Source organism: Hyposmocoma kahamanoa, unplaced genomic scaffold, assembly GCF_003589595.1.
Source record: "Hyposmocoma kahamanoa isolate Upper Pololo Valley unplaced genomic scaffold, ASM358959v1 92, whole genome shotgun sequence".
NCBI classification, from domain to species: domain Eukaryota; kingdom Metazoa; phylum Arthropoda; class Insecta; order Lepidoptera; family Cosmopterigidae; genus Hyposmocoma; species Hyposmocoma kahamanoa.
Genome location: NW_020654748.1, coordinates 20,998,503 through 21,142,681, shown reverse-complemented (window position 1 = coordinate 21,142,681; position 144,179 = coordinate 20,998,503). Strand labels below are relative to the sequence as shown.

The window sequence follows — 144,179 nt, the reverse complement described above, 5'->3', positions numbered from 1 at the left end:
AAAACTTTACATAATCAACGATAAGGTGCATTCGATGCCCAACGGCATACCATGAAAGTAATAATCATAAGAAAATTACAATGTCTTTGAAGCTTAATATTCTTATTAAATCCAATTCTATCACCGATATTAACACCCCATAACAACACATAAAATTATTACGCAACTAATCAGCATTTAACTACGGGAAGAAAGTTTTCAAGATATCCAAGATATCATTAATGCAAATACCTACTGCAATCTGTTACAACCTGTATAACCACTTTTATTGCCACTATGGCATTTCAAAATGTAAAAAATTGCTTTTGTAAACTATTAGAATCGTACAATGGATCAATGATATTATTTTTTCCATTCACCAAGGAGTTCTCGAAGTAACCTTCACGTGGCTTGGAAACGATAAACTTTAGTGTTATAAACAGAGCTGCACGGTCACGTCATCCTAAATCATAAACCTGCTAGTACAAAATGCAATAAGTTGTGTATGGTCAGTTTTCAATGCATTGTGCACTTATCTTGAACCTGTTTTCAGCTATAATTGCCGCAATAAAATTTGCACTCCAATTAAAAATACTGTTAAACCCATAATCAGGATCTCTTTAGAAAAACCTACCTAAAGCATTTTCGGAGATGACAAGGACAATGATGACAAACGACGGATTTTCACCTTCATTGTTCACAAAAAACTTTGAAAACAAACAACTGCAAGGTTGGTCTCATTAACATTAATGATATTGATGCTAATTTCGTTGTCCATTATTTTAGAACAGAAAACCTGTGAACGAAACAGATCTACTATACTTTCCTACTATTTACTCTACTAAAAGCTGAAAATAAACGTCAGCAATTTAGAAACAAGCATTTATCCCAAAAATTCTTAAAGCTACATAGAATATAATAAGTAAGTTTAAGTCAGCCATGATTGTTTGAGTTTGAGATATCGATGCCGGTACTGTAGGTATACAAGCTAGGTGTATACATCCATAAAAGGCACACATTGTACGCCTACAGCAAACCTCGCTACGCAACAACACAAATAGCCGGCTTGTATCATACAGCGAGTTGCTAAGAGGCTTAATTTCATAATAAAGTATTTACAGACTCAAAAAACCATGGCTCAGCTGCAAAGTTGACAATAATAACACTCACCGCTATCTACACTCTCTTCGGAGATCTTCTTCACCATTCTGATGATTGCTTGATGCGTTGATACTGAGATGTTCCGAGTAGATGCTCTACTCTTGAAAAGCCGCTTTCAAACTTGTGCGGCTGCCTTCTCGACGTGAAATCGGAACGGCGTTTAAAGACAAGATAGAAATTAAAACGCCTAAACATAAAAAAAATTAAAAGCACCACAGTCGAGAAGGATTTAGGAAAGTGTGCGGAAGGTAATAAACAAACACTGCTAGAAGGCGGAATGAAAAAAACTGCTTGGTGTCGTTAGCGATCCATCCTACACACGCCCGCCCGTTCGATGTTCTAAAATCCAACTGACGAGTTCGTGAGGCCGCGGAGCCGGCTCAACCGGCACACCCCGCGTCCCGTCCGCACCCCGCCGGCCCTCCTTTGCGCTGTTGTGGCCTCTCGTCCGCATCACGCATGCGCTCTCGCTCGCACCGTTGACGTGTTTATATTTTTTGTCGTTATTTTTTTCTCGTCGCTATGCCATTAGTGTATGTGGTGTATCTTCCCATTCAAGTAGGAATTTTAAGACCAGATGTTTACTAAAACACAAGACACTCTACCGGTAATCTTTTTTATCATGATATTCATCTTCAAGATATAAAGAACCAATACGTCTATTGTTTTTAGTCACTATTTCATCATTTACTTTTCCTAATTAGACACACTTTATTTTCATATTTCAGTCAATAGCCAATGCCAAAAACAAAAGGCACCTAGAACTCTAACATGCAACTATGTAATATTAGAACGATAAGCCATAAACATCCGCTTCGTATTACTGTGATAATACATACATATATTATCAATCACTAATACAAAGATCAAAATTATTGAGAATCGTATTCTTCTATTCGCGGAAATTCCGTAAGAACCGAAGTTGAAAATTCAAACAAAGAAAAAACCACAACCAATTACGTAACTTCCAAATTGTTACATCAACCCTCCTTATTCTGAGTCCGTCCTAAAATACTGGTCCAGACCAGTCGTTCTTAGGCATTCTTTGTTGCTGTGGGCTATTATGTAATAAGAACTTCTTTGTCTTCCAAACCCTTCAATGGGTGACCTTCACAGGGCGTTTGTTGACAAACAAGACGGGAGCGATCGCACGACGCACGCCGCACGTGGTACGGGCCAACCGGCCCCACCGGCAACCGGCTCCGCCGCCATGTTTGTTGTCACGCCACCTCCCCGTCTCTTTCTAACCTCAACGTAATACTCTTCTAACCTCGCACTTCTCGCTCTAACATCACCTCTCTCACTCGTGGGCCTACGTGACTAACAACAACAATAACATAACCCTCACGAAACAGAATTGTAAATTCACACATGACAACCAACTGTATCGTGGTGATAATTCAAATTGGCGTTATAATAATTAAGTTGTACTAAATTGATGCATCTTAATTTCGTCAATTATCTTTGTTATCACACCGTACTAGTTTGTGTAATTATGTAATATGTACATACTATTACACCCATTTAGGTTCTTAAACTATATTTTAGCCTCCTTCTTTAATTCGTACAATACATGAAACAAAATCTTATCTCCGGAAAAATAGTTGTCAGGTGTCTGTTACCATGTTATTCAATGAAAAATATTGACAGAGTGTTTATATGAATCATCAGTTCTTAACAATGGAATTTTGGTTATAGGTACCCTTCTAGTGTCTCATTATCCCTTATTTTAAAACAAAGTTCAATATTGACAAACTTGTCTATTGTAAATTTAACGGTAGGCGAGAAGGGGTTTCTTCGTGGATCACTTTCCGTTTTTGAAGAATCACAAACAAAGGGGGATAACGCCTACTGCGGAGTTTTTGGGTCCGGTACTCTAAAACAGTCAACCAGCTGTAAATTTACAACTGAACGAGCTAAGTCGAGGTCAGGTAGCCGTTTAAGATTATATTGGATCCTCCTAATCCTTATTTGTATTTTTTCTTTCCTTTTGTTTTCAAAGACCGCCGTCGAAAAATCCACTATAGCTAAAATTATGTAAACGCTTGAGATGTAACACTTAAGAATTTTGTTTTCTATTGTCTAACGTTTTTAAAACCATTTTAGGGTAAGTGACTACCAGTTATTTGTTGTTGTTGTAAAATTTATTGTCGTGAATTTCATTAGACTGAGAGATTTTGTATGTAAAAGGGTTGTTTTCTGTAGATTTTTACAAATTATTTCCCACGATAGAACGTTGTCAGATAGCGTATGACGATATAATATTTATTTGCAGTTTACGCTCACCTTTGCTCAACACCTTTCTGACGATAGCATTAATGTCTTCCTCGTCATCCATGTCGAAGATGTCCTGGGAACAAAGTAGAACGCTTCATAAAAATCAAGAAGCAATAGACGCTAAAGTATAGTAAAGCTTCATTGTAACGCAAACAATACAATGCTCAATAATACAATACATGCTGCGCAATTGCGTAACCGAATCTCGATTCTCGCCGCTCTTCCCTAGGACCGTTTATAGCTACCCATCTAGCTATAAATGTGTATTCGTTCAAAATTTATTAGATGGCCCCCATTTTTACTGATGCCAGAGGAAAATATACCCAAAATTGTTAAAGGTAAGGCTGTTTTAGATTTAACTGTACTGTTTCTAACGTTATGAAAGGACTGCGCAGTTTTAAAAGGAGCTGTGAATTTTTGTTGTTGTCCTATAGCTCTTGTGTTCTGTGAATGTAGAAATTATAGGAGTACAAAGTGTCAGAGCTCTAATAAGATTAGATGAGCAGTGAAGGGAGACGCAGGATTGCATGGCGGTATTCCCATGGTTCAAGCTTTTTGTAATCCCTTTGTGTCGAAACCATGAACGTACGAGGCCCAAGTCACGTGTGCTCGGGTGCTTCCTTGCAACTGCACCTGACGTTCATACAAAGAACTTTGATGGAATTTTTATACCGATCCGGGTCGATCGGGGATTACATATATTTTTTTCAATTCTTTGAGATCACTCCTTTTTAAGTCAACTTGAAATAGAGGTAGAAAAGTGTACATTCCGAGTCACAGAAATTTCTGGAAGTTTTTTAAAACCTTGTAGCTGGTCGTCATCATTCGCCATTAACATCATACTCTGACATGTAGGTATTCGTGATAAAAACTCATCGACTTCATAATCATGAACAATTATTCTATTACAACCATCGATACCGTCTTTAGAATCGATGATTACAATAACAACAATTACAATAGAACTTTATCATCAGGCGGTCACAACGCTGTTTACGTGATATGTTATTTAGCAAATTACTAGAATAATTTTCTTCGAAAAGACCTCGTACGTAATTCACAATTTGCTCGCAAATCGTTAGCGGGTACTCTAAAAGGAGCATACAAACAGACAACCGAACCACTTTGCTGTTTTCTGTAGGCAACGACTACATTCATACTTCTGAAAACATCTTGTGGATTGTAAACATAGTTACTACATCCGGAAATAACGCACTAAAAGTTATTGAAACGACAGGAGGTCCGTGCTAGAATTAAAACACCTAGTTTTGAGGTTTAAGATTAGGTGTTAGCAATTTATGCAATTTCTCTTTCCACCTTGAACTTCAGCCAGTTATCTTGACGGTTGAGGGGCAGGTTACGGTACGTACCATCAGGCATGTCTGCATTTATCATTAATTACGTCAACAGCTAATTTGGTCATCGATTTTGTGCTCAATAAAAGTAGCAATATCAAGAATTTAGGTACAATACTGAAATGATAATGATTGCATTGATAACAAATAATTCATAACTCAATGAAACAATCTTTGCAGCATAAACTAGATAATCAATTAGTTATCCGATCTGTGCTCTGCAGTCAATGGAATATTTTAAATACAACTACTATTATCAACTATTAGCAACTGCTAATAACATACAATAGAATAGAGAATTTCGAGTTTTATACACGAAAACAAATTGCGGCTTCGTGACAAGCCACATTAAATATAGCTATCGAAGCCGTGTTTAAAATGATGACAACAAAGCGTATAAACTTTAGTGCTGATTTAATAGTAGGTACTTAGACTTGTAAATGACGCGTCATAGATAAGAGTTTGGTATAAATAATACATCCTGAATAAAATGGTAGATTAAAATATTGTTTCTTTGTGACACGTCATTGAATTGTGTCCTTAAAAGAGAACCTATTTTCTGATATTATAATTTTTCAGGAAGTGGTTTGTTTCCGGCCTTAGTGCCGTTTCGAGACTATTTTTCCATCGCAGGATTATATACGGTCACCCGTTCCAAGGTTACGGAAAACATTTGCATCGCTGATATGGGCTTTTTGCGTTGTCTCGGATATGTTTAAAACATTATGTGGGGCTCGGTGCGGTGAAGTGATGTCGACAACCCCGGCGACACAAAAAAAATCTTTCACTCCTACACTCCCGAAGATGACTCGCAAATAGAAACTAATAGACTTGTCGCTCTTCATGCGCCCACAAGAGTTCCTGCTTTAACATTGAAAAGTCCGATAAGTATAAAGAACAAGCACTAAAACTAATGACGTCAAACAGAGACAGCAAACAATGAATATATCCAAACATAGATTTGATTCGTGACAATGAAACCCTTATTTGCTATAGTAAACAAACGTATTCGTTAATCTAAGCGGGCGGCAAGTTACTAACGACGATCAATTTATAATAATTAGGTTGTGAATGTAGCGGTTGGCGGCTGACCGCAGAGACCAAAGATAATACATTGACGAGCTTTTGTTGTGGAAGAAGTCACTGCTATTTTCTTTTATGCAAAATAGACGAATGCTTGACCACAATCTGACCTGAAGTTAAGTGATGAAGTGTTCTGACGATTTTACGCGTTTGTCTGGTAAAGGCCTACTCATTCTAGCCTTGAAATGCTTTTGGGAAACATAGTTGTATTCGATACCATCGCCGTAACGCAACAGGCAAAGTAAAGCAAAGCGCTTTGTACGATTTCATAGTACGTCAATGAAATAAAAAGTAGTGTTTTAAACGTTTTGGAAAGAGAAGTGGTGAGGGTGGGACTAAATTGTAAAGTTCGTGCGCTCACTCTTCGAAATGTATCCGATAGTTACTTTCATATTAATCCGTAGGAGAGAACAATTTATTTTTAATAAACTTAGTAAAAAATTAATCTAGCATTTCTGTTCAAAATGCGTGGCCTCGACGACCTGGGAAATAAATTGAGTCCCTTTGTGGAAGGTACGCCCAACTGGATAATCCAACTCCCTGAGCTTTGCGTAATTCCATATAATTTGACGTTGTTCCAACATCTATATTCATTTACCCGAACCGTCTTGAAATTTAATATATGTATATCAGATAAAATTCAACCTAAACCCAGTCGATAAAGAGCCTTTTCGAGTAATTATCTAATTAAAGAATGCAGTGGAAAAAGGTTCAAATTTTAAATGAGCAGTTAAACAATGAAAATCCATTTTTTGAGATTTACTTTAGTAGTCGTAGAGCTCCTTGAGAAATAATTCGTCCAGGGAAGTACTGCCACCATACATATTTCTGCCGCCAAGCAACAGTGTGACTATTGTTAGGGTTCTTTACCTCTCAGGGTGCATAGCTGGGCCATCTTTGCGATTCAAAGCTTTGAGTGTGGTAAGTGGGGTTCTGCAGAAATGTTGCTTACCACCAGGCGCACAATTTGTTCGTCCAGTCACTTGATATCATAAAAACCTTCTTTCGCGTCTTTTGTTACATCTAATAAAGCCAGATAACTAAAAGAGAGATTCAGTACAGAGTACTAAAAAAACCGACCTCAAAAGTCATTCATCCCCTAGTTCACCACCCTTAGCGGTGGAATATTTCTTCCAAATAATCTTTCCAACAAAAGAAGAATCGGTTCACAAATGCGGAGTTATCGCGTAACATACATTAAAAAAAAGTCGAATTGGGAACCTCCTCCTTTTTTTGAAATCGGTTAAAAATATATTTCAAATTATTCCATAAAGACATCGGTTCCCTATTAGAAAATAGACTTGAGCGAGGGAAGGCAGAATCTCATTGACATAACATGAGCACCACCTGCAGTCTTCTAAACGGCACGAGGCGCTGTCAAGGCCAGGTGCATTTAAATTCAGATGGTCAAAAATTTACATGACTATCTGCGCAAATAAAAACTATCCCGGGTTCGACGTACTACATCACAGGCGATACGACGTCCACGTTTAAAGTCGTCACTTAAAATTTATCAGTATTCAATTCATTCGCGTCGTGTAGTATCAGCGATCCGCAAGCGCTTTGTTTTAAAATGCTCCTTTTCAAACCAAAACCCGCATGGTGTTAATGAATTGATTATGTATATGTTTCTGGATAAGAACGACAGTAGAGATGTGGGTGAAGCTTCGTACATATAACTTTAATATCGAACTTACGCTCGTTTTTGTATATTAGTAGCAACGATGAAAGCAAAATAAAAGATAAAATCTACATATCGAATCTACATGTCCCCAAACTTCATTGGGTCAGAATGGTGGCAAAGATAGAGTGGTCCGTGTCCAGCAATGGGACGTATAATGGGTTGTTGATCATGCTGATGATGTTGCAGATTACAGTAATTATTGATCTTAAGTTAAATAAGGTACATTGCCTTCAACCTGTTGTTAGTCTGCAGGTTGTTGAAAGAAAAAACTACTCCTGAATCTCATGACGACGTATTGAAATTAAAACGATCAAGCGTAGAAAATAACATATTAAATTAGGCACTTGGTCACATTTTTTGTGTTGTTAAATAAATTAACAAGAATAACTACACAAAGATCATTATTTAAATTGCTTCCAGTGTTCCCACTGTCTTAATTTCGAGCTGGCAAACGAGTTTGACCAGACGGTGCTGGCATGATGTCATCGTCAATATACAGATCATGAACGTACTTACATCTCAACTTATGTGTTCACTAGTGTGTAATAAAGCTTTGAGTTCCACACGAATTAATTCTATCACGTCGCCTGGAAAGTTCCATGGCATGTTCATAAAATTTAAATTGATTCTTGCTTTAACAACCCACCGGTTGAATAGTCGACTTCTATTATAAAATGAAATGAGTCGAAAACCAGCTATCGGAGGAAAATACTGTCTGTTTTTTTACTACATAGACCAAGTTTTTGTAACAAGATTGTCAAGACAAAAAATACTACCGATTCCTCGTGATCGTGACCACGATTTAATTTCGGTCAAGGATAAGCAGTGGTCAGAACCTACTTGAAACTACGCGAATCAATTGTTTCACTTTTCGAAACTAGTAAAATTTAAACAATCACTTATTTTCTCCTCTCCAACTTGTGAAAGTTGACAATCAGCATATCTGTCCCTATCTTTGGCGAAGCTAAACAGTTTGGCGGCACTCGCGACTTTTTTCTACTACAGCTTCCCTACCAGCTGCTTTTCGCTGTTTTATAGCTTGCAAAAACTTTCGTTCTTATCCATCTACTCGTAGAACATCCTCATTGAATATGAATATTGGTCACTTTCTGAGTCCAAGAGTCCATTTTGTTTATTTGGGATAACAGCTATAACATTTTTAATCCAAACGTATCTATAACGATTCTTCGTTGTGTCAATTACAGTTAATTATTTATTGACAGTAAACTAAATTAATTATTGACAGTAAACGTATTTATTAAATGAAAAGTACTAGTAATAAAACAAGTTTACATAATCCTGCCTCCATTAAAAGAAATATATAAATGGGGGAAAGAATAAAAAGAAAGAACGTTAAAAAAAAATCATGCGTCTTTCGAATCCCACATTTCAAATGCTACTATATCCTGAGATTTTCTTTGTATAATCTCTAGATCTCACATACTTATTGAAGTATAAGCCAGATGCACAGATAACCCCCTTATAGATGCGCGTGGAAGGCAACTGACGCTCACCACACATCCATGCATTTGATCATATATAAAATTTACCCAGAATTCATCACTTAGTCTTACTTTTAGACTAATTGGACAGACACTGGGAAGGCTTGGCCATCACTAGCTGTAAGCGTAATTTGAGTGCATTTCAAGTTCGACCTTGAACTAGCCAATCTCAATGACTTAGACGCACTCGCCGCAAATTAGGCGAACACGGTTCAGTATAAAATGTTTAACATGCGTCACCTATACGGGGGGTAGATCTATGGCCAGGTGTAACACTGAAGAAGTCGTAAGTGCAGATGGATCTTAAGACTGCGGCAGCATAATATTCATGGTGTTAAAGGTACTCGTGGCAAATTCAATGAAACAAATAACAACACAAAGTGTCTTTTTTCAAATTCTTTAAATTGAATCGTAAACAAAAGAAAATACGATACGTTACGTTAGTAAAAAAAATACTGACGATGTTAAAGCAAAAGTTGATCATGACTCTAATTACATATTGTTAAAGTAATGCGCAATATAAAGACAAATGTAAGAACCATAATCTCGCGTCCGCAAGTAACATGAGATCGATGTCCTGATAATCAGAGCTTACGCACAGATGCTGATTGTACATCCCACATAAACACAGTCGAGAAAACAAGCCATTATACAACACCAATATAGAAATAACTTAGATATGACTTTAAAAAATAAACAATAAAACGTGAAGATAAATTTGCTTGTTTAATTTTCTTGTCACATGTGAGATATACATTTGGACATAAACAATGTATTTTTATATTATTAAAGCTAAGAGTTGCGACTGGTACAAATGTATGACTGTATTAGAATCTACATTTTTTTTATAATACTAAGTAACGGGACGAACAAGTCGTGCGCTGGTAACGTGTCGCTACACGCCTATCCATAACAGAGCGTCAGAGCTTTTGTCACCCTGAGACATAAGTTGACAAATCCCATGTGCCTATAATTTCACCAGCACCCTTTTGGGACCTAAGTCACGGCAGACTGTGTCAGTCGCGTTTTTGTTCCGAAAAAAATATTTCATTACCTATGTATAACAATCGCAAAAACTTAAGAACTCGATAAGATCCGTCAAGTGTAGCTTGACATGCTGCTGTTCGTACTTCATCATAAGCAATTTCCACAGGAAGTTAAAAATAATCTACTGGTTCATATTAAATTACTCTTTTTTTTAATTAGAATCGTCATAAACGTGATATTCCAAGAGAATTCTAACGCAATGGGAAGTAAAGGAAATTACAAATGAAACAGAGAAACTTATACATACATATAATACAAATGATTCAATCTTTCTGCACAATAAATTATTGCTTGAGTTTCACACGCATTACCTTTAGCAAGAATACTTGCTTCTTCATTATACTCGTAGTTAATATCAAACATAAACAAGTGATGTTTTTGCTCTATTGGCAGGATGTTTTTAACGTACATGGGCAGTTAATGTTTATTTATTTTTTATTGTTTTACATGTACAACTGTTGTAAATTGATCTAAAAAATATCACAGTGACAGTAGGTACATGAACACTAGATGAACGATTATAACAAACTAGTGGAGTAATAACAAATAAAAAATAATTGAATATCAATTCAATAAAAATTTAAATACATGAACCTTGTTATATGGCACTAAATTAAATATATGGCATTGTTATATATTATATTTAATTTAGTTCAATTAAGCGAGGTTGCACGGGAATAATTATGAGAATATAACAAGATAAACGGAGAACATTACATTATATATGGTTTAAAAAAAATTGCCAAAAATGTCAATGTCAACTAAATATAGTAAGTAAATATAAAACCTTTATTAGGCATACACAGGCTAGACCGCAAAATAGAAGGTATGTACGAGTATAATTGGTAACGTTAAATTCGAATACTTTCGTAATTAACGTAAGTAAATTATCAAGATATACGTGAGGCGCACTATGAGTTTCCGGAATGAATAAGAATAAAATACTATAAATGGTCAGAAATGAATTTATTGTTTCTCAACATATTCTCCGTTAGCGTTAATGCACTTTTCATACGAATGAACCAATTTTGAAAACATGCCACTCCTCCGTGACAATCTCTGAAACATATTTTTCACACTCTTCGACAGCCTCTTCAGGCGATGAAAATCGTTGACCGCGTGACTGGTTCTTAATTTTTGGAAATAAATAAAAGTCACAGGGCACCTTGTCGGGACTGTACGCGGGATGGCTCATAAGGTCAACGTTGTTCACCTTCAAAAATTCATTTGTCTATCTGGCCGTGTGAGAACTGGTATTATCGTAGTGCAAGATGATACTGTGTTTACGGTTATTTTTACGGAGTTTGTCAATAACTTCCGGCAAGCAAATGGTCGTGTACCAATCACTATCCACGGTACAACGATTCTCCAAAGCAACAGTAGCCACGTGTCCAGTTTTACTAAAAAAAGAAGCAATCATCCGCTTAGATGCCTCTAAGTGCAAAGTGCGCGTGCAAAGTGCCACTTTGCACGCGCGCCACTTTTGTTGGTTTCAGCTCATCTCGAACGACCCATATGCTCGGTTGCTGCTTTGTTTTGGGATCGTAACTATAAATCCATATTTCGTCACCTATTACTATGACCCACACTAAATTTGACGCCCCTTCATTGAATCTGGTAAGCATGGCATTGCACCAAGTGACGCGATCCGTTTTTTGAGCCTCAGTCAAAGTGTGTGGGATCCACCGAAAGCACAGCTTTTTCACACCCAAATGTTTTTGTAGTATTGATCGTATTTGACTCATGCCTATGCCTAAAAATGTCCGAATCTCATTGTTTGCCACATGCCTGTCTGTTTTGACCATACGGCGCACAGCATCGATGTTTTTATTGTTCACAGCAGTGGACGGGCGAACATCACGAAATTCATCACTGCTATAAACAAACCAAACATAAATAATGCAAACCAGCTATAAATATTCGTCTTGCATGGTGCTTCATCGCCAAAAGCAGTTTGAAGCCGAGCGGAGCTCCGCTGAGCTGTTGAGTTACACTTAAAGTCGTAGAAAATCATACTACGAAAATTTTCACGAGTTAAATCCATGGTGATGTAGACAACCAATTTCTAAATGACGCCACAATGTAAAAACAAGTGACAGTCAGATGAAACAAACTGTATTCTACAGCCAAAGAGTCCATTTTCAAATGCTGTAATTACTTTTTAAATATTGTTTACGTAAGTGGCCAGTTCCGTAAACTTATAGTGCACCCAATGTAAGACAAGGGTTGATATACAATTTTTTTAAAGTACTCAAAACTATCATTCTAGATTCGGAAGAATTTGAAATAAAATGAGCGTTTGTATTTCGTATGGGGGTTTATGAGATATCATCGTCGTTTTGCTAATTTTCGAGATATTGGCACCTAAAGTATTTTTTTCTTTTTTACATTACCAAGTGAGGGGACGAACAAATTGTGCGCCTGGTGGTAAGCGTCACGCCTATCCATAAAAGTTGCAATGCCACTCAGAGCTTTTAACCGCAAAGGTCTCAGGGGCACTGCCTCTGCGTCCGTCTCCCTCAGTCATAAGTTAAAGCTCTTAGTGGCACTGCAACTGTAATGGACAGGCGACTTGTTCGTTCCGTCACATCATATCATAAAAAAAATTGTTATTCAGTTATTAACGAACAAAAGGAATCTTTCAGATAGCATAAAAGATCTTCAAGTGCAATGTTTTATCAACTATAATTTTTGTCCTTTTTTTTATAATACGTGTTCACTTCACAGGACACTTGTTCGTCCATGCGCCTAGCGTTAAGCGACACGCATGTCCATAACCATCTGAATGGCACTAGCCCTCCCCCCGTCACCCTGAGACATAAGACGAATACACAACCGCTTCTAATAATCAAAAAACAGTGTCAAGTATGAAGCTTCATTCGTATCATACGTCTTTTCATTTTGTCAAGTATTACTTATTTGACTGTAATTGTTTCGGACGAAAGTCGGACAGAGAACGGGAGAAGACAGACAACCAATCTTCGACATGCATTTTTCTTTATGATTACCTATAGGTAATGCCACTAAACATACCCAAATGTACGCAACTTGGAAATTAAAGCCATAGATAATATGTACGTACATAACGCCACAAGGAACTTGAAATTGAGAAAGGAGAGTTGTCATCGAATGGGCTACCAACGCTCTTTCATCATCACTAAGTGGCAATTCTCTTTTATTAGTGACAATTTGAATATTAGATACCCGATTCTCATGTAGTAGAGATACAAAATTCATGGCAGATCCCGATCGCGAACAGTTTTTGATATTCTTAAGATCTCAGCGCAGACGTGGTTGGAGTAAAAATTCGAGATGCCGCACGCGAAATCGATGAAAACGAGACAGATATGGAAAAGTAATGGTTATTATTATCTTTGGGTGAAGCAAAATGTTAATATAAATTTGACTTTATAGTCCTCACGGGTCTGATTCTCGTACACTGCGACAATTTCTCGGTTCAACAATGTCATATCCTTTAATATCTACAAAAAAATCACCAAAATTTCTACTGTCCAAAAAGTTTTTATACTGACATCATATTTACTTCATTTACCTCAAAAGATTGAGAATCTCCATTAGTATACCTACATCCGGTTTGTATCGATTACATTCAAAACATAAGTGATTAAAAATTATTTACACGTAAATAAATGGTTGTTACAACTTGTCATATGTGTTTTGACTGATAGAATTGAGTGCCAAAATAATGTTTTGCCAAAAATCAAATGTGTGTTAATATTAGGGGTTAAAGTATGAAATTGCCGTTTTATTGCAATAGGTTCTTTGAATTTTCATAGAATCTTCACGGTTTGAGGTTTTCGAATGAAACTTTTTTCAAATGGTTTCTGTGATTTTTTATTTTTTTTTAATTTGAAACATTTGAATATCGACTTTCAATTGTTTTTGTTATTCAATTTAGACAAGAAAGATGGATACTGCGAAAATTCGAGTGATTTTTGAATACGAGTTCCGACGCGGAACTAACGCGGCAGAAACAGCCCGCAATATCAATGCTGCGTTTGGAGAGGGGTCTACTAATGAACGCACCGTGCGATTTTGGTTTAAACGCTTTCGTGATGGAAATTTCGACTTAAAGAACGAGCCACGAGGAAGACCGCCCACACAGGTGAATAACGATGAATTAAGAGAGATAGTGGAAGCCGATCCTAGTCAAACTACCCAGGAATTAGCGGCATGGTTTAACGTTACCTTACCCACAATATTGACTCACTTGCGTCAAATCAATAAAATAAAAAAATACGAAAAATGGGTGCCTCATGATTTGACTGATCTGCAGAAAGAAACGCGTGTTGAAACTTGTGTTGCCTTGTTGAACCAGTACAGAAATGAAGGAATATTGGATCGAATTGTAACATGTGATGAAAAGTGGATTCTTTATGATAACCGGAAAAGAAAAATGCAATGGCTGACCCCAGGTCAAATGCCACAACAGTGTCCTAAAGCAAAACTTACCAATAAAAAGGTAATGGTAACTGTTTGATGGTCTCAGCATGGTGTTATTCACTATAGTTTTCTCCGATCTGGTCAAGCAATAACGGCAGATGTCTATTGTGCCGAACTCCGAACCATGTTGACAAAACTAGCAGTAAAACAGCCCCGACTCATGAATCGATCTTCACCATTATTGCTCCACGACAACGCGAGACCTCACACAGCACGAGAAACCATTTTGACCCTTCAGGAACTGCAGTTAGAAACCATTCGTCATCCTCCGTTTTCACCAGACCTTGCTCCAACGGACTACCATTTTTTTCGTGATTTGGACAATTATCTACGTGACAAGAAGTTTTCTTCCCAGGAGGCAGTACAAAATGCTTTCACACAGTTTGTGCAGTCTAGATCGTCGGAGTTCTATCGCAAAGGCATTAATAACCTTCCCATTAGATGGCAGCAATGTATAGATAATAATGACAACTATTTTGATTAAATAAATTTGTTAAAAATTTAAAAAATAAACAATTTAGATTTTCAGTACAAATCGGCAATTTCATACTTTAACCCCTATTATTTTGCCATCATTTGTCTTGATTTTATCCCGATACCTGCCGTCTCTGATCCGTCGCGACATATCTTTTTTTATGATATCAAGTGACTGGACGAACACGACGCGACACACCCATTATACAGTAAGTAAAGTAAAGCTCGCGTCACTGCTTAGACGCAGAAATAGGTATGGAGATACGAACGTACATTTAACCTTTCACAAGGACCTACTAAACGTTGAGCATCTAATGATCGACTTATGAAAGATTTTGAGAATACCATCTGCGTATTTTATGGTTACGATCAACATTTACTGCGACATTACTTCTTAGCCACGAGAATCGGATCCCAGTGTAGGGATTGGACGACTTAAAATTACTAAGCTAGTGGACTTAATTCAGAATGGTAGCGTAATGAGTGAAAAGTTGCTTGTCAATAGAGACGTCGATGGTTCCAATCCCTGTAGTGGTGTGTACCTATGACTTTAATTTCTAAGTTCCATACGTTTGTAAATTTTTAGTAGGAACAACTTTCGCTAGTGAAAAAGGAAATATAGTGAAAAACCTTCACGAAAAAATGTAAGGCCCCAAACCTTGGGCAAGTGTTTTTTTTACAACATCAAGTGACGGTACGAACAAGTCATGCGCCTGATGGTAAGCTATGCGCCTGTCCGTGACAGTTGCAGTGCCACTCAGGCCTTTAAATAGCAAACATATGAGGGGTACTGCCACAGCGCTTGCACCCTGAGACATAAGCTGACAAGTCCCATGTGCCCGTGATTTCACCAGCACCCGTCATGCTCACGTTACTGCTTGGCTGCAGAAATAGGTGAGGTGACAGTACTTCCCTGGACGAACTCTTTCACAAAGAGCTCTACTGCTTTTAAAGAAAATCCATACCCAGCATTGGGAGCTATAATGAGTTGACGATTACGATGACGGTGTATATTAATATTTTATTTCTCTTACGCCTATTTCGCACCCTATTATACAATAAGGTCACATCTGCAAAATGGCGATTCAGGGGAGATGTTTAAAGATTCTACGAACGAAATTAGTCAAAAACTCTTTTATGCTTAATTAGGAAAATTACACAATTTCACGTAGGTATACATAATTATTATCACATACGTAATTATTATTATTTTAATTATTTTCATGTGACAAAACTACTTTTGACGTATAATCACATGTGGTTTTATCATACCAAAGATACGATGTATTTTCTTAAAATTCGTTAACCTTTACAAGCATTTACATTCAAGTTGCTAGCTCAAGAATTGTTCAGGCTTCACACACAAAGTACACCCACAGATTGTTTTATTAGTTACAGAATGTAAAGACTCCAGCCATTTAGAGGCGGGTTATAATAATTAGCCACACCTACGCGAGAGCCTTATTGGGTTTCGTAATTAGGTTAGTCATTGATTTCGTCGCTTTTGCTATTCTGTGCAAGAACAAGACTCGTTCTGGTGAATATTAAATGCATGCAATCAAATTTGCTTGTTTTAACATTTGATGTTTTTACCCAAAAGCTAAAAACGCAATGTTTCCTATAATAATAAAAGGATACGTATTGAGGAAATGCCGGCCATTGATCGATACATAACCGGTCTGACCTCTCTGCGCTACTTTGGGACCTCTGTGGGTTCTACTTAGATAGATGATGTTGATAGATGTTGGCTAGTTCAGTTAGCTTCAAGGTTTCTTTAGGGAATTGCCGATTTTGGATCATTACGAAACTGTTATGATGAGATGAGATGTGAGTAGTATTGTACTGGTGTTGGGATCAGGGTTTATGTTATAACGGTTGTTGATTGATTTAGGGTTGGGGTAAAGAACAAAAATGACACTTTCAAAAGCATATCCTATATCTTCTTTTCATTCGATTCTTGCTGATAAATTATTCTGTTTGTTTGGTATGTGAAAATATACATAAAAATGTTAAATCTGTCTAAATAATTAGTTGCAAATTGTAGAGTAGGTCAAGATAATAAGTAAATAAATAACGCACACACTCAACATAGCCCCGCACTAGGGAAACCCTGTGTCGCGGGTGCCATGGACACACACATAGACAACCACAAAATTACACCCAAACTCACGAGAGAAATAATTGTAGGCCACACAAATATTTCTCCCGGCCCGGGAATCAAGAAGGTCAAGATAGAGACAGATGCTTAGGTGGTTCGGACCTGAAGAGAGGATGAAGGAAAGAAAATTGACCAAAACAGATTTATCACGCTAGTCTGAGCGGGAGAGTTGGCAAGGGCCTACCAGGGGAACTGACACGACCAAAAGAAAGGCCAGTTCAAGAGTACCCTTAAAGATACTAACAGATCAATCAACTTCATGCAGCCGAGACCTCGACTACATGAAGTTGATAACGACTTCACGCATTAACTGCATGCAGTCAACCTCGACTGCATGAGGTCGATGTCGACTGCAAGTAGTTAATGCGTGAAGTCGTTATCCGAGACCTCGACTGCATGAAGTTTATTACGACTTCACGCATTAACTGCAAACATGCAGCCAATCTGTTAACAGCCTAACCGACGAGCGTGTATGAAAGCATTGATGCTAGTTGATGAGGCGAAAGACGTATGTAAAAAAATTCAAATTTACAATCCAAAATATTCCAGTGAATAGCTAAGTCTGTAAAGCTAAACATACTTGTCTTTGGCGTCATCAAGCTTCCTTATGCAGTTTATAAATTTATATTTACATAGCAATGTAATGGTTCACAAGTATTTATCATCCGGCAACTTTGTCTACTCGTGCGCAATAGCTGTTTACCATCCATGACCTGCTTATCGGTACGTAGTCAGTAGTTATGTAAGGTGATTCTATATTTATGTGTCCAGAAGAATAACATACACTATAACATACATTCTACACCTCCGAGTTCTGCTTATCGAGTCGCCGCTATCATATGTTTATGCTTCCAAGTGTAACGTCACTAAATCTCTAATGTAGGATTTTGCGTTACAAAATTACTGTTCATGTTACAGAACAATAAATACGTCTGACGACGCTGACGCAAGCCAACAGTAGGTCTTGTTAGATCTACTTGAGCTTAGTCGGCCATTTTTGCTTTGTATGCTATGGTTGTGTCAATTCAATTTTCGTGACTAAATCGTAGAAAAATGCTTTATTGTGATGTTTGTTTGTTGAAATTATATTAATAATACAAAATTTGTTTCTTTTTAAAATTAGAATCTATGACCATCATTACCAAGATTTCATAGTGTTTATCAGTGTGAAAGAGTTCGTCCAGGGTGGTACTGCCATCTTACCTATTTCTGCCGCCAAGCAGGAATGTCATTATTAGTGTGTTCCGGTTTTTAAGGGTAGGGGTGCTGGTGAAATTACAGGCACATTGGACTTGTCAACTTATGTTTCAGGGTGACGAGCGCAGTGGCAGTGCTCTGAGTGGCACTGCAACTGTTATGGACAGACGTGTAGCTTACCATCAGGCGCCCGACTTGTTCGTCCCGACATAGTCTACCAAGGCTCTTTAGTTTTATTTTGTACATTATTATTTTTCATTTTTTCTCAAAAAGTTTTTAATGTACGAATTTAGTAACTTTCTTATAGATGCCGATATACGTGATATGTAATTATAGGTAAGAAAGTTTGATAGCGAATGAATTTACTTAAATTAATTTTATGTACGCAGTTAAAGTTACAATCAAAATGTTAAGAAATAAACAACTTCCAATCTTTAAGTTATTTACAGAGACGAAATTGGGGCTAATGTATTTTTAATACAACGTATTACCTTACCATTAGGGCTATAGTTTCATGAAAAAATCATATCACGTAGTCGGTGTTATGCAAGAAAACGTTGGCATTAGAATAATAATAATAATAACACGCCAGACGTCCATACCGATATCTGGTCTCAAACTAGGAAATTTCGTGTACTACGAGCACCAAAGGAAGAAATGAACTCACTTTCAAACCAAATAGAAACTCAGTCAAAAATTGAATTCGAGACATCATCTCATCATCAGCTGCCTCCGTAGCCGAGCGGTTACTATGCTGGTCTGCCACGCAGAGGTCCTGGATTCAATTCCCAAGCCGGGAGAAATATTTGTATAGCCTACATTTATTTCTCTAGTGAGTTTGGGTGTAATTTGTGGTTGTCTATAACATGTGTGTATATGGCACCCGCGTAAAAAAGAACTAGCTATTACAGTGCTAACCGCTATACCTCCCAGTAGGACTAGCACGCCAAGGCGGGACTTAAAGCGCGGGATCTCTATGCGAGAATAACAGTATCTCGCGCTTTATGTCGCTCTCGCGCATGTCGCGCCCTGTTTGTGCTAGCCGTATTGATCGTAATATTTTTAAGTATATTAAAACGCAGGCCACACCGCAAGCGAAGCTAAACTAAGTTAGCTAAGCTCACGTTGCTGTATGCAACGTTCAAGGCAGTAGTTTTATGCATTACACATCGAGTATATAACCAGAAATAGAGACGAAATGTCATTTGATTTGTTTGAAAACTATTCTACCAAATCATTACGGTGACAACTGCGCTCCGATTGGCCAGCCCGAATTCGAAACAATTGATGGGTGTCGTCAATTGTTTCAAATCGACCGGTTTTACTTGAGCTTTGCTATAATCGACGAAAATTGAAAGATTACATATTTAATTACCGATGTAATGTGATTCTGTTTGTTTTGTAATTAGATGTTTTGCTGTTTTTGTTTCCACACCACCGAATGGAGTAGCCCTCCATAGTTAGAGATATTACAATAAATACAGAATATTTTTACAGAATACGAATAGACGTACACATATCAGTTGTTGGCGCTGTACTATTTCGGCTTCTAATATGTGATTTCAGTGCAAACGAGAATTGATATTTAAAAGTGATATAAGGCCTACTTGCCTGATGAGTTGCGTGTTTATTACTGGTTATATACTCGATTGCATTACATTATCTGTTATTGTAATATTGACCACCTCTAATAACAACGCTATGAACATGTGCGGGAATGAAGGGAGGCAGAACGGCGACAGAGTTTACTTAGCACATCGGAATCGTTGGCTAACCACATAGTTCAGTTAGCTCGGTTAGCTTAGTTCACGGTGTGAACAGATGTATGAAAACATGTAGCGGCTTTGTTAGCTAACTTAGCTTGACTTGGCTCGCGGTGTGATCTGCGCTTTAAGACATCGGAACAGGCACAGCATTTGTACTTCAACTTCAGTGTAATACACATAGAGAGCATAAAAGTAGTCCCGCGTCAACGTGAACTTTAATTCGTTTGTGGCAAGAGTGGCCACCGAACATCTGTCGACCTTCATTAAGGATGAGTTTTTGCCGAAGGGTGTCGTATATCGGCGATTCCGCAGCGGGATACCGTACACCAGATTGCGCCACACGTCGCCGACGAGTGCAATGCGCATACATTAGTTATTTAGTTTATTTTGTTATATTATATTTTATGTATGTTAGTCCTTAAGATATGTATATTATATGGGTCATGTGGCCTGAAATAATAACGCAACTCACACACTCAACATAGCCCCGCACTAGGGAAACCCTGTGTCGCGGGTACCATGGACACAAACATAGACAACCATAAATTACACCCAAACTCACGTGAGAAATGAATGTATGCCATACAAATATATCTCCTGGCCCAGGATCCGAATCTGGAACCTCTGCGTGGCAGTCCGGCATGGTAACCGTTCGGCCACCGAGGCACAAATAAATGTGAAAATAAATAGAATAAAATAAATAGAATAAAATAAATAGAATAAAATAAACAGTTATAATTTCAATTGGGAACTTGTGTTTTTTTAAGAAGTGTAAGTTTAGTAGTTTTGGTCTAAAAAAGAAAGCGTCACATAATCAGCAATTTGTCGTATGTACTTTTTTATCATATCAAGTGACGGGACGAACAAGTCGTGCGCCTGGTGGTAAGCGACACGCCTGTCCATAGCAGTTGCAGACTCAGGGCTTTAAATCTGTCTGTAATTTCATCAGCACCCTTAATTACCCTTCAAAACTGGAACGCAGTGGTGGTCACATTACCACATGGCGGCAGAAATAGCTAAGGTGGAGTACTTTCCTGGACGAACTCTTTCGCAAGTAGATCTAGTGCTATTAAAATTAATTGATGTTTATTAATGTTTTATAAACAAATTATATTTAATGATTCTGTAATTTCACGTACTATATTACTTGGTATATGAATTATATTGATGCATACGTTATACATTTTTTACATATGTTTATACTTATAAGTAAGCAGTAATAGGTTTAGGACGTGTTTAATGGTCTCGCGCTTAGTAATGGCAGTTAGCGTCAAGGTAAACTTAGTTGTGTAACGTTTAAGTATAAAGAGGTGCGGAGTGCATAAAGGCTTATATACGAAATACCTTTGTGTAGTCTTAAAACGCTAATATCTGCTTTTAAAAAGAAATGGAACATCATGCATGTCAAGACTGAGGATCAGCGTAAAGGGAGGGCATCGTAGAGGATCCTTTCCACGTCAGTGCACACTGATGGAGAATCCCTTACGATACCGCGACCGACCCCCAGCATACCGTTGAGTCCGTTGGAATGCCGCGGCATCCGCCGAAATGCCACCGCTCAGTCAGATTTGAATCTCTTCTATTAGTAGGCATTAGAAAAGCTTAAGACGGCGCACACCCATGGATACCAGCACATACCGTCGATTCCGGTATCCGCTAACGTGCGTGAAATGTGTTGCGAAGCTCCGAGGTCGGCCTCAGAGCACTCAAATTTAAACCTTATTCCGATTGTTATAGCATAAAATATAAATTTAAAATTTAATGTCCCCTGCCTTCTTGTCCGCCGATTTGCGCTGGCCCTAAGAGAACGGAATAGACAGAGTATATTTACTTACAACTTCAAGAGAGTAATAGACGTAGAGTGGATAATAACTCCCTCTGAAATACCGGAATCAATGATATTGTATTTTGTTCTAAATTTTTAATGCGTAAAGTGTGTCACTTAGGTAGTATGTTTAGAAAGGTGTAACAGTAATTTAAGTATATAAACGTTTCGATTTGGTTTTTTTCCCTTTTATTTTTAATTATTCCAGGATGTCAAAGGGCGGTATTATTTCTTATTCAATTTCATCGAAAACCACGGTAAACAAGCGAAATAGGGGATAACTAAAGAGACGTTAAAGACGTTACAAAGCTACAAAGATAAAAGTGAAGGTGAATGTGAGGTCGTACAAGGACATCGAGCAGAGAGCGTACAACATAGTTAGAGGAAGTTACAGGGATAAAAGTAAAGATTATGAATGGCATAAATATTCCGCTTAGATATAATTTCCATCAACCATTTTTGGGAAAATACTGGTTTCTTTTAAAGAAAATATGGACTCGCCCTTGATCATAATCTGGACACTTAAGTCAAGGTGGGGCAAGCTTACCCAGAAGATGATTCTTGAAAATGTCAGAACTTTCACACGGAAATAAAAATTATCTATTCCCTTTTTTTTATAAGTGCGCATTTGACCTCCATCACACTTGATGTAAGTGATGCTAAAGTCGACGATGGAGCACGCAAGCCTAAGTAATACCTATTCACTCTCGCCTTCAAAAGATCCAAGTTATAGTGTCTAATAAATAAGTCTGCAGGCAAGGAAAAACACTCCATAGCCGTTCCCCATATAAATGTGGAAGCGTAACGCATCGTGCGGATCTTTGTGTGCTTTAAGAAGCAACTGGTCTTTGGGATAGTAATATCGGGCATCAACTCAATAATTTTATATACATATTCTCTTATTGCACGAATCAATATATCATAAATTAACGACAACAATAACCTCAAGTACTTTTTTCATATCGGTAGTGGTATTTTTAATGGTGTACTGAGTAGCCGTATCAAATCAGATCAAACAGACAGGTAGGACAAATATGTATTAGTCAATAACAAGGAAGAGTAACAGTAATAAATTTAATTTTAGATAAGGCGCCGCGCAAATGCGTGTCTTGTGTTGGATATAAGCAACCGGCAGTTTCATATATCATACAAATCGCAGTTACGACAACCGGCGACAGTGGTCGACTGCCGCAATTGGCGACTGCGTCGATTTCATATCAATTGTATGAAAACAGAATATTCGCTTCTAGTTTTTTTATTTTTTTTTTTTTATTTTTTTAGTTTATTCATAACAAAAAGAAAAATATTAACATGTTAGTTGCCGGTTGCTTGTCCAACACACGACCCACGTTTGTGCGGCGTATAAATATACTATTTTTATTTGTTACGTAGATACACATAAAGCGCATAGAGTGGATAATACCTCCTTCTGAAATCCAGGTATGAATAAAAAGAAAAGGTAACAAATCAAAACTAAATAATAATACTTTTACTTAGAATTACAAAACTTTTGCTCTATACTGAACTCAAACTAGGACGAGCCCTGTGACATTTCATTTGATATTTGTCATAGGGATGAGGTAAAGTTGACAGATTGACAGACAACGTATATTTGATTTTTAAAGCCAAGGTTCTTATAGTTTTATGTTTCTGACGTGTTCTGAACGATAATATATATAGACGTGTGAAATATTTTTATTATGTTGAAGGCATAAAAACATACAATTATAATTCAGATGCAATTTTAATTGATATTTTAATAAATTCCTAAAAATATAATTTTAAATAAAATATTTATCATATTTTTTTTGAAATAACAATAATGTGGTTAAGAATTGTCTATGATTAAAATTCACATTTTAAGAATGAATACACGCACTATACACTTTTTCATTACATCAACGAAAACATTTTATCGATGTAGCTCATCTCTAGCAAATGAAGTGTAAGGAAGTAACCTCTGCACGTTGTCGTAAAAAATTAAGGAACTTTGGAAAATTGATTTGGTGTTATTATTCCTTTACTTCAATGTATTTACTTAAACAAAAGCTATTGATTTAAAGGCGAGGCGTATAAAAGTAATTTATGAAATACGTAAAATTGGTGCACGTTCTTACATGGTTATATTTTGTAGATAATAAATAAATAAATAAATATTAGACAACATCATATACTTTGCTCTAATTCCAAAGCAAGTAACTAAAGCACTTGTGTTATGGAAATCAGAAACAACGACCGTACCACAAACACCCAGACACGAGACAATGTAGAAAAGTTAGTTTTCCACATTGACCCGGCCGGGGATCGAACCCGAGACCTCAGAGATGTAGACACTTGCAAGCCACTTGACCACGGAGGCCGTCAATAGATATTTATAAACTGTCACAGGGACAATCCTAGATTATTTTTAGTGTAAATAAACTACCGTAATAAACTGTTAGTTGCACATCAAAAATAAAATATCATAGATATTACCTATGGTATATCAGAGGTATTTATTAGCTATGTGTATCAAATCCTTGAAACTGAAGTAAAAAGGTAACGCATGTTTTGAGCCTGTCAAGTAATACGTATACATACGTATACAAAGCATACTAATCTATGTATCGAATTACATAATGTAACGTGTCACCTTTAGAAGTTTGGTTTTGAATACAATAGCGTCATCATAAAGGTTCAATCATGTAAAATAGCAAACAGCTCTGGTAAATAGGGTGCTATTGGAGTTATATACGAGCTATGGAATTAGTTACATAGGCAACATTTATGCAGCTTCATTTAGAAATGCGTGGGAAATTACGATCACTGTTTGCAATAAACTGGGTCTTTACAGCTATAGATTTTAAGTTAAAACTGGCAAGAAACTTCAAACAAATCTATTCTACATTGGACTACGAGGTACGGGTCTTCTTTAAGGTCAGGATTTTTTGATACCAGTGACGAGACGAACAAGTGGTGCGCCTAATAACTACTTACCTCCTAACCTAAACTCCGTGGCCGAACGGTTACCATGCTGGTCTGCCACGCAGGGGTCCCGGGTTCGATTGGCGGGCCAGGAGAAAATGGCCTATATTTATTTCTCTCGTGCGTTTGAGTGTAATTTGTGGTTATCTCTCTAGTGCGACACGGCCGTCCATAACGAGGACGAGGACGGTTTCAAAAAGGTGGAAAAGAAAAAGAAGTACACCAGCCGTAACTTTAGTGGCACCGCCTCGACTTGCCCTAATCATTTACTGCGTCCAGCGATACCGACACTGTTATACGCGTCACGGCTTCATTACTCCACAAAGTCTGCCGATATTGTGGAGTATATACGGGTGAAAGCCAATGCTGCCCTGAGGGTCGAGCAGTTGGGGTCCCGCCACAATGTAAATTTTAATTAATTTGTGGTGAGAGTACCAACCCAACATCTGTCGACCTTCATGAAGGATGAGTTTTGGCCGAAGGGTGTCATGTCACCAACGTTTCCGAGGCCGGCTATCGGACACCCACGTTGCGTTACACGTCGCAGACAATACGTGTAAATAATAATTAGTCATAAGTGTTTTATTGTATTATTATGCACGTTAGTCTTTAAGGTATGTATTTATGGGTAACCTGTTGTAACCGGTTGTAACCTGAATACAAATAATTAAAAAATAATAATAACAATTGCAGTACCGCCCGGAGCTTAAATCGCAAAGATCTGGGGGGAATTCCACTGCGCCCGTTACCCTGAGATATAAGTTGACAAGACCTGTAATTTCACCAGCAACCCTACCCTTCAATACTGAAACGTAGTAAAACTCACGTTAGTGCTTGGCGGCTGAAATAAGTAACCTTTTTCGGCAGGAGCTTATACTGCTACAAAAATTTAGATCATAATCCGTCACGTTGAAACAATGACACTTCTTCGACGTACAGGCTTCATAACGATGTTTTCCGTCACCGTTATCGTAAGTGAAAGGTATCGCTAAAGATCCACAAAGATACATAAGAGTCGATACCAACTCGGCTCGAATTAAAATTTCTGCCGTACTAATACGGTTCATTTTGCTTGGATCGAACGGGAGCAACACTGGCTTTATTATATCAGAATATATTTTTTTACAAACGAAATTAAAACCATTTGACAAATGTATCGAGGTAAGTTTGTGTTTTTTTTTTCGATCGTGAAAATTTTTAGAAATCTTGTTTTCACACTGTACACTAATCGGCGCATATCCTCAATTTTATACTAAGATATAGTTTTTCCAAAGTTATTGATTCAACTTTTTCACTGTTATGCGGTTGTATAGACCCTTAACTTAAAAATTAAAGGATTCGAACTGTAAACTTCTCAAATGATTAGTAACCGTTCATCCCACTAAGCTACCCCCAGACTATACACACACGTAATCCTTTTATTAGAAATAATCTGTGCAATGTACATGACAGAAAACGATGAAGCACAACACTCAATGCCATCAAGAGTGAATATTAGAATTGAAGTTTATTTGAATTATAAGATAATATTAGTAAAGAATGTTATGTAAAAACCTTTTAATTTGTACTACTTATACAATCGATTACGCTTTACGAAGTAAACAAATCAATTAGTTATTTTTACAGTGTAGAAGGAAACATAACAAAAAATTCGCGTCGCCATTAGTATTGCGATGTGTTACGAATTAAGATAAGACGAACGTATTGTAACGTAACATGCTTAGAAAATTCTTTTGACAAATGCATTGACAAAAAAATCTGTAGTCTTTGCCAGACAAAAAGTTAACTACTCTCAACAAAAAATGAACTTTTTGTTTTAAAATGATATACTGTCTATGGTAACGCGCATTTCAAAAACAAGCGGGAAAGTTTTAAGTTCAATACATGAAAAATTGCCAGAACTGGTGAATAGTAAGCGCCCAGTTACACTAGGAGAAAGGTCTCGAATAAACGCGCCCTAAAGGTACACACATCTTTACAAAGACGTAATAGTATATTGTGTTTTAAGGGCGTAAATAAGAAATTATTAACGAGATTTGTTAGAATTAGAAGCCGAAAGCTGAGGGCTTTAATAATTCAAGGTTTGTAATTTTTGTTTTGTTGAGGAAATAAATACAATGTTTATTGCTTGTATGAATAAATTTGTGTTCACAACACAACAATTATGGATTTTGCGAATGGCGAGTTTTTTGGTTTTTTTTTATCAACAGATGGCGAACTAGTCATTCTTCCATAGATAATACAATTGGAACTAAAATGTTGTAAAAAGCAAAGCCGCATAACCATGATAGATTGTAAAAAAAAAAATCGAAATTTTTGTACAAAAAATAATTAAAATCAATTATAAGAAATTCTTAATAATAAGTATTTAAGTAGTATGTAGAACATTTTAAGCGAATGTTTTAATTTTGAACTTATGTAACCTCCTTGCTTGAACTTGAACCTGACCTATATAAGGAAGTATGTCGTGCTACAAATTAAAAAAACTCCTTGACCTAACGAGAGAGCGACAGGGCTAATCCTGCGACCTAAGAAAGCTGAAACGCTCTTTCAAATACCCGGGAGACATAGGTGCAGAATATTACAGAGAACGGAGACAGTATGCAAATTCCTGCGGAGACGAATGGGAAGCCACTAAAATTGCTGCTGCGATACTGTGAGATTCGGTCATATTTACAATGGCCAAAGATGAACCTTATACACAGATTTTGCAACCGTTCAAGCTTATTTAGCAGCTCTCAGTAAATTTATGTCAAATGTTTTTATAATTTTCGAATATTTGGAGGTTTCAAATCATATAGTTTATGTTTGTAAAATGTAGACGAGACACAAGCCATAATGCGGCATTAAAGTCACAAGTTTCGAGTTTTCGTGGGTTGACACGTTATTGCTTACCAGCATCCAAATGTTTTTCATTTATACTTTGACACCGCACGGACTATTTGGCCAACCCTATATAATATCCTAATTATAATTATATTGCGCAATGTATAAAGTTGCATTTTTTAGAACCACTTCACAATTTTACGATTACAAAATTGTTTGCCGTGTAAATAACAATGCGAACAATAGCAAATGTAAGAATACAAACGCAAATGTATTTAGTAGGTATATTTTTAAAAAATAACGCGCAATAGCCATTGCTGAAGGTATTTTTAGTGACAATGACACTGTTTTCACTGTATAATGAATTTTTCAATGTAGAAGAATTTCTTTCAAAGAAATTGTGATTTTATTTTTTTATTGACGTCGTTGAATTTTGATGACGAACAAAACAAATCGAGCGCCTGGAGTTAAGCGACACGCCTGTCCGTAGTAGTCGCAGTGCCACTTAAATTTTGAAAAACAAAGACCTGAGGGATACTGCCACTGCATCTGTCACCCTGAGGTATAAGTTGGACAAGTCCCATGTGCCTGTAATTTCACCAGCACCCTTCTTACCCTTCAAAGCCGGAACGCAGTAATGCTCACATTACTGCTTGGCGACAGAAATAGGTAAGGTGGCAGTACATATATGGACGAACGCTTATACAAGGACCTCCACTGATAATAAATTATTTAGTAATACTGTTGCTTTTATTGGTGACGAGCATGGACCTGGACATGGACATTGTAAATTGAAATTGAAGAAAATGCATTTTCTTTTTAAGATTTTGTAATAAAGCAGAAAGGGTTGCATATTTAATAATTATAACAGTTTGACATTGATTAAATAAAAGTTTAAGTAATTAGTTAAGTAAAAATGCTTTTCAACTAAAATGGACGAAAAGAAGAACACATAATTAACCTCGCACCACTTAACCACACCTGTATTACAAAGAAATTAAAACAAATGAATGAAAAAAAATTGACAATCGACGAATTTTTTATTTTTCAAAAACAGAATTATCAAAATCGGTTCACAAATGTTATGCCGGAGTTATCGCGTAATGCAAATAATAATTGTAACTTTTTCATTGAAAAAAAAAAACCGACCTCAAGTTAAGCAAACTCCGCTTTTTTCAATTTCCATGGGATCCCCTCATCAGATTCTGACCTCTTGGTGAGAATGAGACTGTTACGGACTCCTTTGTACATTTTGTATTTTCTTTTCTGGTTGTCATGGTGATGGTTATTTGTTGATTACATGTATTGTGTCAAGTGACTTTTATTAAGCTATTTGCAGAAAATAATTAGTATATGTGATAGTCGAAACAAACCCGGAACAGCATCAGGAACCACCACAAGTACACCCTTTCAAACCAAAAAAAAAATTTTCAAAATCGTTGCACAATTGATGGAGAAATTGGTGAATACACGGACATGCCTATAAAATTTGAGGATTTCCTTTGATTTTATGGAATTCCCTCATCAGATTCGGACTTGGCGACCATGGGACCACCAAGAGACTTTTGACCTTTTCTAGTAAAAAAGAATTTTCAAAATCGGTCCACAATTGACAGAAATATCTGAAAACATACATACAGCCGAACGTATAATCTCCTCCTTTTATTAGTCTTTTAAAAAAAGGTTAAAATAACCGGCTACATTTTTAAAAACCACTGCATTATTTTGAGGATTTTATTAGTGTTTCGCTAAATGTGCATGTTATAAATACAATTATACCAGGATTTAAGAAAGCGCTATGTGTATTACTTAAAGGTTTGTTAAATATGTCTATTCTGTAGGGCTAGCACAACATGGCGCGACTTGCCCGAGAGCGACATATATCGCGGGATCTGTATGCGAGAATAGCGCTATATCGCGCTTTATGTCACTCTCGCGCAAGTCTCTCCCTATTGTGCTAGCCCTACTGATATCATCAGGTCATAACTAAGAAGCATTACGGAAGGACGTTACCAATTTGTATAAAGATGCTTAAACTTAGATTTTTTAAAGTATGCCTTTAGAAACGTTAAGGCTCCACAATCAAAATTATCTTTATTTCAATACAAACAGATAATGTAATCCGTTTAAGAAATGCCTAATATAATAAGATTTATACTTCTTCCTGAACCTTAAAAAGTCTGTGGATATTAAAAGCAAGGATGAATTTTCATTACATTTAATAACTAAACACAGGAAAGCTTTTAGTTGACTTTTAACCTTTTGTAATTATACAGGGTGGTACAAAAAAGTCTTATTTAAAGTGTCGTGATATTCAACAACTACGTTTATTTAGCTTCATTTTTTGTTTAAATTACAAAACACAACTTTTTTTACCTAAATTTTAAGTAACTATATATATATAACTATATATATAACTATATACATTTACATAGAGCGCTACTAGACTAGTTGTGCAATTGCTTCTCAACCTAGAGGTCGCCGATTCGAATTCCGAAGGTAGAATGTATCTATGCTTTAATAGTAAGTTATACATCTACGAATGTTTAGTAACATTAACCCTCGTAACTGGTGAAAAAAATGCAAGTCAAGTGTGAAGTCCTCATCCCGTATTGGGCACGAGAGGAGAGGAGAGGATAGGATAGGATCATGGCCTAAACATCTATTTAGAGGAGACCCGTGTCCAGAAGCCGTACGTTAATGAGTTGATAATTAAGTATATACTTTACAACTTATGTCTTAGGATGACGGGCATAGTAGCAGTGCCCCTCAAATCTTTACGATTTAAAGGTAGCACTGCAACTTATGTGGACAGGCGTGTCGCTTACTTAAAAAAAGTGTAAAATAACGGTATTTGTCTTCAAGGAAGAGTTTAAACACATACACACATCAAAAAAAGTTTGCGATCACTTCGAAAAACTGAAATCTTTTTTGTTACTGTAGATTATATTATGATTTTTTCTTCTTTTTAGATTCTTTATTCAAAAATAAATTAGAACATAAAACAATGACCCCGTTCAATTGTTTTTTCATATAAAAAGGCTTTCAGTCCTAGCTTACGCTCATTCAGAAATCTGATTTAGTTAATTATAAGCGATTCAAGATATTTTTCGCGGAAAGTTGTGATTGAAAAAATGCCAAGAGGATTATCAGAGGTTTTACGAGCTAGAATAGTAACTTTGAGGGAAGAAGGATACACCACGAGAGTAATAGCACGCAGACTTGCTATATCCCAATCCTGTGTCGTGGCTACGTTGCAGAGGTATCACGGAATGGGGAATTTAGCTGACCGACCCCGCAGCGGTCGCCCAACTGTTTTGACAGCTGCCCAAAAGCGCTATATTAGATTGCTGGCAGCCCGTGATCCAACAATCAACGCCACTAAAATAAAAGCAGAAGTCAGGGCCGCCTCTGGGCTTGAAGTTAGCACGCACACCGTTCGCAATTGCTTGCACCAGGCTGGATTACGAGCACGGAGGTCTTGGCGAGCTCCGCTCAATTCCCGGCAACGTCAACAACGAAGATTGCAGTGGGCTAGACTTCGGCAAAATGAAGAAGGTGAGGACGAAAACATTTGGCAAAACTGTCTCTTCGTTGACGAATCCCGAATCAGCACTCATCCAGATAACCGACGTGTCCGTGTCTGGAGAATACCAGGCGACCGTGAAAGACAAAGAACTGCCACTGGAACAGTTCAGCAAGGCGGAAAATCGGTGTCCTTTTGGGGTGGCATCATGATTGGAGCTAGAACGCCTTTGATCCCGTATCGGGGCTTCATGGCAGCAGACATGTACAAAGCAGTTGCTATTGATGATATCGTCAGACCATTACGAGTAAACCATGGGCACCAATTTGTACTGGTCGATGATAATGCGCCCGCACATCGAGCTCAACGAGTCAATGCTGCTCTTCAAGAATACGATATCACACGATTAGACTGGCCTGCCGGCTCGCCCGACTTAAACCCAATAGAGCACGCGTGGGATGCTCTTAAACGAGCAGTATGGAACCGTGAGCCACGTCCCCAGACAGTTCCAGAGCTCAGGGAAGCCGCTATTGAAGAATGGGATAGGTTACCCCAGGAAATGCTGGATAACTTGATCCTCAGCATGCCCAGGAGGATCTTCGCATGTATTCGAGCCAGGGGAGGAGTTATTTTATATTGAATTCACACCTTTTAATAATAAATTGTTGTTTAAGTTTAATTAAACAGTCTTTTTCTTTCTATGAAATTTCTATCACTATTACATTATGATTAATGGCTCAATTTTATAAAATAAATAATAAAAAATAGTTTTATATTTTAATTTCAAACAGGGTATTCCTATTTAAAGAAAGCATACAACATAGATTTTTTCTTGATAAAGTTAAATTTAAAGAATTATAGGAGCTTATGCTATTGATCGCAAACTTTTTTTGATGTGTGTAGATTTGATATATTCGCTAAAATTTAAATCCTAACCATATAATACAAGGTTACGGCGCAATATTTTCAACGTAACACAGATTTTAAAGATATAAACGCAAAGTACATAGGGTTGGTAGACAGACGTGATTTACATGATAAAATTCGTTAAGCACCACAATTGAAAACTTTTTAGTCGCACAAAACAAGTGAGACGGCTGATTATGTTGATTAGCGACAAACGTTGGCGGTTTACATTCGACGATAAGATATAACCTACTCCGCAGTTGGCAAAATGTAAACAATAGATAAAGGAGGCGAGGAAACTGCAAACTCCATGTACATAGCAACTGTGGTTAGGAAGCCTGAGGAATTTGCGATGATAGATTGCGTCATTCGGAGAATATACTCAACTATAAAGAATAAGACTTTATATATTCTTTATTGCATCAAATAAAATACAACAGAAATATTAGATTAACAGAAAGTGAGCAAAGGTTTATATATCATGAACAAAGATAAGATGGAAGCTAATAAATACGAAATGAATCAACTATATTTGTTACCAATAAGATTGTAAATAGAAATCCAGAAATCCCACAGAAAGCTATAAAAGACTCGGATAATAAATGCTTAAAGGAATAGAAACATTAACAATAGCGTAGACAGTGAACCGTAAAAAGTGACTGGCAAATAGTATGTTGTTAATGCAAATATGGAAATGATTATTCATAAACCGACCGCAAAGAAATTACCTAACAATGTTACTCTTTAGACTTACATAATGAAACGTTTAGAACTGCGCAGTTTTCTAGCTAAAGTTAATGTTTGTCAGTTTGCTAATCAAATACTCATCGATTATCATTGAAGGCGATAAAATACTATAAATTTAAATATATCCATAAATTCGATTAACAATAGCTATCTGGTTTCATAACTTATGTAAATGTTAGTTACATTATGTTTGTGCCAGATAATAAAATAGAGCAAAATACATTCTATTTTCGTTGATGAAAAATAACGAATGTTTGATGATAAAACATCGTTCTGTTATCGTGAGTGAAGCGTTGGCACTTTTGGTTATTACTTTGCAAATAGTGTCTGAGATATTATTTGTTGTTACATGACCGTGTATTATTTTTTTAGGATATATCGGAACTAATCGCAATTAGAGTCTTTATCAAAAGCTTATACAAACAGTATAATGTGCAGTTCACGACGAACTGAAACAGGGTCCCACAAAAAAAAATGTATTCAATAGAAACTAGAACCGAGCAGCAAGAGTGTCAATGTGTGCAATGTGGGTCAACGCGAGATGGCAACGGCTGTGTGCAACAGCTGACGAGGCCATCGACCGCGGCGCTAGGGGTCGATGCCCCTTCGCATCCCTAACTGGGACATTTAAGGGTAGGTGATATTAGGGGAAGCGTACCCCGATTCGCAAGTACTTTGATCTTCAATAAACAACGCCCGCTCCAAAACCACTTCTGTGTAGGAGGAAATGTAATTGGTTTGGGAGGTAAAAGCAACTCCCATTCATCTACACAGGGGTAGACGAACTCGGTTAATGAAAATTGACAGGTTTCTTAGAAATCTAGTTAACTTTCCATCTATCTTTTACATATACAAGGTTTCAGAACTTTCAGAGAAGGTATCATGAAAAATCGCAATTTTTCGCTTAGTTAATAATTTTATAATTGTGTTAGTTAATAAATGTCAAAATGACGCCTACTAAAGCGTTAACCACTTCCTTATCATCCCAGAAAGGTCAACCAAAATCCATTAGTAGTAAAAAGCATTGGGGACAGTCGTTAAAGGGAAAATGAACTCAGCCAATGATGTATGAATGCAGTGGAAAATTTACAAAGACACCTTAAATAGCAGAAGCGATTAGTTTATACATTAATGTTGTATTTATTATCAGGGAGCCTAAATCGGGCGCTACGCAATTACCGGCGTAAATAGGCCTGAGAACGAAACGTTGTGTCTGGCACGTACGCGGGACCTTGTTTACGCCTGCGCCGAGGCCTCTTAAAAAACCTATTACTAACGAGGAAATATCGGACACAATTATAATCGACTACCTGTAGTAAACATTGTCAACAATGTATCGTTACAGTTGCTCTTATGACACTGATGTTTTCATTTACCATTTATTTCCTGTATGATTTTATTTTGCTGAAAAAGACGTTATTAAAGTACTTTTCCGTACAACAAATTTTGACGTATACCTAAGGTGAATGGAGGTAACTTGCTAAATACTCTCATATGCCAAGTCCTATTGAAATGTATAACGAAATAATGGTTTCAAATTGTTGTTCAAACATATCATTGAACTAAAACATTATCTCATATTTGGGCGTGTCAGAACTTAGGCTTCTAACAAGAGTAAATAATGGGTAGAAAATTGAATAGGGTTTAATTTGTCGGAAGTTAAAAAAGCGTAAGTTACGAGTTCTTCGTGTAAAACTAAAATAATTTAACTAAAGGTAATGATATGCTAAATATGCTTAATAAAGAAGAAACTGTAAAGAACTGTACGTTTCTTCTAGGACCGCTCCATGGGGTGTTGTGCCCAGGAAGTAAAATATTAAATGAAATTAATGCAAATTAATTTGCTTAAAATATGGTGAACAAGAGACGGAACACAGTAGAGAGAAAGAGCTCATATCTTACCACATCTACCATGCAAAATTATACACAATTTTTGCTATTAAAATAATAGCAAAAATTATGAAAGTCAAACAATGAAATATAATAATAGCAGAAGTATTTTATATGTCAATGTTTATTCAAGAAATCGGTCACTGTGTAATAATTTTCAGTCAATCTTTGGCAGACGTAGCTGCCAGTTACTAACTAGCCTTTCGGTTCAACGATTTAGGTAGTCAACACACTTATCGATATGGAATCATATTAAGCCGGTCAGAAAAGCTTTATGTCACTTCACTCTTATTGCACGGACATAAAAACTATCTTTTTTTATCAGGCTGAAATAAAGGTTTTCCACTGGCGAGGCGAGATAAGACGAGGTGAGAAGAGCTCTCTCCTTCCCTTCCTTCAATTCTTCGGTAAAAATGGTCTGAATTGTCGAGGATGGGCGAGGCGAGAATTGAAATATTTGTTGATGTAATATTGAACCGTATTGCTGCCTATATAGAGCATTATACCTACTTTTTACCTGAAATACGATTTCGATATAGATACGATCTCGCGATGGCTGTTAAGATCAATCGCGAGATTGTGGGGTACGTACGTTTTGAGATTAAAAAAAATATGGTTTCATCTGATTCTTCTTCCGTTAACATATTTAATAATAATAATTTACGGGACATGCTACTTCCGCCGCGTATTTATTGCTAGATGAACTGAATAGCACTGAACCTATCACTATTATTGGCAATTTTTAGTGGGAATAAGCAGGTTTCAATTCTCGTCTCGCCTCACCAGTGGAAAAGCACCTTAAGGGTGTCGACTCCCTTAATACACAGGATTATTTGTAAAATACTAACAACCTCCCAGGACTACATTACTAACATCATAAGCAACAATGTTCGTTCCATGATTTCACTTTGGTATAAAACACACTCTGTACGGTGGCATTAACAAGCGTAAGCGCTAGCGTAAATACCAATCCGATGAAAAACGCAGGTGCGCAGGTGGGAATCGTCAGGGAGGACTCTTGTACGTTTGAACTTACTACGTTATTACCAAATACAAATCTAAAAAGTGCCAGATAGTAGAAGAAAAACTGAAAAGTTTATTTTTGGTATTTTACAAATTTTTATTAAGTTTTTATTATGATGTGATATTAATACAAAGATCGAACCCAGAAAAATTTTCTTCGACCTTATGGAATTTTAACCCACGACCATACTGCACCGTAGTATTGCTCCGTAATAGCAATTCTTACGAACTGAGCTACGGGTCAAGTTATCGAGATGTCGAAATTCTCCCACGTGTTTTTGTTCAAGGATTCTTCAAAGTTCGTTTTGTTCAAAGTTCTATGTACTGCATTTTTCGGCATTTGCGCCGCTAGTAAAATCTAGTGAGATATTTTAGAACCTTTTTCAAGTACCATCGGGTCGAAGAAATTTTTCTGGGTTCGATCTTTGTGTTAATAACCATAATAAACACTGAATAAATTCAAGTCAATATTAACAATGAAATAAGCATTGAAGTATAGGTACAGTCTGTGCCAAGAAATACATAAACAGTTTTTTTTTTTGGAGCCGAAGACTGAGCAGAATTGGCAAACTCCGCAAATTTCTCATTTTATGACACTACGAAACGGCCTAATACTAAATAGTGAAGCGTGCATTAGCAACCAATGGTGATAACCAGGTTGTTTTTTTCCAACGGCGACGCGCGGCCTGGTGCTACTTGGGTCAGTCAATATTGAACATATCGGCTGATGGTTGCTATCTAACCTTGGTACTAATTAATGTTTGTTCAGGATTGACGATCGGCATAGTTTTCGTGCTGCTGGTATTTACGATTTTTATTTGTACCAAATATTGACAAACTTGTATCTACATAATTTCAAATTTATATTTATTATCTATCCATAGAGTAGAGTACAATAGTGGGTTCAGAATGTTGTTGGGACTGCCTCGCTTCTGCAGCGCTTCAGGCATGTTCGTGGAGTTCTATAAATCCCAAGTGTACTGAAAATCGCGCGCGCGTGTGTAAAGGTAGACGATTAGCGACTGCATCGCGTTTGCATCGCTACTGCATCGCGTTTGTATTGCTGCTAAAAACCGCAGTGTGTAACTAACTGCACTTAGAGAAATAATACGCAAGAGATCTGCCACCTTGCTGCGTCGCATACGTGACAAAGGGACAATGTCAAGTATCTCGTTCGTATCAAGCATCATTCGCATCATGCGTCTTTTAGTTTAGTCGAGTAACTTATTTGACAGTAAATCGGACACGGATGTCGGACGTATAACGAGAGTACAGGGCCAGATCCAACAGCTTCGGACGGTTGATTTTGGGAGTCCCTGCTTTTGATACGTGGAAATACCGGAACCGAGTTCACATAGGTTCTAGAGGCCCAATTTATAATTTAATTGTAATTTATAATTTAATTTAATACATAATTTATTGTGGTTTGTAATTAGATTTAATAGTAATTTCCGTTGGTTTTGGATTCAATTCAGTTTAATATTATGATAATTTTCATCACTAACATGGGCTATAAGTTTTTTTTTAATTAACATGCATGGACACGGTCTGGTTTTTTTGGGAGCTAAATCGCGCATTTTTGTTTTTTCAACCAAACCAAAGTTTCGGACGATTTACTGGCCCCATGGTCACGACTGACCCTTAATTTTCATTTCCAATGAGAAGCGATCGCGACAATCTAAGAACTCGATATCTATATGTATTATAGAAACTTTTTCATGCCGTTGTACCAAAGTTCATATCAACGCTTATTACCTGCTTCATACGTAATAATTATTAGAGAATATCAGAGCCGAAAACCGTGTTTTATAAAAGTGTCGCGTTCTGTAACAAAGTACATTTGTAGGCGTCATGAGGTGTAATAATTAAATAAAAATCGTAAAATAAACAAGCCGATTATGTAAAAGTAGACTGCAAACAACTTCAATGGCGCCCCAAATAAACTACAATAAAATATATACTTACTTCTAAAAGCAACTAGGGTGCACCTGTAAATACTGTAACCATTTTATAACAAAGCCTTTTAATTGTTTCAATCTGGATCTCAATTCAATATTAATTACATTTTCATTACAACTGAAGGATATTAATTTGAATAATTAACGGAGAGCTAGGAAAGAAGTACATAAAATACGTCTCTGCTTTTAAAGCATAAACAACTAGCAGATGGTGTCTAAATTTAGTCAATACTTTCTCGGATGTTTTGGCAACGGCAGCCGAAAACAACATTCTCAACTGTAATCATTGAAAGTAATGCATTCTATAAACATTTCTTGTTTTTAAAATGCAAACGTAACACGTATTTCATCAAAGTCTGATTATTTTGGTATGAAAATATAAAGACGACTGTTGTAGTCGTGCATTTATACAGTAACCAATAAATTTTTTAAAGTCGATGACGTCATCTTCATGAGTACGCAAACGGTTACTAAAGAGGAATACTTTTCAAAAATCATGAGTGTGTTTTTCAAAACGTGCCTCTTAGTATAAACGTAGGTGTTCTAGGAATCAAATCTGGTTTGCTATTATATACAAGTGCAAGTGGTACGTGTTATACAAGCATTTCCAAGTATCTAAGAAGATATTTTCAGCAATCATTAACTGCCTCCGTCGCCGGACGATCACCATGCCGACTACCACGCAGAGGGCCCGGGTTCGAATCCCGGGCCGGGATAAATATTTGTATGGCCTTCATTTATTTCTCTAGTGAGTTTGGGTGTAATTTGTTGCGTGTGTTCATGGCACCCGCGATACAGGGTTTCCCTAGTGTAGGGCTATCTAGGAGTGTGTGCGTTATTATTATTATTCATCATCAAATCAACATTTTACACGTTCGTAGGCCATAGTCCACCACGCTATCCCAATGCTGTTTGGGGGCTTACGTTTATATTCCCAAGGGTTGTGAATCTTCTACGACGTGCAGGTTTTATTACGATGTTTTCCTTTACGGTTAGCGTAGCAGTACAGCTCCTTGTGAAAGAAATTATCCAGGAAAGTACTGCCACCTTATCCATTTCTGCCGCAAAGCAGTAATGTGAACATTATTCCGTTCCGGTTTGTTAGGGTAAAGGTGCTGGTGGTACAGGCACATGGGACTTGTCAACTTATGTCTCACAGTGCGCTTCTGCGACGTAGTGGATATAGCCTTAAATGAGACTGGCCGGATCATAACTGGTTGCCTTAAGCCGACCCCGGTAACATGGCTGTACGAAATGGCAGGTATATGTCCGCCAGACGTCTGCAGAAATGTAGCGGCATCTTGCGAAAGAGCGAAAATGGTCATCGATTCTCGGCATCCTATGCACGATCACTTCACAGCACAACAGAGACTTACGAGCCGGAAAAGTTTTGTCAAATGTGCCGATCCGCTGAGCATTGAGCCGGCTCAGGTAGGGTGCAAACTTTCGCGCGAAAGAATACCATCTACGTTTGTCCCGCCTTCTGAGAATTTACCTCCTGGACACGAATTGCCATGGCTGATCTGAAAGTCTTTAAATATACGGACTCAGGTTCGTCGGTTTAAGGACAACTTGTTCAGATGGCGATTTTCGGATGATTCCAACCTGGACTGTTGTGCGGCGCTATTCAAACGATGGCCCATCTCATATCGTGCTCTGGGTGACCTAACACCTGCACGCTTGAGGATTTAATGGCGGTTACTAGTGACGCAGTCGGCGTGGATGAGTTCTGGGCCACAATAGTATAGTGTATGCCATCGATACGATAACAAAAAGAAAGGCACAGTGCCAGTGCCAGTTAAAGCCCTGAGTGGCACTGCATCTGTTATGGATAAGCGTGTCGCTTACCACCAGGCGCACGACTTGTTTGTCCCGTCACTTGGTATTATAAAAAAAAGGCGATACACTGCTACCAAACCGTCATCGTTAACCTCTCCGTTGAAAAGCATTCTCCCTCTATGTTAGGACCGCTCTACAATTTACTATGGTCTTATCGGAAACATCATCGTCAGGTTTCAATTTTCCCATTCATACCGTGTTTGTATTGACAGTCACGTAACATTTGTTTTTACGGCCCTTATCGGTGTTTATGGTCCGCTGACGTAAATACATTAGAAATCCGATCGTTCGATCACAGGCCATCTGAAAGGCTGTCTCTTACAATAACATTATATGAATTACAAAAGTCGTTATTGTCTGTGTAACTGTTATATTTGCTTCTTTCAACTTTAGTTCTGTTCAGAATCTAGTTTACAGCTTTCCTGCCGATTTCCTACAATTACACATATTAATTGTAATTCGACGGCAGTCTTCAAGAGCAGCCTAAAAAAACCGAAGTATAACTGGCATTTGTTATAGTATTTTAACTAATGGGAAGCTAACAATAAAATTTACTACATTATGGGTACAGCAGTACAATTGCAGTTAGGTGTGAGTGTCCCATAATGCGGCATCTCATTAATAATACAAAATCTGTTCTAGAATTTAAGTACTAACCTAATTATAAGTTTCATTGTTGCTAACACTTATGGATCCTAGTTATCTGAATAAATGAATTTGAATTTGAATTATATCAAGTCAAAAAATATGTATTTTTATTTGCGTCACTATTTTTGATAATTCTTCGAAGCAGCGAATTATTTTTATCAATTGTATCAGGTTTACTATTTATATTAATGCCAAATCAAAGTTAGTCTCATTTTCTCAATGAAATTAAATGATGACGTTACCTTCTTTTCTTCCCCACGTTTTATGAAATTCTAATTTCAACACCCGGAGCCCTTGAGTCTGCAGATTTTAATGTGTTTGCTTGTGACTTTCAACAGATTAATCTGTTGACACTAGAATGACGCACACACCATCTTTGCACGGGCTGATAAAGGGTCATATCTGTCCGTATTATAATATCACTTTCCTTGCGTAACTAAAATAACTATATAGGCAGTAATTTTCGTAGGTAATAGATATAACCAACACGTTTAATTTGAAAGTAAACCAATTCAACTAATTCGTTTATAAATATCGATATTGGAACTGTAAAGAGATTAAACATTGTAATTTTTAAGTTTTTATTGAATGCCACGTGACGGGACGAACAAGTTGTGCGTTTGATGGTAAGCTACACGCCTGTCCATAACAGTTGCAGTGCCTCTCAGCGCTTCAAATCGCAAAGATCTGAGGGGCACTGCCACTGCGCCCGTCACGCTGAAACATAAGTTGACGCCACCAGCACCCTTACCGTTCAAAAGCGGAACACAGTAATGTTAAAATTACTGCTTGGCGGCAGAAATAGGTAAGGTGGCAGTACTTCCCTAGACGAACTCTTTCACAAGAAGCTCTACTGCTACTAAGAATTCGGAACTACAGATTCATCACGATATTCGAATATTTATGTAAATGTAGTTCACTAGTTTGATATTAATAATCAATACAAAGATCGAACATTAAAAAAAGTCCTTCGATCCCGTTGGATTCGAACTTCTTCCAGAATACAGTGCTAGACGCTATGCCATCTAAGCCAAGAAACGAACCAGCGGACCTTACGAATTTTTCTATGACTTGTTCCACTTTCTAAGAGTACCAAGATCTGATTTTTAATTAAACCTAACACCAAACGTCACATCCAGAAATAAAGTGCTAGAAATTGTATATCTTACAACTGTCTGAGACAGAGTTCTGATTCTGACGTGCTTCTTCTCTGAACAATTATTGCACAATTTATATGAGAGTTGCATGTGAGAAAGTCATTCTTTTAAAGTTACGTTCTTTAGATTAAATGTCGTCAAAAGGAAATAATTCAGGTTGGCTGAGTCATTCGTGTAGTTAAACCAATAGAGAGCAGGTAATATACAAGCTGATGCAATGGTACCATGCAGTTCTATTCATTGCACACCGTTTCGTCAGAAACTGGAAACCATCGAAAAAAAACAACATCACGGAATAGTTAAGTCGTTCAAGCATTAAATTTTTCACAAAATGCATTTCAAATGAAACTATTTTTATTCGGATCTGAATGGCGTATATTTGTTTATTCAAACTAACCAACGTTTTTAACCCTTTGCAGGTCTCTTAGTCACGGATGAGTGTGATGGTATAGTCATTAATCAGATATGTGTACTATTAATGCGATTTAGATTAGAAAAAAAAAATAGTTTCAGTTCCTACATCTTCAGGTGTAACAACCGCGAAAACCTAAGAACTCAAAAAATACATTTATCTTAATTCTTAATTTCTTAATTCTTAATTATTTACATTTACGAATTTCGGTAATCTACAATGGGTGTTCATCAGACCAACCAAAGAACACAACTAACATAACCAGCTACTGTCAAGAGTAATACGTTGTTTGAGATGGTATAGCTATTTATATAGTTGGTAATAGCTCGGAGAGCGCATGTATTTGTGGTGTGTCTCCCCGACTACGGCACACCTGCACACGCGAGGACCTAGGGGCCTATCATAACCTTTCCAAAAACAATCTTATTTCAATGTAAGCTAAAACTAAGCTTATTATAATATTACTCATGTTCGTACCATGACAAACCTGTCAACCAAGTAATGTATTATTGCTAAAGTGATTGAAAGAATGAATGATTTCCCAATATTGTCTATTCCTTACTAAAAATAAGAAAGAAAACGCTATATGAACTATATAATCCCATCTCTTTATTTTTTGATGTTCCGTATCATCCTATCGTAGTATAATGTTTAAGTACTTAGAGTCGTATTCCAGAACTCTACTCAATGCTCAAGTCAGGACTTGAGCAGACTTGAGTATGATTTCAAGCACTGGAAATACGACCCTAATGGCAAGGACTTTGAGTATGATTTTCAGTGCTCACTGCAATACTCAAGTCCTGACTTGAGTATTGAGTATAGTTCTGGAATACGACCATAAGTGTTATTTACATTCAGAGAATCTTAATTGTTAATAATCTCAGTACAGAGTACTAAAAAAACCGACCTCAAAAGTAGGTGGAATTACATATAATTACCAAGTTTTATTAAAATCGGTTACCGGAAAGTGTGCAAACCCGGATTCATCCCCTAATTCGCCACTATACGAGACTTGACACATGAGATAATAAAAATCGGTTCTCACTGCTCAAAGTATATTGAGAGGGAAAAACGCCCTGATTTGGAGAACAGCAAAATCAACCATGAAAATAATTGCTCCTTATAATCAAATTGAGGCGCTATTTATAAAAATAAATCTTCATGCGTGAACAGACCCCATGGGGGTGGATGATTTTCTTCAAAATGAAATGGGACTACTATGGAGGTACCCTCTTTCCAACAAAAAAAGAATCACGAAAATCGGTTCACAAATACCGGAGTTATCGCGCAACATACATCCAAAAAAAAACATACAGTCGAATTGAGAGCCTCCTCCTTTTTGAAAATGAAACTATATTTTTAACCGACTTCATTGAAAAGCAGGGGTTCTCAATTCGACTGTATTTTTTTGTGTGTGTATGTTACGCGATTACGCAGACATTTGTAAATCGGCTTCGAAGACTGGATTTTGTTGGAAAGATCAATAGCGGTCCCATTCAAATTTGAAGAAAATATTCAACCTGTATAAAAAAAGGGTTTCACTCACTTTCCGTTAACCGATTTCAACTTTAACTTTAAACTGGATTCGTAGCTGAATGGTTACCATGCTGGTCTACCACGCAGAGGTCTCGGGTTCAGTTCCCGGGTCGGGAAAAAATTTTTGTATGACCTACATTTATTTATCTCGTAAGTTTGGGTGTAATTTGTGGTTGTGTATGTGAGCTCCGCGATATAAGGTTTCCCTAGTGCAGGGCTATGAATGTGTGCGTTATTATATTATTTTGGATTTTTTTAAATAAACAAGTTACAATTAAATGAATGTTATACTTCCATATTATTAGAACTAGAATAAGCAAAAATTTATTGTATTCGCCGAGACACATGATATGAATGAGCTTAAAAACTACAATGTTATAACATTTTAAACTTAAAACTACAACAAATAGACAAAGAAAAGTAATTTGCATACAAATGCAATTTACTTTTGATAATCTGAAACATCACAATAAACACAATAATAAAAAAAAATGTGTGTCGCGGCGCACGCAAACCGGACTTGCTTAGCGTTTATCTACGGACAGGAAATTCTACCAGTAGCGCTCGCTGGTTTACAGCAAGCCCGATATTAATTTTTTTTTCGTGAAATTACTCCACTAGTTTGTTATTATAACAAAGACCGATACCACAGACGAAGATGTCTCTGATATATGTGACCGAAACACTAAGAAAAATTAATTCGATCCGGCTGGATGCTCTGCCAACTAAGCCACGGAACGAACCAGCGGACCTTACGAATTTTTCTATGTGCTTTTTGCCGTGAGAAATTTACTTCTTCACTCACAGAGGATCTGGCACGGATTGCCTCGGTGTTCTCGAATCCGGCCGGATCGAATGATTTTTTCTTCATATAATAATTATAATTGTTATTTTGAACGTTAAGGGCCCGAAGAGTGACGGATCAACATTCCACAGCACCACCTGATACAACAATCGTATAATGAAGTCAGCTTCAGTAATTTTGTCTTCAACCTATAGTTTTTTTTTTTTTATATATAATAGACACACGCTTGGCCACAATCTCACCTGATGTTAAGCGACGATGTGACCGACGATGGGACGCGTTTGCCTAAAAAATGCCTATTCACTCTAGCCTTGAATAGCCCCAAATTGTACTTTTCGGGAAATACAGATGCCGGTAGAGCATTCCATTCCTTTGCCGTACGCATCAGAAAGGAGGAAGCAAAGCGCTTAGTGCGAATAGGTGGAATATCAACGACATAAGAATGGAGTGCTCCGGACCTTCTAGTCGACCGAAGGAGGAACGGTGAGGGCGGAACCAAATTGAAAAGTTCCTGCGCACACTCCCCGAAATGTATCCGATAGAAATAATCGTACCAATCTGTGTGTTCGTTACTCTATTGTGACTCTAACGAATAAATGTATTTTAACTGGAAAGTTGAATGAAATGCTTCATTTATTTGAGCACGAAAATGTAGCAAATTCTTCAGATTATCTATCAGGCGACGTTTTCAGAAATTGTGCAATATCCCTTTGAATCTCTATTTAAAGAACGCTGCGAAATGTGTCTTGTTTAGTATTTAAAGTCTGATGTTAATTTATATTATCGGCTCTTCAACAAAGACTGTACGATACTTGTCTGACCTATTTGCAGGCACTAATAAATCCTTAGTGGGCTGTGTACGTAGGTTATCGGCGTGACAGGCGAGCTAAGGAGACATTGTTAATTCAAGCGGCTGCGTCAATAGCTGGATCGTAACTAATACGCTGATCACGTCCTTAAGAGTGCACAATGTATACCACCATCGTGTCACCAATTTCTTTAAATCAATTCGAAAAACCATTATTAACGTTCTGTTGCCCAACGTTAAGGTGTTATATTTTGTGACAAAGTGTTAATATTGTCTTCAAAATTAAGTTTGTTGTTGGAATTGGAAATGAAGCCATTATTCGGATCTAAAATCGCGTACATTTCTCGAATTCACATTTTTTCGGATCTAAATGACTCAGTCGTGACCACTGGACCTGTAAACGGTCCGAAACGCTGTTTGTTTAGAAAAAAGAACATGCGCGATTTACATCCGAAAACGAAACTATTTAGTTTCGTTTCCAACGTTTATTATACTAATTTTATTATTTTTTTATTTATTTAATACTATTTTTTCCAATCGAAAAATATGTACGCCTTGTTTTTCATACTAACCTCTACACTTTGGGTTGTTTACAGATCTAAGGTCACGGCTAATTGATGACAGTTGGACCTGTAGAGCCCGAAACGTTTGTTAGTTTGAAAAAACAAAGATACGCGATTTACATTCGAAAAAAATAGTATTTCCTTTCCAACGCTATTATACTATTTGCATTTTGTTTTTTATACATTTAATACTATTTTTTCGAATCTTAAATGGGTTTATTCGTTTTTCACACAAACTTCTATGCGTCGGGTTCTTTACAAGTCACGGCTATAATTGATGACAATAGAAAATGTTAATTTGTTTGAAAAAAAAAAACAAATATACGCCATTTAAGATTCGAAAAAAAATTGTTACCTTTCGAATGTGTACGAATAGCAAAAGCCTCGTTAAGTTTGTTGTGTTAAAGCTTCTTATCCTGACACCCATGTTGAGTGCGCTAGAAGTTTAATTCCCTACGTTTGTATCTTATCTCGGTAGGTTATCCTTATTTAAGTCTAGGTGGTTTGTTTAACTTTCATATCGCTTATGTCAATAGCATTCCTGGGCAAATTAAGTTTTTAATGTTAGTAAAATTATTACAGTATAAGTAGAATCAAATTGGTTCTGGCACGAAAATAACAGAGCAATATTTCGGGTTCTGTGCGATACAATAAAAAGCACGTGGTAACCGACACGTGATAATTCTCAAACTATTAATAGGCGCTCGGAATATTGTCAATAACACGAGATTCTTGATCAACGTGGAATTATCTCAAACCATTTATTGCGCACAATATTTGTGGACTTGCGCAAAATGCTTTAAGAAATCAAAACGTCCCGAGTGTTTCAGTTGTTCCATTTCACAAACTCACGTCAGTGGTTTATATGAGTGAACCCTGATTTACGTAATTGCCCAGGACGTCACTACAGCGGAACAAATGCTTAGTAGGAAGTCATGCCAAATGGTCTCTGAATCCAAACGTTGCCACGTCACATCGCGCCACTGTATTACGTGTAAACAAACCCCTTTATTTAAAATCGCAACGTATTCTCAAGCGTTAAAATAGGAATAATTTGCTATTCTTAGAATGAACGAGCGAATCAAAGAAAGTTTACGCTATAAATCACGTTTCGTTTCGATAATTTGCCAAGCGGTTTTATTTTCAAAAAGGAAATAATCTTAATAAGGGCGAGAAGAAATGCATGGTTATAAAAATAAAACGTCATGACGACAAGAAGTTTCATTAGATAGATTAGGAAAATCAATGACCCGCACGTCAGCTAACTATTACGACAGCGTGATATAGAAGTCATTGAACTCGTAGCTCGTGCAAGGAAGATTAAAGGTACAATTATCAGTGCAATTAATAAATAATTGTATGAGATGTAGAAGAAGACAGATAATAAAAATAGATCACAATGAAGAGATAGGGCTAATAGCAATGTTGCAATATAGTCGTAGATTTTGGCATACCGCCAGCGGCTATAGCCAGGTCATTCTCTTAAGTCTGGAAGCACTGACGTAACATCTATCTAGTGTGAGTGGAAAATGCGTAGCTTATACTGAGAATTATACAAAATCCTACCGATCTAAGATGACCGCCAGTACAAAAATAGCTTTGATTAACTCTTACCAAAATTTCTTGACTCATTGTGCTGAGTAACGCAGCTACACATAAAAAGTTGTGTGTTGCACATGTCTCTTAATTGCGAGAGCAGAATTTGTCATCTGTATTTATAAACATTACCTTAGTAAAAGCTATATGTATTCGATAAAAAGTCAATAAGACTGCAGTTATTTTATCGTCAAGTCATTAACAAAATAATCGACTCAAGTCCACTACGCAGTTACAAATGAAATAATAGGGAAAATAACAGCGTCAACTGAACTCATTAATCTAGAAGTCTGTTTTCCTCCTGATTATTAGAGGTGTGCTTAGAGGTGTACCTACTGTACAGCGTTTACATAGCACATTTATTATTGTCTAGAACTTTAATGAGACGGTGGGTATTAGAAACGCCGATATCGTTTCCAGATCTTGTTTCCTTTCCGCCCACTCCATTTGTTACATTATCTCTGCATCGAACAAGTACATTGTTAAATTTACCACCTCAGAAATTAACTCTAAAACTGGTTTCTCTGATTAATATTCATTGGAATCAGGTGAATTCAATTCCGAACCGATTAGCATAACTCGAAGTATTATACACAACAATAATAACGTGCCTATTGTTTATTTAAATTATAGCTGCATAATTTGGCGGACAAATCTAATGATTTATTGCAGCACTTATGCAAAGTTAATTGTTGCCAATAAAAACAAGTGCAGAGAAGCGACAAGTGCTCTCAAGTCTCAATAATATGTTACGAAAGGTTATGAGAGTTTTAGATGCAAAAAACACTTTGTTGTGTAAATATAAAGTGTATATTTAGACGTCAGTGGTTCGGACATAATATGCTGCGTAATTCGTTATTTTGGTTGAAAACCTGAGACACGAGGCAACATAGATCACAGCACATTTTTCATACCTCATCTTTATTGTCAGTTGGCCAGACTTAATATTTTATTGAAAAATTTTAATGTAATTATTCCAAACGTGTTCGTGAGGGAGCTTCTGACCTTGTACACTGACGTCAATTTGCAGATATGTGTTGCTGTCTAAACTTAAGGAAGGCTATTTAAAGCAGATGCTTGTTTAACGACATGTGGAACAAGTCCACGGAAGAAAAAAAAGCAATGGAAGTAAGGCCTCGACTGCTATCAGAACCGCTGTCGCCAAAACTCAGACAATCATATGTTAAACATTATGAAATCTTGATAACAAATTGGTTGTAGTTTGTAATACAAAACGATGTAATAAATCCTAGACAGTTAATATATATAATTTAAACTTTAGCCAGCTGGCATATCGTTGAACGTTCAATACCTATTATTGCAAGTTACGACGTTTTGATTTTATATTAAAATTTCAATCAATGTGCTACCATCTCGGCAATAGCCGAAAGACTATCAGACGACGAACGATTAACGTTCTCCAAAAAAGTCGACCATATTGCAGTGGTGTAAGGTTTACTTTCGTTTCTTATAACAAAAAATCTATTACGATAAACAGAAATGGAAAATTTATTCAAATTAAATAAAATAATTATATGAAACACCACAACATAATATTACAAATGAGACTTAAATATTTGCACTCCAAAGTAGCAAAATAAGGCATTTTTTCATGATTTTCGACGTTTTACGGGAGATAATTGACACGACGATAATGTACATAGCGAAAATGGCCGACTGAGCTAAGTATGTGGAACTGCGCGTACTGTTGGCACACGTGCCCCGTCCTCTAAGCACTTTTACTGTATTTGTTGTTCTGTGGTTGTAGCGAATCGCAGCAGTCGCTATAATTTTTTTTACATATTCTATAGCAATTTAGTTTTATATTGAAATTCTAAATATAAATGTACTTGTTTTTGGCGTCTTATTATTGTCACTGTTGTTTCTGTTTTGGTTGATAGCTGTGCGTTGTTTTCTAATAAATGTAAGTACATTTTCTTTGATCTTGCTCATTCTTTAACAGCACCCACCCGAACCCAATTAATAGAATCCGCTACAGAAGTTAAGTCAGTTCTTTTTTAGGATTTTAATATACCTAATTGAAACGCTTGCCAGCATTTTGTTTTCACGCTTATCCGTATAACAAGTCCTACCTACAGTTAAAGTATAGGCGATACAGGCATCCCAGTCTATCTATACCCGTAATCATCAACAAAGTCATAAAACTACCACAGCGATGCTTTACGGCATAATAAATGGAATCAGTAAAAGTGATATGTTAACTTTGAAACACGCAAACGTTTTATGATTCACAAATGGAAAAGTAACAGCCGCCGATGTCAGCATTACTGAAAAAACTTGCGTGCAATGCATGAGCACAGGTCTTGAAAGGACGATGAGTCAAATATTACAATATGTGTAATTTAACCGATTAAAGCGAAAATGCTTAATCGAGCGTGGCACTGACGTGGACCTATTTGTTCCACGTTTTTTGTACAGGTATTTTGCGTGGTAACGGTTTTAAACATAGAATGAATTATAATAAACACGTGGATCATTTACATCACGTAGTTAATAAAACTCACTTCAATTATGTTCTTTTGGTTTTTAACAGACTTCAAAAAAAGGAGGAGGTTCTCAATTCGAATTGGTGTTATTTTTGTATGAATGTTACGCAATTAATAAATGAACCTATTTTGACGATTCTATTTTATTAGAAAGAGGATGCATCAGAAATGCTCTCATTTAAATTTGAAGAATATATTCCACGTCTAAGGGTGGCAAACTAGGAGACGAATGACTTTTGAGGTCTGTTTTTTTTACTCTGTACTGAGATTATAAAATTTATGTTTTATTAGTAGGTAATTGACGATGAAATTACTCTCTAATCTATAGGTACTGCTTTGTGCAATTTTTTGACGATCTCTAAGTGCATATCGAGTTCTTAGATTTTCGCGATTGTTACACATAGGAAACGAAACTATTTTTCCGGTTTTAAATCGCGTATATTTGTTTTTTCAAACAATGCTGCGAGGGGCCATTGAAATTTAAAAAATATCCTAATTTCAACAGGGAAGATGGTTTATCCGTACCACCAGTTTGGGATCCAATATTTTCTCTGATGAAAAATTCCAAACAGATATAAGACTGCAGTACTAATTAATATGTTTTAGTTTATTCTAATTTCTATTATAAATAAATTTAATTTAATAAAAATTCATTCAATAAAATAATATACATAACGTAATGTAGCGTAAATCGGAATGTTTCTTTGTGAAACTAAAAATAAGGTATTTAATTAATAACTTTTGTAAGTATAGTGATAAAATAGGGAGGTTTGCATTAATATTAGACATAACTGGTTGATGACTGTACCACCTCAGTCAACCGTGACCATGGGACCTGTAAAGGGCCCGAAACGTTGGTTTGTTTGAAAAACAAACATACGCGCTTTAAACCAGGAAAAATAGTTTCATGACCTCGAAGTAGTTTGCAGACTGGTTTTCATGGTGTCGCCATCTCTCAGGTCCCGGGTTCGATCCCCGGCCGAGTTAATATAGTAACATTTTAATATTGTCTCTGGTCTGGGTGTTCGTGGTACCGTCGTTGTTACCATAACGCACGTGCTTTAGTTACTTACTTTGGGATCAGCGCAACGACAGAAAAGTCGTCGAGTCATCACCATAGGATTCATTCGTCCAGGGAAGTACTGACACCTTACCAATTTCTGCCGCCAAGCAATAATGAGAACTAGAGTAATTTACTGCGTTCCGGTTTTGAAGGGTAAGGGTGCTGGTGAAATTACAGGCACATGGGACTTGTCAACTTATGTCGCAGGATGACGGGCACAGTAACAGTGTCCCTCAGATGTTTGCAATTTAAAGCTCTGGGTGGCACTGCAATTGTTATGGACAAGCGTGTCGCTCAACACCAGGCGCACGACTTGTTCGTCCTGTCACTTGACATTTTTTCGCTAAAAATAAAAAATGTCGATTACATTAGTCATGACAAGGAGGGCAGTACATGAGTGCAGTTTACTTGTTTGTATCAACTAATGGCGTTTCAAGGGTTACATCATATTTTTATTACATACAAAAGGTTTGTATAACAAAACAAGGCGTGGGGCTACGTACAATTTGCTGATAGTAAGGTTAATAAACAGATCGAAAATTCTAGAACAGCCGATTTTCTTAGGTAAAATTTTCGACGATTTTTTTTATTATATACGAATATGTAGATACGGGTCGCGTATTTAACACGACATTCGTGACTCCGCGCATTGTAAATGGATTACTCACAAATCGTATTACCATTGTTGCGTCATGCATTATACAAGCGAAACAGAAAAGGGAAGCACCATTAGGGCATACTAAACTGAATGTCAACAGACATGGCGAACTTTCTACTGTAGCCCGGCAACAGATGCCGTAACATCACTGTTGTTTATATTTTAACACTTTCGTTTGCATTTGTTAAATACAGCTCTAGCGACTATGAAACCGTTATGTTGGTACATACAGCTCATTCAAAAGTTTTGCTTCCGTCTTCGAAATTTGAAAGTGAGACTTATTAAATTTTCTGTTTAAACAGGAAATACCGTTGACAATATCGTCTTTTCTGTCTCTGCTGTAAAACATGGAGAATGAGAATGTTTTATTTTGACTAATCATCGTATATCTATCTGCCATTGGAAATATCATAACTTTTGTGTTTCTGTTTTTTTTTATTCTTTGACTAAATGAGTTCATGATAGAAGACGTCTTCCGCGATGTATCTCTTAGGTAATATATAATTATCTTAAAAGGAGCGACACAATGTAATACGTTGTACCTTTCTTCACTTTTGCCACAAGTAATATTTTTATCATAACTGGATAAGACTTAATATCATCTTGAGCTTTAAAAAGCGAACATTCTAATCATTGTATTTCCACCTTTTTATATATATCGGAATATAACCGTAAGGGAGACATTAAGGTGAACACCGCTATCACTGATTTAGTTAGTAATTAAATAAGAAACGTTCGTGGATTAAAACTTATTCACTCTTCGTTATCAAATTTGTTCAGCCGGGCGGTGAAATAATAACATCTGTTAATTGCAAATTGGTTTATCCACTTTTCACATTAATTAGTCCGACAGTACAAAAGATGGATTTAGTAGCATCTACTGCTAGGTAAAAATTGTCATTTGTGAGCGAATAATAAACTTTGATTACATAAATCGAAAGAGTATGAAAAGTTAACCCCACTAAATCATCGTCAATCATTTAAATACAATTTAGTAGAGCTCCTTGTGAGACTATGGCCTAAACAACTACTTAGAGGAGACCCGTGTCCAGTAGTCGTACGTTAATGAGTTGATGATTAAGTATATACTCGAACGTAGATCTAAAGTCATTTCGTGACTAATAAGGACACCATGTTGATTTCAGAACGTAGTAGAAGTAACGCTTCTTGTGAAACAGTTTATCCTGGGAAGTACTACCACCTTAACTATTTCTGCCGCCAAGCAGTAATGTCCGGTTTTGAAGAGCAAGAGTGCTGGTGATATTATAGGCACATTGGACTTTTCAACTTATGTTTCAGGGTGATGGGCACAGAGGCAGTGCACCTCAGATCTTTGTGATTTAAAGCTTTGAGTGGCACTGCAACTGTTATGGACAGGCGTGTCGTTTACCATCAGGCGCACGACTTGCTCGTCCCATCACTTAGAATCTTAAAAAAAAGATGGATCAGGTTAAAACGGATTTTAATTGTGGCGGAGCAAGTTCACTGGGAGCTGCCGCGCTTACTTGTTCACTTTCCAAGTAAGTCACACGAAAGTCCACGTAGTCAATGCGCACTCGTCTATAAAACAGTGACCATCAACTTCACTCCTTATTTTCAAATGGCAACCCTGTCAAAGACCATCACGTCATGGGACCATGTCAAATGGCTGATAAAACTGAACAGATTAAACACCGTGTCACTTTCTCGGCGACCTCACTTAAATTGAACTGACGTGACATTTGTAAAGAAAGAAACCATGATGGAGACACGTTAATACGAGTCGTAAATAGCTTAGTAAATAGTTTCTCTAATAATCATGAAACAACACGTAAAATAATATTAGCTAAGATTTATCCTTGTCTAACAAATTACGTAAACAATAAGCCGAATTTTGTTACATTACGTTTGAAGTGATAACTGGCTCCAACATAATTATATAAATAAATATGATTCATTACTAGAACGAAATTGACTAGCTACAGCTCAAAATGTAAAGTGTCAAACTGAAAACCAAAACTTGCCTAATGCCTGTTACGACAAAAGTCATGACGGGCGAGATGTGTAGTAGCATAACGTCTAATTAACCGATGAGTAGTCAACAAGATAATGACAAACTATCTGGCAAACTTCCTACGTTTCATATAGTTATTGTCCCAAGTTTAATGCATCGAGTTCGTCAAAGAGAACAGAAATAGGTTTTGAATGAATGCAAACGCTCCTTTGGACACGGAAAGGATTGCAGCCAACAGTCACACATGCGGCGCTGTTCTCTTTACTATGTACATTCATTAATGTCGAAACGAAAAGTGTTTATAATAACCAAATAGTAGTAGACAGTCGTCTTTACAAAGTCAAAAAATCATTTAAGGGGCAAATTCGTAATATGAATCGTAATATGAAAAGTATATTTAATAGGACTGTCAGTCTCGCTCCATTTCCAACAGCCGGGAATCGAGGCGGTCCCAAAATCCCGTGTAAAACGAGACTTTGGAGACTATTGCCAAAGTGGATTTCCATACATTTAGGAAATCAAATTATGAAATTTTAAACAAGTTCTTTATAAGCTCAAATAACGAAATTAAAAGGCGTTTAATAAAGTTTCAGATAAGGAGGACCTGATTTTATTACTATCTACTATACTTAATCTTGCGAAGTTAGGCTCGATTACCAGAGAGAGATCCAAAGTGGTACTAAAATAGTCAATAAAACAACTAAATCCGGAATATGTAACAAAACTGAAGTTAGGTGCGAATACCACAGAGAAATCCAAAGTGGTACGAAGTTTACAACAAGTAAATCGGTAATACGTAATGTTAAGCCCTTAAACGAAATTGGTTGACAAAAACAATCAAGCTGACTGAATCTACCTTAAGACGAAATATCTTGAAAATTGTAAGGCCTCGACTACGCTGATAGTAAGTACGTTATAGAAAAAAATGGACTAATAAAATCCTCAGGCAATTCTTAAAGACGGTCTAGCAATTCTTGATGACTCAGCAATTATTTATCTACATCTGAAGGTGAGGTCTGCTAAATTTCCTCGGTTGAACGTAACCTTTTCAGAATCATATGAGCTAATTTTCGGTATACCTATTTAAATGCCTGTCATTTCATAATACGTCATTATAGTTATAGTGAAAGCCTGTCTTAAAGATCAAAGTGAGCACTCAAAATAATTAATAGTCATCACCAGAAACGCGCGTGAGAACAACCGCTGGAATCGCGCCAGAGGGTTCATTTGCCTGTTTGGCTTGACGCCTTTAATTTACCCGTTTTACGCTTATTACGTACCCACAATTAACACATTGTCTTCTTGCTATTGTTAATAAATAACCTCTTAATTTTGTGACGGTCGATGCAGCCCCTCATTGTTCTACGGTTCCACATTAAACCATTTATCTCTTATACACAGATCGGACATTTAGCGCAACAAAAAAAAGTGAAAAATCAAAATATAACATTTATATTTAAATAAATAATAATAATAATAAAGTAGCAATTAATTTTTATTTTTTAATTAATTTTAATTAAAAAAGCAACAAAACCCGTGCAGACTTCAAAAAAACTCGACACACGAGGATTTCATTAGCGTTCTGATAAATTTGCCGATGCGTGTGTTAACAATTCATAAAAATAATGTAGATATGACTCACAAGTTTAAACAAAGTTTGGGTTATTTTAAAAGAAAGACAATAAAGAAAGAAATATAGGCGTAAACAGCTTATTTAAAATTTCAAACGAAAATTTCAACCTTAATAAAAAAGCGATGATATTCGTAAAGTAACATTTTGGAATGCTGATAAAAACATTAAAAAATATCATCGTCGGCTAAATTTGAAAACCTCGTAACTTCGTTTTAGGACGAAATCCTTTGTTTACTCTTCAAGCTCAATATAGGGCAATTAAAACTTAAATCATTTTTTCTGGACTCTTTTGTAGTTACAAAATAAAAGTATAATCATAGATTGTTATAAATCATTTCTAGTAATTCAGTAATTTGTGTCTACACGAAAGTTGACATTAATGGAAGTGACGACTTTTCGAATTTAGCCGGCGACATTTGGCATCAACCAAATAGCATACGTGCTAAATATGTAAAAATTCTTTTAGATATGAACAAATATATATTACTGTTATATTATTATATATTTTATTGCAATTTTCCAAAAATGTTACTTATCGAATTTGGTCACTTTATTATTGAGGGTCAAATATGTTATAGAAATTGTAGCAGCTAAAATTTGCAATATTTAAAAAGTAACACATAAATCGATATCAACAGCTTATGAACACTTACACGAAACCAGTTACACAAGCAGTGCTACTGAAGGCTCACCAGTGATTTTCATTTATTTTGTTTGAAATACGTAATGGTGGTGCGGCGCAGCTATAGCACCTCGAATAACTTGTTCTAGCCCAACCATTAACATGTAAAGGGATCGCGAGTTACCTAACCACACGCCGATCATGGAACTTAAACTACAACTGCATAGCGTAGTTACAAACAGCATACTAGTCCGAAACAATTACTGTCAAATAAGTAATACTTGAGCAAATTTAAAAACGTATGATGCGAATAAAGCTTCATACTTGACATTGTCTTTTAATTAACGGAGAGTATCACTTCTTTAATAGTAATTGTTTCGGACGCATGTCGGACGGAGAACGAGTAGACCCCCTGGATGCAACATCAGGTCAAGGTAACCATATTATTGCAATGTCATAGGATTTCCCGAGTATTTCAAATCAATCGGACTGAAATCCGTAACCGAGAACAGAACTGATGATCTTTAAAACAGCTAAACAGATTTCATCGTCGACTCATCCGTAGAACAAAGATCTACGTGCAAGACTACTTGTTCTCAGGACCATAGTACATTTCATTCGTTCTTCTTCGCTGTGGATGTCAGGTCGACCGTTGTTCCATTTTATATTTCCGAAACGAAATAAGATATAAATTCTCAAAACACTTTTACATAAGCCTTGGTTTGAATAAAGAAATTGTTCTCTTGACGTACTCCTCCTCTCCTCCATCCTCTTTTCGGTATATAATCACAACGGACTCTGTTCTTCGGATGAGTCGAAACATACCTAAGAATTATCCCGATTAAATTAACTTTCATGTAAAAAAAAATGCTTTGAGATCACTCCACCCGTTTGGTAGCCAAGACGTCCAGGCGGCATCATATCAAGCTACATATTGACGGATCTTGTTCCGTTGCACTTGAAGCGAAGCGAACAATTGAATGTTTTTTTTATATTATGTAGGTAACAAACAAGCGTACGGCTCGCCTGATGGAAAGCAGTCACCGTCGCCTATGAACGCGTGCAACACCAGGTGCCTTACCGAGGCTTTAGGACGCTTTTCAAACTCCTTTCGAAGGACTCCATGCCGTATTCCTGCGGGAAAACTCCGACAGGGAGATCATTCTACAACCTAATTTGTACGTGGAAAGAAGCTCTTCTGAAACCGTACAGTACGAAATAGACTCGGTTCCAGAGCGTGAGGATTGAGTCCCTGACAGTGGCGAGAGACGTGATGATAAAATGTTGCTGTTGACACCATGTCAAACAGTTCTTCAAAACATTGATGTGCTGTTGATTATACATACACACACATACACAGACTAATGCTTCAAACTTAGAACTCCCCTCTCTGCGCTGCGGTTAAAAAGGGACGAGAATATCTTTCAATAACGTCATATTTGTTTAGGTTAAGCATTGAGGGGCACCACTGCCTATGTCAATACTAACGAATATCATAATAATCTTATCAAAGCGATGTGGCTTTTAGGGATTAAAGAGTAGAAGGTTTGACGGACTTGAGAAATTTTGTTCGTAAAAGAAAATTATTTATAGTCGTTTCATAAAGTTGGGTCTATGTTTTCCAAATTTCCCAAGAGATTTAAGCATCATTAAGGTATTACATTATATCCTTCTTTAACCGAGTTAAGATAACTTATGATAAGGTAAGCGTTTTCGTTCTTTGTCTGCGATAAAGACGTTGTTTTTATTATCGCATATTTTATACTTGAAAGTAAAAGTAAGAAACTACGTGCTTTTCCGACAAATTTGTTTCGACAGAGCAGGGACAGTAACAGGTAACTTTTATAGGAGGATAACCCACGCGAATAAGGTAGAATTTACAAAATACCGGTAACAGGGAAAAACAAATTCTATCCCTATTGCATGCATTTTGTGTACAATTTTGTCTACGTTAAAACACGCATAATGATTACTTTTTTTTATCCCTGCTATTTGAGGCTTTAAAGACAAACAGGAATAGTACAAAGTTAAAGAAAATGGATACCTGTATTGAGAACTTTTATCGGTACATCGTAAATTGTACATTTACTAGGATGCAATTGGTATTATTACCCTTTGAATGCGTTAAAGCGTCAATAACTAGTATGTTAAATAACATCCCTGGTTATTTTTGTGTTTTGTTTCACAGACAATTCAGATGAACCATCAGCAATTCACCTTACCCTTCAATACCGGAACGCAGTAATGCTCACATTATTGCTTGGCGGCAGAAATAGATAAGGTGGCTGTACTTCCCTTCTTCTTCAAGTGCCTCTCCATTACCGAAGGTGCCGACCTTCGGTAATGGAGAGGAGGACAGTCAAAGTCAGTTTTCTATATCATTCTCTGTCCAGGACCCCGATTCAGAACTCTTCGATATCTTAACCGAATCATTCGATTGGATATCGTTCTCGAATCGTAGGGCGCTTTCCGAGCTATTCAGAACATTCGAGTTAAAACGTTCGATTCTGATTCGGATATTGTTATCCAACGACGTTTGCGGAGTTGGTCGGCGAATATAGATTATAAGAAAAATTGAATCCTTTTATATACATTTTTAAGACTTTAAAGGCCTTTATAATGCGGGGCTAATGCATTCCTATGAATGCATTAGCCCCGCATTATAAGGAATTAATAAAATTGAACAAAATCCAGATTTTATTTAAAATAATAATAGATTTCGATAACTGTGTTCTGAATAACGTTTGTAGCCTTTGCCGGTCGAGAAGCTGGAGTAATCGTACTGGTGTGCTGTCATTTCGGTTCGGTTTCGAGTACGATAGTTTGAAGTTCGATTCCGTTATTGTGAATAAAAATGAGAAGAAATCGTACAATATCTAATCGAATCGGTCGACAACAGAGTTATAAGGTTTGTAAGGTTCTGAATCGACCTGCAGAGCAAGCCTGAACAGTTGTTCCACAATCTTGATGTCGGTCCACTCCCTGATGTTACGAAGCCATGACATTTTCCTCATTCCAACCTTCCTCTTCCAAGTACTTCTCTGGACGAACTCTTTCACAAGGAGCTGCACTGCTACTAAATCTGTAGTAGTACTACCATTGTAGAGCAACAATCCCGCAGATAGTTTCTAACATGACTTACTGTTTTTGTCAGGTTCTATAGACCAGTTTAGTCCGAGTCTAATCAGATCACGCCCATAATTTGTACCGAACGGGAGCTATAGTCTACAAGCTTTACATTAGCATAGCCAGTCCAACCTTGGGCGGTCCAGGGGCCAGCATTACTTGTTACGCCTTGATTGTAAAAGCCTCATTTTGGAGTTACAGTGTTATTGCGCTAAGGTAGTCATTGTTTAGACGGTAGTGGGTAATATTTTGAGTCCACGCTAGTTTATGAAATTTTTCATTTTGTATATTCTAGAAAAGTGATCAACTATCAACAACAAGAATTATTAACAAACTAATCACCATTATAATTAACATAAAGATGACTGAGTATTGAAATTTTACTCAATAAATTTTAGTAATTAAATTATTTCGAATTTCTATTTCATTAAACCATTATATCATAATAATAACACACACTCTCTTAACATATAGTCCGCACTAGGGAAACCCTGTATTGCGGGTGCCATCGACACACGCATAGACAATCACAAATTACACCCAATATATATTGGGTGTAATTTGTATATATTGGGTGCATATGTATATATTGGGTGCCATAGAAATATTTCTCCCTGCCCGGGAATTAAACATCTGCGTGGCAGCGCTACAAGGTCACGAAGATAGTTCTATTACCTATAAGATAAATGCTTTTTGTTCCACCCCTGCTTTTTCTAAATTTTTTTAGAATACCAAGTGACACGGGACGAACAAGTGGGCCTGGTGGTAAGCGACATACCTGTCCATATCAGTTGCAGTGCCACTCACGAGCTTTAAAACGCAAACATCGGAGGGCACTGCTATTGCGCCCGTCGCACCCTGAGATGAGTTGACAAGTCTAATGTGCCTGTAATTTCACCAGCACCCCTACCCTTCAAAACCGATAAGCAGTAATACTCACATTATTGCTTGGAGGCAGAAATAGCTAAGGTGGACTGCCACTTTCCTGGACGAACTGCTACCGTAATACATATATTTTTACTTGAAATCTGGCGCCTTTAGTTAGTGCATTTGAAATTTAATGTCTCAAGTCTTCTTTTCTTCTAAGGTTTATTGTAACTACCACTGGTTGTCCTTTTTTTTTTTTTATTAGCCTATTATTGTGTCCCACTGCTGGGAAAAAAACAAGTTTAGCGCATTTCTTGACTTTGCCACCGAACAAAAGGGCGAACTGTAGGCGCTTAACCCGTTTCAAAATTTTAGCGAGTAAGATGGCGCTCAGGTGGGCACGGACCTCGACTCAGGATGCTACTGGGCGCTATCGCCAGAAAGGCGTGCTGTGGATGTGGATTTAATGCAATGCCAGGCCCGTCCAAGTCATCCCATCATCTCTTGCTTGGTCCACGCCGTCGCTGGCCGTTCTCGGGCACCCATCATTTGGCTGTGTGAGCCCATACTTGTTGGTGCATGCCACTGACGTGCCCAGCCCACTTCCATTTCAGTTAATAAATAATATTTTTCCGTCAAAATTCTAGCCATGATTTGAAAAAAATATTTTGTTATACTCTTTCATTATTTATGTATTTAAAGTATCACAATGATTACCAAAGATAAATAAATACTCGTGATAATCGATTACTGAGTGTCTGTGGTATGACATTGTTATTACGGAAGACTCAAATGGTTTAATGCCCCGAGCACGTTGGCGTGTACTACTGTGATACAAACGAATAGCTTGGTCATAATGATCCTCCTCCAAAAATAACATTATCAAGGTCTTCGGTTCTTCATTTTTGGAGAAAGCTTGAAGACCACAATTATGAAATTTATACACGTCCTACTACGGAACTCGGGTCTGCCGTTGGTTAACACAACTGGCGGAACCGTGTCCTAAAAGAGTCTTGACGACGTGAAAGAAAATGTAGTGACAAAAATAGAGAAAAATATGCTTAGATGGTCCGGAAATGTAGAGAGGATAAATGACGAAACAGATTCATAAGGCGAAAATATGTCACGACCAAATTGAGGACGTCTTGCAAAGCTCCTAAAGAAAAGCCAGGTCAAGCGTATCCTTAACCGACGAGCGTGAATGAAAGCATTGATGCGTGTTGATGGGACGACATATATACAGGACCGTAGCAAATGGAAAGCTATGGTCTCTGCCTTCCCCTATGGGGAAAGGGCGAAAAGTTATATGTAATTAGAGTAATTACGCAACATTGCAGTTTTACCAAGGCGCTGTGAAATCCATAGATAAATAACATTTCATAAATTATTCACAGAAGATGCTCATTAATTCTATCACAAAGCCTCAAACAAACACCATACACAGCCATAATTTTGTACCCATGTCATGACGGTTTATACTATGGCCGGTTGCTGCGGTTCTGGGCAACAGCTCTAAGCCTCAACCGCACGAGTATAAATCATAAATTAAGGCGGAACAGCCACTGATCTAGACGAAAAAAAATATGTATAAATCAAAAAGAGATCACAATGTATATTTTTATCATAAATTATTACATAAAACGCAAACTAATGTAATTCAATAATTCGCATATGAATCCAAATACCATTATAACTCAAAAATGATGGCGCCAATAAATGTATATTCTCGCTTATAAGTGGATAACCTCAGATCATAAAACACAGGGATAACTAATCATTATGTATTAACAAAAATAATCCCATTAATCGCAAAACTATTCATTAAGTACTTTTTATTTTCAAATCGTGTCTTTTCAATTCCATCGTGTATGAGTTATACAGTATTTGGTTTCATGTCCGAATTAATTAACCAATATTAACAATCAGCGTTAAAAAAATATTCGAGAAAAAACCTATACGAGACAATTTACAGTCAAGGTACACACTTCTGTTCGAATATCGCCTCCAGTACACCACAATCCACCAATGTGTGGCTCAATGTGCTGCCGTCTGTACATAACAAACGTTTTATCAAAATACCTACTTCCGTCATATAATGAGCTGCAGAATACTGATAGCCAAAGAGTTGCATAATAAAATTACCGCGGCTACTACAAAATGACCCCGCGAACCATATGTTCTTTTGTGCTTGCAAAAATAAAAAACCCTATATATAGAGGATAACAAAAGTTGATAAGCCTTTGGATTCATTGCTTTTTCATTTTAACAATTGTTTCGGTAACTATTGTCATTTGTGAGCGAATAATAATAATAAACTTTGATTAGATAAATCGAAAGATAATGAAAGGTTAACCCCACTAAATCATCGTCAATCATTGAAATACAGTTTAGTAGAGCTCCTTGTGAGAGTTCAAACAGGGAAGTACTGCCTTACCAATTTCCGCCGCCAAGCAGTAACGTGAGTGATTACTGCGTTCCGGTTTTGAAGGTTAAGGGTGCGGATGATATTACATGCACATGGGACTTGTCAACTTATGTCTCAGATAGGTATGATAAAAACAAAATACGTCTAGAGGGCTCACAGTGCACCACGCTAGCATAATGCGGTTTGCGTCTTAACAATTTTTTTTATAAATAAATATTACACAACGTGACACATGTCGATCTGATCCCAAAGTAACCAAAGCACTTGTGTTATGAAAATGACGGTACCACAAACACTCAGGGGGTCTACTTTCCTTCACCGTCTGATATCGATCCGAAACAATTACTGTCCAATATGTAAATAATACTCGACCAAATATGTCAAGTATGAAGCTTCATTCGTATTATACGTCTTTAAATTACTTATTTGAGAGTAATTGTTTCGGACGGATAACGAGAGTATAGGGCCCGACGTGATCAATAATAGAAAATTTTGAATCAAACTCCATCATCACCATGATGGCGTGCCAAAATATTCAACCTCCTCAAAGGCTCATGCAAAACCAATAATGTGACATAATGGTGGAATATGGCTGCTTTATAGATAAACATCTGTACCTCCTTACTAACATATTTAAAAATTAATTAGGTACAATTCCAAACCAAAACTATTCGAACCTCAAAAAGGAATGTTTGAGAAATTGACAAAATGGTATTTTTTTAAATAACGTACGTGGCACAAAATTTACATTATACGTCATTTGGCTGATGCTAAATTTGATAAAATTCTATTTGGTATAAAAAAACCGTTATCTTAGTTTTCGGTACAGCATTATTAATTGATATTACGGCATAATTTCTGCACCCGGGATAGAAGCGCAGCGACAGGCAAAAAACTGTCTAAGATCATCTTATGATGGACATATCGCAAGTTAATCACTTGTCGGTTTGTAGTCACAAGCCAAACATTTCCTTTCACCGGCACGTACGATGATATCAATGTAAACAATGTACATGTCGACAGAATTTCATAGGCAATAATTTACGGAAATAAATTTTAATATACAGTGTTTCTTTTCACGGAGAAGCGGATGTACCGCAGTATAACGTTTTGTGAGCTGGCCAAACTTTGAGGGACTTCAGTCACCATTAGCATAAAAAACTTTGACTGTATACGGGAAGATTGCCAAAATAAACCTCAACTGTTTCTTACTACACTCGACCAAAATACATTCACGGACTGTTGATTTTATTTTCGCTCCAGGGCCCCACAAAATGTGGCACTAGAAAAGCCACTTGGCCCCAAAATCTTGCAAAGGAGGTTAACAAGGGTACCACAGAATTCTTCGAACCCCCAATTTCATCGGCCCAAGTGGCTATAATGATAGCCGACCTTTGATAGGAGATAGCACACCAAGAACAAGATAAAACTTATACATTTAGATGCACAAAATCATCCATTTTTTCTGTAAGATTATGATCTCGCAATAATTTCTACGATCGTCAGCAGGTAGAAGTTAGTTTAGTCTATAATATCAAAAACTAACAATATTTGACCCCCGCCATTGCTTGATTCGTAAAACAATTGATGCGTAAAACGGAATATTCATCCTAGAGATTGACACCATAGAATCGATAAATCGAATCGGCTGTTATGTATCACTACGTCAATATGAGTGCATACACCTGTATCTTAGACCATGGAAACTAAAGGACTTGTTATGTTGATATATATGTAAATCAGGCGTTATATGTATATGATGCATTTCGAAGTCGAACACATAAACATGTTTAACTATCACGTGCCGTCTTAAGCCAAAAGAGATAGCATTACATTGTCTGTGTCAAACGCGGGAATCCAAAATACGTAACGTCATCTTAAATGTCAACCGTGTCCATTTCGCAGTACATGAGGTACATGATACCGTTGTCAAAGGGAAGTACATCAAATGTCAAAATAAATGTTTTTCCAAATGTACTATTGAATTATTCGCATGTATTAAAATTAAATTGGACAAAAATATTGACAGTGAGAATAATTAGGTATTAATAAAAATGCGACGCTGCAGCATTAAGGGATGTGACTTTAGAAAAAGTGCAAATCAATCGAATGTTACATTGCACAGGCATGTGTTATTTTTTTGTCTATAAATCACACAATAGCCCAAATATTTCATGTAATTAGACTTATTTAAGTAGTTTATTTATAAATCTTGCCAAATTTTGCTTTTGTTACTTTAGATTGCCTGTTTGTTTGTATATTTTGATGATTCTTGTTAACGATTATTTTGAGACAGTGTTGATCTTGTAAGCATACATATTATCGATGTTCTGTTGTTAAAACAATTCACTACGAAATTTTTATTGTTTTATTATTATTATTTTTATTATGTCAAGTTTTCCTACAAATGAAAAAAAGAAGAAAGAATGATTGGAAATCATGGTACTGCCGAATATAAACTTTGGATCAAAGACCATCTTCATTTGTTCGCTTTATTTTGAAGAGTCAAATTTTAACAGAACTTTGAATGTAACTAAATTACATGACAATGCTATTCCATCATTAGGTTTATTGTTACCAATAAATAAATAAATGTTGAGTGTGTGCGTTAAAAAAAAAGTAAGAGTGCGCATGCAACAAACTGCACAACAATTTGGTGACTATTACTAAATAAGTTACCAGTTAAAATTGCTTGATAAATTGAAAATTGTTTAAGAAAGCCAGTAACGTGAATACTAGAATCCGCAGAAACCTGAATAGACTTGTACTTGACAGTTAGTTAAAAGACGATATGTAAATATGTACTAAAATGTAGGTTAAAGGCGTACCTCTTAAAGTAATCTTTATATTTTATTTAGTAAGTACAATACATACCATGTAATGTTATATACCAGTAAAGTAGGTATAATTAAGTAAGAATGCGCATGTCGCCAACAAACTGCACAGCAGTTTGGTGACTTTTACTAAATAAGTTACCAGTTGTAATCTTGAAAATATTTTTTTTTTTTTAAAGTTTAAGAATGTGTGTTGACATTTATAATAATATACCACTCGAGATTAAAATATTAGACTTGTGTTTGTTTAGTCATACTTTGGTTACAGTAAACTAAATAAACAAAAAAAAAACAGTTTCAACATTCAAGCCAAGCAATGACTTATCGATAGATTATGGTACAACACTAAAGAAATCCGCCATTTGTAACTTTCAAATTTTGGTTATATGCACGTTGATTCTGTAGTTAGGGCAGCTTCTTTCTTTTATTTTTTTTTTCCATCCTCTAAGACTTGTATGCGGGTAGTCTTTAGTTTTGTGCTATTTTTTTGAGTAATTGTTCAAATTTCGTTTCGTTATTTTATGCTTTGTTGTCGCCTTTTTGTTTAGTTGTTGTTGATTTTTTTATGTTGTGTAATTTTTTAGTAACTTAATTACATAACAATTGATTTCTTAAATTAAGAGATTAAAATAAAGATACAAGTCTCTTAATCGATTCACTGTTCGTTACAAAATATCTCGATAGCAAATTTAAATCGATTTTTTTTATTCGATTTTACATCACTATACCTCTAGAAACTTCAAATCTCAAACCTTACCGTACCCATGCTATGTGGAATGAACTATAAGAGGTATTTTTTACAATGCTGTAGAGTATCTAAAGAATATAAACGTTCAATGGCAGTGCGATCACATTTATCTTATGTCTCCAAAGCCTTGGGAACGCATTTGCGGCATTAGTTAATATCGTAATGCGAAATTAGCGATGTTTAAGGAAGTACACTAGTATATAATAAAATAAGGAAGTATTATGATATTGAAAGAAGCAGTAGTAATAGTCGTTCTATTGGGTAGTGGCCCCTCTCATTGTGTACCAATTTGTACGTAATGAAAAAAAAAAACTGACTAATACTAGGGTTTATTTAAAAAGGTACAGAAAGAAGAAAGTATACCTTTAGTACTAAGTAGTGTTTAGTTTATTAATAATAATGTAGTAACAAGTTGTTTCATATTATTAGCAGAGACGGAAATAGACAAGCAGGCTGATTTTAATTCAAATTGGAATCGATCTGATCGGGTAGCCCATCCGAGTCTCGAAATCAGATGGATTCCCGAGCGAGAAGATGAACCTGATTCCTACTATATCTTTCTAATTTGTGAGTTAAATCAACTATAGTTCCGATTTGAAATGTCAAAACTTTCCGATCGGCCAGTTGTGAATCGCAATTGTTCGCCTCGACTCGGAAGAGACACTGTTTCCGGTCGGGAGTGGCAATCAAAATCAAGCTGAAGGTATATTTACCAAAGTATACCTAGAAATACTTGTGGACCACATTTTGCTACTTTAAATACTTATATTTTTCTCCTCCTATACTTTAATCTGTCAATTATAATTTCATATACTATATCACAAAGGTGCTCTTTTTAGTTCTGAACCAGAATTTATTTTCTTTACAGAATTCTATTGTCTATTGTACTCGCTACTGAACACAAAAATTTCTTTATAGTTCTGTACACAGAACTAAGACGCTCAAAAAAAGAACGTCGTATTTTTGCTAATCAAAATATCAAATATGCCGCTACTCAAAGGCTCTACTGCTTCCTTATTGGTTACAATACAAGCGGTACTTGGCCTATCACGAACGCTTATATTGTTTACGCTCTTTGGTTTTTTGTTTTGTAGCATTTGTTTGACTTTCGTTTGTTGTTGTAGATTGTTAACAAAATATATTAAATCTTGGTTGTTCCATTATCTTACTAGTAGGAAAAGTATTGTGTGCAACAATTACATAATCAGGTCTTAAAATCGTAACTATTCACGTAGGACACGAGGCTTTGCCGAGTGGTTCAAGTAGGAGTGCCAAGTGGTAAACTCGGTACTCGAATTCAAGAACCCTCATTATGCAACGATTGCATAAATACTATAACTTTGGCTTCAATATACGTATATTTGAAATTTGTAAGAAAATACAGTCACCTACACTTACTGCCTCCGTGGTCGAACAGTTATTTACCGGACTGCTACGCAGAAGTCACAGGTTCGATTCCAGGCCGGGAGAAATATTTGTACGGCCTACATTTATTTCTCTTGTGAGTTTGGGTGTAATTTGTGGTTATCTATATGTGGGTCCATGGCACTCGCGACACAAGGTTTCCCTATTACCATGCGGTAACCGTTCGGCCACGGAGGCAGTAAAAATTTATGTTGGAGCACGTAATAAATTTAAGACTTCTTTAATGTTATGACTTAGGGTCGTATTCCAGAACTCTACTCAATGCTCAAGTCAGGACTTGAGTATGATTTAAAGCACTAGAAATCATACAGAAGTCTTGCCATTAGGATCGTATTTCCAGTGCTTGAAATGATACTCAAGTCCTGACTTGAGCATTGAGTAGAGTTCTGGAATACGACCCCTAGACTATGTTTTTTTAAAGATATGACTATGATGGCGGCACTTCAAATGGGTACTTGTATTCGCTATTGAGTATTTGACGTTCAGATAACAATGCAAACACTGACAAATATGACCGTCTACATATGGAGCCAAATAAGGAATTAAAATAATGAATACGAATATAGGGTGTTTAACAACCTCTGTGGCCGAACGCTTGCCATGCTGATCTACCACCCGGAGGTCTCGAGTTCGATTCCCGGACAGGAAGAAACATATGTATGATCTACATTTATTTCTCACGTAAGTTTGGGTGTAATTTGTGATTTTCTGTATGTGTGTGCATGGCACCCGCAACACAGGGTTTCCCTACCGCGGGGCTATGAGTATGTGCGAGATACGAGTATTTCAGAGGGAGATCATTCACTATATGTGTACTATTTGAAGTTAACGTAAATACATATAATTTGCTTATTTCGGTCTCTGGTCATTAGCAAACGGTGAAAAACATTAATGATATTATTAGTGTCGGGTGATTTGTCCGAAAAAAATCAAATGGTTGAAAGTTTTTAAGATATTTTTGGGAAAAAAGCAAAAAAATACAGGAGAAAATATTGAAAAAACATTTAGAAAAAAAAATTGTTGGGATATTTTTTCACAATCCAACACTAAGGGCTGCTAACAAATGACTGCATATTTGCAGTGAATGCGTGAAGTCGTAATCAACTTCATGCAGCCGAAACCACGACTGCATGAAGATAACGACTTCACGCATTAACTGCATACGCTCGAAACCGACTTCATGCAGCCGAGGACGATTGCATGCAGTTAATACGTGAAGTCGTAATCAACTTGATGTAGCCGAGCCCACGACTGAATGAAGTTGATAAAGACTTCACGCATTAACTGCAAACACTCAGTTAATCTGTTAGCAGCCTATCCGGTATTGTGATTTTTATAAGTTTTCAATTATATTTTTAAGTATCTACAACGGCGGTAACGCCCTGTAAATTAGTTCACAGGATGTATGTTTAGCATACTTCCCTCCAATGCACTAATTATATTTTTTTTACCTGTGATGAATAAATACATTAATGATATCTGTGCTATAATAGACTATCAAAGTATACTATCAGAAATCACTATTAACACGTAATTGAGAGTAAATTCTGCACCTGATTGGAATTGCTTATTGCAATTATGCAATAAAGCATTTTGGTGTATTTATGGGCGAGCCAGTATTAAGTTTCAGGTCGTGATCGTGGTTACAAGATAAGAATGTACATTGCTATTTGAACAAGGCACTGTGTCGAATTGTTACTTGTTGTTATGCCTTGTTCAAATTCCACAGCTATTTTGAAGGTATGGGTTATTTCGTAGAACAATTTGAAGTTAACATTGAGTTCTTAGGTTTTCGCGATTGCTATTGCTATATATTGGAAATGAATCTATTTTTAAACCGACTTCAAAAAAAACGAGGAGGTTCTCAATTCAACTATGATTTTACCCGACTGCGGTTATGTTTTTCAAGTGTATGTATGTCCATTTCTTTTTCACGCTGTACAGCCCAAACGGCTTGATAGATCTTGACATATGAGGCGTCGTTAGATTCGTCTTTATCTTGATGAATCAGTTTTATTGGATTTCACCCACTTTTCGCAGAGGAACTTTTTCCTATTTAAACTGAAATTTTTCTTGAATTTGTGTAAGGATAACGAGACTATCTAACCTCAATTCGGAGATTTCGCGGTGTATTCCTTGATCATGCACCGGCGAATCGTGGTTGTACATACTGTTTTTGTTTTCGTTATCTTATAACATTATACTGTATCTGTACTAAAATTGAGCATAACACTGTAACTCGTAACTTACAATAAAATGCTTCGTAGTGGGTAGACATAGTTTTATGGATCGATAGAGCTCGAAAGATTATGTAAGATACCGTTAAAAACTCAAAATCGTAAAAAATGGAGTTACAGTGTTATGCTTCTCAGGTACGGATTAATATTACAATTGTCAGTTTTTAATGTTATTTTATTTCAAGTTTCGTTTTATTTTTGATTGTATTCTATTTCATTTCCATTTATTTTATTACATAATATTGAACTGTAAACTAACATAGTACCTAAGGTTTATGTAAAACTAACAAGTGGACCTATGTTGTCTTGAATGAAAAATTATTATTATTAAATCTTTCTCCCGACCGGGCGGGAATCGAAACCGGGACCTGTGCATGGTAGCCCAGCATGGTAGCCGTTCGGCCAAGAAGGCAGTTCGTTTGTTTGAAATACATATATACGCGATTTAAATCTTAGAAAAGTTTCATTTCAAATGTGAACGTTAAAATTCAAGTTAAACTTAACACTTGAATAGAGAATCGATAGTTCTGAATTCTGACAGGTTGTCATTTTTTTTTCATGACAGGTAAAACACTAGTGCGTGACTTTCATCAATTAAATGATAATGATTAATTTAAAAAAACCGTTACGAACAACGTTGAAGGGAAAGCAGACCGACAAAAACACGGGATATTAAGGGATTTATTTATGCGGGCAAAATTGAATGCCCACTAGTGGGTCGCACCTTCCGTTGCGGCCGGAGCACAAAGGGTCAACACACCTGTCCCAACAGGTTCCTCCCACTCCTGAGCTAGGATTAAACTTGCTACGCTCCGTCATAAATGTAATCAATGGAACTAGTTCTGAATTATACGGAGTTTGTGCATAAATACGTAGTTATAAAGTTGATGGATAATATGGAAACTGGCAATCACAATCACATCGTCCTCTCCTGCCTATCTAACGTAACTAACATTAGGTAAACTTTTCTGGCTTAATAGTTTTTTATTCAGCACTTGTTTTATTTTTTATTCTATTATACCTATTTGTATATACAAATAATTATAATTTTTTCATTGAAAAAAAACCGACCTCATAGTTTGCTTATCGACTTTTATCGGTTTCCATGGGATCCCCTCATCAGATTCTGACTTCTTGGTGACAATGGGACTGTTACGGACTCCTTTGTACATTTTATACTTTCTTTTCTGGTTGTCATGGTGACGGTGATCTGGTGATATTTGTTGATAGATATTGTGTCAAGTGAAAAACCGACTTTCATTTGTGGCAAACAATTAGTAATTTTTGATAACCGAAACGAGGGACCACCTCGAGAGTATACACTTTCAAACAAAAGAAGAATTTTCAAAATCGGTACACAATTGATGAAGAAACTGGTGAATACACGGACATGCTCACAAAATTTGAAGATTTCCTTCGATTTCATGGGATCCCTCATCAGATTCTGACTTGGTGACCATGGCACCACCACGAGGGTGCATGCTTTCAAACAAAAAAAAATTCAAAATCGGTCCACAATTGATGGAGATATCTGAAAACATACGTAAAAAAACATACATACAGCCGAACGTATAACCTCCTCCTTTTTTAAGTCGGTTAAAAACAACGATAAAGTAAGTGGAAAAAGTTTTATTTTGAATTTAGAATGTTCAATATGATACGTGTAGGGCAAAATCAAAAAAGATGATATTGTCAAAGGTGTTTCCTGTTTAAACAGAGAATTTAAGAAGCCTCACTTTCAAATTTAGAAGACGAATATTACGATATTATGGTTGCCAGTGATGTATTTGCTAAAGGAAATGCAAACGAAGGGTTAAAACAACAAACAGTGACGTTACGACGAAATTAAAAAAAAAAAAAAATTACAGATACGGCCGCTAATGATGAGAAGGACGATATCACTCCGTTATTAATATTATACAATAATTGGCCATAAGCATCTCCCAAAAGGAAGGGTTTGTCAATTAACTGCAAAATCAGAAGAAGATTCTGCTGACTCCAAAGGAAGGTATACTAAAAGTGTAACATAATAGAGTTCTTAGGTTTTCGCGATTGTTACACTTAAGAAATGAAACTATTTTTCCGGATTTAAATCGCGTATATTTGTTCACGTATGTTTGGTCACGGTTGACTGGGCCATGGGACCTGTAAAGGGTCCGAAACGTCGGTTTGTTTGAAAAAACAATATATGCGATTTAAATCCCGAAAAATAGTTTCATTTCTTATGTGTAACATAATAGGTTAAGAAAAATACCGAATAAAAGACAAATACGCACATACTGGCAAATATGACCGTCTACACATGGAGCCAAATAAGGATTTAAAATAATGAATATGATCATAGTGTGGACGGTTTGCTTTCGTATTTGCCTATTTGGCTCCTTTGATGTGCGTCATATAGTAAGGCTTCTAACAGACGCTCTGGATGCGCGAAGCTGATATATTTATATAACTTCATACAATCGGATGCTAACTGTAAGCAGTTTTCGTCCCGCGCTCAGCTCAGGAGCTGCGTTCCAGTTTCGAAGGGTAAGGGTGCTGATGAAATTACAGGCACATGGGACTTGTCAACTTGTGTCTCAGGGTGACGGGCGCAATGGCAGTACCCCTCAGATCTTTGCGATTAAAGCTCTGAGTAGCACTGCAATTGTTAGCTTACCACCAGGTACACGACTTGTTCGTCCCGTCACTTAATATTCTACAAAAAAAAACGTATTTGCTTTGTTTGCCTATTCGACAAATACAGCAAATACCAAAGTCGCGTTACCACACGCTGGTTAGTTTCTCGACGCACCTCAAAGGAGCCAAATAGGCAAATACGCAAGTAAACCGTCCAATGATCATATTCAGTATTTTAACTCATTATTCGGCTCCATGTATAGACGGTCATATTTGTTAGTGTGCGAATGTTTATCTGTACGTCAAATATTGGTCCAAGTATACATCAAACACCCAATGGCGAATACAAGTATCCATGTGAAGTGCCGTCTTTACTCGCAGCTTGTCACTGTAGTCAGAACATAGTCAGAACATTTATGACTCCAAGTGCTGACTTTATTTTCTATTAAGGAAATAAACATTTTATCACTACCCTCCATTTTAATTTGTCAACAAATTCACGTATCTGTTATCCCCGATTAGCGAAATCTAGACTGCACGCATCACCTACAAACAAGCATCTGTTAGCTTCTTAATAAGTAGACATATTGTATAGTATGTATGTATGTATGTAACAAGCCCGTCTATGGCCAAGGGTGTACGGTATACCAATTACACGACAAATTATGCTTCACAATTATTCCACTGCATAATTCTACCCAACTAAACAGTTGAAGAACTCCACTATCTAGTTCACAAGAACTCCTTAGATCGCATATTCATGATGTTTCATGAGACCCGACCTGTGCTGTCCTAGTTTTTACCCGAGACGGTGAAGTTCAAAAGGAGGGTAAATATTTTAGCAGCGTGTGCAAGTACAGTCAAGAGCACGTCAAGCTTGACACTTTGTACTTTGGACCGTTCTTATCGTAAGCGGCCCAGAGTTGGATTTAATCTTAATTGTCAAACTTGACGTGCTCTTGACCCTGTACGTATCTCTGTTAATTTGTTACTTTATAGCCCAAATTCCACGAATTTCAACGTATAAGGTATCTCTCTCTATAGGCCGCGTGTTATAGATTCGATTTTTAAGGGATTCGTAGAATATCATAAAGTTACGGTTTAAAATATAAAAAATATCGGTCTCTATCACTATGTCTTTAATCTCTATGGTGGTAGCTGTCAATTCAACAGCTTTAAAAGACCAAAATTTAGCATATTACAATATTTTTTGGATTTACTACTGTTCTATTACTTTTCGTTTCTAAGTTTTAATTTCTCTACTTTGTTCAAAAATACTCGTCTCCTATTTATAGTATAGACAAAAATTACATTCTACATCATCAACCTCTATACATCCTGCTGATGAACATGAATCTCCTTAAAAAAAATTTTAAAAGGCAAAATTTTTTAAAATAAATTACAATTTAGGAACGCCGTTATTGTTGTTGTATACGACTGACTCAAGGGTGAGAATACCGATAATTTATTTGGTGTGGTTAGGAGCGGGTGTTAAAAAAACATTCTTAAATCAAATTCCAGTTATTACTAATTAAATAAGTAACTGTAAATAAAAGTTAAAAACTAAAGCGATTACGACAAACATAATATAATAACAATAATAATAATCCATTTATTTCAGACTTACATTCATCCGTGTATGATGTCGTAGTTTGTTTAAAATGTTTAAAACCGGAGCAAAATCTGGTATTTAATTTTGACTCCCATAAGTTATAATATTTCTATCTCGACATAAAGCACTGGGCAAACGTGGCGTGCTATGCTTTTATTATGTTTCGAGGCCACCCGAGTAATGAGACGAATAAGGGGTAGATGATGAGGTTCCAATCTTTCAGCGATGTTGAATCGTAACCGGAAACAACCTCAAGTGAACAACAAATTGAACCTTTAGATTTTATTATGAGTTAAACAAAACTACATAAGGTTTCGTTCTAGTATTACACTTTTTAAGCGCAGGCCTTTTTGGTCGCAGTCTGGTTTTAACTTTTTAAATTTAATTTCTAGTTTGCAACGTCAGAGATAATAGTTGCTCAGGAATGCCTTTGGGGTGCATAATGAAAAGGGCATCTTTAACGGTTTCATTCTTGACCACCCGTTTTCCCAACGGCTTATAATTTACCGCACAAATTGCAAGGCTTCGGGCTGCTCGTTAGAACATTACTAATAGGCAGTCTTGCGATGGTAACGTCAACTTTTTACAATACCATTAGTTTCATTCACTTAAGGCGCGTTGAGTGAAGTGTGTGATCGCAGATGTCAGCCTCTGGTGCCAAAAACTCTGATTTTTTATGCTATTTTAAGGCTAGAGTGTATAGGCATTGTTAGACAAACGTATGCCATCGTCGCCGGTCACAACGACGCTTAAAATCAATCAAATGAGATCGTGACCAAAAGAGTGTCTTTGAATGCAGTGCATTGTTACTGCTTGTAAACTTAGAATTTGGGGCTTTTCAAATAACATGCATGCGTCTATTTTGCATTAAAAAAACGATACTGAACATGAGTTCTAACACTGAGTTCAATTACTAAAAACAAAGCTGTTGAACTCTACAGATCCTACCGCTTCCTGCTAACATTTTGCAACGTTATAAAGATAAATTTCTCTAATGGCATGAACTATAAAAATCCAGAAATAAGCAACATAATATACACCTGCCATGTGATCGTCGTACCCAGGAGCTTTGACCGATCGCGTGCGTCAGCAGTATTCTTGCACGAAAATAGCACACTCTATGAAACTTTGGCACTGAATACCGCAGCGGGAGACAACCCGCTAATAGGAATATACATCTGAATACTAGCACAAACATTTAGGAGAACAAAGATAAATTACTGTCTAAACTCTTACTACATTAGTGAGCGTGTCGATTGATTAGTTCAGAAGATTTTCAGCGCAATACAGAAACCACATGCTTTCAACATGATTTCCAGAAACGAGTCATGGACGCACATTACTATATATTATAGATATCTATAATATTTCCATCAAATAAATTTTTATGTGGCTAATATAATACATGCTATAAGGATGTACCTTGGGATTTTGCAGACTGATGGGCGAAAGATGCAATCTCAGAATTCAAATTACGGCCCGCGGAAATTACCGGACGGAGCACACGGAACGATGCAAGCCTGTATTACCTGAAATGAAAGAGAAAGTTTGCTAATTTTGTTCCTCTCTTGACTTACTATAGTAAACAGCAAAATGCAAATTTTTTCAAGGCAACTTATTTTCGGTATAGCACTTCATACCTTGAGCTGTGCCTCGTGTCTATCTCGTTCGGTCAACGTGATTTTCATATACAACAATAAATAGCCATACAACAAGGATTGGAGAAATGTTTGCTCTTAAAAGTTGAGTAACATCGTAGGTTCTACTCGGAATACTACAAAGACTGTGCATAAAAACCATTAAAAGTTATATTATAGCTCTAATATAGTTTCAAATAAACGATGATAGCCTTGTTGCGAGAATACTGGTGTCCGTTAAGGAGGCTTTGTATTCGATTTCTTCAAGGAGATCTACACCATTCAATTCTTACTATACGTGGAAGATAATTCAGAAAACCTTTCAACGACTTGTGAAGTTCCCGCTAGCATTGGGCCGGCGTGGTGGATTATTGCGTGACCCGATTAGTAAGACCTCTCAACCCAAATAATAAACAGAGTAAAAATAAAAAAGCAAGTGACAGAAACGGTTGTTAAGCGTCCGAATTAATAATCTACAATTCATATGGCAACATGTGCTATATTTTTATTGCTACAGCCAAAAGTAGCTGGAGCGAAAATGGATTTGACGCAAATTTTAAAGGAATTGGGCAACGATCCAACCTGCCGGAAACCGCCTAAACCGAGCAGAGCTATAGGCAAATAATGTTTAGTGCACGATCTACGCATCGGCTGTATCTAAGGCGAGAATATTATTAGTTACGTATAACGAAAGCAGTGTTACTCGTTACTTCCTTTTCCTTTGATCAGATTACCTGCGATTTGATTACGCAATATTGTAAATTTGTATCTGTCCAATCAAAACCTAATCTATCGTCAGTCCATAATTTATTTAGTAATGAGGCGAGTTTATTGAAGTAATTTTAGTTTTTATTACTACGGAAAGTACGTGGACCGCGCGGGGCTATTTTAGCCAGTCCTAGTAGGCAATAGGTATGAATAAAAATGTTTTTGTTTTCGACTTCAGCTGTTGTTTTGTGAATGTTGCTGCTTTACAAGCTTCGGGGTCTGCGATTCGGGGCACGTGTAAACATTGCAAAAATTGAGATCAAGCAGACTGCGCGAGTTCAGCCACGTAGATAAAAATTAAAATAGATTTGGCTAAGCGCCGCGTGCGCACAACAATGCTGGAAAGTAGGTCGACAATCTGTTTACAGAGAAAACGCGAACAACCCCGACTACCTACACCCGACACCAACTGATATAGCGCCAGGTCAGTTCCTCAGCGGAATCTTTGAAACGCCCTCTCGCCTCTCGATTATCTTCGTTCACTTCTCGATCAACGACGTTTCACATAGGGAGTTCTTTCAGTTACAGAAACTAATAAGTTAAAATCAATATTGGATTATTTCCCTTATACGCTTCTATAAATAAACTGGCAGGCAACGGAAGAAGCTTTATTAATTGCATTTTCGGACCACAAATTGCTTTAAACATAAGGAAGAGTTACATTAAAAAGTGAATTCTTGACGACATCGGAACTCATTTCTCTTGCCGTAAAAGTCAGGAAATGGAAGATGTCCTTGTATTGGTCCCTTCCGCATTGACACGCAGTAAGAAAATACATAATTAGGCTCAAAGAACGACATTTTTCATTGCGCGTTATGGTCTCTTTAAAAGATCTATAACAGGTTATGCGTGTTATGGCACTCACAAAAATAGCCAGAAAACGTTGTGACTAACTCAAACAGACCATAATATGAAATTCGCGTCGACTCTCCTGACACTTGACCGCTACGCGTTATGGTTATTAAGGAAAAGCATAACGAGTTCTCAAAGTTAGCTTATGCTTTTTGAGATAGCCACAACGTGTTCCCTAAGTGCATAACGAGTAGGTAATGGAGTTTTTTTACAGAAACCACAATACGATTTATGGATGTTTTTTTAGCTTAATAAGCGTTTTCGTTCTTTAAGCCTGAAATACATAACATACTTTACAACTACGTACGGAGTATACGGTTTTTATTATTTCAAATTCGTCTTCCGCGTAATCAGAATCGATTTTAATGTCTTTTAACAACCAACACGAGTCGTTGTAACATTTTTTATGATATCAAGTAAAGGAATGAATAAGTTGTGCGCTTGGCGGTAAGCGACACGCCTACCCATAACAGTTGCAGTGCCACTCAGAATTTTAAATCGCAAAGATCTGCCTTACACTGCCAAGACTGCGCTGTGCCTGTAATTTCACCCTTGCCCTTCAAAACCGGAACGTAGTAATGCTCAGATCACTGCCTGGCGGCAGAAATGAGTATGGTGCTAATATTTCTCCGGACTATCTTTCACAGGGAGCTCTACTACTGCTACACAAAACAAGTAAATAAACAAAGTAGTTTTGACGTTGATATGTTTATTTGCATGTAAATATTTTGAAGTCCAGTATATCCAAAATCATCCATCTGAGTGCAATTCAAGAGATACTTCTGCTCTGTTCTATTGAAACTAAATGGATTTCTACGAGTGTGGAGTGATAAGACGAAGAATTGCACGCCAGTTCTATTATAAGATAAATGTTTTTTGTTCCACCCCTTGCTATTTCAATTTTTTTTTATAATACCATGTGACACGGGACGCACAAATCGTGGGCCTGGTGGTAAGCGACATGCCTGTCCATAACATCTGCAGTGCGGCTCAGACCTTTAAATCGTAAAGATCTGAGGGGCACTGCCACTGCGCCCATCACCCAGAGATATAAGTTGACAAGTTCCATGTGCTTGTAATTTTACCAGCATTACTCACATTACTGCTTGGCGGCAGAAACAAGTAAGGTGGCAGTATTTCCCCCCTGGACGTATTTAACTGCCTCCGTGGCCGAACGGTTACCACGCAGAGGCCCCAGGTTCGATTCCCGGGCCGGGAGAAATATTTGTATGACCTACATTTATTTCTCTCGTGAGTTTGGGTGTAATTTGTGGTTGTCTATGTGTGTGTCCATGGCACCCGCGACTCAGGGTTTCCCTAGTTCGGGGCTATGTTGAGTGTGTGCGTTATTATTATTATTATTATTACTATTCAGGGACATAATGTTGAAGAATATGGGAGTCACCAGCCTGATCGTACCGGAATCGCGTTAAACCAGCCAGAAAAAGCTTTGTCCATTAAACAACAGCGAAGAAGACGTTCTGTGCAGAAGCGAAATGATCAACGTCTTTTTTGCTCTTATTGCATGAACGTAAAACTTTTTGACCGGCTCAAGCCGATTCGACATTAATAAAGTGTGGTGCCTCCCTATGTCGTTCCCTTAAGACAGATGGACGTAATTTGTAATTTTGCCGGAAAATATATTTTTTTAGATTAGAATTTCACAACCAAGTTCTATGATGAGGATGTAAATTAAAAAAAATTGATAAAACTATTGGTTGCGTCCACAGACCAAACAAAGATGCCATGCGTCCATCGTTGTTGTAAGGAATGATATTGAAGCCCTAACGTCTGTGACAGAAACACTGTTATAGGAAAAGGCTACCGATTAAAACAACGGCAAACTTGATAAGAGCAAAAACAGATATGCGCAAACATTGAAACTCTTTGACTGGTACTCAATAAAAGCTCTTACATAGTACGGAAGATAACCAAACGTAGTGAACTATACAGCAATAATATAATAAAATTTAAAGTGGGTTACTAAATTGTCACTGTTAATGTATCAACAAAATCAAGACAGGATGTCGTCTATAAGGAGTCCATTTGCGAATATAGCGTCCCTCTTTTAGGCGAATCATTTTATTCAGTCACATGACAAGTACGCTCCAGGAAGTCCCAATTTCGGGACTGTTGCCGACCTGTTTTTGGACCTTGGTCCATTTCAAAAATAAAAAGAAATTGTGAAAGCATGAGAGTGAGTTATAAATAAATATTTTCTGTAATTTGGAAAATACACGTTATTATTTTTTGCACATAACTGGGTCGACATAAAAAAACAATTATAACATTCTACACAAACTTGCATCAGCAGTAAGTGAGAGGCTTGCTTTAAAGTTACGATTTTTAGGATAGCGATTTATTCTTGCTGTCAACCAGTGAGTTCTCATGTTAGCAAAATATATACCGTCGAGTTTCACGCAATAAATCTGCGAAGATGCTCCATTAGTCGCAATATAACCGAACCTAGATGTTACACAACATATCCTGCTTTACGAGTACATTTTTCTCGTCGACTGCGAATATTAATTCATTTTATCACAGTCGTCAGTCGTGTAACCTCGAAAATAGAGATATTGTGAATTCACTAACGCGTTTAGTTCGTGATATTGATTCAACCTTGAACATCTCCAATCCAACCATTATAGTGGGCCATTAGTAGTAAATTTTCTTCCTAGTTGTAATATTTTCGCGTACATTCAGCGAAAATTTGTCCACGCTCACAGAGGGCTATGTGGAAATTGAAAATGTTTTTTTTCTCGCAGGCGACCTTAGCTTATAATTTACGACAGAAAGCTCTGCAGGGTTAAATCGAATAAAAATACTCAGAAAACGTGAATAAATGGGAAGTATTATGATAACTATTAAAATTACTAATTAATTAGGCATTAAATTTACAGGTACATGGGACTTATCAACTTATGTCTTAGGATGTCAGGCACAGTGGCAGTGACCCTCAGATCTTTGTGATTTAAAACTCTAAGTGGCACTGCAACTGTTAGGGACAGGCGTATCGCTTACCACCAATCACACGGCTTGTTCGTCCCATCACTTAGTATTATATAAAAAACCTAGGCATGCCAAATTCAGAATATGTTCATTATATTGTACGTTCCAAAAAATCTTTTTATTGTTACCCATGTTCTACAAATTACGCCAGAAACTCATTTATTAGACGCTCGTGTAGGTATTATAACGACAACTTGCAAGACGTCGATATGTTCTCTTTATCGCTGGTCAAGTATAAGCGAAAGGGAGATATTATATTTCATAGAGCATCTAATGCATAACCTTATATTGTTTAATTTCTTTTTTTTTTGTTGGATGTCATCTATACTGTTGTCCGTTGTACAAATTTTCTTATACTCGTAATTATTAAATGGAACAATCTGGTCTGCTAGTAATTTTAATGTTTTTATATGTAACATTTGTATAAGACTGTATGTTTTTCCTAAATAAATTTAAAAAACAAAAAAAATATGTTTATGTCATAGGTAAGCAAATGACACTTAAAAATCGACCAATTGATGAAACACTATTCATTCGTAAGGCCGATTCACAGAAGATAAATGAGTAAGAAAATCTAGGAGTTGCTCTTTGTGAATGGTTCACATAGTTCATTTACAATATTTATTTAAAAATATCATAAATGGTAACAATCTGGGAGAACTAAAAACACTCAGCCGCGATTATCTGCTAATTTTCTTCAACAGAGATTGTCGGCTATAAAATATGGATGTGGATTAATATATATAGAGAGTGGAAACATAAAAAGTGGCGATGTGTACCGGAAACCATTTTATTCGTCGACGCTATCGAATTAATTGTGCCCGTTGAATTCGCTTACGTTAATTCGGTTATTTTGGTCGTAGTGCGTTAGTCAACGATAAACCAGTTTATTCGCCAACCACTGCGCACTAGCAGAGGTTGAAGTAACATGAATAAAAATACGCCAAATAAACTAATATATTTTGGTTTAAGAGAGGAAAATTTACGACTAGGTGATAATTTTAAATAACATCAACTGATTAAATTAAAAACAAGTTTGAGCCGCATTTGCGGAGATAAACATGAGATAAGGTATGATGTTAACGTGAAATAATAACAAGAAACTTGAGAAAACGAAATTCAGAAAATGTACAAAATATTCCTAAGAGAATTAAGACAGAAGTTTGAAACTGTAGCGCGCATTATTATCTGGCTTTATGCTTTCAATGAGGGGTCGTAAAGATGCCAATAGCAGCCATTAGATGGACGCTGTCGTACCGCCGTAGTGGGTCAAGGATCCATGGATTTAGTGAATCTTTAAATCTATTAAAAATTTGAGCTCACGTTTAGTTTAATTGCTGCTGGGGTCTTGCAAAAGCGCTTAAATTTTAAAAACCTAGACTGATATTTCTCTTGTTTGTTTACTTAATGCAACATTACTGTCATAGATACAAAGTTAAAAAAGCTTTGGAGAATTTTCTGATTGTTTTCGCTACCTAATTTCGGTGGAAATTTTTATTACTTAAGTATTGAAGTATATTATCGTGAAATATTAAGTAATATTTCTGGATACTACACTCGAATATTACAATAATACTTCATGATTATATTCCAGAATATTTAAATAGTGTAAATTGCCGTTGTTAGAGGTAGAAAAAAGTAACCTAAAAATCACCCAGCTGATTGCAATCTAAAGGAATAAACAACTAAAACAAAGTCTCCAGTTAAACTGTATCACGATAATCGCTAAAAATGTATAGGTGATGATGATGGTGAAATAATGTACAGCTATAGGTGAAGACTGAAAATCAGCAATGCTGAGTCTTTAACCTTTTGTAATTGTATTTTCTATTAGTCTTTAATTCTTGTTTCTGTTTTTGTGGAGATATAAGTGTCATTTTATTTTATTTTTTATTTATGAAGAATGTTTGTTGACGAGTAAAAATGAGTTCTAAATTGAAAACGTCACCCCAAGTCGATTATGCCAGGGCATCTCATATATTTCCTACGCGTCTCATAATATGGTGATACATTTTTATAAGGCTAAAGATATTCAATTGAGATCAAGAAACTTTGTTCACAGCTGGGAACCGTGAGTGAGCCCATTTGAATTCTTTCTGTTTTTATGGATATGTGCTCCTTGAACTGAAGGTACGAAACTGAAAAGGACATTGAATGATTGTGTTCTCGTTTAAATTGCACACGCCTAATTTGGGTTTCAGGTCAATGTTTCTGGAATACGAATCGCTTAAGGACTATCACTGAAAAAACTACGTAGCTAATACAGGCTGATGTAACATTGCTGACAATTCGGCACATAAGCAAACAATATTAAAATTTTAACAAGAGTAGGTCAATGCCGCATTGGCTATCAATTTCAGGCAACTCGTAAACACCAAATGACATGCACTAAAAAAAGCACTGATAACATTTATTATTGCTTTTAGATAAATTTAACTTGAAGGTTGATTCACACTAATAATATTACTACTGGTAATAAATTAATTTACTATCGCTATTTTTGTTTCGAAGGGCAAAATGGTCTGATTGAGTGTTAAAACCAGAGATCCATAACGCCGTTAGACGAATACCAGGTGCAAAGGTGATAAATATCTTAACAGAACAGCAAGGCGTAATAGCAGTAGATAAGTAAAAGCAACAGCCAAAAACCAAAGGCATGTTTATGGATAAAACAGTTTGTTCGAAACAACTTTCATGTAACATGAAATCAAGGGAATCCTGCAAACTAGATCAACGCTCAGAAGCCAAATGAATTCAATTTCAAAAATAATATCGAATCCAATATTCCGAAGCCCTACAATAGGCACCACGATGAGACAGTGAGGTTGATTGCGGTGTACGAGAAAAAGGCGATAATTGTCCTAGCGCAAAATGTGAAGATATTGCATCAGATGTTGCATAAAAGGGGTCACCTTTTTGCTTGTACAACTCACTCAATTTAACAGTGAAAATAGAAGATAAAGAAATAAATCTGATTTTACTAAGCGTGTATTACGAAAAATTAACATATCTCTGAAATGAACTTTTTGGCCAAAATTGCAAAAATAATTACTTTAACGTTAAAATGGCAATCTGAAAACCTAGAAACCTTCATAAACAAACCTGATTACCATCATTAGGTAAACGTGAAGCATTATTAGTATATGCGGCTAATGGTGAAAAGGAATCGGTAATCATAAAGTAATATGTGCTTAGTACATTCAAACTGCAAAAACAACGTGGTTCCTGATAAACTTTTGACTGTGAAGCAGGAACAACGTTGAAGTATTGTTCCTGCTTCACAGTATTATGAAATCTAGTGCAATGAAAGATGAAGTCGTCAGAGTGTCACACAATCAACACCTTTAGCCTGTGGCGTCAATTAATATCTCTGAATAAGATACCTATGTAATTACTAGAAAATAAAATAAATATGTCTGACCCTACTGTCGTGATATTTGAACCAAGACTATCTCCGTATTACCATATTCGAACGTATACCAACTTCGCGTTTCCTAGTAATCTGTAATTAATAAGTTTAAATTTAAAATCTTTTTTTTTAATAATTTCGTTAACTCTTGGTAAGCAACATTCACGTTGACCCAAAAGTTGAAGAAATATTTTAAGCATCACTGACATTTTTGTTACACATTGTCCAAAATATTTCGTTCGTTGAAGAAAAATTGTTATAAAACAAACGTCATCTGTACGAGAAACAAGTATTGTCTTGTAATTCTGTAAGCAAGTTTTGTGTGTACCCTTGTAGGGTATTTATGATGGACTTCGATAAGTGTGTCAACGTTTGCTTTTAGTCATATGACCTTACTAAACCAATCCATACTGGTTTTGTTCATTTGTTTAAAACACAGGTGCTTATAATATGTTTCATCTTCTTCCCTCTTGCCATTTAACAAATAAGAAAAGACAAAGACGACTAATATGCGCACACGTGTTCAACAGTTGAATAAATTGAAACAATTACATTCATAAATTTTCTTGGTTTTTTGAATAAATTCCGTTATAATCACACCCTGCGTTGTTTTGCCATAAACAAATACATAATTGTTTATGACGGCTCACAAAATTACCTAGAGCCATCATTTTCAACCTCTTCGTAAGGCATACAAAAAACATCAGTTAAGGAAAGTGTAGGTAAACGTACAAGACCGAAAACAAAACCAAGTATTATACAATAACACAATAACGTAACTTTTTGCGTAAAATTCTACCAAATCCTATTGTCACCAGGATTCACGTAAGAAGCCAGCAAATTGGATTCGTGTTCGACAAGACAGCGAAAATTATTATGATCCATAAATATGTTGCCTTCTTGAGTTGCGGTTTCTTGAAATGTTTAGTCTAGGATGAAGTCGTGTGTTCCAGACAATCCATCAAGATCATACGAAGATAGCGATGCAGATTATTATGTAGTCACGTACGAAATTATCACTTATAAGTTTTATTTACCATATGTACACAATAGCTAATTCAAGCATGAACAGGTGTCAGTGTTATGAATGATAATACAAATATATATGAATATGACGCGAAATCCTCATTGGCAGTAACAGCAGATCTAATGGGTACAGTTAGAATTAAGAAATTTCTCGTTAACTAATGAACAATATGCAATGAGATCATTTTGTACAACCAAGCATATACTTAACTTGTTGCTTTTACTAAGAACATTGCTGTCAGACAGATCACAGGAACATAATATTGATTTTGCACCATAGTAGCGCCATACCGAACACACGAGTCCAACGATCAAGGCGATAAGTTAATGTTTACCAGTAAATCAAACAATGAAACCAAAAATTCCAAGATGTCAAACTTTGTTGGCAATAATTTCGATGGGTATTTTGCAATTGCGCAGTTGGAAAAATATTTATTGTTCCAAATCAAATACGCGGAATGTTGAAACAAGAATGCTCGCGTAGAAACGAAGAACCATTTGGATACATTTCAAGAGATATATTTCTTTCGATGCTTCTGAGTTAATACTGAACTGAACGTGTCTAAGCAACACTGAACGTCTACGTCTAAACTTAAAGTAATTCAATATAAACACCACTTGAGCCCCAAATTCCCCACATAGTTGAAACTGTCAAATAGACAGACTTATTAACTCAAAGAAGTTTATAGCCCCAACTTTTGAGATAGTGTTTATTTATTCGGGCGCGGTACCAAATGACCTATTCACTTCAATCTGTTGGGTAACCCAGTTCGTGAGACGAAAAGGTTGAAACCGGCGAAGCAACAATGAAATGTTAATGCGTATTAACGTTACTGCAATCGCCTTAAATGTAACATAAACAACTTTTCTCAGATCTGATTAATGTCTTGGGTACCATAACATAAAGCAATAAATCATAAAAAGAATAACTGTTTCCAGATAGATATAAAGAACCAATGAGTTAGTAATAAAATTGTAGTAACGAGAGCTAATAGTCTTCTAGCGAAACACGTAACGTGGGATGCTATAGTTACGTCGAGTCAAGACGCTTAAACAATACTATTTTATGATACTACTGGAACAATTGATAAACGATGGAATCAAAACAAAATGTGAAACAATATTTGGTTACTGCTAACGCACACGTATAAAAAAAAGTATGAAATAGAAATCATGATAACAAACTGAGGGGCGCGCGGGTCGAGTAAGGGCTCAGAACTCAATGAATAGACAACTAGATGCTCAACTGCCGAAGGTGAAAGGAGGGCACTGCACCGCAACACGCGACGATGCCTCCTAACGCCATAGAGTCAAACTGCACAAATTGACGTACAATGTTACACTGCCGCACGAGCCAGAACACTTTACAAATCTATTATTGTCTCGGACTTCACAAACTCCAATGTAACAGTTTTATAGATAATGGTATATTTCATTGATGAAAGAGTAGCTCCAATACTTTCAGCAATTGCGATTAATGATAGACTCGTTCTTAATGGTAAACTGTTCGTAAATGTGGTAAATGACTACTGACATGTGAGTTTTAGTGATTTTATTGGAGACGTCTTGTCTTGGGATCAAGTTAATACTAGCAAGAATGTATTTTTGTTCTATTTTCACGGAAGTTAGTAGTAAGACGTCAACAAGAAAAGTGTAAAATTCAAGGAAGTCAGCAATGTTTGCCAAATTTTATTTCTGTTGTCGGTTAGTATTGGTTTTCCGACGCCATTTAAACTGCCACCGGTATAATAAATTCCAAAACAATTTAACGTTTGACATCTTTATTCTAATCATTCGTAACCACCAGTAGTGAAGGGTGGATATTTAAGAAGATGAGCCGACGTACAGGATAATGCTGCAATACAAGACATTTGTTTTTTTCAACACCACCTCCTAAGTTAAGGAATCAATTTCCTGGGGAAGCCAATGGGAATTGTCTTAGGCCCCATCAGCACTAATAACAATATTGATAAATGAAGCAATACAATCGCAGCTCAAGAGGTGATAATAAATATGATGAAATACAAACACACAATCACAAAAATTTACGGATGAAAAATTTACATTAATTCAAAATTACAACCCCAGAGATTGGTAACATCAAATGAAAAGTCATCAAACGATAAATATATAAATTATATAGTTATCAAAAAGAACACGGTTAAATACAATAAATTTATTTATTACTGTAACATTATCAGAACTCTAAGTACTTAGCATGAATACGTATGGATATTATATAGGTTCAGCTGATTTCTATATTTAGTTATGAATGTTTGATTAGATAACGAAAGAAGTGATTATAACAGGCTAAGTCTAATGTAGCTGTAAGCTTGGTGATGGAATATTCCATTTTTAACTTTGCCACTTAACATATGTATATTACTATTAGTCATAAGTTATAGCAACAAATCCAAAGAAATGTGTTCCGGCAATTAGTCATATTCTTTCTTAGACGTGATGCTAAAAAGAATACTAACTAATGGTAATCTTTTCATGAAAAATATTGATACGTGTAATACGAGGAACAAATATAACCTAAATGTCCTTGGCAGTCGTCTATACAATCGTAAATTCATTTAAAGGGCACTGTATACGCTTCTATAATAAGCTTCCTGTTGATATTCAAAATACGCTTTTTACGAGGTGTAAAACTATCGTGAAACAAAAACCATACGGATATTTTACGGACTATGAACTGTTTAGCTATTTCAGCTGGTGATATTTTGATATCAGTATTGTAAATGGTGAATGTGGGCAAATAAGTGATTACAACAAGCAACCATTAGAGTTTCTTGCTCATTCCTCACATTATAATCTGTTTTTTTTTGAAGAAATGTACTTTGCTTACCTATGAAATGAAAATATTTAAGAGCGGCTGATGGAAAGTGACGACGAGGTCGACGATGAAGCATGCACACATAAATAACGTCTATTCACTCTCTAAATGACCCATGTTACAGCGTTCAGAGAATAATTCTGCAGAAAGGAAATCCCACCTCACAGCCGTTCGCCATATAAACGTGGAAGCGTAACACTTCGTGCCTTGGAATATCCACAACATAAGGGTGGAACCCCGCGTACGTCTAGTCCTCGATTACGGAAAGGGGAAACCGAAAATAAATTGGGCTATTCGCACCCTCTCTTTTATATAACCTGTGGAAGAACCTATCTAAGTACAAGTTGACCTGACTGGGATAAACTCGGATGAAACGAAAAAAAGAAATTAATTGGTGCCCTGATTGGACCACGCCCATACTGGCGACGCCAATAGGCAAGACATTGTGATTCAAACTTTATCGTTCCATTTAAAGAGCCTGTCGTTACTAGCAGAAGTCTACCGAAAACTAGAAGCCATTAATCTAAACGTTTGTTGCTATACGAGTTAAGAGCAGAGCACGTGGGCGATGTTTGCTTCTAGGCGGTTTTCCAGCGTTTTCAGTGCGGTGTACACTGGCCTCGAGAGGCGAGACAACAACCGACCATGACCGCTTTGTGTATGACAGCGTCGTTTCAACTTCTTTCTAATGACGTTCCATTGTTTTTCTATAGCTGTATTTATCTATAATAAAGATTAGTTGTTTTTTGTACCAATGAAGACAAAGTTCTTCTGCCTCTGGCCAACCTTTTAGACGTATGTAGTTTGTAGCGGCATTGTTTTCGAGGCCTAATTATATAATGGTTAACCGAATTATCTTCATAAGTAATCTTCTAATCCAATAGATTATCTAAGTGGAAGTTATCCAGGATTTTCTTTTTTACAAATACGCTAAATAGCTGGTCTCAAACTAGAAAATTCCCTATACTATGAGTACCAGAGCAACGATAAGGGCAGAACTAATTTTAGAAACGTTCGTTTCCCAAGTAGGTCCATCATGTGAGATCGAGGTCAAATGCGCACTTATGTTTTTTTTTAAATAAAAAAGCATGATCGTTGGCATTCAAAAATTGAAACTTACGTTATTAAAATATTAATTCTTAAGAGTATTCTTTATAAATTTATTAAGCATACTGTAAAACTTCAAAATTCTTTGACGTTGTAAACCCAATCCATCTGTGACAAATTTATTGCTTCACTCAGAGAGTTACCTTCACAGCTACCATCGTTGACTAGAGATGTCGCTTTAATCATTGTAATTTTCAAGTTTTTATTGAACGTCACGATGTTTTACTACCGTGATATTCAATTATTTTTTGTGAAATTGCTCCACTGGTTTCTTGTAATTATTAATAGCAAACATCGAACACTTAGAAAAAAATCCTTCGGTCCGGCCGGATTCGAACCGACGTCTTCTAGCAAATCGTGCCAGACGCCAAGTACTTTACACTTTGTATTAATAATTACAAACTAGAGGAGTAATTTAGTAATTTCACAAGAAATAATTGAATATCATGGTGGTGAAACATCCTAACATTCAATAACCTTAATTACAAATATTATAATGTATCGTTCTATCTACTTCTACGTAAGTTAGTATTTTAAATTATATTTAATGCGTTTCTCGAAGATAACTTTCCGAATTATGTGTCTTTATTATTGAGGGTGAGATTTACGGTCAGTTGCACTTCTTCTAGAACATGTATTGCATGTTCCGTCGATATCAACTTCTAACATTTCTCAGAGCGTTTTCCGAGAGTTTTCCTCTAACAGTGAACACCAAGCTTACGCCAGAGCGACAACCGGCCGTGACCGGGATGCGTGAGTCGCAGCGGTCTGCGTCCTCGCCATCACTAAACTATACTTGTCTCATATTATGCACACTTTATTGCACATTTGCTACACAATCAAAATAAATTGTAAGATAAATGACGTGAAAGTCTAAAAAAACCATATTCCATATTTATTAATTGAAAATAGAGCACTCTGTCTAATCATTTAGATTCAGTTTTGAAAATTATACTAAACTGAATAAGATCAAATATTTCATTTTGGGGCTGATTTGGAAGAAGAAATGGAAAGAAGAAAAAGAACTTACGTTTCATAACAAACTAGCTTGGCGGAGGAAAACTAGAGAAAATCCAAACTCTTAAATCTAAGAGGTATTCGTTGTGTTGTTTATGTTCCGGTTAATGATGAAGAGTTTATCATAAAACGGTCCAATGATTAACTCAAGAACAAAACAATCAAATATAACTACTCCAACACCATTACGCTGGCGGATAAATACGAACAAGAACAACAGATGAAGAGCAGTGGTAGCCAGTGAGATGACGGCTGCTTCGCAATTGAAAGGTCGATGTTCGAATTTGTGCATGTACTTAGGACTTTAATTTCAGAGTTACGTACATATGATAATGTTTATATGTGAATCTTTAGTAGTAGTAGAGCTCCTTGTGAAAGAGTATGTCCAGGGAACAGTGGCAGTGCCCCTGCACCTGTCACCAATGGTTAAGAAATAAATAAATATTTAGTATCAATACCTTTTGCTGATAGTGAATAATGGAATGCACGAAAGGAGTCTCCCCGCACGACGTACTTATTCTGCACATCTGGCGCATCCTGGGCAACAATTGACCAGTAACTTCCGCCAATTGGCAAACCCTTTCACCACGATTTCAAGTATTACAGTGTATGCCACCGATACTATAAGAAGAAAATAGTGAATGAGAAAATTCACAGCCCTTGGAAATGGCATAAGCCTATTACTTAGAGGAGGTCCTTGCCCAGCAGTCGGGATTATAGAATGACGATGATGAAACCGATGTAATTTAATACAAACCAAGGCGCCGTGACAACAATTTTACTAAAACAAAAGACATCAATACCATGGATCCTATTAAATCAATATACAATCAAGTGCGCCCACGCTGCGTTGAAATCGAAGATCGCCGAGAATATTTGACTCTATTTGAACGATTAGACAGACAATTCCCAACAAGAATAAACCTTCTGCAATGGTCTTAAGTTCGATATTTGTCTTCCGCGTACAGGAAATTCGTTAAACACGTCTCACGAGTCAGGGCGCCTACAGATTCATTAAAATGGATTGTTTTTTTTTTCCACAAAGAAGCTGTTTTGGATTTTATGCTCTAAAGCTCTTTCTTTGTTCTCTGCGCATAGCAAGTCGTAAGTGACTAGTTATTTGCATAAATCATGTAACCTTTTCACATATGTATGCTGAAACGAGGCTAGTAAACAAACAAAAGTTATTTCCGGACGGATTCCAAGATTGTTTGAATACAATTTACTGGTATTTTAAATTGCAATGCAGTCAGAATGCAGCTGGTTTGACGACGCCTTGAGAGTACAGTCGTGCTTGTGAAAAAGTATCTGCTATGTCACTGCAAAGTTGAACTCTAAAACTCCAGAGAGTCGACACGCATGAGTTCCTGGTTTTCAACCCTACGCTTCGTAGAAAAGAATATGTACGAGATAACATCGTAATTTACAAAACAAACAATGACAACAAGACAATAACTAGAGATATATATGTATCCTACATCAAAAAATACGTTTGCATGTTTATATTTAAGCTTGTCTAATAAATTCACAGATGATACGAGATAATACATTGCATAGATCTACAAGAATGTCAAATATATTCTCAAATTTGCTTTTAATTAAATTTATATTTATATATTATTTTATTTTTGTACTTATGATATTATATTTCTTTATAATATCAAGTGACGGGACGAACACGTAGTGCGCCTGGTGGTAGGCGACACACCTGTTCATAGCAGTGGCAGTGCCACTCAGAATTACTGAGGGTCACTGCCATTGCGCCCGTCTCACCTTGAGACATAAGTTGACAAGTCCCATGTGCCTGTAATTTCACCAGCACCCTTAACCCTTCAAAATTGGAACGCAGTAATGCGCACACTACTTAGTCGCAGAAATAGGTATGGTGTCAGTCCTTCACTGGGCGAACTTTTTCACAAGAAGATCTACTGCCACTAATGATATAATATTATTATTTTATTTTATACATATTATATAAAAAAAGGTTACAATGCAAGAAACAAAACAGTCATACATTAGTAATTAATAGTACAACACAAAATATATTCAATCATTACCAAGTACAATAACAATGATACGACCAGAATAACAAATGTGTCTGGCTTCATAATCTACAATAACAATAATTGAAACCAAAATACCTATTAGTGTAGAAAACACAATAAATTGATTAGGGATACAATGCAAACATAGATAATTAAATATAATTACAGTAACAAACTGTTTAGTGTTAACATATCAGCACTATATTTAGTGCATCTAAAGCAGTATTGAAATGCTACAAGTACTAAAAACAAGACATGACGGTGAGTTTAGTTGCAAAACGAGTTTAGTTGTACACTCCCTCTAAGGGCCCGCGCAAATCGGCGGACGGGAAGGCAGAGGGCATTTTTATCAATGTGTATTTTATGCTATTTCAGAATTGAAATAAGACATAAATTTCAATGCTCTGAGATCAACCTCGGAGTATCGCAGCGTATTTCTCTCTGCGGTATTGAAGAGCATGCTAAATGATTTCGCGGCTAAGGGCGCCAGTGTGCGCCGAAATCCACAGGTATGTGCCGGAATCCACCGATGTCCATTAGTGTGCGCAGGACTTTTCGAATGCGTGGTCGCAAGAGGACCGGAGTCAATTCCGAACGACCCGTAGCATGTCAGCGGATACCGCAGACTCTACGGTATCGTAAAGGATATCCCTCTATAACTTGCCATACATTTTACACTGTTACCAGCAACTATCGACAATACTTCATGGTTGTACTGAATAGATACCAAAAAGAGTTATGTTAATAGCATTGGTCCTTTGAACCGGATAGGATCGATCGCTATGAGTTTTTGGTATTTAATTTTCAGAAACTCGTCGTGAACATGCTTCTTACTTGTCTGTGAAACTTGTTACATACATGATAGATCTTTACAATCGACTTAAATCAAATGGAAAATAAGGTTCAGACAACGATTATTGTCGACGAGATTGTCATTTCAAGCTTACATGGCTATATCCTCACTATCTGTCATACCTGACATTGTAATAACAACGTAAGTCGTTCAATCTTACTTTATATAAGACTCATTGATAGCTAATTGATAGATGGACACTGACACGAGCTCCAGCTAAAGATGTGAAGTGCTCCGAGAATACGTAGCACTGAAAAATTTACCTACTTGACAGTCAGAAGAAGGACCATATGACGTATATTTTAATACGTATAATCTTGGCCCGTCACGCATCCTAGTGACACACGGTGTCTCCTAAACACGCAACTATGTTATCACAAACATTTAATTTAAAAAAACAAAAATTATCAAGGTCACCGTGTCTCTAGGACGAGTGAAAATATGCAATTGCTGATCGCAATGTTAAACTGGTGCACGAGCCCTGAGGGGGTCACACTAATAATAATAAAGTATTCAAATTCATTTATTTCTTTCATTCTTTCTGACACACAGGTTACAAAAGATGTTACAAAAAGTTCATAAAGAATCACTGTGATCCCACAGTTTTTTGTATGTATGTTACGCGATAACTCCGGTATTTGTGAACCGATTTTCATTATATAGGGCAGTACTCTGTACTGAGATTATTTACATACATACGGTTGATAATTTGCATACTGTATTCAAGCCATCGAATAAAATAACATCAGTCCGAATACTAAAATAAACAAAAAGTCATAAGTTAAAAAGAACCTAAACAATATACAATCTCAATTTTAAATGAAATCTGTAATATTGTAGAATTTTAAAAGAAATCTGTAATATTGTAGAACGTAATTTCATAGGGGTAATAATGTTATCTTAAACTCTGTAGTATTAATTACGCAATGAAGAAAAAAAATTTTCGAAATGTCATGTCCCATTATTAACTTGCTTATATTAACTTATATTAAGGAAATTAATAAGCGTTGAATGTGAAGTACACGTATAATATACGGGTATATACATAGGTATATACCCGTATAGTAATAGACATTAACCTGTTGTAGTACTTAACACGTTATATATCCAAATAGGTAGATTTACGCACTAGTTAACTCCAACTACAGATACCCACATAGAGTAATAATACTAATAATACAAGGACATTAAATGTGAACCATAATACGATTTGTTATGTAACAAAATATTGTTTACATTTGATTACAGAAATAGCGCGACCTTCATAGGAACTGCATGCTTCTTATTGAATGAGTATTTGTTCGCTATTTTTATGCATATTATGCTTTGATATATAAGAATATGTATTTTGAACGTAAGAATGAAAAACGCCTTATATAATGTTAACAGCAATATATTGCGTATGTATAACAAATATTTTATGTAGGCTCTTTTTGTTTAACTTAAGATGTCAATTCAATTGATTTGGTGTGCACGAAAGGAATCTCCCTTTATGGCATACATGATTGTGTATGCCACCGATACGACAATAATTTATGCTTTAAGAGTGGTTACACACGGCGACTCTTAGCAGCGATGCAAACCCGCGTTCGTGAAACGCGCGATTGCATCGATGTAATCGCCTATAAAACTCAAGTGTAGCGATGCATTCGCGCGTTTGAATCGTTGTAGTCGCGCGCTTGCATCGCGTTTGCGCGTAAAATCGCGCGTGTATAAAGGAAAATAAAAATGGAAGTAAATTAATTTGCTACTCCGCGAACCCAGTGAAAGAGATATAATAGTGTTTTTTTGTTCTTAATCATTAAAAACAAGCTGTGGTAGCCTAATGATTTGACCTACCGCCTCTCAAGCAGAGGCCGTGAGTTCGAATCCGGCCTCGCACCTCTGAATATCTATGTACGAAATTGAATTTGAAATTTACCATGAGCTTTTCGGTGAAGGAAAACAAGTGATGAAACCTGCATGTGGAACAAGGTTGAGCCAGAGCGTGGCGAACTACAGGCTAAAACTTCGCCTAACAGAAGACCCGTGCACTACAGTGGGACGTATAAATGGGTTAAAGATAATCATTAAATTATTTTAAAATACTGAATTAAGTCTTGTGTGTTTCAATGTTGTAGATTGAATCATAATGTTATAATCAATTTAAATCTTATAAAGTAAATTAAAATATTATAAACTTTTTGTATTATGGATGGGAAGAAGGAAATAAACATTATCTAATTTAAATTAGTATCTGTATGTGAAGAATCTTTTAATTTTTTATTCCAGTTTTGTCTTTACTTATAAGTGTAGTCCAGTACTGAGGACATAATGCTATTATTACATAAATAATTCAGTAGGAAATTTTTTTTATGAAATGTTTTTCCAAGTAAAAAATTATCCTACAACAACCCCAATGTCAATGTCTAAGATTTACCATCTAGAATAAGAATACACAGTTAATATTTAAATAAAAATCAGGAACAACAAGTTTTTACACAAATTATACTTTGTGACTTAGAATTTAAGGGTTGTTGACATTGACCTCATGAATTGTGGATCTCTGCTGTAAACATCTTATTATACAGCCAAATTAAATATTTATTGATTTCCTCCCACGATAGGGCAAAGAAAAATGTGCTCTGCATAAATTAAAGACAAACAATGGTGTTTACAAAGATATAAATATAAAGACTTTTGTTTGCAAGTCAGCATAATGGGCGCTAGATGAGGAGGCTCCTGGGTCATTTCCCTGTACGACCAATTTGGGCAAAAAACTTTTGTAAATTAGGTCGAATCTGGGTAATGTTTCTTTTTTATAATACCAAAAGTAGAGAGGATGAACAAGTTGTAAGCCAACATGTGTGTTAAGAAACATGCCTGTCCTTAGCAGTTGCAGTCCTTACCACTCAGAGCTTTAAATCGCAAAGATCTGAGGGGCACTGCCACTGCGCCTGTCACCGTGAGACTTAAATTGACAAGTCTTATGTACCTGTAATTCCTCCAGCACCCTTATCCTTTAAGATTGGAATGCAGTAAAGCTCATATTACCGCCTAGCGGGAAAAATAAAGTTGCAGTACTTAACTCTTTCACAAGAAACTCTACTGTTACTATAATGTTTCTGGTACTGGTGCTCATAGTACAGGGAATTCCTTTTTTTTTATTATTTCTTTATTCAAATCACGATGAGTACATAAACTAAAACTTGTAGGAGACTACTGTCAAAAACCCTTTAAAGGATTTATACAACAAAGAATGCATCGCAAATTAACTTGAAACTTTTTTTATGAGTGTGACATACAAACCCAAATACAATAGTATTTTTTAAAACCTGTTTGCATTTCATAGTATTTATAAACATATCTAAGCAACTGTACAGGTATATTGAAATTAATATTTCATCAATCGGTTCTCATACTGTATGCATTAATGATTCTAATTGTAAGGGTACATAATCAACATAATCTATTGATTCAATATTATTGACATATTTGATTTTTTGAAGACTGACATCACTTTACAGTGGTTAATAAGACCGAGATCATTATCTTTATATTTACTTTTTATTTTATCTGATACAATCATTTTAACACAGACCACATAAATTTCTTTTTTCTGTGCATTTTAATTATGCTAGCTTGTAATTTATAATATATGTTATATAGGTATGTTGAAACCTTGTAATTGGTGTGGTGATCACTTATTATCATTTAAGTTATTGGTAAATATTAAAAGTATACTAATTAGAATCCTATGATACCCACATTATGGATTATTTCCTGTTCGAAAAGTCTCTAATAAAGACGTCGAGAAACTGTGGGAGGCATCTATATTTACAACGGTCATGCTAATTTTGGAATCGGGCACTACCTCATGACGCCGTCTTATGTAATAGTTTAGTGGAGTAGGTAAAGTTCTGATAAATAAAAAACTTATTTATGTTCACATATTAACTCATCTTAAAAGCACATAATTTATCTTTCAGTTCTCCTCGAACTCACTGAACAGGTAAAACCATACCTAAATAAAAACAGGTAATAACAGGATTCTTAGGAAACAAAAATAAACTTGAGGTTAGGCGTCCCAGCATTGGACTACACGAAGCGCCAAAACCCGTCCAAATTGACACGCTTCAACATTTCACTTTACCGCGAAATATATAAATATAAAAATACTCACGTGTTGAGCATTATCTTCACCCATCCTCGATCATATTCCCAAAGCAACGCTAGGGAATAAAGATTTTTCAAGAAAATCCGCGGGCGTCGGCAATTTTTGTTTGTTGACAATTTGTTTTTTTTTGCCCTTCAATTTGAGATCATTTCACGTTCCATTTAGCGAAAGTTTTCATTTCATTTCAATTTCAAACAATCATAAAATTTCACATTCATTTACAGTTAATTGTCTTTAAGCCTAAATCATTAACCAATGGCAATCATGCAAATAAAATTGCAAAATCTAATTACTTTTGGCATATATTTCTCGAATAAAAATACCCTCAAAAAAAGATTTGCGTAAAATCATTAGGTGCGTTTTTCATAGGGGTGGGATTCATTTGTCTTTTATTCTATTGAGTCATTACATTAATACGTTATATCATTACTGCTCATGATTCGCATTTTCTGTATTTTTCTGATTTTTTTTTCTACTGTTGCTATAATGCTTACATGATAATGCCTACATGTTTATAGATTTATTACGTGGTTCAGTCGGCACATAGATTACAGAAATATATTAACTTTATATTATAATAACCGGAAAAACATGGATTTCAAGAAATAACTTTACTTGACTCCTCATGGCTACCAATGTATAAAATGAAACCTACAACAATTTAGAATAAACTGTTTTAAATAATGCTAACAAATGTATTTGGGAACAGCTTCAAGAAATAATATTTTGAATTTTTAAGATCTGTATTTGATTTTATCATTGACCTATTAAACTTTATTCAAAGTTTCAATCGATTTGATTGAAACTTTGGTTTACTATCAATGCAATTGAGTCAGTCTAAACCAAATCATATAAAATTGAATTAGTTTCAGACTGACATGATGAATTGATGACACTACACTAGTCTGTCTTGACGCGAAGGATTCTGTTGGAATTTCTAATAATTTCCTGATTTTATGCTTTATTTCCTGATAAAATATGTTTATACTCCACTAAAATCTATTTCTCTTTAATGTACTTTTTGTTTTATTTGTAAATCTTGTGCAATAAATTTCGAGTAGTCATTGAGGTTAGGTTTCAAGTGTTTAAAAAATAGTATAGTATTTTTCAATGAATAGTGAAAAGAGAAATGCCCGGGGTCGTGGGCGAGGCCGTGGGCGCGGACGGGGAAGAGGCCGAGGTCGCGGCAGGGGCAAAAAAGTCCCAAAAGTCATGTCTTCTGATGAAGAAGAATGTTCCCTAGAAGAGTCGTCTCAAGAGCAAGAAGACACTATTGTTGAGGAAGTTAAAGAGGAAGAACCTGAACAGATTGAACCTCCAAAATGTTAGTACTTGTTTTTCATGTCATATGTTACCACAGAAACAACAATATGTACAGTAAAACTATTTTCTTAATATCTCTCGGCAATCTTCGCATTGCGGCTGAATTGAAAATTTCGGATAAATTCCGATAAGTCAAACAGATTAACTAATTTCAACTATTTTTAAAAGAGAATTTTGTGCTCCATCTTTTGCCATTTAAAATGGACATTTGGCCATTTGTCACTTAGAATTTAGAAAAGATTAGTAACCGGCGAAAGACAAGATTCTTTTCTAGTTTTATAAATGAAAAAGACTTTATTTAGTTTATATATTTTTTAAATTGCTTAGTGTATCATTAAGGAGTCAATGTTATAAAAAGGGAAATGTTTTACAACTCTATCACAACAATAAAATACATAATTCCGAATTCAAATTATTATAAATGATAAATCTAAGAATGACTAAACATGGAAATTTGTTTGTAAAAAATGGAATTTGTGTATTTAAGTGCAATCACAAATTTTAAGATATAATAAAATGGCTGCTCTGTAGGTACATACTTATTGAATTTGGTTTTGGTACTTAAATTTTCAACAACTACTGTATTTATGTAGTGATAATGGAGGTACCAGTGGATGTAATTGTACATCTCACAACCCACATATATGCCACTGTTGGGCACGAGTTTCATATAAGTTGGTACAGATCACTACATTGTCTGATAGTGTATTATGACTTAACACCAAGTGTGTGCCTAACAATTTTGGTAAAAGATAATGGGGGTATGTGTTTACACAATATGCACTACAAGAATTCTAAAAAACCCTATCTTTGTAATTCTAGTGGAAGTCCCATCAGACATATCACAATTAGAAGCACCAGTGTTCACAACGCTGCAGCGAGGTCCCCCAGAACCCATGCTTCGGTTGGACTGGAGCCATCGAGCCACACTCATCGGGGAGAAAGTCCTCAACCCCATGATTTACTGCTGCGATATCTGCTCTAAACCTATTCTTATTTATGGTAGAATGGTAAGTAAATTTTTCAATTTATAATAAGCTCATGCGCGAAGACTAATGATGTGTATCTGTCAACATAATCCCAAAAATTATATCACATAGGTTGTCTAAAGATGCAACCAAAAAAACAGCAAATCCACAAGAGTGGATCTGGTTTTTTACATTATGATGTTTTCCTTAATCCTCATAGCAATTATGCAACTATGGCAGACTGCTGCCTAAACCTTGTAGAGACCTGTACAGAAACAGACTAAAGGATTCTCTTGGCTTTTACTGTTTTGATGTCCTTAAGTTGTTGGCCTGTGCTTTCCCAGCTTGGACTTTCAAATGCCCATTGAGGGGCATGATTGGTTAAGATCGTGCAGAGGAGTTTCATATACTTTGTGGCAGAATCTACACTCTCTGCTATCTCTTTGCTCAAGGTTGGACATGTATTTATTCAAATGACAGTCCTGTTACTGCTAATCAGCATTCTGATGTAATTTCTGCCCAGTGCCAGAAGTTCTCAATAGTAAGCACTGTAGGCAGTTATCAGAGGCCAATGTTCAAGGCAAGTCGAAAGCCGCACGTCTCTGGAGTCATGTGCTCAGGTTCAGCAGAATGAGTGCATTGGGACATATATTGATGGATGATATTTTTAATTTTGGAGTGAATTATTTGCAATCAGCGCCACTATTAGCAAATGTGCTAATAATTGGTCATGTCAATGTAGGCGAACTCTCCATTACGAGTTTCTTCCTCTTTATGAGCACACTACTTTACTCCAACAGGACTATGTCTTTTCGTTTAAGCCTTTTGTTGTAACTGCAGATTGTTAACTGTTTTGCCAATGCATTATGATGGTTCTCAAGGCTATTACAGTAGCTTAAGGTGGTACTTTTGATTTCCTCCATTACCATGTTCGTTTCCAGGTGTTTCTGGATCTCCGAGTTCGTGACATATCAGGGTACATAAACCATACTACGCAAGATAACGTTTTGCATTCTTTCATGGATATATTGGAGTCACAGGCGCTCCCCCATAGTTCGATTCCATACATCCATACTGGCTTCAGTGTTGTATTCTACTTCTTTTTTTAAATGTTATGGCCCCATCGAAATAATCAATGTTGTATTGTAGATGAGTAGTTTATTGGTCTATTGACAGCTTGCTGTTTCAACCAGCCAATATAGATTTTTGTATCGCAGGTTGAGTTCCTCTTGTTTTGCATTTATATGCTTTTCCATGTTAATCGCATCACCATTGCTTAGATAGATGATAATGATAAAATTTCTTTTTCAGATACCATGTAAGCATGTTTTCTGCCTTTCCTGTGCCCGTGCGGAACACACACACTGCCCCAGATGTAGGGAGAAAGTGTTACGAGTAGAACAGACCGGCCTAGGAACAGTTTTCATGTGCACACACTCTGGCACCAGATACGGAAACACTGGTTGCAGACGGACTTATTTATCACAGGTAATGGAAATTTAGTGTGCTGTTGCAATCCCCTCTTACTCTATCTGACACTTTTTAATCTGTATTTGGTATAATAAGTTCATGTGCAAGCGTCCCCCGCGACGACTCCACCACCGGACTGCACAGAGTTATTACCGTTTAGAGTGATCTATTTAAATCTATTGATGTATGAGTATGAAAGTATGAATTATTAACCTTTCGACCGCCATCGCCACTGACAAAAATTTGTTTTGTTTCCTAGACGCGAAGTCTAGTGATGCGACATGTCATGATGGTAAATTTACCAGTATTGGGTCAAACCAGTTATGGTTCTTACAATACAATTAAAGTACAATTAATGTACTTGATAATGCTATTGAGATGGTGTTAAATAAATTGAAAATAATAATAATTATAATTAATGAAATTAAATTTGTGTTGAATTGATATTCAATTATTATTTTTCAATTATTGTAAGTATTCGATCTTTGTATTAATAATTATAACAAACTAGTGAAGTAATTTAAAAAAAATAATTGAATATCAATTCAATACAAATTTAATTACAATTAATAGCGACATCTCTAGCCAGGACTGGTAGCTGTAAAGTTACTTAACTGGGTGACGAAATACCTTCATAGATTCTCATAGATATCACTACGGCTCGAAAGTCGTTAAAAACCAAATACAAAGATCCGACAACAAGCACAGACAAATGTGAGGTCCGCTGATTCGTTCCGTGGCTTAGTTGGCATAGCGTCTGGCGCTTTGTTGTGCGGTTTGCTAGAAGACGTCGAATAGAATTGAATAGAAGATAGAAGGATGGAAGGAGTTTTTTCTGAGTGTTCGATCTTTGTATTAATAATTATAAATGAATTTTAACCTTATATTAATTTAATTGTCCTAAGACCAAGAAAAACATAACTGAATATGAAATGCAACTATGAATCCTTACTTAACTAGAATATACAAATAAGAACACATGGTTTCATCGACGCTTTAAAGCGTCTGTGGCGGTCAAAAGGTTAATAACAATAATAAATTTAAATAAACCATTTATTTGGCATCCAAGGCCCAATGGTTAATAAATACAGACATTTTTAAACTTATGACTATTATTAGTAAATACAGAAACAAAACATAAAAACACACATTATTTCGCTCGAGGCGCCGCCGATTACCCCATCACCTCACCAGAACCTGAACGAAATGACGAAGCATCGGCGCTATGTATACTCTTACGTGATATTTACTACCATTACATGGATATGTGTAATTACAGAGAGACCTCCAAGCCCACATAAACCACAGGCACGTCTCACAAGGCGGTAGTGATATCAAACCTGAACCAGAGCCACAGTCCACTTCTGTAGCTGTTGTCAAACCCCTTGCTGTAAGTATACTTCATTTAAATATATTTGAAGTGAATCGATAAAATATAGCTAGCTATATGTTATCAAACTCGAATTATCTTTGCAATCTTAATTTCTTAGGTAAGCAAATGACTGAAATAGTCACATTATTTAAACTCATTTGTACGACAAATTCCCTTGAGTAAGAAACTCTAGGGTTTGCTCCTTGTAAATAAACATTTGTATACATTAATTTTACAATATTTATTTCAAATATCGTATACAGGTGATAAAAAAATCACTGTCGGTCATTTCTTTTCCTGTGCATAAGATTCAGTAATACAATTAGTACAGTAAAACAAAACAAATCCCCATTTTTTTATGTTAATATTTCCCAACAATTTCTAACGCGTGGTTAACTCAAAATAGTAAATAAAATTGTGCGGTGCGGCGAATTGTCTAGACGCCTAAGCGCCAGCACGTCGCGCCGCGCGACGACAGACCTGCGCTAACGCATCGCGCGTTAGTTTAATACTTTGTTGTCTGTCAAATACATGAACTCTCGCGCTGACTTCGCCCACTGCCCACTCACCGTTCTTGTTGCTATAGCAACGGCGTCTGCTAATAATCAGGTGTCAATATTTTTCACAATTTTTCGGAAAACTTTGAGAAGTCATAACTTATTTATTTGTTAAGTATTTGAAAAAAAAAACGAATACGTATTTTTTATTTCCATTATACATTATGCTCCTTTAAAATGGTCAGTAGTTTTTTTATCAACCTGTATATTGTTTATGTATATATGATTATTACATTCATTTTTAAAAGTTTATAATACCTAATTGTAATTAAGTTTTTATTGAATGTCAGGATGTTTCACCATCATAATATTCAATTATTTTTTGTGAAGTTACTCCACTAGATTGTCATAATTATTAATAACAAAGATGGAACACTTAGAAAAACTTCACTTCGACCCGGTTGGATTTGAACCAATGTCTCCCAGCAATCCGTGTCAGACGCTATGCCAACTAAGCCACAGGACGACCCAACGGACCTCACGAATTATCCAGTGTGTTTGTTGCAGATCTTTGTATTTTGTTTTTAAAGACTTTGCCGCCATCTGCGACAAATCCATGACATTTGAAATGATTTTATAATAATTGTTTAATCATTCAAAAGAAGCCTTTTGGTGTTTTTATTTAAATGAATATACAATTATTCCACAACTTAAAGTACACTTGAATAGTATAATGAAAAAACAAGTAGTGTCTTTATTGTTAAAATGATGTCCAGTTGTTACTGGGCAACCATAGCTTTTTCATCCAATATATGCCCATTGTTCCACTATCTCGTCTTGTTATTTTATCTTGCTATTTTATCTTGCTACTAGCGCGGCGAAGTAAAGGTGGATTGACAATGAACAATTTCTAGCAATATAGCCTTGATATGATCTTGAGTTGACCAATCAGGAACTAAATGGTCAACTCAAGGTCATATCACACAACGCTGTAAATTGCGGCAATATATTGTCAGAATTTATACATTGTGTACATCGAGTATATAACCAGAAATAGAGTCGAAGTAAGGGCCATTCATCCCTGGCAACACATCAGGCAAATGGGACTTATATCACTTTTAAGTATCAATTCTCGTTTGCACTGAAATCACAAATTAGAAAGAAGAAACGGTACAGCGCCAACAACTAACCTGTGTGTACGTCTCTGCATATTCCAAAAATATTCTGTATTTATTGTAATGAAGATAATATCTCTAACAATGGAGGGCTGCTCCATTCGGTGGTGTGGGAAAAACAGCAAAACATATAATTACAAAACAAACGGAATCACATTTCATCGGTAATTAAATATGTAACATTTTAGTTTTCGTCCATTATAGCAAAGCTCAAGTTAAACTGGTCGATTTGAAGCGAATTCGAGCTGGCCAATCGGAGCGCAGTTGTCACCGTAATGACATGACAGAATAGGTTTGAAACAAATGAAATGACATTTCGCCTATATTTTTTGTGGTTAATGCTCGATGGTTGTGGATAACCCTAACTCGGCCCGCCGCCCGCGCAGATGCCGTCGGCGGCGGACCCGCGCGGGCACGGGCACGGCGCTGCGCACGCGGCGGCGCTGGCGCTGGCGGCGCTGGGCGCGCCCCCCGAGCGCCGCGCCGCGCGCACCAACCTCATCACCGTGCCCATCCAGGACCAGGCCGACGCGCACGCCTACTACAACTACTACCCCGTGAGTGCCCCACCGTGGATGCAGGGTTCTTTGCGGAATACCGACAACTTCGCTGAACTGTATTGCCAACATCATAAACGACAGACAACGTTACTTACGCACAAAATAAAAATATTTAAATTCCAGTCCGATGCAAAACCTAGGGTTGGGAGTCATCGGGGAGAACGCTTGCACGTTTTTTTAATGCACACACGTTTGAACTATCCTTCCTACCATATATATGTACAAATATAAAGTGTCAGATAGTATACTTTAAAGTTTATTAATGGTCAATTTATTATGTTTTGTAAAAAATGACAAAAGTTGTTGCTTATGATGTTATTAATGTAGTCCTGCAAGGTTGTCGGTGTTTTGCAAATAACCCTTGTACACAGTTATTTAGGCTCAATTTATATTACCGCGTAACAGAATGAAAGCGAATTTTTGTAACGAAATTGTACATAATATTAATTTATTTATTTCAGACAACATTCTCAAAGATCCATTTTAATGTTAGTGGAGCTTATATTAATATTTAATAACCAATAATGAAATTACGCTCTGTGCGAGTTTCCACATCGGACCTATCAGCTATCGCTTTGATAGCATAATGAATTTTATTCCAGTTGTGTAAAGTTCGTTATACTGTGGTTACAAAACTTCGCTTCCGCAACAATGTAAATTGAGCCTTAAGGTAATTAAGCCAAGACTATTACAATAAGATTAGAAATACTTATAAAATTACGTTCACACATTCAGAGTTCATAATGGCTTTAAGTTATCTACCACCTTACAAAGTAACATGTGAGTTGACATTATAATGGTAAGCAGTCGAAAAGTGACTGCTTTTCACTACATGTAAAAGTAGACTTGATTTCTGGGTCAAATTGTAATGTGAAAACAAAATTGGTAATGCTTTGAAAATATGAGTAAGTTCATACCCAGATAATATAATACTATACTAGTGCAGATACCCAATCTCATATAAAGAAATATCGTACTCGTAACTCCGCTTATTTTGATTCATAACGCTGATCAAAAAACGGTACCGAGTAATCCTGCGATGCGATTGTAATAATATTCGAAATTGCCAACAGGTGGCAGCAATTACATTGTTTTCAAGGTATATTGCTTCTTGTTCAGGCGGTAATTATACACAAATTATAAGAATAACTTATAATAATACGCAAAGTACCTGAGTCAATGTTTTAAAGTAAAAATGAGTGCTAATTCGTTACTTACTTTCGAGAATAAATTCAAAGACATGCCATCTGCACAATTTATTGCAAAATTACAAATAAAAAAGTTGAAGAAATATCATTGATAAACCTTAGGACAGTTTACTGTTTATATTTGTAAATTAATTTTAATAAAACATTTCTAAAACTTTCTTTAAATAGTTATGCATTTATTTTTTATATTTTATACTTATTATGACATATCTCAAATTTTCGAGATTCAATACTTTAAATTTTTTGTTTTATCGAAGTGCCGCCATCTATGGCTTTAAATATGTACTAAAGTTAATTTGTGTGAATTGATACCCTACGAGGATGACTGCTCTGCTGTCTTTTGATTACGATTAAAAGTTCTGGTATAGGTTGCCAGTGGTGATTATGTAGAGATACAAAGGTAACAATGTACTAATTTGGACGTCGCTCATGTAGCCACCGCAGCCAGTCCCCCCACCGGTGGTCTCGTCAGTACCAGTGGTGGGCCACACAATGTCGGTCCCGCCGCCGTACTATTCGGCGCCACCGTACCCAGCGCCAACCGCGCAACACCCTCCTCAGCACTACGTCTCGCAGCCAGGTCAGAGTCAATAACATTATTTTCATCACACCTGCTTGTAAATAGTAATATCACGTGCATTTACTGCACTATTTACTGCTACTAGGCGGTATTTTTGTCATTGGGCTTTTTTTTATAATAACTAATTGACGGGACGAACAAATCGTGCTCCTGATGGTAAGCTACACGCCTGCTCATAACAGTTGCAGTACCACTCCAGAGCTTTAAATCATAAAGATCCGAGAGGCACTGCCATTGCGCCTGACACCCGAGACATAAGTTGCCAAGTCCCATGTGCTTGCAATTTCACCAGCACTCTTACTCTTCGAAATAAAAACGCACTTATGCTCACACTACTGCTTGGCGGCAGAAATAGACAAGGCAGAACTTCCCTGGACGAACTCACAAGGAGCTTTACTGCTACTACAGCTCTATGACGATAATAAGTTTTTTTAAATGCCTAGCTTCTACCGCACACTAGCAGCGCGACAAACGGCCTTCTTGGCCACTACCTCAACCCCCAAAAAGCATTGGACTTTTTAATTTAATTTATTATAACTAATAGTTAATTTATCATTATTTTTCATTACTTTATTTAACTTATCATTTTTATAAGATTCATAACGTCGCGTCGTCTAAATTTGAAATTCTCGTAACTCCGTTTTTGGACGAAATCCCTTTATTACTCTTCAAGCGCAATATCCAGCACTTAAAGCTTAAAATATAATTTGTAAACCTCCTTTTAGTTATGAAATAAAGGTATAATCATTGACCTTAGGTCAATGGGTATAATCATATAATTCACACCCAACATAGCCCCGCACTAGGGAAACCCTGTGTCGCGGGTGCCATGGATACACACATAGACATTCACAAATGACTCCCAAACTCACGAGAAAAATAAATGTAGGCCATACAAATATTTCTCCCGGTCCGGGAATCGAATCTGGGACCTCTGCGTGGCAGTCTAACACGTCGTGACAGGCAAATTAATCTAACATTAAGCTTTGTTGCACAATCAACAACGATCTATTTGAAAGAGAATTATTGATGGATAATAAAGGTTAGAAGTGATTACAGCGCCTACAATGAGCACAAGCGTGGGCGTGACGCCGATGCCGACCGCGGTCCCTCTGGGCGCCGCGCCGCTGGGCGAGCCCACGCGCTGGCCCGACGGCGGCTACGGCGGGGCCAGTGTTCCGCAGTGGCAGCCCCCGCAACAACACCACTACTACCGGTAGCGCTTTGACGTCGTGCGGCTCCAACCCCCCCGCGCGGCTCCCGTACCCCCCATTCGCTCCCTTCTGCCCCGCAGTGTTTACGAGGAAGAACTCGAGGTTCTAGAGTGCGACGAGTACGGAAACGAATATTGCGTTCAACATTATTTGAATTTTGAAGTGAGACGAGGTTAATTTGTGATCGCTCGACTGTTTGACGCTTGAACTGTTTTAAATACGAGACTGCTATATTTGTGGACAATTCTAAATTTTAATTTTAGATGTGTCAATGTCTATAAAACTGCAGCTACATTCATATTATCAATGTTGAAATTGGTTATAATTGTAAGTTTTCTGAGCGTATTCAATGTCTGTTTAATAAATAGTCGATGTGCAATTACAAGATGTACTTATGAAGTCTCAAAAATATACAAATTATATCAAATGTAACAATATTGTTTTCTACGTCCCTCAATAAAAAATTAACTCCAATAAAAAAATTGTAGTAAAAAGTTGATGAATGTTTGGTTACCATTTATTTAACAATAATCAATATCAATTATATTTACAAAGACTCATTCGCTCTATCATCATACATAACGTTCAACAATTGCATTAATATTTGCAAAAAATAATTACTTTTTAGTATACACGAACATACACGCGACTGTGACCATACTGGAAAAAATATACTATTGAACATTCATATAAAACAAAAATACTAGAATACGGATTCACAGCTCCTGTGCAGAAATTCAATATCGAAAATTCGGTAAACGTAAATGCGTACACAATTTCTGTGGAGCATCGCCTGAAGGATGAAAGCACAATAAATAACATACACAAGAGATATCCGCACTTGATTTCGTCACTTAATCATCAGTCACTAAATGCTTCAGCTTCAGGCGGTGGACTTGAGGCAGGTTCTTACATGGGGTCTGTGAATGGCAGGGCTTCATGGGATCATGAGTTCTTCGTAATTGGCGGGGCTTGGTCCCCAAGATCCACCAACGTCGCCTCAGCAATGGGCGCGGGTGGTGCAGTCTCCGCCGCATCGCTGGGAAACTGAGGAATTACATGCGTCTGTTGCATCTTTCTCACATTTTCCATGTTTACTTTCGTTGATAAATTCTTCTGTCGCGTCTGCTCTGACGTCTTCGATAACCTCTCGCTCAAGGCCTTGAGCGCGATTTGCCTAAAAATCAAATTAATTGTTTCAATGTCATTTTAATTCACGCCACCAAAGCTGATTTGCATGATAGTAAAAGGAAATCCTATTGTATGTGTTTGTGTTTTAAAGAAATCTGAATAATTGTGTTTATATATGAAAACTACAAAATGGTTAAAACCGGGTGGTTATTAATTTTAATTACTTATCTATGAGGCAGGCTAGATATTTTGTCATTGTAATAAAATAATACAACATAAAAATACAATAAGGCGTGCTCAAGGAGGCTTATGTCCAGCAGTGGATGCATGTAAAGTCAAACTCAAATAATCATTAAGGCGATTAACACACTGCACCGCGCCCCGCGACGGCGCGCGGAGCTGCATTTTTTAAAGTTGTACTGAAGTACCTCAGTTTCTATGGAAAAACGCGCCGTCGAACACACTGACAACGCTTCTACGCGCGGGAGCGCGGCGCGCGCGGTTTTACCGGGCCTCCGCGCGGAGGGGCACACTGCGCTCCGCACTACCGCGCAGATTTTTAATCAACTTGTGTCTATTCCAGTAATTGTCGTTCGGATGTTCCCTAACAAATAATCAAAGGATTCAGTTGACATTCGTATAGTAGTTGAAAAATTAATCTTCATATTTTCTTAAATCTTTGTAATGAAGTTGAATGTTATCTTCGGTGTCTTTTTATTTGAGTAAACAAAAACAATCGACAGTATAACTGCAGCGTCCTGAACGAGTTCTGTATTATTAACCATTCTTGTCAAAGGATTTCAGCTACATGTGCAATCACTACGGCGATCAACTACGAAGCGAGTAGTTTGAGTGGCGCGGGGCCGCTAGACCGCTGCCCCCGCGCAGATTAAACCGCGCGTTGACGCAGATCTGCGTCTCCGCTACCGCGCGCGTGTTTCCGCGTCTCGCGCTACATCGCGGGGCATGGTGCAGTGTGACAATCGCCTTATTTTATAGGTAAAATTTTACACTTGGAAAGGTCATTCATTTATATTATTCATATTAATGTACATATGTAAGCTGATGATGATGATAAAAAAATAAAACACATCATACCGTCTTCGCTCCATGTCCTGTGGCTCCACTCCAGGCATGGAGATAGTGACGCCGCGAGGGCTGATCGCGAGATGCACCCGTCGTGGCTGTGCCGAGCACACGCCTAGTCGCACTAGGCAGCGATGAGGAGGGCCTAAGATTCCTCGCACTACTGGCTGCAAGACTGTTGGGAAGAAACTGGAACAATCACATAAATTTTCAATATCTGAAACACGCTTTACATTAATAACATTGATGTGTCATCACTACAAGGAAATTAGTTATAGTAAATTTACCTTCATAAATACTAATCACTATAATTATGATTGCACTGATCAAATGTTACAGCAATAATAAAATTATAAATATAATTTCGATTAACATTGCTGTTAAGTAATTAGAAACATACCAATAAATTCATACAATTTCTTAACAAAAATTGAATAGAACTTACTTGTCAAAACTGAAATTATCAGCCATATCGCCCCTCGATCCACTGCTGTGTCTTTGCCAAAACCTCAAATAGATCCATGAGAGCACCACGCCACTACCCCACATGCATGGATATGTGCCCTCCAGAGCTCCAATGGCCCAAAGAATGATAGCACTTATCAATACCAGCAAGGGCATGGACCGGTTTGTTAGTTTCCCTGAAAAATCAATTTGATTACAAGCCAAGGAAATTCAAAAAGAATTTATGTACTTGTATTTATTTATATACATGTAGTATTATACACAATTTCGACAATTGAACATCCATCATTTAAGGTTCAATTTATATGCGGAACTGAATGGAAGCGAATTTTTGTAATGATGTAATAAAGTTTATGGTCAATTGTGTAATGTACAAACTAGATAACTGCCTCCGTGGTCACCATGCCGCACTGTCACGCAGAGGTCCCAGGTTCGATTCCCGGGCTAGGAGAAATATTTATGAGTCCCACATTTTTTTCTCTTGTGACTTTGGGCATAATTTATAGTTCTTTGTGTGTGCCCATGGCACCCGCGATACAAAGTCCCCAGAGCTGCCGTCGGCGTCGTCTGGTGAGTCCGAGGGAACTGGCGTGAAGGCAGGCGCAATGTGATGTCAAACGTCAACGAAATACTACAGCCTCAAAGTGCAGTCATGCGAAATTGACGCTTACGTTCCACTGCAATGTAAATTGAGTCAAACTCAGATTACTGCCAATGTTTAGATTGTTGTATAAATATCCATTTACTGGGAAAAAGAGCTGATAATTTTTAAACAACTGAGCAGATGTTCATTAAATATAGCTGAGAACCATTCTGGTTCGGGGAGTGACCACACTAATTAACTTTGAATTGGATTGAGCCAGTCAAAAACTTGTCTGTATAATAAGAGCAAAAAAGATATTGTGCATTTAACTTCTCCTTGAAATGCCACACACAAGTCTTTTTTGCTCTTATTACTTGGATATAAAGCTTTTTGATAAGTATGACAAATGGTTCTAACGTATAACTCCCCCTGCTTTTGCATCAGAGTTAAAAATTATCATCAGTAATGAATTCGAAATAAAAGGAACAAAAAGCAAACTTTACCAATGATGTAGGAAAAATAACAGGCCTATTTTGTAATGTTTGTTAATACTACTAATGTTTGTTGTTCACAGAAAAAGTTCACATGATTAATTAATTGAGATTTTTCAGTTACATAATAATGTAATTGAAATTTACTATTTAAGATAGAGTCATGTATTGTCAAATTGGTATGAAAATTGGTGGTTTTTATTTTCAAATCAAATAAAACTAAACAACTTTTCAAGTAAAAATAAACGTGAATATCAATAAAATTGATGCAACTAACACTTATACAATTATTTGTTATTCATAAGCAGAACATCTACTATTACTAACTTTAGCTTTAAAATCTTGTATACTGTAATATTGTAATTCATTCACTCTCCTTTGAAATCACTCACAAGTAACTTAGGCAATTTTCATTATTAAGTGCCAATATAATTTTTATCAATGACACCAATGTAGTAAATGAGGACTATAAAAACTATAAGAAAATTAAGTGCTTTCTTTCAAAGATGTAGTGTGTGATAATGACAATGATAAGATTTATACTGAATGAAGAAAATTATGTACAGTATGTAAACTAAAGAAGTTCACATAATTTTATGTTATTGGGAGTTTTCTGAGTAGCATATATAACATGACATAATCTAGTAAAGCAGGATTTTCCAAGCCCAAATATATAAAAAAAGTGAAGGTAAAGAAAGCCTTATGCTGTTCATTATAAATGTGAAACTTTACAAGTACACAAACCATTTTACTAACACAACATACAATATGTAGTGTAAGTTATTCCTTTTAATTCAATATTCGAATTTGTGTAAACTCCCAATATTTTAAGACGCTTTTTTTAAAATAAATGTACTCAACAAAGTAGTGTGGCCAAGGACATATTTCACACATAAACCATTCAAATATCACCCAAGTTATTTACATAATAAATGCTCTGTTATTGCTAACAAGATTTTCCAGTTATGAGCGAGCCTATGCCGCCACTTAACGAATTGCAAAGTCATTATCTGTACAAACCTAATGGTGTCTTTATCAGGAGATGATCTGGCATAATCTGCTTGACAGCAACGCTCACGGCGGCCAAGTAACCCGCCAAACCATGCACGTGAATGTCGAACAGGTAAGACGTTTGTCCAGTGCACGCGAAGATCACCAGGTAGTAAAACGTCGTCAAGAAGGCGACGCCGAAGTTTGTCAACATAAAGAACTTCATCATCTCCATTTGGCCCCATAACGGCTCTATCAGCTTCCCACATAGTCCCACCGTCACTATATCGATCAACACCTCCCACAAGTGTATCTCAAGAAACCAGAACGTAAAAGTGGACCAAAGTTGGAAAGAAGGTGGCAACAAATACCCTGGGGTGACACTGAGGACGTTCACAACATCTTCGGAAAATGATAGTATGTAGCCTATTACTACGACACAACAAATAAATTTCACTGAGGGTGATGTATTCCCTAATAATGCTGAGAATTGCTGTCGTAAATACGGTATATTACGGCTAAAAACTCTAAGCGCAGCCATTTTTGTGACGGATGAGAAAATTTGTCAAAAATTACGTCAAAAACAAGAGGTGTCAAAAAAATATCTAAAGCGCCGTTCGGACACAGGGTCTATTTCTATACAATGGTGGTGGTATAAATTGTAATAATCTTTTCCCATGTTTTTAAACGAATATCATTTGTCAGAAAATTGATAAAGGGTTGAAAACGCGGAATAAATAATTTTCATTTTAAACTTAATTTTAATTATAGCGATTTTGGATCGCTGCCTCTGCATTTATTACCGTGTAAATGTTATTCTCCAGGTTACTCGGCAGTGTACTATTGGTAAGTTCAGTTTATCGCTCCAATTGGACCGGCGGTACAGCACCCCCACAGACAGGAGTAAAGAAGTAGTGGAATATTCCGTAGATGCGTGTGGCCAACGTACTGGGGAACGCGACAATGACGACGACAGTGCAGCCATGCAGTACTACAGGCAAATTACGGTACCTATCTCAAGTGGAGGCTGTAGCCCTGGATGAGGAGTTATTCAATGAGTACAAATATAGTGTAGATCAGCTCATGGAACTGGCTGGTCTGAGCGTCGCTACTGCTATTGCTCGTGTTTATCCCTCTAAGTTGTGAGTTACACACATTAAATTATATATGGAAAATTATTATATTAATGTTTTTTTTATGTGAAATGACTCCACTAGTTAGTTATAATTATTCATACAAAAATGGAACACTTCAAAAAAGGCTAAAAAGTTGTTGAAAAGCCAAAGATACGACAACAAGCACATAGAAAAATTTGTGAGGTCTGCTGGTTCATTCTGTGGCTTAGTTGGCATAGCATCTTCTATGTTCGATCATTGTATTAATAATTATAACATTCTTCCTAGTTAAGCAAAAAGCATTACAGTGTTCATTTATAAAACTAAATGATAATAAGTGTATAAAAATTAACCATAATATGTAGATAAAACGAATATAAAAAAAATAGATATTATGCAGTTCATAATATTACAGGATTATTTCTCAAGTACTCTAATCACATTGTCAACAACAACATGTACTCATCATCATTTCAATTTACTTATAGTTCTTGTTGAACACTGGCTCTGGCTTCTTCAATAGGAAATGTCAATGTATATTTTAAGACTACTTATTACAAACATTTAAAGAGAATGTATCAAAAGTGTTTATTATTATTATTTACAGTTATGATAGAGCTTTAATAATCTGCGGTCCAGGAAATAATGGAGGAGATGGATTAGTTGCAGCCCGACACATGGTTCTATTTGGATATACTGTATTCGTGTATTATCCCAAACGTACACCAAAACCACTTTATGAAAACCTCTTGGAACAAGCAAGAAGATTTGGTGTACGTATCTTGGAAGAGTTACCAAGTGATCCTGGTGAATTGAGAAGCTTTTACACAATATTAGTTGATGCTTTATTTGGATTCAGTTTTAAACCACCTGTTAGAAAGGAACTAGAGCCTGCTATGCATGCCTTAATCCGATCTGGGATACCAGTTATCAGGTAAATTTTAATCTATATTTGACCTAAAGCAGCAAGAATTTGTACTATGATAATGGTTTAACATATTCATAATAACAATGAGTTCACGATATCCACAAAAAGTACGGTTTACTTAATGGAACAAACAAACAACTACAATGGATTTGCCACCAACATTTGGATAGTAGAAGGAAAAGAACATGTTCAAGCCATTTACCATCTTTATAAAGGGATGTGCTCCGTTTCTTTCTTAAATGTATAATATTGCACATTTTTAGGTAGGTTTTAATTCATATTTTTGCTCTTTTTTCAGTGTGGATGTTCCCAGTGGATGGGACGTAGAGAAAGGTCCAATATCACCAGAGTCATTGCAACCTGCAATGCTCATATCTCTGTCAGCTCCGAAAATGTGTGCCCGGCCAAACTTACTTTGTGAAGCTAAACATTTTCTTGGTGGAAGATTTTTGCCGCCAGAAATTATTACCAAGTACAAGCTGAACTTGTTGCCACCATACCCTAATCAAGACCAAATTGTGCAACTTTCCTGTTAAACAATGTTTATATGCATATGTAATTGTTTTTAATGGTAATTTTTGGTACTATTTGTGGTTCTTTTTAAAGTGACTGGAATAAATTGTAAATATTAACACATTAGGAGTAAACTTGTGGGAATAAACATTTAATAATAAATGTTTATTGGACAAAAATCTTTTTTTTTTCATGTCATGCAAATATATTTTTTGCTGAAATCATTATCCACTGTCTAATGGTGACTTCAAATTTCAACCAGAAGAGTATAAAAATTAATTTAACTAATGATTGACAAGCGTTGAAGTGTTTTTAATTTTTATTACAGATAAGTCTGTAAAAAAACAAGTTTCTCGCACTAAAGTAGAGCCTGTATGTTGTGAATTGTTGCTAATAATAAAAAAAAACTGGAGTTCTACTAGCGATTTTGTTACTTCCCGCAAGTAAAAGTGGTGGTGTAGTTCAAGAAATTACTACAAAAACGAAGGCAATGTCATCCAAATTCCGCGCCATTTTTTCCCGCTATCAGCCGGCTGTCACTTTGCGTTGAGGTCAGCAACTTGTGTGTTGTGCTTTGTTTCTCATTCAAATTTCGTGTAATTTAATCAAAAACGTAAGTAAATACGTTATATCTATGATTTATAACATACCTTTTATGTATTATAGTTAAAATGTACAAAAATCTGTTAAGATATTGTGCAATAAACTTTGTCTGAAACCGTTACCTATTTGCACATTTCTTTGTTTATTCAAACTATGTTATATGTGACTTCTCGATATTCTTGGCATCATTACATATATAAAAGCGTTTACAAGTGGCTTGAGAACTGAAGTGCCTATTTGATCTGTTTTTCTCGTTATGATTTTAGCAGACAATGTTCGAAGCACGCTTGTTGAAGAGCTCCATCTTGAAGAAGGTGCTGGAAGCCATTAAGGATCTCCTTACACAGGCCACATTTGACTGCGACGACAATGGAATACAGTTGCAAGTAAGTTGCACCACTTTTAGGTTATGCCAAGGACTATCTACATGTATTATCAAGGTGTTTTATATCCCACATGCAACTGATGAAGTAGTATCAGGCCTGTACTGTTCTTCTACTGATTAAATTAAGGTATTTTTTTGTGGGCAAAATATGTTCTGTTTAGCTGCATCACATCATAAGCTGTAGCTTGTGTCGAATTCGTTCTATCAAGAAATACATATATATCCAGTTTCAAATTGTGATAATTTGTGTACTTTTTATAATATCAAGTGATATTATGAATAAGTTGTGCGTTTGATGGTAAGCGACACACCTGTCCATAACAGCTGCAGTGCCATTCAGAGCTTTAAATCGCAAAGATCTGAAGGGCACTGCCACTGCGCCCGTCACCTTGAGACATATGTTGACAAGTCCTATGTGCCTGTAATTTCATCAGCACCCTTACCCTTCCAAACCGGAACAGTAATGCTAACATTACTGCTTGGCAACAGAAATAGGTAAGGTGGCAGTACTTGCCTGGACGAACTCTTTCACAAGGAGCTCAATTACTTGTGTTTTTTATGCTAATTCTTACTGAGATTAGAGCATTCCTTTTCGTGATGGTATAACACGTAAATACACACATGTCTGACTAGTCTACCACCATCAGAAATTACTAGTTAAATTCTGATTATTAAATGCATATCTTCAATGTATATTTTGGCAGAATTGTCTGTACTGTAGATGGAACTATAATATAAATCATAAAGTTGGATTCATTCAAATTTATTTTTTTTAAAGTCTAAGAAATAGCAAAGAATCATCAGAAACATACAAATTGCTTAGTTATGCCAAAAATGTTAGATAATATAGTATTCATTTATTGGTGATATGAGTTTTATTGCACTGAATCTGCCTGGGAAGGTACCATTGGCTTATAAATTTCTTCCACAAAGTAGCACAGCTGTGTTTAGAGTCCTACAGAAACACAGACACAGGCTCATACCCATATCTGGCAAAGTGCATACAAATAGACCTGTCATGTGTCCCATGATCTTGGTATTTTTAAGAATGGTGAATGTAAACACAGCTGTGCCATAGTACCACAATTGTCAAAGGACCTACTTAGTATTGTAGATGATATGAGGAGCAGTAACCATTATACCATATCCACTCATCTGTAGAACAAAGACTTATGTGCAAGACTTCTTATTCTTAGGACAGTGCACAATTCATTAGTTGTTCTTGCTGTAGATACAGAATCAACCGTTGTTCAATTTTATATTTTTCAGAAACAAAATAAGATACAAAAATTCTGGAAATATCTATAGATAAGTCTTAGTTTGAATAACGAGATTATGTGTTTATCCTATTTTCACTGTATTATCATATCGGACTCTGTTCTTCGGATGAGTCTATGTTCTATCACGTGATCTATTTGGAAATTGGTTAGAATTAAAAAAAATAATGTCAACAGGCAATGGACAACTCTCACGTGTCCCTGGTCTCCCTCACCCTCAGAGCAGATGGGTTTGACAAGTACAGGTGCGACAGGAATATCTCCATGGGCATGAACCTTGGGAGGTGAGAATAAAAATGTTATAAGATTTAGTTTCAGAATTTTTATATGAAACCGAATACAGCTCAAAATATGCAACTCACAAAATTATGATTGTCTGGCCTCCCACTTATAGAGATATTTATGTATGAATTTTAGTAAATAAATTTTGTGTTATTAATTTGCTTTGTGAGCTCAAGAGAATTTAGCACTTATGTAAATTGTATAGATTCTACAACAGCTATAATTTTTCTGCCAACTAAAGTTACGATTTCTCTGTTCCAGTATGTCCAAGATCCTTAAATGTGCAGGAGACAAGGATACAGTAACTATAAAGGCGCAGGACAACGCTGACACAGTTACATTCGTCTTTGAGAGCCCCAACCAGGAGAAAGTCTCTGACTATGAAATGAAACTCATGAATCTTGATTTGGAGCATTTAGGTGAGTGGTTCGTGATTCATTTTTAAATTATAAAATCTGTGAAACTTTATACAAACTCAACCCACCCTGGAAATGGCTAATGTAGCTAGGATACATTTCATCAGACAGATAAGCAGTTCAAAGATTGTACTATTGAGTCAGCCCGTGACCACGGAACATGACGTCGGAAAACTATTAGGTGTGAAAAATACCTATTTGTATGTAAACGCGTTTATTCCCGTTTCCAAATGTTTGTACTGTTTTATCTTGAAGTGACATATTATATGCAAATTGAGTTTTTATCTAAAATTATTACTAACAGTTATAGCTGTGCACCATCTGTACCAACTGTACATCGTTTTACATATACGGCTACGGTAGTGTATACAAAACTGAGATTATAGCAAAGCCTGTGTCTAAGATTATATAGGACTCTGAGCACAGCAGTGCTACTTTGTGGATGAAATTGGTAAGGCAATGGTACCTTCCTTGCCACCGCCGTAGCTCTTAAACCCTGTGGAACAAAAGATCCATATTTTCCTAGATATATCTGGTACTAACTTTATAAAATGTTCTACACTTTCTTGATTGTTTCCTGAATTTACCAGGTATCCCTGAGACCGAGTACAGCTGCACGATTCGTTTGCCCAGCGGCGAGTTCGCGCGAATCTGCCGCGACCTCTCGCAGTTTGGAGAGTCTATGGTCATATCCTGCACTAAAGAAGGTGAGTCAATTTAAAAAAATATTCTTTACAACTGGTCTCTTTGATGAACTTGGTTTCGCTTCATTTGCTTATATATTTACACCAAAGATACATTGCTGCTTTTCAAGAACAGTGGCTCCAACAAACCCAGTTCATATTAATCCTATGACGCAGCTGCATTCAGAATACGCTAAATTTTATTGAGAAAAAAACACCAAGCTTTCTATTGGTCAAAATTATATATAGGTACCGTCAAAATAAACAAGTGATAACATGGACCGGTGTATGACTTGTTGACTTTTGACGGTCTTTTAGTTTTTTTTTTTGCATTTTTTTTGTAAACCATTTTCCTGACGAATTATCGATTTTAAGATAGGCCACTATTTTATCATCAACATGTGTGTTGCTAGATTTATGGCCAAGTAATTAAATACTGACTTAACATATTTGTACCTAGTATAGTATTGTATTATCTGTGTTTGTACCATCTTAAACAAAATAAATAAATATTCCCTAATTTCATGCACTCTTCAACCATTTTAGAATACTGTACGTAGACTACGGTCCTGTAAGCAATAGTGAAACAAATTCAAAAGTATGGTATATTTTGCGTCTCAGGAGTAAAGTTCTCGGCGTCGGGCGACATTGGCTCGGCGAACATAAAGCTGGCTCAGACGGCGTCTATAGACAAGGAAGATGAGGCGGTTGTCATCGAAATGGACGAGCCAGTCACACTCACCTTCGCGTGCCAGTACCTCAACTACTTCACCAAGGCCACTTCCTTGAGCCCCCAGGTACATAATCAGTTCAGATGAACGCACGTTCTAATGAATGAATCCTAAAAAAAGCGTAGGTAAAAAGTTCCAATAATAACGATATATGTATGTCAGGTGAATATATCAGAAGCATGGATAATCTCTATCTATTCCAGTAGAGATCTGATTGATAGTATTTATATACGTATGTAAAGGATTATGGTGACCACCATAATTTTCTCTAGTATTTGAAATGAGTATTTCGCGTAAACAACATTTTTTAAGCGATAGTAATAGATGCTCTATTATGGTAAACAAAAAAGTGTACCTGTATTTGTAGTATAATTTTTATTGATATTCATGTTATATTTTGACTTCAGTAACATTCAAAAGTAAATATCGTATATTTTCTACTTACGCGGTGTAGTTTGCTGAATGATGATGTACAAAATCATGCAAGTGCTTCTAGAAGTTTTTTCTATTCTGGCTCATAGCAACGATTGACATTTCGCAGGTCCAACTGTCCATGTCTGCTGACGTCCCATTAGTAGTAGAGTACCGCATTCCGGATATTGGCCACATTCGCTACTACTTGGCGCCGAAGATCGAAGAAGAAGATAGTTGAACTACTTTAGTATTAATTTTTATCGCGTATTTCGTAACTATTATTCCACGGCCTGTTCTCAGTATCAAGTTATCTACGTATCAAGTAAATGCGTATATGCGTATACACTTTATATAACAAAACCATGTCATAAGAGAAAAAAATACTATAATGTAAATAGTGTTCACTTCTTTTAATGTGAAAGAGAAATAAACAATATTTTTTCACAAATAATTGTATCATTTCAAAGTCATTAGTAATTTCAAAATTTTATTATCCACATACTATCTTAGAAATAGTACAAAACCAAAATCATGTCCATGTTTCACATGAGTATTGAGAAATCAAGAATACACCAGCACGTATATAAATAAAAAGCACGTACAATACGTTTGTAAAATAAATAATACTTCTAACATGAAATGGAATGCTAAACTTAAAGCTCCACTGTTAATTACATACAAATTAATCTTAAATCTAGAAGTACATAAATTTGGATCCACGGCGACCATAGAATGTTATTCCTAACGACTAGATATTGGTATTTGTGGCAACTAATGGAATGTTCAATACTCAAAGATCCAATAATCTGTAACTCTATCATTATCATGAAGGGGCTTTTTATTTTTGTACAGTTGTCCTAGGGCTAAGGGATACGAAGGGACTACTTTAACACGTATACAGTCCCATGACTCCACCTGGAGTCGCAAATTGACTTCAAACGTAAGTTCACGTATAGCTATGGTGTCGCAACTAGAGATGAGCCATGGACAAATATCATTGGGATAAATACTCAGTAGAAAGATAAATACGGATAAATGTCCATTTTTACTCGATATTTATTCAAAAACATGGATAAATATTTTTAATCGTGGTTTATTATTTACATTTAGTAAAACAAAGTATATTTTTAAGCTTAATTGTGAACATTGATACAATGTTGTTGCATGTACGTGTAGTATGTTGCTTGTTACACATTTTTTCTATATGCAGTGATAAAAATAATCCTTTTGTAAATCCCTGTATTTTTGCGTGAACCTTATTATTATTTAAATGCGTAGTTTGTTAAAAAAATTGTCTCCACACAATATTAACCAGTTGTCTAACATTTTCTATGGATTTTTTTCCAAGTTACTAAGTTGGTCCGTTTTTGTACATTTGTTCAGCTTCGTATATAGAATAAAGGTGCCGAGAAAATTCGTCCGTAATGTAACATTCAAGATTCGATTAGACTGCGATTCCACCAGAGATGAGCGAGGTAGTAAGGCGTGCGTGCTCTGCGAGAGCCAGGAATGCCCGCTAGTCCCACATAACCCCCGAGTCTCCCTGGGCTCAGGGGTATCCATAAAGATTTCCCCCCAGACAAAAAAAAAGGAGTGCCCGCTAGTGCCTTTGAGTGCCCGCGAGTGCCTTTGAGTACCTTAACAGGCACTTAACTTAAGTAAAGACTTGAAAAATTTCCATCACATCTGGTGGATTCGCAACCTTACAATCTGAACAGATTGTTACATTACAGGCGAATGCTCCCGGCGAACGAGGTTACCGAATGTTACGCAGCGAATGCTCGGCTCACCTCCTTCACCGCCTGTAATGCTCGCTTTTGAACGTTACATTACAAGAGCATGTTCGCGCAATTAGTGAGATGTTATAGACTCGAAAAACATAGGTACTAAAACAGTATTGTTACTTAAAACAATGGCAGAATGAGAAGTAATCGTACGTAATTATTTAATAAAAATGAATTGTAATGAATTTTATTATAAAAAACACAAATAAATAATATATAATCCATGTTTTAGGATAAATACTCAGTAAAAAAGGATATTTATTGGATATTTATCCTTGGACGGATATTTATCAGGTAAAAACCCATCTCTATTCGCAACTGGACTTCAAATCAGATCAAAGCCCTAATTTTTTTTTAAACTTGTGAATTGGTCTTACAAAAGAAAGTGTAATTTTTCAAAAATAACAAAATAATTGGGATTGCACATAAAGTGAGAGTAAAAGACAAAAACAAAAATATTTCACAATTGCCGTGGACTTCGGCGGGGTTGATTTCGGCCTGGGGATCTGAACGTGTTAAAACATTGTAGATAGGATAATATCCTGATTATTTCGGTTCGGTTCGTGAAGACATTATTTTTCAAAAGTAAGTAATAGTGCATTAAAAGACTTGGAAAAGTTGCTTCCTCTGGAAATCGACCCGACCAAATATGAAAAAAAAAGCACCTGTACTGTTATGATGCGATCGAAAGGGTCAATTGTAAGGATTAATTCCTTTTAAGGCACAATTTATATTGCGGCGGAACGGATTGAAAGCGAATTTTTGTAGCGATATTGTACATGGCGTAATGAACTTTATGGTCAATTGTTTAACGTACAAAGTAGATACGAGCCAAAAATCACGTTTCGCGTCTTCCGCGGAACACGCGCATTCGCGAGAATTCCGCAGCTGCCATCGGCGACGCCTGGTGTCGACGGAATAACTGTAGCCTCAAGTCGCAGAAACGAGAAAATACGCGAATGCTAGAGCATCCGCCGCAATGTAAATTGAGCCTAAGTAACAGTATCTACATAGTACTTTCTCTCCGTGTCCGTGGATAAGGAGGTTTGCATTGTAGGCACTGGCTAAGAAAGTCCCGGGTTTAGATTACCGGCAGGATCATTAGTAAAGCGCACTTTACTAAATTGGTTCTGCCTTAAGTGTTCTGGGTAGTGCTTCAAAGTGAATTCAATTGCTCTGGTGCTCAATACAGGAAAGGAACCATTTTTTCTTCCATACAACTTGGGCCCAAAGTTGTACCTCCAGTACTATATATATAACATATTTTTGAATAAAAATTACGGCGAATTCATAAAAAAATTAAATAGAATTTATCAATAATTTGTACTAATCAAAATTATCGTTCGAACATATAAATTACTAACAACACAATAATTATACATGGCAATGTCTATGCTTCCAGTGGAAGGTATACAACTATCCGGAATTACTTAACATCCACAATTTTTTTTTATAATTTATTCATTACGAGTCCATTATTAATTATTATAATATCTAATAAGGTTGCTTAAAGACTATGTCCCAAGCTGTTTAAGTATTTAAATGTCACATATTGATACGGTCGATACGTTAACGTCATAAGCATTTTTTATTCCCATGTTTCGTTTCATTCGCTTCTCTGGGATATCCTATTCTATTTCCTTAATGGCGGCCACTAAGCTATATTACTATTGTGGTTTTGATTTATTAATCACTGACTTTTGAGTTTTCTTTACAGACATTCTTTCGATAGTTTCTATTTCCATTTTCTAATATGGAAACCAAAGGACACGTTATATTGACATATATAAATCAGACGTTATATGTATATGATGCATTTAGACGGTGAAAAAATATATATATTTTATTGTCTTTGTTTAACTACTGCGTGCCGTCGTAAGCCAAAAGAGATAGCACTACATTGGTTTATGTCAAATACGGGAATTGAAAATACGTAACGTCATCTTAAATACCAACTGTCCTCATTTTGCCATTTTTGTAGTACACTTTGATAACCGTTTCCGGTTGTCAAAAGAAAGTACATCAAATGTCAAAACCAATGTTTGGCCAAACGTTTTAGTGAATTATTCGCATGAACTGTAATGAAATGAACAAAAATATTGACAGTGAGAACAATTAAGTATTGATTAAAATGCGTCGTTGCAGCATTAAGGGCTGCGGCAGTAGAAAAACGGAAATCAACCGAATGTTACATTACACCGGCATGTGTTATTTTTCTGCCTATAAACCATACAATGTAATTAGACTCATTTAAGTAGTTTGTTCACAAGACTTGCCGAATTTTGCTTTGGTTACTTTACATTGCCTGTTTGTTAGTATATTTTGGTGATTGTTGATAACGATTACTTTGAGATAGTGTAGTTCTTGTAAGCAGACATATTATCGATATTCTGTTATTAAAACAATTCACTACGAGGTTTTTATTATTACATTATTATTTTTAAAGTTTACCTACAAACGAAAAAAGAAAGAAAGAATGGTTGGAAATTATAGGACTGCCGAGCATAAACATTGGATCAAATACCATCTTCGTTTGTTCGCTCCATTTTAAAGTCAAATTTTAATAGAACTTTGAATGTAACTAGATTACATGATAATGCAATTCCATCATTACATTTATTGGTAAATAACTTTATTTTCATTTTGATTAAAATGGCTTATTACTTGCCTAGTAATAATCATACTTTAATTACAGTAAACTATACAAATTAGCAAACATAAAAAACAGTTTCAACATTCAAGCCATACATTTGCATGTCGATATTGACTTATCTATGATTATGGTACAACACTAAATCCGCCATTTGTTGTGGACATTTTTGGTTTAGATAGGTACGTTTATTCCTTAGATAGGTCAGCTCCTTTCCTTTATTTTATATCTAAATAAACGAAGCCAATTATTTGCTGCAGTGACAGCTGTCAGATTACGACAATACACGTTTCGTCGAACGCAGTATCGTTATTCTTATAATGGTAGAATTGCATTTTTCAGTAATTTCTATTAAAATTAAAAATATTTCAGTTAATGGATATTGTCCTATATAATTTTTGAATTTTTTTGACATAAGTCGTACCTCGATACACAATTGAGCCCAAAAATGAACGGATCCTTTCCTAGTTTGAGACAAATAATTTGGTTTTTGACACATATGTTTAATACATATAAAAATGTCACTAGAAATACTCTTTATGTTAGATAATTTTAAAGTTACAGATAGGACAGTCAAGTTACAAAGAAATATAACTAGAGTCTTCTAAGTAAATAAAGTAAGTACTATATATTCGTCTTACAAAAGGCGGAATCACTTAATCCAATGATGTTTGAAGCTAATGCAAAATTCAATTGCGATGTAAAAATTACGTTAAATAATTATGAAATCACTTAAAATACAATTAAGTTATAATTAGGGACTTAGGAGAAACAATGTCAATTGTTAAAATTTATTAAAATAAAGTAAAAGGTTGACAAGTTACGTTTGGACCCTGAAAAAAAGTGAAATTTCGTGGTGTGACTATGCAGTCACTATGCAGTTAGGACGCACGATTGCGTTTTGTAGAGAAAACTTTCTGAGGTTTATTAGAAATCCTCCTATTTTCTATTCTAAGGTTGCCTGGAAAGAATTGCTACTCAACAATAAGGCCGCCTGTTGCACATAACCATATTTTAGTATGTACAGTCATCAAAAATGTCTAGGGATCAAGACAATTTTTCGAAAAAATTTGTTACCCTATTAAAATTAAATAAACAGATGTATAGCATTTATTAAATTATTTATTTATTGTTTAAATTATGTATTTGACTAAAAAAACATTGGTGTTACATTTTAGGCAAAAACGTGCTTGATCCCTAGACACTTTTGATGTGTGCAGTTTAGTGTGTAATAAAGAATATTTTCATTAAATTCGTTTACTTATTGTAAGTAGAGTTGCCCTGTGAAATTTCACTTGCGCTTGTTTCTTACACTTTTATTTTTTAAGGTATTCGCGGTCTCTCTTATCACCGTTTATTAACATAAACCTGTAACAACAACAAGTATCAAGAGACCGTTCAACTGTTATAGTTAGTCGTTTAAAGTTCCGCAAGATGGCGAGGGTCGAAATGTGACTTGCCGCCCTTTACGCGATTAAGTACTAAATCCGAGGGGGTGACGGGTAAAAGTGAAAGATCCGACAGTCGCGACGTCGCTACGATTCCGATACCAAACGGACACCGACGAACTAAAAGAACGTGTAAAGCCGCACTACCGTCCCCGAGGCGAGGAGTGCGACATCCGGCAGGAGTCGTTAGCGACCCGCGACGTTACTGCTTCCACTTCTTGGCCGAGAACAGCACGGCGCGCTGCTTCAGGAAGAGCGAGTAGCCCTGCTTGCGCGCGGCTGCCGTCTTCTCGACCTGCGCCGAGGCGCCGGCGCCGCGCCTCCCGCGCCGCCCCGCACCCCCTCCGCGCCCTCAAGACTCGCGCTTCACCTGCAACACCACCCCAAACATTCAATATGTGGCTAATCAAAAGGGGTACAAGTTGAAAAAGCCAACTTTACCAGGAAACGCGAAAAACACTTAAAGCTTAATGTCACATTAAGCTTCAATTGTATTTCGCGTCTCCTTGTAAAGTTGGCTTTTTTGACTTGTATCCTTTTCCACTAGAGCCGCAGGCGTTTTTCGCATCTCCTTGTAAAGTTGTTTTTTTTTTACTTCTACCTCTTTTCACTAGAGCCACAGAAATGCGTTCGTTCGAGGTCCTATACTCTCCTTATCCGTCCGAAACAATTACTGTCAAATAAGTAATACTCGATCAAATTTATTTATTTTTATCGCAGGATGCGAATGAAACTTCATTCCGTACTGGCGATAAAAAAGCATTTAATTCCGCGGAAAGTACGTGAAGCTATCGAGATTGGTCGTCATTCGAATTTCAATCGTGATAGTAGATTTTAGATAACCCCGGCTGGAAAACAGTGTTAGGTACCACGTCAGTGGTTAGTGTAGACGAGACTTTAGAAAGTGACGTTGTTAGTCTAGTGTGCAATCCTGCATATGACTTTAATAAAAATGAAGCAAACGAGGTTTGTTTTTCGCCGAAGCCGCCTGCGCCCGCTGCCGTACTGAGTGATCGGGCTGCCAGGGCTTTGGCGCGCAGTTTCCGTCGAGTCACCGCCGCGGAATCTCATGATTAAGGACCACGAATTGGTTCGAAACATGTCGAGCAAAAATTGGGCCGAACGAAATAAGAACAAGAGTAGACTCCAGTCGTGACCAGAAAGAAGTCCTTCACCTATTTGACGATCTCTGTACAGGATAATTTAATAATTTATTAAATTTTACTTTCATATAAAAATATTTAAATAGATCCTCTAAACGAATGAAAATGCTAAGATGAGCGACCGGCGTTACAAGATCCTGATCCAAGATTACGTCAAACACATCCACATTAGAGGAGTTTTATGGTGAGGCCTATCCTGGAAAAGATGCTAGAGAGCCGACTTATGTGGTACGGACATGTTATGCGACGACCGCCTGATCATATGACAAGGAAAGTCCTTGACATGAGTAGCCAGCCCAAAGGACGTGGTAGACCTCGCCTGCATACATATCCCTTATTAATAAAGATCTGTGAGAGCATCAGTTAAGACCAAAGACGAACCAGGACAGTCTTCGAGAAGAGTGACCAGGAGGGTCGACCTCAAATAAATGGGAATAAGGCCAGGCAAAAGAAGAAGAAGCTCTAAACGGTGATAGCTGTGTATAGTAACAAAAGGAAGTGTTAGCGTAAGTACCAGTTTGAACTTACTACCTTATTACCAAATGCAGATCTAAAAAGTGTCTGTCAGATAGTACAACAAAAACTTTATAGTTTATTTTTGGTGAATTTATTATGTAACAAGTAATGGAACAAAACTTGTTGTTAATGATGTTAGAAATATAGACCCTGTATAAGGATTTGATTCCCGGTAGAACCAATTTGAGGAACAAACTTTTTGAATTGATTATGGTCTGGGTGTTCTAAATATTGAATTTGATAACCCTAGTTTAAGAAAAATTCGCACCATCAGTTTAATAAGGTCACGTTTGCAAAATAACAACTTTTCAGAAAAGTCTATTTTTAACCGACTTCAAAAAAGCATTTTCCCAGATCGAGGACTAAGGCTGCTAATAGCAGTAGTCAGTCAACATGCATGCAGTTGATCTTGGCTGCATGAAGTCGGTTTCGGCTGCATGCAGTTAATGCGTGAAGTCGTTATCAACTTCATGCAGTCGTGGTCTCGACTGAATACCAGAATATTTCTAGTTTATTAATTATTATGCATGTGACGATGTGACCTCCTTATACCGTCTTCCCACCTTTTTGTATCGCCTCTCTCCATTCGCATCGTATCGTTTGTTCTTCTTCTACTCACATTTAAATTTAAAATTGTTCCATTTTACCTCGCATTCTGATTTTATTTCTTTCCATCGTGACTCTCAAAATTACTAAATAAGATTGAAGACTGTTCCCTGTTCGGGCGCCAGTGTGGAGGTGCTTCTGGTGCTGGGGCGGTCTGGTGGATTGTAATGGTGTGTAGCCTGGATACATCCTCCAACATCTTATTTAGTAAATTTAGCAATTCAAACGTTGAAAGCCCAGTTTATAGATGTTTAATCGGTTTATTTATTCGGTTTTAACAAATATAATCTTTAAAATATAAACTGTATAAATATAGTTAGTAAACGATTCAAAAAGATAAATAGTGGTACGTTCCCTACCGCGGTCGCGCAGAGAGTAACGATGGAAAGAAACAAAATCAGAATGCGAGGTAAAATGGAACAATTTTATATTTAAATAAGAGTAGAAGAAGAAAAAACGATACGATACGAATGGAGAGAGGCGATACAAAAAGGTGGGATGACGGTAGAAGGAGGTCACACCGTCACATTTATTTACCTCTGACGGACCCGCCTCCTCCTCCGTCGCCTCATCATCCCCCCCTTCGGTCTCGACCTGTTCGGGGCTCATGATCTGGTCGTGAAGGGTTCGCAAATGCCGCAACAAGTTTGACTTCACGTTGAAACCTTTGTTGCATAATCCGCATACGAATGGGCGTTCGCCTGGAACCGAAGTGTTAAATTAATGCAATTATAACAATAGCACCACCACATTACATGTGAGACGGAAAAAAAAGAGGTAAATAATTACCAATTGAGTGTGTACTAATGTTGCGTGCTTTTTGCCGTCGACCACCTATTTCAAACTTAGTTCGATCCTTTGACCACGCTAAACTTAGAATCCATTTCACTAATTACATTTGCAACTACTCCGTAGCTGTCTGTTTACTTCTGAGTAATGAAACTGGTCTTGAATGAACCTTATTTCAAATACAAAATGATTTTATTTCGTATAGAAGTAAACCGCCCTTGAAAGCTTAAAACTGGTTCAACGCTACTACATATCCGTAAGCCTAATTCAATCGAAACTCCACTGACATTATAATTAAATATATATTATAATTAAATATTTGTTATTAAATCGCAAGCTTATGATTTTCTAAATTGAAACACGTGTTTATAGTTTACAGTTTAGCTGTGGCCGGATAAAGTTCTTTGCCGTTACAGTAATATAAGAAATGAATGAAACTATTTTTCCGGATTTAAATCGCGTATATTTGTTTTTCAAACAAACCAACGTTTCGGGCCCTTTACAAGTCCCATGGTCACGGTTGGCTAGAACTTGTAAAGGGCCCGAAACATTGGAACTCGATATAGGAAATGAAACTATATTTTTTTGGGATCTAAATTGCGTATTCTTGTTTTTTCAAACTATTCAAAATTCCTGGTAGCTTTACAAGTGCCATGATCAGTCAGCCGTGACTGTAAGGCGCTCTTAATAATAATAATAGTTTAATTTCCTATGTGTAACAATCGCTCTATAGTTACAGTTGGTACTTAACTTGATAGGTTGTTTGAAATGCTGTGTCTATATTAATAATTAGTTTTTGAAAATTTCGCCAAATTAAATTCCAAATGTATCAGCCCTTACACTGGAGCATATCAAACGGAAACGTTGTTACTTAAGTTTACATTATTTCGAATTTAAAACAAAATATTTGGAGTTTTTACAGAAAATTACTTTCTTTTATTCATAAAAAACACCGTTTTCATTTAACCACCATCTCACTTGATGAAAAATGACGATGAGGTCGACGATCCACACCTAAATAACGACTTAACTATAAGAAAACGCATAAATTTCCACCCTCAAATATTTACATATTTTTAGTAACACGCGGCTGTGTGACAGTCATTTTCAAAGAGATCATAAAAAACCTTAACACAGTTTTAGATTATAGAATTTGTTTAATGATATTTTAGCTATGCATCATAATGTCGGTATAACTTTAAATATTTAAATAACTTTTTTAAATAGATAATTTTGAGCTCTATCTTATGCAGTTTAAAACGGATATTTGAGCGCTTGTCACTTAGCCCCGTTTTAGTTAGTTGACGGAAGAGAGCATAAAATGTGGAGTTGTCTGTTACAAATTAATGTCGACGACCATGGTATTTTTAACAAATATTCGTTGTTGAAATTTCAATTGAATTAATTTCAAAGTATTTTTTGTGAAATACCTATTGACTTACAATTATATGGACGTCGGGTCCGCGCTAAAAAGTGTCCGAACTTATAGGGCGTTAAAATCGTATACAGAGCGTCATTCACGCTTTAGTCTTCGTTTGTTCGACTGACAGCGAAGCAAGCAAAATTAGCAGTACTGCGATGACATTACAATTTAAATTCAACGTTTTAGCTGTTTCATATTCCTTTACATGTCACTACGTTTAAATAGGTTGACTTGGGACATTTTTTTCGTGGTTTTTGTATTAGACCCGTCGTCCATTTATTTGTAAGTCAATGAAAATACCCAATTGTTTTTCCCAGTATAACAGTGATTTATGGACTTACGATTTCTGCTAATAAATACTCGGCATTAGGGTTAAAACCCACACTGTGGCGCTTTATTGTGTGGCGGTTTATTTCATCGCAGTTATTAATACAGTTTTAAACTTACCTGTATGAGTTCGCATATGAATGAGCATAGACGCATGCGATGGGAATATCTTCTTGCAGTGCGAACAAGTCTTGTTTTGCACGCCCTCTGTGAAACGATTGTGGCGTTTTGGTAGCTGACTGTTGTTTGATATGGCCAATTCTAGACAACCGACATCGAACGACATTTAGAACAGGGTTTATTCAGCTGCGGGGTTACATTGCATTGCTCTGTTTGATGTAGAAATAAACTTTAGTGATCTTGAAGCGTACAAACAAAGCATCACAAGGTCAAGACAATATTAAGAACATAACTGAAGTGATTATCATGAGTGTAGCGAGGTGTGTTGGAAATTAGTAAAATAAAAATTGTAACAAGCAAGGATCAGGCTCACAAATTAACGTTAAATATTCTCTTGTGTCTCGATGTACAGTTCAGCCGAGAATCTGCCACATACATTAACAATCAGGTTTCAGCTATGTTAGTGGAATTGTTTATAAATCTTTGTATAAACAAGACAAGGGACAATTGTAGCGGAAATTGCAGCTAATATTTTTTTTTATTTATAACAGTAGAAGTTTTTTTTTCAGTAGAACCTCCTCTTTTTTAAATCGGTTAAAAACATCTGGCTACGTATTAGCCGGATAATTTCCGCTTCGATTGTTCCCTAATCGATGGTACGTCTTAAATTCTTTACTAACAAAAATTAGAAGCTCAGATTTGAAAAAATATTATTTGTTAATAAACAGAATTATTTATTAATTCTATATCTAATAGAGCTTATAATTTTATGGTTTTTAAAGTGAACATACAGACTTATTTAGGATCTGCCTAGGACAGTTACAGTTGACCTAAACATTTATTGTACATTGTGTAGCACTATTTAACATCCAATAACTATATATAGTCCGTTTATTTATTAATAGAGGACTAAATAATTGGTGTAATAAATTAGTATGATCAGTCCGGGATACCTAGAATGCATTTCCTGACCTAGGTCATCAAATAAATTTATGTTTGTAGGCAGCGTCCAGTGTTCTTAGAAAAAAATGTGTCTATTTTTAATTTGTGTTCTCGTCACTCTTTACAGATGGCGTTTAGAAAACTCTAGAAATGGAACACTTCCAGGCGCCATCTATTGGCACAAAATTGAACAACGTAGTTGTGTGCTGTCATTCAATAGACCAACACACCAAATTCTCCTCACAGCAAACTATATCATCGAAATTCACCCATCATTCTAAGTAATAAACGCGTGTCTTTTTTAATTTGACGAATCGATAGAATACCTATCGCTATAATACTTTAAAAAAGAAGAACCAAACCGCGCTGAAGATGGCGTGACGATCTAGACAGCTTTGCCAAAAGTATGGCCTGCCAAAACAAAAACGTGTGGGGAACTTAGACTATGGAATTTATTTTTCCTTCCTCTAAGGTGGAGATGCAGTGGGAATGATGACTTTGCCCCACAAATGGGACAGCTATTATAAATTCTTATTTAAAAAATATTCAGGTACTTCAAACAGTCTTGCTTAATTGTAACAAATAATGCCTTGATTAAAGAAGGGACTAACAGTATTGTATTTGTTTGAAGCAAAAAGAACAAATACTAACCTATTTCGGTGTGAGTGCTCTTAATATGACGAACCCACTCAGCAGGGTTTGGGAAGTGTTTCTGGCAGAGGTCACAGCGTAACAAAGCCATTGTGTCTTCTGTATCATCGCTCTGTTGCAGAAATAATTTATATTTATTTGAGACACACTAACTAAGTACAAAGTATGTAAAATATTTGAAGCTAATTCAATACTAAAAAACACTTTGGAACTTTTGATAATATGCACAGAATTCTAACAAATAAATTCAATATGACGATTATTGCATAACACAATGTTTTACTATCATGATGTTCAATATTTTTTTGTGAAATTACTCTGTTATAATTATTAATATAAAGATCGAACACTAAGAAATATTCCGTCGATCCGGCTGCATTCGAACCAACGTATTCGGCTTGGTATGCTGAAGACGCTCTGGTTTGAATCCAGCTGGATCGAAGGAATTTTCTTGGTGTTCGACTTTTGTATTCCTAATTTCATTAAACCTTTTTGAAAAATAAACTTAAAAATAGTTAAAATATCAATATCTGAATAACTTTTATTATAGTTCCTACTATACCAATTAAACAGAATCTGTATTACTACTTCATATATTTCACATTTGTCTTAATTTTACATATTCACTTTCAATAATATAGGACATAAACCTATGTCTTCTCCCAAACAAATTTTGTTCGTGTCATTGTGATCTTCAAATATATAGTACATTTAATAATAATAATAATAATAATAATCATTTATTTCAGGCAATTTGACCCATATTTATAAATTACAGCAAATACAATAATAATAATAATAATAACGCACACACTCGACACAGCCCCGCACTAGGGAAACCCTGTGTCGCGGGTGCCATGGACACACAAATAGACAATTACAAATTACACCCAAACTCACGAGACAAATAAATGTTGGCCATACAAATATTTCTCCCGGCCCGGGAATCGAACCTGAGACGTCTGCATGGCTGTCCGGCATGGTAACCGTTCGGCCACGGAGGCAGTTTAAATTAATTAAAGTCTGTACAATTTCCTATGTGGCGCACTAGATGGCGTTAGTCACAGTAAGTAGTAGGAAGCTTGAAGATACGGTTAAAATGTGAATTACGTTTATTCAACAGCATTAATTTTAAACGCTAGTTTTAAGATTAATTTAAAATCGCAAAATAATTATTAAATAGAGAAAATGGAATAAGGCTATATGCTACACAATATATGCAACTAGTCATGATACTTACAGCCGATCGATTTTTCCGTTTCCTCGTGTGATGTTGGTCAATGCCATGCCCTTGTACGTGTCGCACCCATGCTGCTGGTACTGTGAATACCTCGGCACAGAGCTCGCACGCTAGGGGGCTGTATATCTGAAAAAATAATTGTTTCAGATTATTGGCAACGTACAACATAACAACAACATCATCAACACATACGTTTCACAGCTGGGCACGGGTAGCCTCTGTCCTACCTAACCTACGGCCACACCCCGGACACTCCATACAACTGTCGAAAATTATTTACCTACTACTACTACATACAGCAAGGCGCTATCTGCACACGCGCAAATGTGTGCGTGAAGTGACAGGGTTACCCATCATCATCTTTTTCGCACTATTACGTTACGTGGTCGGAGCGGCAACATAGCGAAAATTCTAACGCGAATCTGTTATCTATGATTCTATTAATAGAATTCTAATAATTATATATGTCTATTAGGTATTTATATCGATATATTATTATATTTTTCTTTAATTCACTAATATGAGTAAATTGAAGATTTATTTCAAAAATATATTAAAAGCATTTAAAATGTTATTTTTCGAACATTTACTTTTAAGTAAGGTAACCAATGTATTTGAAATTGCTTGTCCAAGTTCAGTTAATACTTAGATATATTCACTACCTACGTAATATTGATCAGCAATAAATGAAGAAAACAATAACTGAATGAGTTCTGAGTTACTTCGTTTCATCTTTCGGAAAATGATGATAAACAGCCGTACACAGCACAAGTCACAATCATTATAAATAGTAACGTAAAATGATGTTTTATATTAACGTACAAGTTTCGTAATGAATAAATGAAAACTATATTCAAATAATCAAAGCCGTCTTAGCGCGAAAACGGCTCGCCGGCAGCCTTGTTGTCGTTCAGTCAATGTGACCGGCAATGTGCGGGGTGTGGTGCGGTATCTAAAACTAGGGAGGGGAGGAGAGTGTCCGTTCTCTCATTCTTTATTCTCTGCTGAGGCCATAATGCGGGTTGGGAAATTTTCCCTTTTCCGACACACGTTTTCAAAGGGTTGTGAAATATTGCTGCTTCCGGTGTATTTATATAATAATTTAGAAATATACAGTTATTTTTAAAACACTAACAACCTCTCAGGACTATATTACTAACATAATAAACAACAACTTTTGTACCATGACTTTTTAACCGACTTCAAAAAAGGAAGAGGTTTTTATTTCGCCTGTATTGTTTTTAACAATCTTTCTTTATTTATCAAATAAATTAAGTATTACAAAATCATGATGCTCTGACTTCCAAACTAATATGATACTGTATCTTGGAGGTGAGATTCCTCCCGATAAGCACAATCACAAGAGATTTTCTATTGTAGTACAAGTAAAAAAATAAAGGTATGATAATAGTAGCCAAAAACTAAACTAAATAATTAAAAAAGATAGAGTATAAATAATCTCAGTACAGAGTACTAAGAAACTCGACCTCAAAAGTACGTGGAATTACGACTATTTGCTAAGTTTTATTGAATAAATTCGCCACTATACAACACTGGAGATAATAAAAATCGGTTCTCACTACTCAAAGTATATTGAGAGAAAAACGCCTTGAATTTGAGAAATAGCAAAATCAACCATTAAAATAATTGCTCCTTAAGTAAAATTTAGGCGCTATTTATAAAAATGAATCTTCATACGTGAACAGCCACCCTTATTGGTGGATGATACCGGAGTTATACCGGAGTACATACATACAAAAAAAATGTGGAGGTTCTCAACTCCTCCAAGTCGGTTAAAAAGAAAATAAACAACAATGATTGGCCTTCATGCGTGGAGTGAAGTGTTTTTTGTATGTATGTTACGCGATAGCACACGATTTGTGAGCAGATTTTGATCATTCTTTTTGTATATGAAAGAGGGTATCCCGTATTGGTCCCATTTAAATTTAAAAAAATATTCTTCCTCTAAGTGTGCCAACCAGGGGATGAATCCGGTTTCGCGAACTTGCCGGTAACCGATTTTAATAAAACTTGGCAAATAGATGTAATTCTACGAACTTATGAGGTCGGTTTTTTAGTACTCTGCATTGAGATTATTACAAAAAATAATAAAACCAAAAATAAACTCGTTTTTGTTATATTATCTGACACTTTAGATCTGGATTTAGTGGCAAAATCTTAGCCAGTTTAAACGTGCAAGCGTCCCCCCAACGGCCCCCACCCCCGCTCCTGTGTTTTGCAACGTACCGCACAGAGTTATGACTGTTTAGAGCGATCTATATAAATATTCTTATTTTTGTACGAAAGTAAAATCTGACGCATTATTAAATGACATGGAACAAACTTGTTGAGTTTATGATGTTAGTAATACAGTCCTGCGAGGTTAATAACCTATATGTATTTTACAAAATATTTCAATTCAAACTGTTCACCTCAGAATTGAGAAGGAACCTTTCTCCCACTAGGCTGCTACCACGGAACAACAAACATAGTAGAATCGGTTAGTTAGCGTCAGACGCGTACCAACATTAGGTCTCGAAAGACCTACTAGAGGTCAGTCCACCATTTTCGTTTTGCATGCTATGGTTGTCATTCTTTTGCGCAAATTCTCTAAAAGCGCAGAAATATGCCTTATTGTGCTTTTTTGGAATGCAAAAATGATAGCCGCACCAAAAATATTACCCGTGGTAATATTTCGTATCATCGTTGTCTTATTTTAATAAATTTTCTGTTTATCGAATTGATTCAGGTGTCGTTCGTCGTAGTCCAGCTACTGGCCGCAAGATGGCAGCACGTTGAATAAATTTTCAATATAAAATCTAAAGTCGTATCTTGCAATAAAGGTATTGAACTTTCAACGATATAGTGAATGTGTAAAGATTAAATTATATTAACAATCCAGACTTTGTTACATCTTTTTAATTTAGAAACTATTTTCTTGGACTATCTTAATTCTTTTAGTACTAAGATCCAATTAGTAAATTGGATCTTACTATGGAACAAGAGAATTGTGGTACTTTAGCTTTCTTGGATGTTTTAATTAAAAGAAATCCTAATAACACCTTAGGCCATACTGTATTTCGAAAGAAAACCCATACAGATAGGTACCTCAATGGTAATTCCCATCACCATCCTAGCCAGTTAGCTACCGTGGGCAAATCTTTGTTTCAGAGAGCATATGGTGTCTGCGACAGTAATCATCTGGCGGGGGAACTTCAGCATATAAAGCAAGTCCTACATGCGTATAAGTTGAGGATTCCACGCCAATGCCGCAGACCCCGTGTGAAACCACCAACAGTCGAGCGAAGACCTGCCATCTTACCTTACGTGAGAGGTGTTACGGACAAGATCGGAAGAGTCCTCAGGCGTGCATCTATCAAGACCTATTTCAAGCCCCTGAGGAAGATTTCTCAGTTCCTGAGACCCGTGAAATGTAACATCGCCTTACAGGATGCAGGAGTTTACAAGCTTGACTGTGAGTGCGGTCTCTCTTATATTGGACAAACAAAGCGAAGTATTTGTACCCGCGTCAAAGAACATATAGCTGATGTCAAACACCGTCGCGTAAACAAGTCTGCAGTCTGCGAGCATGTCATAGATAAACCTACACATTCAATGAAGTTTGACAAACCCCAGGTCCTTGCAAAAGAAGTCCGTTATCTGCCCAGGATGCTGCGAGAGGCCATTGAAATTAAAAAACATCCTAATTTCATCAGGGAAGATGGTTTCTCCGTACCACCAGTTTGGGATCCAGTATTTCCTCTAATGAAAAATCCCAAACAGACATAAGACTGCAGTACTAATTAATATGTTTTAGTTTATTCTACTAATAATTAATAATAAATTAAACTTAATAAAAATTCATTCAATAAAATAATTTGTAAAACTTAATGTAGCGTAAATTGGAATGTTTTCTTTGTAAAATTAAAAATAAGGTATTTAATTGATAACTATTGTAACTATAGTGAAAAAATAGGGTGGTTTGCATTAATATTAGACATAACTGGTTGAAGACTGTACCACCTCAGTCAACCGTGACCATGGGACCTGTAAAGGGCCCGAAACGTCGGTTTGTTTGAAAAAACAAATATACGCGATTTAAATCCGGAAAAATAGTTTCATTTCCTATGTGTAACAATCGCGAAAACCTAAGAACTCGATTAGAAACTATGACCAATAATTATCAAGATTTCGTAGTGTTTATCACCGGTTTGAGTGCGTTTTGGCTACAGCGGTTAAGGCACTTCCATTTTTTTTTTCTTTCGTGGCTGGCACCACTCTTTATTGGTACCATTTTGTAATATTAAGCTTTAAGACAAGAACTTTTTTGTTTCCCTTGCCATATTATGCCTTTAACTGACAACGAAAGCATAGTATAATATAATAAGTAGTGTAAATCTATACAAACGTAGCAACCGCGGCTTGTATGTGTGCACAGTCGATACTCGCCGTATACGGACGTACATTCGCATGAACTCGCGAGGCGCTCGCGTTGCACAGCGCGGGTCGCTAGCACCATTGAGTATAGAATTATTTTTAAATATTAGACGTATTCTTGTGTTCTCTCTATTTCATAATCATATTACTAGAATCGAGATACCAATCCACGCTGCTGGTTTAAAAATATTAACATGTAAGTACTGCATTTGACAACCAGAAATTACAAACTCACGAAATAATAAATACAAACATTTCTCCCGACCCGGGTATCGAACCAGGACAGGCGTGGCAGACCAGAATGGTAACCTTTCGGTCACGGAGGCAGTTAAATATATCCATTTTACGTATATGTATGATCAAAAGTAAACAAAAGAGAGAACACTTACGCGATTAACACACTGCACCGCGCCCCGCGACGAAGCGCGAAGCTGCGTTTTTTAACGTTGTACTGAAGTATCTCAGTTTGTATGGAAAACACGCGCCGTCGAACATGCTGATAACGCTTCTACGCGCGGTATTACTGGGCCCCCGCGCGTAGGGGCACCCTACGCTCCGCACTACCGCACAGATTTTTAATCACTTTGTGTCTATTCCAGGAATTGTCGTTCGGATGTCCCCTAACAAATAATCAAAGGATTCAGTTGACATGCGTCTTTAGTTGAAAAATTAATCTTCATATTTTCTTAAATCTTTGTAATGAAGTTGAATGTTATCTTCGGTGTCTTTTTATTTGAGTAAACAAAAACAATCGACAGTATAAATGCAGCGTCCTGAACAAGTTCTGTATTATTAACCATTCTTGTCAAAGAAGGGTTTCAGCTACATGGGCAATCACTACGGTGATCAACTAAGAAGCGAGTACTTTGAGTGGCGCGGGGCCGCTAGACCGCTGCCCCCGCGCAGATTAAACCGCGCGGTGACGCAGATCTGCGTCTCAGCTACCGCGCGCGGGATTTTGCGTCTCGCGCACCGTCGTGGGGCGCGGTGCAGTGTGTCAATCGCCTAATGTTTTGTGTACTTTTAAACATGGAACTATAATATACATATTAAGTTAAAAAGTAAAAATACTATTTTGTCGCCATCGAGTATATAACTAGAAATAGAGACGAAATATGGGCCATCCGTCCCTGGCAACTCATCAGGCGAATGGGTCTTATATAACTTTTAAATATCAACTCTCCTTTGCGTTGAAATCACTAATTAGAAAGCTGAAATAGTATAGCGCCAACAACTGACATTGTGAATTGTAATAAAGGGGGCTGTTCCATTCGGTGGGGTGGGAAAAATAGCAAAACATCTAAATACAAAACAAACGGAATCACATTTCATCGGTAATTATATATTAAAAATGTAATTTTTCAATTTTCGTTCTTTATAGCAAAGCTCAAGTTAAAGGTCTACTTGAAGTGAAACAACTGACGACACCCGTCAATTGTTTCGAATTCGGGCTGGCCAATCGGAGCCAGTTGTCACCGTACTGATATTGGCAGAACAGTTTTCAAACAAATGAAATGACATATCGTCTCTATTTCTGGTTATATACTTTATGTTTGTGGCTTACAACTTACATGGGAGGTATATTTTCTTACCAAAACTGCAAAAGTGCCGGCGCAGCGCATTGGGACGCGTCGCTGCGCTAATTTGAGGCGATATTTACAACAAGTCGTTGTCTAAGGACACGTTCCTATTATGTCGTGACGACAGATAGTCGTGCAGTTTAAAGTGTCGTAACTTGTATATTTAAAAGAAGTTGTTCACATATAGTAAAACACGATTAACCGTCGTTCACGAAGTTAGAATAACAGTCTTCTGACGATAAATAAAACGTCACGGTAAAATTGTGACGACATCTAATCACAGCTTCATACGGTTGTCGTGCAAAAGACAAGGCGGTTGCCGTGAATCGATAAATTGTCGTCACGGTCTAGCGGGAACAGCTATACACGACAATCGTGCAACGAAAAAATAAATGTCCAAGACAGTCACGACAGATAGTCGTGATAGGGGTTAGACGCGATAGTCGTCTAACGATACGACATAATGGGAACGCGACATTAGGCTGTATGGGGTATGTCATCTGAGGTAAACTCACCAAGCCCTCCTCCTCAATTTCAACTTCGTCAACTGGCTCGGATTTGACGCTCATCTCGGCTTGAAACATCTCTGCGATAGAGCGTTCTTCCTCTTCGATGCTTGATGCGTCCCACTCGGGTTCATCTTTGATCTGTACTTCAGTTGTATTGTTGCTCTGTGCTGATTTTTCTGCGGAACAACTTTCTTTAAAGATATTTTTAAAGGTACATTATTTCTAATTTTTACCTTTGCTTTAGCATAAAGCTCGCACTGAGCTAGAAACTATTTGGCTTGCTGCAGCACACATAAGTTGTTTCTATTTGACTTGCAGCAACACGCACAAGTTGGTTTTATTTGCCTGGTTGTAGCACACTCAAGTTGTTGTTCTTTTATTAGTTATGTAAAGGCTCCTTATTATGCACATACATTTATTTACTACTTTCTTTTTTATATGTTAGTTTTCACTGTTAATTTTAATTTCTATTTTGTGTTTGTTTTTTGTTAATTTAATTTGTTATATACTTGTTTGTGCTTGTGGGAGGACATTAGACATTTTATTTATCTATCTATCAAGGTTAGAAACCTACAGGCATCAATTTTGACCTTCATAATGTACATTACTATGGATTGTTCTATTTGTTTAACACAAATATAAACTATAAACAATACTGTCAACTCACTAGAAGTTTCCGAAGCATTATCAGAGTCCTTAGCTTCATCGTTCTCAGTCTCAGCAGTCTTCTGTCGTTTGCCATACTTTTTTTCAACAGCATGTCTCCTAAGTATTCTAGGAAGCGTTGGGGTATCATTTGATGATTCATCAGTAGTGGTGCTTGCAGGTGCTACTGGAGCAGTAGGGGTACCAACCGTAGCTGCCAAACCTTCAGCTGGTGCTTGTGCTACGAGTATTTTGGGTGCTCCTGGACGCAAGCTCCCTTGAGGACCAGCCTCTGTCGTTTTAATGAAGACTAGTTTTGGTGGACCGATGAACATTGGCCTGCAAGCATATTTTAAAGCAATAAGTTATTAACTCTCTCTTTGCTATAAAGTGTAAAAACCTTTCAGTTGTATTTACTAATAATCACTAGTTGATGTCTCACATTGTCGACATGACAGTAAGAATATTTCATATAAATAACCAAGCCTCCATGTGCTAGTAACCCCTGAAAAACACTTCTTGCCACTTCGCGTTATGAACTTGTTTAATTCGCTCCCAGAAACAGTAATTAGTGCTCCAACAGTGAACAGTTTCAAATCGAGACTTGATAAACATTTTGAAAACTAACAATGTACAAGTGCAGTGACATACACGCATCAGCTGTTAGAGCTGCTAGCGTATTAATTAAATAATAATAATAATAACATAGATCCATAATGTAATTTAAAAAATAAAAAGTGCTGTAAAAAATGAAAAGAAAATGTATTTCCTACAATGAGTGAGAAAAAGATGATGTACTGCCTTTGTCCGAGAACTTTTATGAATGGCACTACATGAGGCAATATGCATTGCAGGCAACCAAAAGTCTAAAACTAGCGAAATCCCCAACACTATGAGAATCAACCAGTGAGAACCCAGGACATCCTCAGCCAGCGCTAGCCGCCCATTAGACATTATAATATAAATAAATGTCAAATTAATATTAAAAATGACATTTACTGTTGCATTATGCCATCTACATTGCAATGCTCTATTTGGTGTGAAATTAATAAAGTTACAACCATTTTAGTGATACTCTAACACTGGGCAGCAACAGAACATGGTAGCTGTGTAGCACATGTGAAATCTTTGGTGTGAGAGTGTGTTGATTCTATCAAAAGGCAGACAAAACGTCTCTGCATCTCCTTATCTGTTGATGGGCCTACGAAGCTCGATACTGGGAAAGCACAATGTCGGTTAGCAAACAACACTGCTTTAGTAATTTTATAGAAGCGAGAAAAACCTGCATATATTATTAAAAAAAATTTTGACACACCTATCCATAACAGTCGTAGTGCCACTTAGAATTTAAATCGCTAAGATCATAGGGGTAGTGCCACTATGCCAGTCATCTTGAGACTTAAGTTGACAAGTCCCATGTGCGTGTAATTAAACTGCCTCCATGGCCGAACGGTTACCATGCCGGACTGCCACGCAGAGGTCCCAGGTTCAATTCCCGGGCCAGGAGAAACGTTTGTATGGCTTACATTTATTTCTCTCGTGAGTTTGGGTGTAATTTGTGGTTGTCTATGTGTGTGTCCATGGCACCCGCGACACAGGGTTTCCATAGTGCGGGGCTATGTTGAGTGTGTGCATTATTTATTATTTATAATTTCACCAGCACCCTCACCCTTCCAAACCGGAATGCAGTAATGCATTACTGCTTGGCGTCAGAAATAGGTAAGATGGCACAGTACTTTCCTGAGTATTCGATTTTGCCAAGCTTGTAAAATTAATTGTAGCAAAAGCTTTTGTCTCTTGGAGGGATGAAGGGCTCCATGGGCCCAGAACGAAACAAATCTAATAATAATAATACAACCATTATGAGGATTGATCGTATTACCTAGTGACTCCTTGTGCAGTCTGCATAGGAGCAAAAGTCTTAAGTAGTTTGTCATCTTTCTTTACATTGATCTTGGGCTGTTCTTCAGTTTTCTTTTGAGGTTGTTTGTTAACCATTACTGTTGGGTTGGCAGTTGTCTTTTCAGCTGGTGTCGAATCCCCTCCTGCCTCATCTGTCTGACGCCAAAGACCACGGATTTTCAACACCTCACCGGCTTTCAGGACCGTATCTAGGACTTCATTTGAAACTGTTGTTTCTCCTGAAATGAATAATGACATATTTTAAAATTTGCATTAAAATTTTGTAGACATCTACTATTAGGTTTTTTTTAAATATGTATATGTGATATAATTATTAATACAAGGATTGAACACTCAGAAAAAATTCCTTCGATCTGGCCGGTTTCAATTATTAGTATTAATAATTATAACTAACTAGTGGAATACTTTCACAAAAAAATAATTGAATATATGAATTATGAAAAACAAGAAAACAATGCTATTAACTGTGGGCGCTGGATGAGAGGCCCGGGTTCGATAGGACCAATTTGGGACATAAAATTTTCGAAATTAGTTTTGGTCAGAGAGTTCGGAGTTCGCCCCGGAGAGGTTTCCTTTGCTCTGGTAGTCACAGTACAGAGAATTCTTTACATTGACACCAGGTCATTGGTGTGGTTGTAGGGAATATTATTGCTTATATTACGGGCACTGCCTATGAGAGACCTATTCGTCATTCGGAGGCTATTCCTGCTCAACGCTAAAGATATTAATAAAATAAATATCAATTTTACCTTTATACATATATTCGACAAGAATCTTTAGCGCCTTCGTAGATATATCTGGTGGCAGAACCACGTAGAGCATCCCTCCCATACGCATTACGGAACGCTGGCCTTCGAATAAATTGCTCAAATACACGCTGCACGAGCTCAGGATGAACTTGTGCGCGGGTATTTGCGACCCGTCCATGGTGCACAGCACTACGTCCGTGAACCGCTCCGATCGCAGCAAAGCCGCAACGGAGCCGTTCATATGCGAACTGTGCGAGTGCCATTTCAACTGGTACGTGTCCGTCGACGTCATTTCAACTCATTTTATCACGTCATCTGCGAATATCACAATTAGTACACATTATTTACTACAACACAACATATTTATTCAAACTCATAACCTCACACGCAAACAAAAACAAACAACCACTAAAGAGAGAGGTACTATGTCACCAATGGTCACGAAAACAAAATCTCTCTCCGACTTTTCACTTTACTTCATATAGCTATCTCAACTAAGATGAAGAAAATTTTCGAGAAAGAAAAGGATAGTTGCATAGACGAAAGACACGTGAGAATCACATAGTACCACATATGCTACCGGCCGGCGCGTCGTCACTGGTTTACGGAAATTGAACTTAAAAATTACAAAATTATGTGAAAGTTAAAAAATCAATCACGTTAGATAAAGTTTAAAAAACTTGGATATGTTTAAAATTATTTGAATATTTTTTATGTTTTATTCGAACACAATTTAAATTTAAATAGTTTATTAGTGTTTTTTGATATACTAACAATATACAGGAAGTGGACCAAAGAGGTAATCTAGTAAACGATAGAGTTAATAATTACCTCAAACAACCGGTAATCAATAGAAATACAGTGTGAAGTCTAAAATTAACAGCGTCATCTTTCGTATTTCTTACAAAAATCACAAAAAAAATAATCAAATTTACACTTTTAACGTTGTTAAAGTAATATGCGCAACCACCGCGTGCGACCCTCGAATCCCGTGTGCGGCGGCGACGGCGGCGGCGGCTACAAAAATCGATAGAGATTGTATTGATTTAACTCGAAAAGCGGGGTAGCGCGTTTATCTCATCGATCCATGCCGGAGAGCGTCGGTGTGCGGAGCGCGCCTGCGTCGTATGGCGAGGGGCGCGTCAGACGCCAGCGGCGCCCGCCCTGCCGCAGGGCTACCCTGTTCACGCGCAAATTGCGACGGTCTCACCAATGACTAGTCTATGTACCTACCTACATACATATAACTTTGAAAGCGACGCGACGTAGCAATACAAAAATGCCTTTCGTAAATATCTTATATACAAAAGGTTTTTGACGACTTTAATTTTTTTTTTAATTTTCATCATAGTTATTGAATTTCAAAATCTTACTATATTGTTCGGATAAGGTACTTTGTAAAAAAATTCTTATTTAGCTAGAAATTCACTTTACTATCGATAAATTCATAACAAAATGGAAATTACTTGAAATGCGTAATTGTTATTGTTTTGGTAGTGCATAATAGAAAGGGAGAAACACATTGGAGACATATATTATGGACATTTACACTGAGAGGCAATAGGCGCAATCGAAAATACTCAAATATGTATGTTCGTTTGTACGTATAGTTCGAAGTCGTACGTACAATGCTATACTTATAATACGTATACACGCTTATATCAATATGTTAACACGTGAAGCTGCGATCAAATAATCTTCATAAATGTTGATGGTATATTATTGGACATAAGCATATACATTTTTAGTTACAGGCAGACAAGAAATATTTTATGCAAAATATGTTGTCATGAAAATCGAATAACGTTGTTCTTAAATCAATGGTTTTATTTAAACTCTGTCAACATCAAAAGGTAGTCTTGTCAATAGACACCAAAAATGTAGGATGATGATAACATTATCATTAATCCATATACGTCCCACTGCTAGGCACGACTTGTGCCTATTTTGATTA

General features: G+C 36.5%; 6 protein-coding genes and 1 long non-coding RNA gene across 9 annotated transcripts in view; 3 read left to right on the top strand and 4 right to left on the bottom strand.

Annotated features, from left to right (window-relative positions):
* Nucleotides 1–3,490, bottom strand: part of LOC113236411 (MAP kinase-interacting serine/threonine-protein kinase 1-like) — a 20,086-nt gene extending 16,596 nt beyond the window's left edge. The window contains exon 1 of one of the 2 annotated variants that reach the window (XM_026472448.1): nucleotides 3,427–3,490. In XM_026472448.1, coding sequence (XP_026328233.1) covers nucleotides 3,427–3,478 — 52 coding nt within the window. In that variant the 5' untranslated portion in view covers nucleotides 3,479–3,490. Of the gene's footprint in view, nucleotides 1–1,149; nucleotides 1,469–3,426 lie in introns of those variants that run through there. The other variant, XM_026472449.1, reaches the window with a different exon arrangement.
* A 70,043-nt stretch (nucleotides 3,491–73,533) lies between these two features.
* Nucleotides 73,534–96,363, bottom strand: LOC113236412. The gene is made up of 3 exons (XR_003310961.1): nucleotides 96,270–96,363; nucleotides 74,968–75,074; nucleotides 73,534–73,795 (listed from the first exon to the last, which is right to left on the bottom strand). It is a non-coding gene; the product is annotated as an uncharacterized LOC113236412 (long non-coding RNA).
* Nucleotides 96,364–97,225: 862 nt separating this feature from the next.
* LOC113236613 (E3 ubiquitin-protein ligase Hakai-like) lies at nucleotides 97,226–107,099 on the top strand. Its single transcript, XM_026472766.1, has 7 exons — nucleotides 97,226–97,587; nucleotides 98,409–98,596; nucleotides 99,866–100,042; nucleotides 101,304–101,414; nucleotides 103,455–103,625; nucleotides 105,272–105,416; nucleotides 106,476–107,099. Exons 1-7 carry the CDS (start codon nucleotides 97,374–97,376, stop codon nucleotides 106,634–106,636), a joined length of 1,167 nt encoding a protein of 388 aa, XP_026328551.1. The 5' UTR covers nucleotides 97,226–97,373; the 3' UTR covers nucleotides 106,637–107,099.
* Nucleotides 107,100–107,570: 471 nt separating this feature from the next.
* Nucleotides 107,571–111,932, bottom strand: LOC113236466 (transmembrane protein 115). The gene is made up of 4 exons (XM_026472547.1): nucleotides 111,407–111,932; nucleotides 109,293–109,488; nucleotides 108,860–109,036; nucleotides 107,571–107,807 (listed from the first exon to the last, which is right to left on the bottom strand). The coding sequence occupies exons 1-4, from the start codon at nucleotides 111,915–111,917 to the stop codon at nucleotides 107,576–107,578; spliced, it is 1,116 nt and encodes a 371-aa protein (XP_026328332.1). The 5' UTR covers nucleotides 111,918–111,932; the 3' UTR covers nucleotides 107,571–107,575.
* A 146-nt stretch (nucleotides 111,933–112,078) lies between these two features.
* LOC113236467 (NAD(P)H-hydrate epimerase) lies at nucleotides 112,079–114,073 on the top strand. The gene is made up of 4 exons (XM_026472548.1): nucleotides 112,079–112,222; nucleotides 112,307–112,518; nucleotides 113,099–113,425; nucleotides 113,718–114,073. Exons 1-4 carry the CDS (start codon nucleotides 112,187–112,189, stop codon nucleotides 113,953–113,955), a joined length of 813 nt encoding a protein of 270 aa, XP_026328333.1. The 5' UTR covers nucleotides 112,079–112,186; the 3' UTR covers nucleotides 113,956–114,073.
* A 364-nt stretch (nucleotides 114,074–114,437) lies between these two features.
* Nucleotides 114,438–119,131, top strand: LOC113236611 (proliferating cell nuclear antigen). Its single transcript, XM_026472764.1, has 7 exons — nucleotides 114,438–114,545; nucleotides 114,802–114,921; nucleotides 116,375–116,481; nucleotides 116,741–116,898; nucleotides 117,486–117,602; nucleotides 118,200–118,375; nucleotides 118,851–119,131. Exons 2-7 carry the CDS (start codon nucleotides 114,808–114,810, stop codon nucleotides 118,959–118,961), a joined length of 783 nt encoding a protein of 260 aa, XP_026328549.1. The 5' UTR covers nucleotides 114,438–114,545; nucleotides 114,802–114,807; the 3' UTR covers nucleotides 118,962–119,131.
* A 5,215-nt stretch (nucleotides 119,132–124,346) lies between these two features.
* LOC113236818 (zinc finger and BTB domain-containing protein 17-like) lies at nucleotides 124,347–142,517 on the bottom strand. 2 transcript variants are annotated; one of them, XM_026473015.1, is made up of 9 exons: nucleotides 142,226–142,517; nucleotides 141,436–141,694; nucleotides 139,576–139,892; nucleotides 138,915–139,084; nucleotides 132,383–132,508; nucleotides 131,143–131,254; nucleotides 129,550–129,690; nucleotides 127,428–127,591; nucleotides 124,347–124,525 (listed from the first exon to the last, which is right to left on the bottom strand). In XM_026473015.1, the coding sequence occupies exons 1-9, from the start codon at nucleotides 142,515–142,517 to the stop codon at nucleotides 124,505–124,507; spliced, it is 1,602 nt and encodes a 533-aa protein (XP_026328800.1). In that variant the 3' UTR covers nucleotides 124,347–124,504. The 2 variants fall into 2 exon arrangements, with proteins under 2 accessions (XP_026328800.1, XP_026328801.1); XM_026473016.1 differs by having other exon boundaries at nucleotides 124,348–124,525; nucleotides 129,550–129,636.
* Between the last annotated feature and the right edge of the window lie 1,662 nt (nucleotides 142,518–144,179).

Excerpts from the sequence above, each read along its gene's own strand:
- LOC113236613 (XM_026472766.1), top strand. The coding sequence starts at position 97,374 with ATGAATAGTGAAAAGAGAAATGCCCGGGGTCGTGGGCGAGGCCGTGGG. Across the intron at positions 97,588-98,408 it reads ACAGATTGAACCTCCAAAAT|TGGAAGTCCCATCAGACATA; the intron begins GTTAGTACTTGT and ends TTGTAATTCTAG. Across the intron at positions 103,626-105,271 it reads CCTACTACAACTACTACCCC|CCACCGCAGCCAGTCCCCCC; the intron begins GTGAGTGCCCCA and ends TCGCTCATGTAG.
- LOC113236466 (XM_026472547.1), bottom strand. The coding sequence starts at position 111,917 with ATGGCTGCGCTTAGAGTTTTTAGCCGTAATATACCGTATTTACGACAG. Across the intron at positions 109,489-111,406 it reads CCTGATAAAGACACCATTAG|GGAAACTAACAAACCGGTCC; the intron begins GTTTGTACAGAT and ends TTGATTTTTCAG. Across the intron at positions 109,037-109,292 it reads GATAATTTCAGTTTTGACAA|TTTCTTCCCAACAGTCTTGC; the intron begins GTAAGTTCTATT and ends TGATTGTTCCAG.
- LOC113236467 (XM_026472548.1), top strand. The coding sequence starts at position 112,187 with ATGTTATTCTCCAGGTTACTCGGCAGTGTACTATTG. Across the intron at positions 112,223-112,306 it reads TACTCGGCAGTGTACTATTG|ATGCGTGTGGCCAACGTACT; the intron begins GTAAGTTCAGTT and ends AATATTCCGTAG. Across the intron at positions 112,519-113,098 it reads CGTGTTTATCCCTCTAAGTT|TTATGATAGAGCTTTAATAA; the intron begins GTGAGTTACACA and ends TATTATTTACAG.
- LOC113236611 (XM_026472764.1), top strand. The coding sequence starts at position 114,808 with ATGTTCGAAGCACGCTTGTTGAAGAGCTCCATCTTGAAGAAGGTGCTG. Across the intron at positions 114,922-116,374 it reads ACAATGGAATACAGTTGCAA|GCAATGGACAACTCTCACGT; the intron begins GTAAGTTGCACC and ends TAATGTCAACAG. Across the intron at positions 116,482-116,740 it reads ATGGGCATGAACCTTGGGAG|TATGTCCAAGATCCTTAAAT; the intron begins GTGAGAATAAAA and ends TCTCTGTTCCAG.
- LOC113236818 (XM_026473015.1), bottom strand. The coding sequence starts at position 142,517 with ATGACGTCGACGGACACGTACCAGTTGAAATGGCACTCGCACAGTTCG. Across the intron at positions 141,695-142,225 it reads TGTCGAATATATGTATAAAG|GAGAAACAACAGTTTCAAAT; the intron begins GTAAAATTGATA and ends TATTCATTTCAG. Across the intron at positions 131,255-132,382 it reads AACGGAAAAATCGATCGGCT|AGCGATGATACAGAAGACAC; the intron begins GTAAGTATCATG and ends TTTCTGCAACAG.